Source organism: Cibotium barometz, chromosome 56 (genome assembly GCF_041138505.1).
Source record: "Cibotium barometz isolate CiBa-2024 chromosome 56, ASM4113850v1, whole genome shotgun sequence".
In the NCBI taxonomy this organism is placed as follows: Eukaryota; Viridiplantae; Streptophyta; class Polypodiopsida; order Cyatheales; family Cibotiaceae; genus Cibotium; species Cibotium barometz.
Genome location: NC_141101.1, coordinates 311,681 through 455,859, shown reverse-complemented (window position 1 = coordinate 455,859; position 144,179 = coordinate 311,681). Strand labels below are relative to the sequence as shown.

At 43.8% G+C, this 144,179-nt stretch overlaps 1 protein-coding gene across 9 annotated transcripts; it reads right to left on the bottom strand.

The window, feature by feature from the left end:
• Positions 1–62,009: 62,009 nt before the first annotated feature.
• On the bottom strand, positions 62,010–135,245 carry LOC147606768 (agamous-like MADS-box protein AGL65). 9 transcript variants are annotated; one of them, XM_086790988.1, is made up of 11 exons: positions 135,104–135,245; positions 110,348–110,555; positions 110,154–110,213; positions 109,845–109,917; positions 109,331–109,398; positions 109,094–109,106; positions 108,918–108,982; positions 107,455–107,563; positions 107,144–107,262; positions 62,464–62,556; positions 62,010–62,313 (listed from the first exon to the last, which is right to left on the bottom strand). In XM_086790988.1, exons 2-11 carry the CDS (start codon positions 110,530–110,532, stop codon positions 62,139–62,141), a joined length of 960 nt encoding a protein of 319 aa, XP_086647114.1. In that variant the 5' UTR covers positions 110,533–110,555; positions 135,104–135,245; the 3' UTR covers positions 62,010–62,138. The 9 variants fall into 9 exon arrangements, with proteins under 9 accessions (XP_086647114.1, XP_086647113.1, XP_086647117.1 ...); XM_086790987.1 differs by lacking the exon at positions 135,104–135,245 and adding an exon at positions 133,749–135,075; XM_086790991.1 differs by lacking the exon at positions 135,104–135,245 and adding an exon at positions 133,749–135,075 and having other exon boundaries at positions 62,010–62,284.
• Positions 135,246–144,179: the final 8,934 nt, after the last annotated feature.

Genomic DNA, 144,179 nt, shown 5'->3' with positions numbered 1-144,179 from the left:
CAACTGCTGACAGAGAGTCAATGGAGGACGTCTCGCGTACCTAGGTCGAACGAGGTCTTGACCAGCCTCGGTTCGATTTAAATGGTGAGCTTTCGGTACGGTGGATGAGGGACCAAGGAAGCGGCCTATGAGTGAAGCGCTAGGTCACCTGCGAAGGATCCTAGAGGGTGCTGACCATACGGTGCTCGGGCTCTGGGTCGCCAAAGATACCCACACGTGCGTCGTGGAAGATATTGGAATAAGGAGTAAGAGTTGTTTTCTGCAACCGGGCATGGATCTGGTTCATTGACCTTGCTGGTCCTCAACAGATAAGTCCATGGCTCTCTTATGGATCTATTGATTGATCTTGCTGATCTTCAACGAGGATTCCATCTTGATTTTTATATGTGAAAATATTGTTGGGTATTATGAGCTAGGAACTATTGAAAAGGTCCCTGAGTGAACAGGTGTTGAGCGTTCTGGTTGCCAATGATGCCATAAGTACACCGATGAATGAATGATTGGAAATATGGATTCAACCAGAGAATTCAAGGATTGTCATCAGTGACATAATGGTTTCATTAAAGGATTGTTTTTAAGTTAGTTGATGCTGAGAAAAAGGCAATTTCATATTGGGTGTGTAAGTGGTGTGACTAGTTTTATGTTTGCATGAACTTCCAGCTAGGGGGCCTGGGAACTCTTTTCCCTAGTACCCAGGACAAAACCTAACCAAATTCCTAATTGGATCCCTTCACTACAGTGGTTGGTTTGCTAACCCATGGGACTGGATGGGGTTAGGCTGGACTGATGGATCTGTAAATCGAGACTCAAATTTTTCTTATTACGATAGATGAAGTAAATCAGGGATAGTAATTGTTCTATGGATAGGAATCAACGGCTGTGCCTCTTGATGGGGAAAAAAGCGTTGATCCCAATGATCCAAGTACAAGTTTCTTCCTTGATCTGACCGCGAGGACCTTTATAGGTACAGTCGGATCAGTTTGATCAGTAATGGTCTTGACTACGTTAGAGTAAAGAGATATCCTGGTGGAATCGCCCGTGCTTTCCGGGTAAAGGAAGTTTTTCCGAGTTCGGTTTTGGAAAAACCGACGGATTAGTCTCTTGTCCAGATATCCGTGGGCGAGGCCCCGAGTGTGGGACCCTGCCCCGTGCAAGAAGTGCTACTTTCGCTGCTAGCATCCCGAATCCGTTGCGCAGTGGGGACGGGGATCTCACAGTTGGTATCAGAGCCAGGTTGGCTAATAAAGATCAACTGAGAAGCCAAATATGTCAAAAATTTATCAAGAAGTACAAAAAAGTTGTAATTGTGTGATATAAATTCATACAATTTGATATTCAAACTGAAAATTCGTAAACTAGTAATTGGGTCTTCAAATGGAAGTACCGCAATTGTATGGAACCTTGACTTGCTTGAGGCCTAGACATGATGGTATTTACCTTATAGTTCCAAGTATCATGACTACCCGTATATACCGAGGGTATAACTGCAGCTCTTTACGCCGGCAATATATACGAGTAAATCTAAGACTTGAAATTATAAGCATTAATGCTATCGAGATGATGAATTCGAATGTGGTTGATATGATTTTTTTAATTCTGTTTGAGAACTGATGAATTGATTTGGATTCTGATTGAAAAATGATGATTTCTGAAATTTAGTTGAAATATAATAACCTGAGCAAAACCACAATGAGAATGAATGGGACGAGTCCCTGTGATGATATTCATATCTAGAATGATGATAATTGATTTCAGCAAATCACTATGAGATTAGTGGATTGTGCTGTCAAATTACTACTGTTAACACTTGTCACGGTAGATCAAGTTAAGTGATGACAAATTGAGAAATTGCTTGACTGAAATTTCCATGGAGAAATGTTCAGAAAGAAATTTTTTTCGGTCTAATGGACCATTATCGTGTTAAAGATATGAATGATATGATCTGAATGAATTGTTATGATGAGTTCTATATAAGGGATATTTATCCCAGTATTCTGTTGGGTTGACTAGAATATAAGGAACCCCATAATAAATTGGATCTTAAGAAAAAGAGTTGTCCTCTACCTTGCAAGATGAGGACATCTCGCACTTTTTAAGTGGGGTAGAATGTAAGATTCCTCCCCTAGCCTTCGAGGTATACAGGAGTAAGAACCTCCCTTTCTGATCTTATAATTATTCCCTCTCTAAAATAAAAGAAAGATTCTGTTTAAAAAGGAAGACCCTGTCCCCCGAATACTTTCTCAAGAGCCACCTGTTTTAAGGATTCAGAACGATGAGTTCAGAAGTGAGAACCGGTGTTTTGGATGCCAAGGTTTTGGTCATCAGTTAAAAAGACTGCCCGACTCCTGCCATGTCAAATCTGATTTTAATGAAAGTAGGTGACTTAGCCTATGAGCTTCTTTTACCTCCTCATCTCAAAGTTCATAATGTATCTCATGAAAACCTTCTATAGAAATATGTGCCAAACCCGAATCATGGAAAGACGGTAAAACTTCAGTGGCAAGATACCCCGTTGGCTTCTAGGTTACGCTAGTTCCTTCTTTCATATAAGTCGTAACTCTTACTTGTCGCTCGTAGTAATCTTACTTCCATCGATCTCCTTTCTTTCTTAATCTCCTTCATGGCTTGGCAGAGCAAGAATTGGTTTTATCCATGATGATTTCTCACCTTCAAGACGCAAGCGAGTCTGTGAAGAAGGATTTTATAGAACTGTATAAGCACTGACCAAATGGCGGACTTATCAAGACATAACTAGGGTAACACCGTGGGGTCAGCAGCACTTTCGTAACAATGTCCGCTTGGCGATGGTTATTGAAGCTTTGGGTTTGGGTCCCCGATACTATTGCGTGATGAGATCAAGGCATGTTGGGTTTTCTGAGCGGGTCTTCTTACTTGTAAGATTCCTCCCCAGCCTCTCAAAATGTCCAGCATCTTCCCCTGTAATCAATCCCTCTTCAGAAATATAAAAGACTTGTTTCTAACTGTTTTAACTTAGAGAGAGAAAATATTCTAGAGAGAGAATATTCAGATTTTTAATATTTTTGGATAGAAAATTATCTCATCTTATTAAAATAAGTTCCCCTGAAACAGAAATTCAAAAAGAACTTTCCAATGTGCAATTGGAATTAATTAGAAATGGGTATAAAGGACCTTAGCCTAAGGGTCTAGATTTTCAAAAAAATTTGGATTATGGTCCAATTAAGGTTCCTATGGGCCAATAGCATCAATCCATGTGTAGGGAGGAGATAAATCCAATTTGTAAAAGAAGATACCCAAAAATGAGTAAATGCTCACATAAGATGAAGAGTTGAAAATGTACAAGGTTTATTAGTAAAAAACTATGAGCAATATTAAAAATATGAGATATTTTGGGTATCCAAAAATGAGTAAATGCTCACATAAGATGAAGAGTTGAAAATGTACAAGGTTTATTAGTAAAAAACTATGAGCAATATTAAAAATATGAGATATTTTGGGTATCCAAAAATGAGTAAATGCTCACATAAGATGAAGAGTTGAAAATGTACAAGGTTTATTAGTAAAAAAACTATGATGTAAGGAAGGGGAGTTCTTTAAAGGAGGTGCATATTTCACATAAGATGAAGAGTTGAAAATGTACAAGGTTTATTAGTAAAAAACTATGAGCAATATTAAAAATACGAGATATTTTGAGTATAATGATTCCATTTTGACACATATGTAAGGAAGGGGAGTTCTTTAAAGGAGGTGCATATTTCACATGCTTGAATGAGTTTTAAACTCATAAAAATTGAGATATTTCATCTCTCCTCTCTCCTCATTCAAGTCTAGTTCCAAAAAGTTAGCTTAACTGACCTAAAAATGGTCAAAAATTGACCAAACTGATTTGGAAAATTCTAGAATCAGTTTGTTTGGTTAGGAGCTCAATTTTTCCTATAAATAGAAGCCTACCCCTTGTTGAAAAGTATATAGTGTTTATGCATCGTTACTCTACTCCACCTAAGCCAAGAACTGTGAATTCATTAATAATTATCTAGTTTTTAGAGCTTCCCTCTTTCTTCAATCCCCATTGGTGGCTCCATCAACATACTTAACCAATTGATTGGTTGGGGACCTCTACCGTGAACAAAGAATCAAGCAATTTGTAAGGTAATTAGTGAATTTTGATCATTTTCTAGAATTTCTCAATGTTTCTCTCTTCTCAACCCCTCTCAAGCTTGAGAAGCTTAATTAGAATGGTTTTTGAATGTTATTGAAGTTAATTGATGAATGGTAGTGAAGAGTTACATAATTTGATGAATGCTATTGAAGTTAATTGATTAATGATAGTTAAGAATTACATAAATTTCTATTTATGCTTAATTCAAATGGTTTTTATGAAATTTCTCTCTCTCACTCAAGAAATGGTCATACTCATGACCCATTCTCAATCCAAATGAAGCTTTTCATAAAGCTTTTTCTTAATCCAAGATTAATCTATACTTGAGGTCAAATTAATGGCTTTTTTCTATGCTTTTAGTTTATGTATTTCATGAATATTAATGATTCAATCCATTATGGATTATTGATCCAATTAGGGATCATTCTAATTAATTCTTAATGATAAGCTTTATCCCTTAAGAAAAATTGAGATTTATCAGTCATAGCAGCGGAGCTATGGCAAAAGTTTTATAAAAATTACGCATAAAATAATTTCATTCAAAGCATGAAAAGAAGACTTCCTACCATATTCTAGAAATTATAATCCTAGATTAATTGAAGATATTCATAGAGAAATTGATTTTTATATTATGCATAATTGATTTTCATGCATAGAGGTATGCATAATAGATTATTATTTTAACATAAAAGTGTTACTTTTATCATAATTAGATTTCATGCATAGAGGTATGCATAAAAGATTATTATTTTAATATAAAAGTGTTACTTTTAGCACAATTGAATTTCATGCATAGAAGTATGCATAAGAGATGATTATTTTATTGTAAAAGTGTTACTTTTATCATAATTAGATTTCATGCATAGAGGTATGCATAAAAGTTGATTATTTTATTATAAAAGTGTGACTTTTATTATATTTGAATTTCATGCATAAAGGTATGCATAAAAGTTGATTATTTTATTTTAAAAGTGTGACTTTTATTATATTTGGATTTCATGCATAGAGGTATGCATAAAAGATATTCTTTTATACTAAAAGTGTGATTTTCATCATAAATGGATTTTATGCATAACTTAGATGCATAAGATAAATTCTTTTATTCTAAAAGTGTAATTCCTACCAAATTTAATTTATGCATAAGAAGATGCATTAAAGATTGATTTTTACTTCGAAATTATTAATCTCCTTAAATAGAATTTATGCATAAATAAATATGTAAAGAAATCTTATATCAAATATAAGAATTCTCTTGTATTCTATAAATAGATATGAGATGTGATAGGATGTGATAAGAGGTGTATAAGATGTGAGAAGAGGTGATAAGATGCTTATGAAATAAGTTATGAGGTGATAAGATGATTAAGATTTGATAAGATGTGTATGGGATGAGGTAAGAAGTGTATGTGATAGGATAAGATGTATATGGGTTGTGATAGGGCGAGAATGGATGTGATGTAAAAGATTAGATGTGAAGGCATATGGGGTTATATGAATGGGAATGTGGAAATGGATGTATGTATGTGGATGTGTGGATGTGGAGATGGGAGTGTGGATGTGTGGATGTGGAGATGGGAGTGTGGATGTATGAATGTGGAAAGGGATGTATGCATGAAGATGTTTATGCATAGATGTGAATGTGGGTGTAGATGTGGCTGTATAGATGTGAATGTGGAATGTGGATGTGGATGTATGTATGTATGTGGATGTAGATGTGGATGTATAGATGTGAATGGGAAGGTGGATGTGGATGTATGTGAATGTGGATGTAGATGTGGATGTATAGATGTGAATGTGGATGTAGATGTGGCTGTATGGATGTGAATGTGGTTTGTGGATGTGGATGTATGTATGTATGTGGATGTATAGATGTGAATGGGAATGTGGATGTGTGGATGTGGATGTATGAATGAGGACGTGATAGTAGATGTATGCATGTGGATGTGGATGTATGGATGTGGATGTATGAATGTGGAAAGGGATGTATGCATGAAGATGTTTATGCATAGATGTGAATGTGGATGTAGATGTGGCTGTATAGATGTGAATGTGGAATGTGGATGTGGATGTATGTATGTATGTGGATGTAGATGTGGATGTATAGATGTGAATGGGAAGGTGGATGTGGATGTATGTGAATGTGGATGTAGATGTGGATGTATAGATGTGAATGTGGATGTAGATGTGGCTGTATAGATGTGAATGTGGAATGTGGATGTGGATGTATGTATGTATGTGGATGTAGATGTGGATGTATAGATGTGAATGGGAATGTGGATGTGGATGTATGTATGTGTGTGGATGTGGATGTATGAATGAGGACGTGATAGTAGATGTATGCATGTGGATGTGGATGTATGGATGTGGATATGGATGTGTATGTATGAATGTGGATGTATAAATGAGGATGTGAAAATGGAGGTAAGCATGTAGATGTGGATGTATGGATGTGAATGTGGATGTGGATGTGTATGTATGAATGTGGATATGGGATGTGGATGTATAAATGAGGATGTGAAAATGGAGGTAAGCATGTAGATGTGGATGTATGGATGTGAATGTGGATATGGATGTATGGATGTGAATGTGGATGTGGATGTATGGATGTGAATGTGGATGTGGATGTATGGATGTGGATGTGGATGTATGGATGTGAATGTGGATGTGGATGTGGATGTGGATGTGGATGTATGGATGTGGATATGGATGTGAATATATGATATGTGATGTGAAGGAATCTGAAGTGAAGAGATGAAAAATGATGTGATTGGATGAGTACACATATAAATGGAATGTGGAATAAGTAATGTGGATTAATGAGGGATAATGTGGAAAAATGAGAGTTAATATAGAAATTGTATTTGTAAACTGTTTGTAAATGGCTGTTTTATGTCAAGAATGCTGGGGAAGCATTTTGACCGTCTTGTGATTAAGGTCGTGGAGACCTAACTGATAAAGTTGCAACTGCTGACGGAGAGTCAATGGAGGACGTCTCGCGTAGCAAGGTCGACCGAGGTCTTGACCAGCCTCGGTTCGATTAAAATGGTGAGCTTCCGGTACGGTGGATGAGGGACCAAGGAAGCGGCCTATGAGTGAAGCGCTAGGTCACCTGCGAAGGATCCTAGAGGGTGCTGACCATACGGTGCTCGGGCTCTGGATCGCCTAGGATACCCACGCGTGCGTCGAGGAAGATATTGGAACAAGGAGTAAGAGTTGTTTTCTGAAACCGGGCATGGATCTGGTTGATTGACCTTGCTGGTCTTCAATGGATGAGTCCATGGCTCTTTTTATGGATCTGTTGGTTGATCTTGCTGATCTTCAACGAGAGTCCATCTTGATTTTTATAAGTGATTATATTGCCGAGTATTATGGGCTAGGAACTATTGAAAAGGCCCCTGAGTGGACAGGTGGTGAGCGTTCTAGTTGCCAATGATGCCATAAATACTCTGATGAAGGAATGATGGGAAATTATGAATCAACCGGATAAATTGGAAGATTGTGATCAGTGGTACTATGGTTTCATTAAAGGATTGTTTTAAAGTTAGCTGATGCTAAGAAAAAGGCAATTTCATATTGGGTGTGTAAGTGGTATGGCTAGTTTTATGTTTGCATGAACTTCCGGCTAGGGGGCCTTGGAACTCTTTTCCTTGGTACCCGAAACAAAACCTAACCAAATTCCAAATTGGATCCCATCACTACAGTGGTTGGGCGGTTGGCTAACCCATGGGATTGGATGGGGTTAGGCTGGACTGATGGATCCATAAATCGAGACTCAACTTTTGTTATTACGATAGATAAAGTAAATCCCGGACAGTAATTGTTCTATGGATAGAAATCAACGGCTGTGCCTCTTGAATGGGAAAAAAAGCGTTGATCCCAATGATCCAAGTGCAAGTTTCTTCTCTGACTTGCTTGAGGCCTAGATATGATGGTATTTACCTTATAATTCCAAGGGCCGTGACTACCCGTATATACCGAGAGTATACTGCAGCTCTTTACTGACAGTATATACGAGTAAATCTAAGACTTGAAATTATAAGCGTTAATGCTATCCAGATGATGAATTCGAATGTGGTTGATATGATTTTTAATTCTGTTTGGGAACTGATGAAATTGATTTGGATTTTGATTGAAAAATGATGATTTCTGAAATTTAGTTAAAATGTAATAAGCTGAGTGAAACCACAATGAGAATGAATGGGACGAGTCCCAGTGATAATATTCATAACTGGAATGATAATAATGATTTCAGCAAATCACTATGAGATTAGTGGATTGTGCTGTCAGATTGCTACTGTTAACACTTGACGCGTAGATCAAGTTAAGGGATGACAAATTGAGAACTTGCTTGACTGAAATTCCCGTGGAGGAATGTTCAGAAGGAAATTTTTCTGTCTAATGGACCATTATCGTGTTAAAGATATGAATGATATGATTTGAATGAATTGTTATTTAATGATGAGTTCTATTTAAGAGATAATTATCCCCGTATTATGTTGGGTTGACCAGAATATAAGGAACCCCAGAATAAATTGGATCTTAAGAAAAAGAGTTGTCCTCTACTTGGCGAGATGAGGACATCTCGCACTTTTCAAGTGGGATAGAACGTAAGATTCTTCCCCCAGCCTTCGAGGTATACAGGAGTAAGAATCTCCCTTTCTGATCTTATAATTATTCTCTCTAAATTAAAAGAAAGATTCTGTTTAAAAAAGGAAGAACCTCTCACCAGAATACTTCTCAGGAGTCCCACCTGTTTTAAGGATTCAGAACGATGAGTTCAGAAGTGAGAATCGATGTTTTGGATATCAAGGTTTTGGTCTTCATTTGAGTACGGCCCAAAAGAAGTTCTTTATCTCTTGGGAAGTATAAGAAGTTATCCCCCAGATATTGTGGACCAAAGAAAGTAGGTAACTTAGCCTACGAACTTCTTTTATCTCCTTATCTCAAAGTTCTTAATGCCTTCTATAGAAAAATGTGCCAAACCCAAATCATGGAAAGACGATAAAACTTCAGTGGCAAGTTACCGTTGGCTTCTAAGTTACGCTAGCTCCTTCCTTTATATAAATCGTAACTTTTACTTGTCGCTCACAGTAATCTTACTTCCATCGATCTCCTTTCTTTCTTAATCTCCTTCATGGCTTGGCAACAAGAACTAGTTTTATCCATAATGATTCCTCACCTTCAAGACGCAAGTGAGTTTGTGAAGAAGGATTTTATAGAACAGTATGAGCGCTCACTTTTCCCTCACTTGGGAACTTCTGTAGCGCAGACCAAATGGCGGACCTATCAAGACATAACTAGGGTAACACCCTGGGGTCAGCAACATTTTCGTAATAATGTCCGCTTGGCCATGGTTATTGAAGCTTTGGGTTTGGGTCCCCGATACTACTGCGTCATGAGATCAAGACATCTTGGGTTTTCTGAGCGGGTTTTCTGAGCGGGTCTTCTTATTGGCGTGTTTTCTTCCTCATCAGAAGATATGCCTTTACCCCGTTTTTTGCTTGCCTCTCAGAGGTCCTTTTGTTAGATCACCTCATACCACTGAGATAGGTACGGCAATAACCAACAGAATTATTCCCATAGATGAGTTACCTTATACGTGCGCAGCCTTTGAGTGCTGCTTTTGTGATCATATGATGGACGGGCTTATGGAAGTGTAAAGAGTTCTTCTATCTTTACTATATATGTTCCAAGAATGAATAAAGTTTAAATCTTGTTTTTTGTCTTGACCCTTACTCTCTTTGAGACTTTTAATTGGTGGTTAATCTTAATTAAAAATCTTCTCTCAGCCTCATACTTGTGCATCTTGCGAAATTACCCCCCAGTTTGCGAGATGAGGGCATCTCGCATTTTTCAAGTGGGAGAGAATGTAAGATTCCTCCCCAGCCTCTCAAAATGTCCAGCATCTTCCCCTGTAATCAATCCCTCTTCAGAAATATAAAAGACTTGTTTCTAACTGTTTTAACTTAGAGAGAGAAAATATTCTAGAGAGAGTATTCAGATTTTTAATATTTTTGGATAGAAAATTATCTCATCTTATTAAAATAAGTTCCCCTGAAACAGAAATTCAAAAAGAACTTTCCAACGTGCAATTGGAATTAATTGGAAATGGGTATAAAGGACCTTAGCCTAAGGGTCTAGATTTTCAAAAAAATTTGGATTATGGTCCAATTAAGGTTCCTATGGGCCAATAGCATCAATCCATGTCTAGGGAGGAGATAAATCCAATTTGTAAAAGAAGATACCCAAAAATGAGTAAATGCTCACATAAGATGAAGAGTTGAAAATGTACAAGGTTTATTAGTAAAAAACTATGAGCAATATTAAAAATATGAGATATTTTGGGTATCCAAAAATGAGTAAATGCTCACATAAGATGAAGAGTTGAAAATGTACAAGGTTTATTAGTAAAAAACTATGAGCAATATTAAAAATATGAGATATTTTGGGTATCCAAAAATGAGTAAATGCTCACATAAGATGAAGAGTTGAAAATGTACAAGGTTTATTAGTAAAAAAACTATGATGTAAAGAAGGGGAGTTCTTTAAAGGAGGTGCATATTTCACATAAGATGAAGAGTTGAAAATGTACAAGGTTTATTAGTAAAAAACTATGAGCAATATTAAAAATACGAGATATTTTGAGTATAATGATTCCATTTTGACACATATGTAAGGAAGGGGAGTTCTTTAAAGGAGGTGCATATTTCACATGCTTGAATGAGTTTTAAACTCATAAAAATTGAGATATTTCATCTCTCCTCTCTCCTCATTCAAGTCTAGTTCCAAAAAGTTAGCTTAACTGACCTAAAAATGGTCAAAAATTGACCAAACTGATTTGGAAAATTCTAGAATCAGTTTGTTTGGTTAGGAGCTCAATTTTTCCTATAAATAGAAGCCTACCCCTTGTTGAAAAGTATATAGTGTTTATGCATCGTTACTCTACTCCACCTAAGCCAAGAACTGTGAATTCATTAATAATTATCTAGTTTTTAGAGCTTCCCTCTTTCTTCAATCCCCATTGGTGGCTCCATCAACATACTTAACCAATTGATTGGTTGGGGACCTCTACCGTGAACAAAGAATCAAGCAATTTGTAAGGTAATTAGTGAATTTTGATCATTTTCTAGAATTTCTCAATGTTTCTCTCTTCTCAACCCCTCTCAAGCTTGAGAAGCTTAATTAGAATGGTTTTTGAATGTTATTGAAGTTAATTGATGAATGGTAGTGAAGAGTTACATAATTTGATGAATGCTATTGAAGTTAATTGATTAATGATAGTTAAGAATTACATAAATTTCTATTTATGCTTAATTCAAATGGTTTTTATGAAATTTCTCTCTCTCACTCAAGAAATGGTCATACTCATGACCCATTCTCAATCCAAATGAAGCTTTTCATAAAGCTTTTCCTTAATCCAAGATTAATCTATACTTGAGGTCAAATTAATGGCTTTTTTCTATGCTTTTAGTTTATGTATTTCATGAATATTAATGATTCAATCCATTATGGATTATTGATCCAATTAGGAATCATTCTAATTAATTCTTAATGAAAAATCCCTTAGAAAAAATTGAGATTTATCAGTCATAGCAGCGGAGCTATGGCAAAATTTTTATAAAAATTACGCATAAAATAATTTCATTCAAAGCATGAAAAGAGGACTTCCTACCATATTCTAGGAATTATCATCCTAGATTAATTGAAGATATTCATAGAGAAATTGATTTTTATATTATGCATAATTGATTTTCATGCATAGAGGTATGCATAATAGATTATTATTTTAACATAAAAGTGTTACTTTTATCATAATTAGATTTCATGCATAGAGGTATGCATAAAAGATTATTATTTTAATGTAAAAGTGTTACTTTTAGCACAAAGATTATTATTTTATTGTAAAAGTGTTACTTTTATCATAATTGGATTTCATGCATAGAGGTATGCATAAAAGTTGATTATTTTATTATAAAAGTGTGACTTTTATTATATTTTAATTTCATGCATAAAGGTATGCATAAAAGTTGATTATTTTATTTTAAAAGTGTGACTTTTATTATATTTGGATTTCATGCATAGAGGTATGCATAAAAGATATTCTTTTATACTAAAAGTGTGATTTTCATCATAAATGGATTTTATGCATAACTTAGATACATAAGAGAAATTCTTTTATTCTAAAAGTGTAATTCCTACCAAATTGAATTTATGCATAAGAAGATGCATAAAAGATTGATTTTTACTTCGAAAGTATTAATCTCCTTAAATAGAATTTATGCATAAATAAATGTGTAAAGAAATCTTATATCAAATATAAGAATTCTCTTGTATTCTATAAATAGATATGAGATGTGATAGGATGTGATAAGAGGTGTATAAGATGTGAGAAGAGGTGATAAGATGCTTATGAAATAAGTTATGAGGTGATAAGATGAATTAAGATTTGATAAGATGTGTATGGGATGAGGTAAGAAGTGTATGTGATAGGATAAGATGTATATGGGTTGTGATAGGGCGAGAATGGATGTGATGTAAAAGATTAGATGTGAAGGCATATGGGGTTATATGAATGGGAATGTGGAAATGGATGTATGTATGTGGATGTGTGGATGTGGAGATGGGAGTGTGGATGTGTGGATGTGGAGATGGGAGTGTGGATGTATGAATGTGGAAAGGGATGTATGCATGAAGATGTTTATGCGTAGATGTGAATGTGGGTGTAGATGTGGCTGTATAGATGTGAATGTGAATGTGGGTGTAGATGTGGCTGTATAGATGTGAATATGGAATGTGGATGTGGATGTATGTATGTATGTGGATGTAGATGTGGATGTATAGATGTGAATGGGAAGGTGGATGTGGATGTATGTGAATGTGGATGTAGATGTGGATGTATAGATGTGAATGTGAATGTGGATGTAGATGTGGATGTATAGATGTAAATGTGGATGTAGATGTGGCCGTATGGATGTGAATGTGGTTTGTGGATGTGGATGTATGTATGTATGTGGATGTAGATGTGGATGTATAGATGTGAATGGGAATGTGGATGTGTGGATGTGGATGTATGAATGAGGACGTGATAGTAGATGTATGCATGTGGATGTGGATGTATGGATGTGGATATGGGTGTGGATGTATGAATGTGGAAAGGGATGTATGCATGAAGATGTTTATGCATAGATGTGAATGTGGATGTAGATGTGGCTGTATAGATGTGAATGTGGAATGTGGATGTGGATGTATGTATGTATGTGGATGTAGATGTGGATGTATAGATGTGAATGGGAAGGTGGATGTGGATGTATGTGAATGTGGATGTAGATGTGGATGTATAGATGTGAATGTGGATGTAGATGTGGCTGTATAGATGTGAATGTGGAATGTGGATGTGGATGTATGTATGTATGTGGATGTAGATGTGGATGTATAGATGTGAATGGGAATGTGGATGTGGATGTGGATGTATGTATGTATGTGGATGTGGATGTATGAATGAGGACGTGATAGTAGATGTATGCATGTGGATGTGGATGTATGGATGTGTATGTATGAATGTGGATGTATAAATGAGGATGTGAAAATGGAGGTAAGCATGTAGATGTGGATGTATGGATGTGAATGTGGATATGGATGTGTATGTATGAATGTGGATGTATAAATGAGGATGTGAAAATGGAGGTAAGCATGTAGATGTGGATGTATGGATGTCAATGTGGATGTGGATGTATGGATGTGAATGTGGATGTGGATGTGGATGTATGGATGTGGATATGGATGTATGGATGTGAATGTGGATGTGGATGTGGATGTATGGATGTGAATGTGGATGTGGATGTGGATGTGGATGTATGGATGTGGATATGGATGTGAATATATGATATGTGATGTGAAGGAATCTGAAGTGAAGAGATGGAAAATGATGTGATTGGATGAGTACACATATAAATGGAATGTGGAATAAGTAATGTGGATTAATGAGGGATAATGTGGAAAAATGAGAGTTAATATAGAAATTGTATTTGTAAACTGTTTGTAAATGGCTGTTTTATGTCAAGAATGCTGGGGAAGCATTTTGACCGTCTTGTGATTAAGGTCATGGAGACCTAACTGATAAAGTTGCAACTGCTGACGGAGAGTCAATGGAGGACGTCTCGCGTAGCAAGGTCGACCGAGGTCTTGACCAGCCTCAGTTCGATTAAAATGGTGAGCTTTCGGTACGGTGGATGAGGGACCAAGGAAGCGGCCTATGAGTGAAGCGCTAGGTCACCTGCGAAGGATCCTAGAGGGTGCTGACCATATGGTGCTCGGGCTCTGGGTCGCCTAGGATACCCACGCGTGCGTCGAGGAAGATATTGGAACAAGGAGTAAGAGTTGTTTTCTGAAACCGGGCATGGATCTGGTTGATTGACCTTGCTGGTCTTCAATGGATGAGTCCATGGCTCTTTTTATGGATCTGTTGGTTGATCTTGCTGATCTTCAACGAGAGTCCATCTTGATTTTTATAAGTGATTATATTGGCGAGTAGTATGGGCTAGGAACTATTGAAAAGGCCCCTGAGTGGACAGGTGGTGAGCGTTCTAGTTGCCAATGATGCCATAAATACTCTGATGAAGGAATGATGGGAAATTATGAATCAACCGGATAAATTGGAAGATTGTGATCAGTGGTACTATGGTTTCATTAAAGGATTGTTTTAAAGTTAGCTGATGCTAAGAAAAAGGCAATTTCATATTGGGTGTGTAAGTGGTGTGGCTAGTTTTATGTTTGCATGAACTTCCGGCTAGGGGACCTTGGAACTCTTTTCCTTGGTACCCGGGACAAAACCTAACGAAATTCCAAATTGGATCCCATCACTATAGTGGTTGGGCGGTTGGCTAACCCATGGGATTGGATGGGGTTAGGCTGGACTGATGGATCCATAAATCGAGACTCAACTTTTGTTATTACGATAGATAAAGTAAATCCTGGACAGTAATTGTTCTATGGATAGGAATCAACGGCTGTGTCTCTTGAATGGGGAAAAAAGCGTTGATCCCAATGATCCAAGTGCAAGTTTCTTCCTTGATCCGACCAAATATCTTATAGATGCAATTGGATCAGTTTGATCAGAAATGATCTTGACTATGTTAGAGTAAAAAAGTTATCCTGGTGGAATCGCCCGCGCTTTCCGGTAAAGGAAGTTTTTCTGGGTTCGGTTTTGGAACAACCGACAGATTAGTCTCTTATCCGGATATCCGTGGGTGAGGCCCCGAGTGTGGGACCCCTGTCCCGTGTGAGAAGTGCTACTTCCGCTGCTAGTACCCCGAATCCGTTGCTCGGTGGGAACAGGGATCTCACATTACTTGCGTGTTTTCTTCCTCATCAGAAGATATGCCTTTATCCCGTTTTTGGCTTGCCTCTCAGAGGTCCTTTTAATAGGTCACCTCACACCAATGAGATAAGTGCTGCAATAACCGGCCGAATTATTCCCATAGATGAGTTACCTTATACGTGTGCAGCTTGTGAGTGCTGCTTTTGTGACCACATGATGGACGGGCTTATGGAATTGTAAAGAGTTCTTCTATCTTTACTGTATATGTTCCAAGAGTGAATAAAGTTGAAATCTTTGTTCTTGTCTTGAGTCTTGCTCTCTTTGAGACTTTTCTTGGTGGTTAATCTTAATTAAATTTTCTCTTAGTCTCATATTCGTGCATCTTGTGAAATTACCCCAGTTTGCGAGATGAGGACATCTCGCGTTTTTCAAGTGGGAGTGAATGTAAGATTCCTCCCCAGGCTCTCAAAATGTCCAGCATCTTCCCCTGTAATGAATCCCCTCTTCAGAAATATAAAAGATCTTGTCTCTGCCTGTTTTGGCATAGAGAGAGAATATTCAGATTTTGAATATTTTTGGATAGAAAAATATCTCATCTTATTAAAATGAATTCCCCTGAAACAGAAACTCAAAAAGAACTTTCCAATGTGCAATTGGAATTAATTGGAAATGGGTATGAAGGACCTTAGCCTAAGGGTCTAGATTTTCAAAAAAAATTGGATTATGGTCCAATTAAGGTTCCTTTGGGCCAATAAGATCAATACACGTGTGGGGAGGAGATAAATCCAATTTTGTAAAAAAAGATACCCAAAAATGAGTAAATGCTCACATAAGATGAAGAGTTGACTATGTACAAGGTTTATTAGTAAGAAACTATGAGTAATTTAAAAAATATGAGATATTTTGGGTATCCAAAAATGAGTAAATGCTCACATAAGAATGAAGAGTTGAATATGTACAAGGTTATCCAAAAATGAGTAAATGCTCATATAAGATGAAGAGTTGAATATGTACAAGGTTTATTAGTAAGAAACTATGAGTGATATTAAAAATATGAGATATTTTGGGTATAATGATTCCATTTTGACACATATATAAGGAAGGAGAGTCCCTTCAATGCTCACATAAGATGAAGAGTTGAATATGTACAAGGTTTATTAGTAAGAAACTATGAGCAATATTAAAAATATGAGATATTTTGGGTATAATGATTCTATTTTTGACACATATGCAAGGAAGGGAGGCCCTTTAATGAGGCACCTACTTCACATGCTTGAATGAGTTTTAAACTCATAAATAATGTGATATTTTATCTCTCCTCTCTCCTAATTCAAGTCTAGTTCCAAAAAGTTAGCTTAACTAACCTAAAAATGGTAAAAAAAATCGACCAAACTGATTTGGAAAATTCTAGAATCAGTTTGTTTGGTTAGGAGCTCAATTTTTCCTATAAATAGAAGCCTCCCCCTTGTTGAAAAATGATAGTGTTTAATGCATTGTTACTCTATTTCACCCAAGCCAAGAACTATGAATTTATTAATAATTCACTAGTTTTTGACATTTTCCTCTTCCAAAGATTGGTTGGCCACTCTTGTTCAAACAAGAGTTGAACCCTTAAACCATCAAGCCAAAGGAAAGCTTTCAAAGTCATTAGTAAGTTGGTGATTCTTCTTTTCACTTATTTTATGGTTTTTATGGCTTTAAATGGTTTTTATGCTTTATGTCTTCTCTAAAAATGTTATACCTCATTACAAAAAGGTATTTCCCTCTCTTTTCTAACAAAACCAACCATTCTCTATTCTAGGTGAATAATTAATTGATTAATGTGAAGTCTTTTAATGAATTGTGCATAAAAGATGAATATTTTATTGTAAAAGTGTTACTTTTAGCATAATTGAATTTCATGCATAAAGGTATGCATAAAAGATGAATATTTTATTATAAAAGTGTTACTTTTAGCTTAATTGAATTTCATGCATAGAGGTATGCATAAAAGATGAATATTTTATTGTAAAAGTGTTACTTTTAGCATAATTGAATTTCATGCATAAAGGTATGCATAAAAGATGAATATTTTATTATAAAAGTGTTACTTTTAGCTTAATTGAATTTCATGCATAGAGGTATGCATAAAAGATGAATATTTTATTGTAAAAGTGTTACTTTTGGCATAATTGAATTTCATGCATAGAGGTATGCATAAAAGATGATTATTTTATTGTAAAAGTGTTGCTTTTAGCTTAATTGAATTTCATGCATAGAGGTATGCATAAAAGATGATTATTTTATTGTAAAAGTGTTACTTTTAGCATAATTGAATTTCATGCATAGAGGTATGCATAAAAGATGATTATTTTATTGTAAAAGTGTTACTTTTAGCATAATTGAATTTCATGCATAGAGGTATGCATAAAAGATGAATATTTTATTGTAAAAGTGTTACTTTTAGCTTAATTGAATTTCATGCATAGAGGTATGCATAAAAGATGATTATTTTATTATAAAAGTGTTACTTTTAGCATAATTGAATTTCATGCATAGAGGTATGCATAAAAGATGAATATTTTATTATAAAAGTGTTACTTTTAGCATAATTAAATTTCATGCATAGAGGTATTATTTCATGCATAGAGGTATGAATAAAAAATGATCATTTTATTATAAAAGTGTTACTTTTAGCTTAATTGAATTTCATGCATAGAGGTATGCATAAAAGATGAATATTTTATTGTAAAAGTGTTACTTTTAGCATAATTGAATTTCATGCATAGAGGTATGCATAAAAGATGAATATTTTATTATAAAAGTGTTACTTTTAGCTTAATTGAATTTCATGCATAGAGGTAAGCATAAAAGATGATTATTTTATTATAAAAGTGTTACTTTTAGCATAACTGAATTTCATGCATAGAGGTATGCATAAAAGATGAATATTTTATCCATTGAGATGTGATAAGATGTGATAAGATGCGTATGGGAAGTGATAGGATGTGATAAGAGGTGTATGAGATGTGATAAGATGTGTATGAGATGTGATAAGATGTGATAAGATGTGTATGAGATGTGATAGGATATGATAAGAGGTGTATGAGATGTGATAGAATGTGTTAAGATGAGTTAGGATGTGTTAAGATGTGTATGGGATGAGGTAGAGAGTGTATCTGATGGGATAAGATGTATATGGGATGTGTTAGGGCGAGAATGGATGTAATGTGGATGTGGATGTATGGATGTGAATGTGGATGTGAATGTGGATGTGGATGTGGATGTATGGATGTGAATGTGGATGTGTATGTATGGGTGTATGCATGTAGATGTGGATGTATGAATGTGGATGTGGATGTATGGATGTGAATGTGGATGTGGATGTGGATGTGGATGTATGGATGTGAATGTGGATGTGTATGTATGGATGTATGCATGTAGATGTGGATGTATGAATGTGGATGTGGATGTATGCATGTGAATGTGGATGTGGATGTGGATGTATGGATGGGTGAATGTGGATGTGTATGTATGGATGTATACATGTAGATGTGGATGTATGAATGTGGATGTGGATGTATGGATGTGAATGTGGATGTATGGATGTGAATGTGGATGTGTATGTATGGATGTATGCATGTAGATGTGGATGTATGAATGTGGATGTGTATGTATGGATGTATGTATGTGGATGTGGATGTATGAATGAGGATGTGAAAATGGATGTATGCATGGATGTGTATGTAGAATAATGAATGTGAATGTGTATGGAAAATAATGTGTATGTGAATGTGTATGGGAAATAATGTGTCGTCGATATGAGTGAATGGATGAGAATGAGTACATATGAATGGAATGTGGAATAAGTAATGTGGACTGAGGAGGGATAATGTGGAAAGACGAGAGTTCGATATAGAAACTGTATTTTGTGAGACTGTTTGTAAATGACTGTTTTATGTCAAGAATGCTGGGGAAGCATTTTGACCGTCTTATGGATTAAGGTCATGGAGACCTAACTGATAAAGTTGCAACTGCTGAATAACGGAGAGTCAATGGAGGACGTCTTGCATAGCTAGGTCGACCGAGGTCTTGATCAGCCTCGGTTCGATTTAAATGGTGAGCTTCCGGTACGGTGGATGAGGGACCAAGGAAGCGGCCTATGAGTGAAGCGCTAGGTCACCTGTGAAGGATCCTAGAGGGTGCTGACCATACGGTGCTCGGGCTCTGGGTTGCCGAAGATACCCACACGTGCGTCGTGGAAGATATTGGAATAAGGAGTAAGAGTTGTTTTCTGAAACCGGGCATGGATCTGGTTCATTGACCTTGCTGGTCCTCAACGGATAAGTCCAGGCTCTCTTATGGATCTGTTGATTGATCTTGCTGATCTTCAACGAGGATTCCATCTTGATTTTTTATGTGAAAATATTGTCGGGTACTATGAGCTAGGAACTATTGAAAAGGCCCCTGAGTGAACAGGTGGTGAGCGTTCTGGTTGCCAATGATGCCATAAGTACACCAATGAATGAATGATTGGAAATATGGATTCAACCAGAGAATTCGAGGATTGTCATCAGTGACATAATGGTTTCATTAAAGGATTGTTTTTAAGTTAGTTGATGCTGAGAAAAAGGTAATTTCATATTGGGTGTGTAAGTGGTGTGACTAGTTTTATGTTTGCATGAACTTCCAACTAGGGGGCCTGGGAACTCTTTTCCCTGGTACCCGGGACAAAACCTAACCAAATTCCTAATTGGATCCCTTCACTACAATGGTTGGGCGGTTGGCTAACCCATGGGACTGGATGGGGTTAGGACGGACTGATGGATCCGTAAATCGAGACTCAAATTTCTGTTATTACGATAGATGAAGTAAATCCCGGATAGTAATTGTTCTATGGATAGGAATCAATGGCTGTGCCTCTTGATGGGGAAAAAAGCATTGATCCCAATGATCCAAGTGCAAGTTTCTTCCTTGATCTGACCGAGGACCTTTATAGGTGCAGTCGGATCAGTTTGATCAGTAATGGTCTTGACTACGTTAGAGTAAAGAGATATCCTGGTGGAATCGCCCGTGCTTTCCGGGTAAAGGAAGTTTTTTCGGGTTCGGTTTTGGAAAAACCGATGGATTAGTCTCTTGACTGGATATCCGTGGTGGGCGAGGCCCTGAGTGTGGGACCCTGCCCCGCGCAAGAAGTGCTACTTCCGCTGCTAGCACCCCGAATCCGTTGCGCGGTGGGGACAGGGATCTCACACTTTGAGAGTTTCAAATCCAAAGAAACTAAAAAGTTATCCAATGGTGCTTGCCATATATCTTGCATGTAGTGGAAGGCATTTCACAAAACGATAAAATGTGATGAGATGTGGATGAGATGTGATGTAATGTAAATGGATGTTGATGTGATGAGATGTGGATGAGATGTGATGTGATGTAAATGGATGTGGATGTGGATCTGATGAGATGTAGATGAGATGCGATGTGATGTGATTTAAATGGATGTGGATGTGAATGTGATGAGATGATGTGAATAAGATGTGATGATATGTGAAAGGATGTGATGTGATGTAAATGGCTGAGAATGAGATGTGATGTGATAGATATGCATGTGAATGAATGTGGGATGTGAATGGGTGTGATAGATGGAATGGATGTGATGAGATGTGAGTGGATGTGGTGAGATGTGAATGTGATGTAATGAGATGTGAATGGATGTGATATGTGATGTGGACTCGGGTAGATGTGAATGGATGTGAAGTGATGTAAATAGATGTGATGATATGTGGATGTGATGTGGATCTGAATGAATGTAGATAGATGCGATGTGATATGAATGGATGAGATGTGATGTGGATATGTTGTATTGTGATGTGATGAGGATAGATGTGATGAGATGTAATATGATGTGATTGGATGAGAATGGATTAAGGACGATGGAAATACATATGACTGGATGTGGAATAAGCAATATGAATTGATGTAGAAGAACGTGGAATAATGAGAAATGATGTGGAACAATGTGAAAAGATGAGAGTTCATTAGAAACTTTATTTATGAAACTTGTTTTTAAATTACTATTTTATGTCAAGAATGTTGGGGAAGCATTTTGACCATCTTGTGAATGAGGTCGTGGAGATCTAAGTGATAAAGTTGCACCATCTAACAGAGAGTCAACGAAGGACGTCTTGCGTAGCAAGGTCGGCCGAGGTCTTGTGACTAGCCTCAGTTCGATTTAAATGGTAAGCTTTCGATACGATGGATGAGGGACCAAGGAAGCGGCCTATGAGTGAGGCGCTAGGTGACCTGCGAAAGGAGCCTAGAGGGTGCTGACCATACGGTGCTCAGGCTCTTATTCACCCTGAAGATACCCACGCGTGCGTCGAGGAAGAAAATGGAACAAGGTGTTAGAGTTGTTTTCTGAACTCGGGCATGGATCTGGTTGATTGGCCTTGCTGGTCCTCAACGGATGATTCCATGGCTCTTTTATATGGATCTGTTGGTTGATCTTGCTGATCTTCAATGGAGAGTCCATCTGGAGTTTCTTATGTGATTATATTTTTGGGTACTATGAGCTAGGAACTATTGAAAAGGCCCTTCAGTGAACAGGTGGTGAGCATTCTAGTTGCCAATGATGCCATAGGTACACCGATGAAGGAATGATTGTAAATTAGAATTCAAGCTAGATATTTTCGAAGATTATGATTAGTGATACTATGGTTTCATTAAAAGATTGTTTTAAAGACAGCTGAATTTGTGAAACAGGCAATTTCATATTGGGTGTGTAAGTGGTGTGACTATCTTGAAGTTTGCTTGAAGCACCGACTAGGGGGCCTGGGAACTCTTTTCCTTGGTACCCAAGGCAAAACATAACCAAATTTCTAAATGGGTCCTATCACTACAGTGGTTGGGCGGTTGGCTAACCCATGGGATTGGATGGGGTTAGGCTAGGCTGATGGATCCCTAAAATGAGACTCAATTCTATTAAATTACGATAGTTGAAGTAAATCCTAGATAACCCTTGTTCTATGGAAAAGAATCAATGGTTATGCCTCTTGATGAGGAAAAAAGCATTGGACTCTATGATCCAAGTGTAAGTCTCTTCCTTGATCTAACCATGAGAGTTACAGGCTCGATCGGATTAGTTTGGTTATTAGTGAAGACCTTGACTACGTTAGAATAAAATATCCCAGAGGAATCGCCTAAGTTTGCTGGGCGAGGGAAGTTTTTTCGAGTTCGGTTTTGGAAGAACCGAGGGATTAGTCTCTTGTCCAGATATCTGTGGGCGAGGCCCCAAGTGAGAGGCTTTGCCTTGTGCAAGAAGTGCTACTTCCGCTGCTAGCACCCCAGAATTCATTACACGGAGGGGGCAGGGATCTTTCAGAATAATCAGAAGAACACACAGAATTGGCCCTACTATCCGACCGACCCACATTAATAGCTGAAGACGTACACAAAGGACAGGCCATCTTAATGGAATCCAAAGATATAATCAAACAGATGAAGAAAGATCGAAAGAAGAGAACACATCAAAGGATGAGGGGGGTACTCACTGATGTTACAAACGGAGTCACAAAGACTCGAGGCAGAGGTGGCCACCGAAATCCGAACTTACTAGGAGGCACTAAAAGAGAATATCCTAGGTCAGATAACATAGGGACCCCAGCAATAGCTCACTCCCCCAGCCAACCCTGCCCAACTTATATTTACTGAAACGGTAATTTTTCATCAGCCAATCACACAGTGCCACATGGAATTCTTCATTAAGAGAACCGCCATGTCCAACGACTATATTATAAAATCAATTTTCTTTTTCTTTTTTGTCATTTTGCATCAAGTTTTTGAGTGATTGTCGCCTTTGCTTCTTCCTTGTGCATCATCCAAGCTCGCCATCCTCCCTCCACCAACGATTTTCGGCTAATCTTTTGAGGTGGAAGCTTGATACTCATTTTTTCTTTTCGTTTCTTTTTTCTTTGTTCTAGTGGTTGTTTTGGTATCCGTTTTGTGTTCGACTAAACACAATGAGTTGGCATAAATACTCTGGTTGTTTCACTAAATTTAATCACAAAAATATATAAAAGATTGGTGTCCCCACCTACACAAAATCATAGGATTGAAGATACTCTCACAATTTGTCTGTATTCTCAAAGAATGATGTTTGCACTTTCATGCCTGTGCGTTTCACCGTGAAATCGTTTCACAATTAACAGTTTCACACCTCCTCTGTGTTTCACGCCAGTGCATTTGATGCCTGAGCATTTCACAATTAATAGTTTCATGCGTGTGTGCATTTCACGCCAGTGCGGCCAGTGCGCTTCACACCTGAGCGTTTCACGGAACAATTCCTGCACCTTCACGACCTCACCTTTTATGGCCTCCACATCTGACTATACACTAACACTCTCTTGAGATATACTAACTTATTCCCACTGAATAACTTACCCAAAAAAAAAAAAGAAAGAAAGAAAGGAAGAGAGAATAATATCATGTGCCTGATACAGATGGCTTCGGAGTCTGAAGCCCCCACGAGTACCTATCTAACCACTTAAGTGAGTAGTGTCACTAAATCCCCATGCAGTCACAGACGACGGAGAGTACAAGAACCAAAGCTGAATCTCTTGGGTCGTCCTTACGCCCAACCGCTCAATGGGACCCTCATTCGGACAAAAGTTGTTATAGCCTCTGGAAAGGTAGCTCTCCACCAGTACCATAGCCCGAAGTGTCTACAAATATTGGAAGATGCTGAAGTGAAGGCCAAATTAGACAAAGTCGATCTAGGAAAAATGGCAGAGATACTCCCCCGGACTATTGACATAGAACTCTGCGCGGAGTACTTGAAGACATATGACAAGAAAACCAAAAGAGGGAGGATCACCAAAGCAGATGGCACTACTGAAGAACTCCTCATCATCACAGAGGACTTGATAAGAGAAGCTCTACAAAACTCCCAGCTACAATCAGGACCCACATACACATCATTGACAAAATGCCTTTGAAAGACATGCTGAAGAAGAATTCCTATAATTCGAATGGTGCAGAATATTACACTAGCCAAGATAAAGCTACAGAGAAGGCATGCAAGGCAATTTCTTTAATAATGCACATAAAGCTGTTGCGTGACGAGTGAAGATCAATGCAAGGATGCAACAAAAAGATACTTAGGGCTCTTGTAAAGAGTTCCAAGTTGTAGATGAGTGTGGGAGTGGGCTTGACAATAATCCCACATGGGAACTTTTGGGAGTTTTTAGAGTTTTTGTATAAAAAGTGGCTCATTTGAGAGCTTATGGACACATTGGGCAAACTCATGTTTGAGCTCTCTTGAGACTAGCTCTCCCTCTTTTCCCATAGAGGTGCAAGCTCTTCTCTCTCCCCATCTACATTGTTGTAAGTTCTATGTTTTAATTCAATGCAATGAGTTGATATTTGTCTCTCTTCTCATGTCAATTCTCTAGTGTGCATGTTTCTTATTGATAGCTTCAAGGTTTGTGTGCATGCTAGGGAAATGAGTATTTGAGAATGAAGAATGCTTTGATCTTGTGTATGCAATAGCTAAGCTTTCTTCTTGTTTGGATGCATGGATGAGTGGAATGTGGAGTTGAGTGAGCAATAGCAAGATTGAGCTTGTGTGTATGTTAAGTCTATGTCAATAGTAGTAGTATTCCTAGCATTCTCTCCATCAAATGGATAAGCTTTTGTGCACCGGTACGGGTTGAATCCCTAGCTCCGAAAGGGATGCAAATCCCATTGGATTGAGCTACATGTGGATCATACTACTCTTGCTACAAGTGAGAGAGTTTTCCGTCTCTCCATTGGCGCCGCTGTCGGGGAGAAGACTCAAATCCGGTTGAGAGTGTGTGGAAACCACCACTATTTCCTCTTTTGGTTGCAAAACCATTGAGTGATTAGGTTAAGTTCGGGTGTGCAATCCCGGTGTGAGTGGATAAGGTTAGGATAAGAAAAAAACTATTGAGCGGTTAAGGTTTCTCCCGCATTGTTTTTTATGTTTTATTGCTTTTATTCCTTTTCAAGTACCGTCATTAGACTTACATTCATTGTTTTTTTTTGCCATTTCATGCTTTCATGCTTTTTGCTAACATGTGATTAGTAAAATAAAAAATAAAAATAAAAAAAGAAAAGACGTGCGTTGCTAAGCTCTTCCATAGCTTATGCAAGCTCCATAAGCTCCCAAGTGTGAAGCCCGCTTAAGGAAGAGAGGAGAGAGGGAAAGAGAAGGGAGAAAGGAAAAAAAAAAGAGGAGAGAGGTGGCACATTTTATTCTTCAACTAAGGCTTCAAATTAAGCTCTATTATGTGCCCCTGGTTTAACACATTCTCAATTGCAACAGCTCACACATGCTTTGTTTCTGTTTTGCACTGAAACTGTTCCCCGGAGGCGAAGTGGTACTGGCCGGCATAGGAGACTGGCCGGTGAAGGAGACCCAAAAAAAAAACGAGTGGTGGCTACAAACCGGCCGCGTGCAGTTGAAGGCGTGTGGGAGGCGTGAAGTCGAGCAAGCACCTGCAGCAGCAGTTGAAGGCATGTGGGAGGCGTGAAGTCGAGCAAGCACCTGCAGCAGCAGTTGAAGGCATGTGGGAGGCGTGAAGGCAGGCAAGCACCTGCAGAGCAGTTGAAGAAGGCGGTGTGAAGGCGTCCTGCATGAAGTAGCAAACGAAGCCGGCATGGAAGGTGGTGGCGTAGGGCGGTGAGGCGCAGCAAAAAGAAAAAAAGAAAAAAAAAGCTCTGTCGACCTGCGTGGAGAGGCCGTCAAAGAAGAGGCCGCGTGTAGGCGGGCTGTAGCTGCGTGGAGGCGAAAGGCGCTGCGTGGAGTTGAGAGGCCGTAGGCGTGGAGGTTTTGTGTGGGGTTGGCTGCAGACAGCAGACGAGAAGAAAGCAGAAGGCAAGAAGCTGTTGGCTAGCTTGAGAAAGCAAGCAGAGCGAAGAAGGTGGCGTAGGGCGAGGAAGCGGAGGTGGAAGCCGGCCGCGTGGAGAAGTGGTTGCGTGGCTGTTGGAGGGGCCGGTGAAGGTGACCAACGCAGGTGGCTGTAGGTGGAGGCGAAGCCAAGCAGAGCAAAGAGGTGGTGAGGCGAGTGAGCTGGCGGTAGCTAGCCGCAGCAAGGAACCACGTGAAAGCGGCGAAGAATCTGGAGAAGATAACGATAAGGAGAAAAAAAAAGAGAAAAAGAGGTTAGTATTTTTTCTTCTTTTTTTAATTTGTTATTTTGTTTTTTTTGGCCATTTTTATGTTGTTGCATTTTCTTTAAAAAAAATAAAAATAAAAAAATAAATAAAAGACAAGAAAAAAACCATAAAATAATAAATTTTGAAAAAAAAAAGAAAAAAAAGAGAGAAAAAAAACAAAAAAACAAAAAAAATAATTTTTGTGTTTGTATTTTGAGTCCATAGATTTTGTAATTTTTCATTTTTTAAATTTCTGTAAAATTTTACATAATTAGAGTAACTTGCATTATTTTAAAGTTTTTGTAATTTTGTGCATAATTAGTATTTTTTTTAGCATAATTCATATTTTTGTGTAATTAGGAAAAAAGAAAAAAAAAGATGAGTAAAAAAAATAAAATCATTAAAAAAAATTCAAAAAAATAAGATAGGTATTTATACAGATACTCATTTTAGTTGCATTTAGTGGTTAGGTAGGGTAAAATATATATATATATATATATACATAAATATATATATATATGTATATATATATATTAAAAAAACAAAACAAAAAAGAAAAACATTAAAAAAACACAAAAAAAAAACCAAAAAAATTTGACCTTATGCACTTGCGGTCGGGACGTCTTATAGACTCTGCCATAGGGTCTAGGGCACCTTCTAGAGTACCTACGCAGGAAAGTGGGACCCAATCGGTAGGAAATTTGGCAGATATTGCTGAAATCCTTTCCGAATCCCAATCTAATACCTTTTCCAGAACAACTAGCTCATTGTCCATGGACAATCTAGGGCCGTCAAATAGTCATCCCTTAGCCCCAAATAGGACACCCACAAGATCTTTTAATCCATTTGAAGCCGACACCATGGGGTTAACACTCAATGTGAGACTCCAATATGTCTACACGAATGCTCAAGGAGCTGAGATCTTTAGGGATCCACAACAACGGTATCTTGTTAAGATCGCAGACATTTTCTCAGAACTTGATAGAGCACCTCTAGTCAATGACCAGGGTAACATGTACATGGGTGGAGATGGTGTTCGCTACAAAGTCACCTACCATCCATAGAATGTAGACAAATTAGGGGAGCTCTCTAAAATCGAGTTCTTAGACTTATCGAAGCTTTCCAAAGCAAGGGAGTCTAGAGATGATTGGCTCATTGAGCCGAACATGCCTGGACCCTCCAATGCCCAGTCCTCAAAGCCATCCATAGATGATTTACTTCTTGTAGATCTAAATTTGGAAAGGGATAGGAAAGGCAAGAGCAAAATGGATCAGGGGGCTGAGAACCAATGGGAGTTTGTACGACAAATTCCAGTGACAAAGGTCTTACAGGATGACCCACTTCAAGAGGTCTATAAGGACTCTTTAGAGGGATATTATGCCACAACTAGATTGCCAGAGCTAGATCTTCCTCTAGCACTGGTGGTGGTAGTTGAGAAGCTTGCAGGACACATGAACCGATCGTTGATAAATGGGCCAATGAATACCGAACCTTAGATTGGAAGGAGATTCGGGAGCTCACGTGGAAAGGACAACCATTATTCATGGAAGTGTTCTCAACAAATACAGCTAAACCAGGAGAGACAACCTTTCTTGGAGAAACTGTTGCTCCTCCCCTACGAGAGTTCACTAGAGAGGGACCCTCAACATCAAAGTGGACCACTGCAAGTAGCCCAACTCTAGCACCAAGATATTATCCTACACCAAAAGTGCGACCACAGATCACACCACAACAACATTTTTCTCACTATGATAATCAGAGGGTAGGTGAGCCAACTCGGCCTCCCATAAATGCACCTTCTGAAATGCGAGTAACAAGATCTTTGGAGGGGGTTGGTGAGGCTGGTAATAGGGGACCCACACCAATTTGGGATGCATGTGGACCATCTTACCAAAGAGAGGAACAATTCCCACTGAGAGTGAGAGGCCGTAGGCCCTATGATGAGTATTCAAGACAAGTAAGGCCATCAACTCTTCAGAAATTGGTAAAGAAGTACGAAGGGTCGGGAGATCCATATGACCATGTAGCAGCATTTAGGCAAGCAGTTCGAGCTGAGCAAGTGGCTGACAAGCATACTCAAATTGAAGGATTTGGGCTCACTCTTGAGGGAAAGGCCCTTACTTGGTTTCACGCACTAGAGGCTTCAGACAAATCTTCTTTACGAGTTTTGGAAGAGAAATTCATTGCTGCTTTTTCCTTGATGGGGATTCAGCATGACACGGTAGCAAACATCTACTCTTTCAAGCAAGGTGAGAATGAGAGTGTTAGAGATTGTGTAAATAGGATGAAGCAGTACATTAATCGTTGCCCAGAAGATGAGAAGCCCGCCCAGAGTCGATTAATTTCTCTCTTCTTAAAAGGACTCAAAAATTCAACACTGCATACACATCTCTATGCAAAGAAGCATACAAATTTCAATGAGTGTTGCCATGATGCTATGGATTTCACAGATAACTTCAAATTCCAAGATGGTACTGGTCCTGAGGTGAAACCTAGAGATCAGTGGGGTGATGACCAAAGTTCAGGGTCTAGTGCGCTAGTAAATCCAGACCAGATAGCTAACCTGGTACTAAGGAGATTGGGACAGACCTATCGCCCACCCATGCAGCCACAACAACAGCAGCAGACAGCGAATGAGGAGTGTACTACCTACAGGTCCTCATCTTTGTGGAGCATGTGGTGGTAACCATAAAACCGAGGAATGTAACACCTTTTCTCCTCTAGTCACAAACCAACCCACAAAGAAGTGGTGCCATGCCTGTGCTTGGAACTTTACCCACACCACACAGGAATGTACTCGCATTGCAAGAATGAGACAGGAACGTGAGCAGCCAAGCCTGTGGAGTGGCTCCACAAATGCATCAACAGTATATAAATTTTGGACGTAAGCCACCGATGGCACAAGAGCAAGCACGACCTGTTCTTGGTGCTCAACCTCCTGCTCTCCTGGGACTGCTCCTGTGAGGATTGTTGACTACGACAATTCAAATATGTGTAGAGACTTGGTAAACCCAGGCTATGTGGAGGAGGAATATGCATCATATTCATCCAAGGAAAATCCCTTTGAAAGTCCCGCATATCAAAGCCAAGCACTGGAGACTCAACCAGGGGAACAAAACTCTTTGATGTTGCTACGCGGCTACCAACCTAGGACTCCAGGCCCCTCAGGTCAATGGCAGCAAAGGAAAGTAGAAGCCAAACTAATGGGCCCCCGTTATGAGTGCGGAGAACCCCATTGGGCTCGTGATTGTCCACATCGCTCAAGGCAAACAGCTCGATCCAATACAACAGTATCACAGTTTCCACCAATTGAAAGATATTGTCTAGGGTGTTGTGTAGAACACTTCCCAAAGGATTGTCTGCTGAAACCACATGAGGAAGGCACCTCTCAACCAAAGGTCTCACTCAACCTTGTAGGGGCAGTTCCATCACCACCTTCATCTGAGAATGAGGATGTCGTGCCACTTAGAGTCATGACTAGATCACAGACACGAAATGCCAAAATGCAAACTGATGAGACACCTTGAACTAGGGATGCAAAGGCAAATCTAGTGGACAAGACCCTACATTCCAATAGAAAAAGGATCACTAGGAGGAAAAAGAACCGAAAGGAGGAAAAAGAACCGAAACAAGCGAACTAAAAGTGCATCCACTAGTTCTCAAGAAGCCTCTAAACAAAACATGAGGGATCAAACTTTTACATCCCAAGAAGTGCATGAGGAGCATCAACCTCAACCTGGGCCTAGTGCTAAACAAGATGAGGCTAGTACGACTGAGGATAGTTCTGGGGGTTCTATTTTTGTGGATAAAGTGAATGAGACTCTAGATGCCATCATTGATGCTCATAGAAGTCGCATTGCAGCTTTATCTGAGCTACCCAAGAAGCTTCAAGAATACCCAAATCCTTGTGAGGAGAAGATCAATCTAGCTGTACATCAGTAACTCATTAGGGAAGCTTAGTCAATACTTGAGGGACCACCTCCACCCATTCCTCGGGGCCCAACCTCTCTTAAGCCAACATTAGAAACCATACTAGAAGTGTCATCAAGTCGGGAAATGAAAAGTGAGCTCATTTCACAAGCTCATAGCGAGAGGTCTGCACCAATTGGCACCCAATTGAAAGGAGGTATTCTGCCACCACCTAGCCTTGTCTTCCCATGCAATGATGAAGTTATTGATGCTAACGAGGACATGGCAAATGAGATGTGGGCAGCAGTTCATGAGAAAGTTAATGAGAATATGTCCTCTATTATTTCACCTCCATTCTCTGAGGTGGATTTTACCAGGGGCACAGAAAACAACTTTAGACGCCCAAGCATCCAGGAGGAAGTTCAAACAATTGTTTCTCCTAGAAGTAAGCATACAATGAAAACCTTACCATCATATTTGGGAGAATATGAGAACTGTTCTCAAACCTTGAGGATACCCTCCATGCATAAAAGGTTGACCAAGGAGATGGATATGGGTATCGTGCAAGCTATTTTGTCAGCACCAGTGGCTTGTACCTTACCTTTTCTTGATGTGATAAAGCTTCAACCTGAGTTGTGGAATGATATTGCCACATGTTTGTCAGAGCAGCTATTGCTACAAAAGGGTCACCGTCAGTGTACTATACACCCTGAGACAAAGCATGTTATGCCAGTTCCTATTAACAAAGTAGAAAAATTTTGTAAGGACGATCAGGGAAATGCTACCCTCCCATTAGAAGTGCGAAAAGTAGCTTCAACTGCAATACTTGATAGTGGTGCAGGAGTGGGCATTGTGACAAGGTCCATTTGGGAAAAGTGGGGCAAACCAGCTATTAGGAGTACCAGGATGCGCTTGCAGCTAGCAGATGGAAGCTTAGAACATCCCCTTGGGCTGCTTGAGAACATATTGGTCACCACATGTGGGATTGAATATGAGCACACCTTTGCAGTAGTGGATTTTGGAAAACATCCAAACTATGAAGTGATATTGGGTAGACCATTCATGCGATAATTTCAAATGATTCAAGATTGGGGATACAATTATTTGTACCTCCGACATGATTCTGTCATCACAAGGGTCAACCTAAGGAATCACTCATATCGTGATGTAACAAGGTCTCCAATAGATGAGTTTGATTCTACTTCATCTGAGGGCTTAAGAGTTACACTGTCAGATGGGCGAGAAGATCTGTGGATGTGTGGAGCCTCATGTAGGGATTTCAACACTGAGAGACTTAAGGGTAATCGAAGTGTATTAGATGAGGCATACATTCCACAACCCTTCCCTGAGCATTTAATTGATCCACTAGAATGGAGTCATGTCCTTGCAACATTATCAACCTGTGCTTTACCTAAGCCAATTCAATTCTGTGACTCAGATGGATATGACATTATTCCTATACGAATGGTACAACCACGTGACCTTCTAGATGATTTGTACTATAGGAATGCATCCACAACAGCACTGCATGTAGAGGAAGTCTCAGTGGAGGATTTAACACTCGAATCTGCTAATGATGCTGATAAGGAAGATGGGTGGGACTCTGATTTTGATAATGATGTGATAATCCCTGAGGAAGAGTTAGGAAAGGCACGCCTACTCTTGAGAGGAAGGGAGGTTCAAGTAGAGATCCCTCGAAGCCGACCTAAACGTAAATGCTGTAAGAGCCATAAGAGAATCCGTAAACAAGATGAGAGGGAACGACGTGAGAGACTACAAAAAGAAAAGGAGGAGGTTAAGAATGAACACTCTCAACCACCACCTCACTTCTCAGGAAAGAACGGATATCTATACTATGTCCAAGCACAAGATAGTATCAAAGACCAAGTAAAACGATCAGATGGATTCCAAGCAGGAGAAAAGCTAAAAACTGTTAGCAAAAATCGTAAAAAAATGAAGAAACAAAAACCAAAACTCAAGTCTAAAACCGATTCAACAGAGAGTGTCGGAAGTGCAAAGACAACGGTTGAAAAAAAAAATCCGATGCAAGATGGCAAAGGAGAGCTCAAAACCGCATGGTCTTCAATGAGTGACGACTCAAGTGGGCAAGAACAGGGTCTCAATGTTCCCCCTAACTTCACACAGTACACTCTTCAAGATCGGAAGATTGTTCTTCAACAGCCCATGCGACAAAAACCAAGCGTGCCAGGGGTTTCATATGATGGTCCAGAAGATGCAAAAAAGATTGATATTGCTAAGCCAGGAGAAGAGCCTCGCTATGTGTGGATTGCCACAGACTTGTCCTTAGATGAGGAGAAGTCATTAATTCAAACAATAAAGGAGTATCGCGATGTTTTTGCTTGGAGTTATAAAGACCTCAGAGGAGTTGATCCAAGCATATGTCAGCATACAATTCCATTGCGAGAAGATGCAAAGCCTTCCAAGCAACGTCCTTATACTTACAATGAGAATTTTGCACGGAAGATAAAGGAAGAAATAGACAAGCTCTTAGAGGCAGAATTTATCTATGAGATTGAACACACTGAATGGGTCTCCCCTATTGTAGTGGTGCCCAAGAAAAATGAAAAACTTCGAGTATGTGTAAACCTCAAGAAGGTAAATGCAGCTACTGTACGTGATCATTACCCACTTCCAATCACGGATCATGTTCTGGAACGAGTTGCAGGGAAAAAGGCATATAGTTTCTTGAATGGATTCTTCGGTTACAATCAAGTGTCAATTGATCCAAAGGATCAACACAAGATAGCCTTTGCTACTGAAGATGGCATCTTTGCCTATCGTGTTATGCCATTTGGTCTAACAAATGCACCAGCAACCTTTCAGAGGTTAATGAGTCATGTATTTAAGGAGTACCTTAGGCAATTTCTTGAGATCTTCATGGATGATTTATGTGTTCACTCACAAGAGCATGATGATCATATAGAACACCTCAGACTTATGTTTCAAAAGTGTCAACTTTATCGTATATGCTTGAATCCTGACAAGTGCAAATTCATGGTAAGACAAGGGAAAATCTTGGGCCATATTGTTTCTCGCAATGGGATTTCGATAGATATGGATAAAATTGATGTCATTGTCTCATTACCTCGGCCTATCAACCCTAAAGGGGTACAAACATTCATGGGACATTGTGGCTATTATCGTCGATTCATCTACATGTACGCTGTCCTAGCCAGACCATTATATGCTCTTCTTGTAAAGTTTAATTGGACTGATGAGTGTGAGGAGTCATTTGAAAAGTTGAAGCAAGCATTAGTGACTGCACCCATCTTACGGGCACCAGATTGGAACCTATATTTGGTGAATAAGCCTTGTGCAACCGAAAGGATTGTGAGGTGGTTTATCATCCTTCTTGAGTTTGATTTTGAAGTGGCAGTTTGAAAAGGAACAACTCATCTTAGGGCAGATCATTTGTCTCGAATCTCCTCTGGCGAAGCTCCTGTGGGTGTGGATGATGATATGTTAGATTCAACACTTTTCCTTGTAGAGACAGCTCCTAGATGGTCTGAATCCATCTTAGAAATTTTGACAAGTGGGCAGATACAACTAGCGGGTCCTAATGTGGACCTATGGCAACCATTCAAGTTAATCTCAGGGAGATTATATCGTTAGGGTAATGATAGAGTGTTGAGGCTTATACCTAACCCTGATCAATATGAGGAGATCTTGGAATGGGCACATGCAGGTATCGGTGGAATCCATGCATCAGCTACTACTTGTGTGCGACGTATATCTCAGGATGGGCAATGGTGGCCTACCATGCATGCAGATGCTGAAAAATTTGTTCGTAATTGTGCTTCATGTCAAATTCAACAGCCAATTCATAATGTCACATTATTCCAAATTTCAACTACACCAAGTTGGAATAAGTATATTGTGGACTATCTTCAGCATGGTCAGACTGATCAAAAAATTCCCAAACATCGAAAGCGTGCTATTAAAGTTGAAGCGGTAAACTATATGCTGATAGAGAGCCAACTCTACAAGAGAGGCAAGGATGGCAACTTACGCATATGTGTATGTGAAGCTGACTACTTAAAAATCTTGACTCATGCACATGCAGGTGTCGGGGGTGGACACTTTTCGGACAATACCACAGCTAAGTTGATTAGGTGGTCTGGGCTTTGGTGGCCAACCTTACAAATGGATGCCGAAGAATATGTGAAACGTTGTGACGATTGTCAAAGGACCAAACCTCCTATCACAAAAGACAATATGCCATTGAGGCCTATGTTAAGCACACGTGCTTTTGCAAAATGGGGTATTGATTTTGTCGGTCCCATTAAACCTCCAGCTCATCACATGCATGCAGAATATATTATAGTCGCAACTGACTATTTGACCAAATGGGTAGAGGCAAAGGCTACAGTTAAAAATGATGCCAGAACCACAACCAAGTTCTTGTATGAGTATGTGTTTACATGCTATGGCTTACCTATTGAAATCGTTAGTGATCAAGGTGTGCACTTTGTGAATGAGGTCATAGAGTTTTTGCTTCAAGAATTTATGGTAATTCACAAGCGTTCTGCACCCTATCATCCCCAGACCAATGGACACGCTGAGAGTACTAACAAGATTCTCTGCACAGCACTCACCAAGATTGTTGAGGGACATAGGACTGATTGGGAGCAAAAGTTGCACTCAGTTCTTTGGGCATATAGGACAGCCTATAAAACATCTGTGGGCACAACCCCATTTGAGCTTGCTTTTGGGCTAGATGCAATTCTTCCCATTGAATTTCTTGTACCTACTCTACGAGTAGCTAAACAATTGGACTGGACTGGTCATGAGCTTTCACAATGCGTTGATGACTTGGAAAAGCTTGATGAGACTCGCTTATTGGCGGTAATGGGGATGTATGCTGAGAAGAGGAGACAGAAGCAATGGTATGATAGAAATGTAACAACTGGTGGCCGATTCAAAAAAGGGGACCTTGTGCTCTTGTACACACTTAAGAAGCATAAGCGAAAGCTCAAGAAACGTGGCCTAGGACCGTTTGTGATTAATGAGCTTACTCCAAGTGGTGCAGTGCGTTTAGAGACACTAGAAGGTGAGCAAATGCCTAACTTCATTAATGGAAGTCGTCTCAAGAAATACAATGAACCATTAACTGAAGCCATGCTTCAACAAATGCATGCTGCACAAACACGGAAAGAAGCACTTGACCTACTTAAACGTCAAGCTCAAGAAGAGGCTAAAGCTAGAGTTGCAAAAGCCAAGGAGCGTCGCAAAGCTTCTATGTTGGCCTTACAGTTGGCTACTGATGAACCATATGTCGATCCTTTCAATATTCAAGTGTGCCTTCATCTTCATGAGACTACCTACTTTGTCTTTGCCTTAATTGACTCTGGTGTAGATTATAATGTTCTCTTGTTTGACACATGGATAGCCTTGGGACAACCAACACTTGCGCACATTCCTGTTGACTTACGAAGCTTCTCAGGTGAAGATAACCCTATAGAGGGAAAATGTGTCATTATGATGTCCATTCAGGATCACCAGATGTCAGTGCCCTTTTATGTGGCAAGTAAGTCCAAGGCAGTGGTAGAGGCTGTTCTCGGTCGATCATGGTTAAGTGCTACCAATTGCTCATTAGATTGGAAGAATAGAGAATACAAATTGCAAATTGATTCTGATTGCGTATTGGGATCTGCTACTCCACAAGATTTATCGTGTCAAAAGGGTGGTGTTTCTACCTTACACAACCCACTTTCAAAATCTGCTCTTGAAGCTCCAACACAAATGATGTGGATAATTGATGAGTACTCCAGTGAGGGCCATGGCTGGCATGTTCCAACTACTTTAGTCACTGCTCAAAGAAGGCCAGGCAAGAAGGAATTATCAATTTGGCTACCCAAAGATGCGTACAAACTGGTACCATCTAGCCTAGTTGCTAAGCCTCCTAAAAAGCACATCTTTTCCAAGCCTAAACCTCATATTGTTACTCGTTGGGTCCCAAAGCATGTTCTTAAAGCACAAGGCTATTATGAGGGTGCAACAACAATTTGGCTTCCCAAATACCATGGTTTGCTAGGGGTAAAAGAGTGTATCAATAAGATTCCAAAAGCCACCCCCGGTTTTCCATATCAGTGGGTGCAAAAGAAATCAACACAACCTCTTCAAGATAGGATAGGTGGCTATGATAGCACCTACAAATCTACTTGTGTTGATTTTCCTAAAACATGTATTGAAACACCAGTTGTCCCAATTTCTCCTTGTTACACAATTCCACCTTCAACTTGTGTACCTAAGACAAGTCCAAATGAGTCTCATTTGAGCATAGATTCTAGCACTTCAATGCCTAAATCCTCTTATCTTGCTCAAATTCCAAGACAATTGCTAAAATTCCCACCTCTTAAGAAGGACATACCCAAAACCAAAGATAAGGCATTAACACTACAATTGAAGCTCTTTGGTAGATCAATGTTTGCATAATGTGGTTCCTTATGCCTTTAGAGGATTATGTTCTTTTTTAGATAATCTTGTTTTTGATTGGAATTGTAATGATGGATATGAGTGTTCTAAATTTCATTGTTCTACGTCCAGATAACTCTTGATGGATATTTGGCGAGATACATGTCCACCATGCATTGACCCTGATAGTACTCGACCTGATCATCGCGGGGGTTATAGTGCTCCTCCTTTTCAAACTCATTCTAGGTACTTCTATGCTCCCTTAGGTGAAAATTGCTGTGGACATCACTTTGTCACATTATTCTATCAACAACATCACCCATTTCCACATTGTCAAGAGTGTGCACGGCTCGTATTAGGAGAAGCTTCACACATTTGTTGGATATGCCGCTCTTACTTTAGACGATATGGCACGGGCTTAATGAAACAAACTGTGGAAATTACACCCCAACGCCATAATCTTCTTAATGTGAGAATACCAGAGAGAGGACCAAATCAACGTAGATTACCTGAGGAGGTTCAAGCACAACAATGGAGGGATACAAGCTTAAATGACTTGCAACCACCTATCTTGCAAGCCCTCCTTCCCCAAGCCACAACATGTCAATTTTGGATCAATATGAGTACCTATATTGCACAGTTCCAAAATCGAAATTGTCTGCTTAACCTTCCCATAGAACCAATTCCATATTTTAGCGAGGAAGCACTCCTTCCTCTACCACCTTCTCCAGAGGCCGGTTTTTGTGAAGGGTTGTCCCTGCATCCTGAAGAAATTGATACCATCTTTCCAGCAGACGTGGACACGGATCCACCACCAGCGCAAGGGTAAGCTCAGCGACTCCACAATAAGATCAACAAGCCAAGGCACTTTTCTCCCACTGGGTTTTTCCCCTCGGCTATATTCGGTGATTGGCACCAATAACAAATTTTATTCTTTTCTTTTCTTTTCTTGTTTGTTAATAAACATTTTGCAGAGATCTCAGCTAAACAAGAGCATCAAACACGCCCCAACAGTCCACCTACCATGCACACAAATTAGGAAGGGGAGAGACTTGCAACGCCTACAAAGAGCAAAGAGAAGCAATCTGCACAACATCAGCAATGCATCAATGCAAACGAACAACATCAACGAGCACTACAACAGGTGTATTCAAATCATAATCTTTTGTTCTTTATGTGCTTTTAACTTTTGGATATATGGTTTGCATGTTCACACACAGTTGGCTGGTTTAAGTTTTTGATTAGTTGTTAAAATGTGGTGAGTGATTTCTAGAACTTAGAGGACTTAGTAGAAGGTATTTCTATTTAAAGACAGTGTAGGATAAATACCAATGGAGTATGCCAAGTTCTTATGCTCTCAAGGTATATTAGTTATCCCTAGTGGTAGCTATCTCTTAGGTATGAGCTAGGTGCTAGGATTAATTAAAAAATTTACGAAAATATACCCTAAAAATATATATACAAGTGAATCGAGACATGACGTGTCTACAGCCATGTGGAATGCTTGGTAGGACCTGGGGTTGTCTTAACACCTTGGGGCCGATGCCTTGGTTTCCATGGGGTGAACACTGACGTCTAAAAGCTTCAGAAAAAGACCTTCAAGGACTCTATCGCCTTGATAGATGTTGGTAGGACTCTAGGGTACATTAGGGACCCTGAAGACCGATGCCCTCATCTTCATGGGGTACTCCTTATGTCATAAAAGAAAGAAAAGGGTCTGTCGCCCTTGAGATACTTAGCGGCCTTTAGATTCTCTTGGCGGAGGTCTCTTGGCCATTGCTTGGGTCTCATTGGGATGGAACCTTAATCTTTATCATCCTCTACACACACATCCAAAAAAAAAAAGAAAAAAAAAAGAGGTCCAATCACCATTGCTCATATTTAGGAGTAGGTTTGCCACTTAGGAATAACTTAAATACTTGTAGGACATTGAGACTGCGGTCATTACCTGTGGTGTGCAAGCACACTTGCCTTTGCATAGCACTATCTACCACTTAGTCTCACTTTGACTAGTCTTTACACACCTATTTTAGTACTCTTTAAAACTCTAATCAGCCTTTCACTTGTATGCTCACGTGTGAAATTGTCATTGCTGGTTTTTTCTTTTTCTTTCCTTTTCTTTTCTTTTTTTCAATAAAAGGCTTTACTTGTATCCATTGTTTTTTGCAGCTCTTGCTTCTACCGCGCTCGAGGACGTGCGCAAAATAGGAAGGGGGGAGTGTTGCGTGACGAGTGAAGATCAATGCAAGGATGCAACAAAAAGATACTTAGGGCTCTTGTAAAGAGTTCCAAGTTGTAGATGAGTGTGGGAGTGGGCTTGACAATAATCCCACATGGGAACTTTTGGGAGTTTTTAGAGTTTTTGTATAAAAAGTGGCTCATTTGAGAGCTTATGGACACATTGGGCAAACTCATGTTTGAGCTCTCTTGAGACTAGCTCTCCCTCTTTTCCCATAGAGGTGCAAGCTCTTCTCTCTCCCCATCTACATTGTTGTAAGTTCTATGTTTGTTAATTCAATGCAATGAGTTGATATTTGTCTCTCTTCTCATGTCAATTCTCTAGTGTGCATGTTTCTTATTGATAGCTTCAAGGTTTGTGTGCATGCTAGGGAAATGAGTATTTGAGAATGAAGAATGCTTTGATCTTGTGTATGCAATAGCTACGCTTTCTTCTTGTTTGGATGCATGGATGAGTGGAATGTGGAGTTGAGTGAACAAAAGCAAGATTGAGCTTGTGTGTATGTTAAGTCTATGTCAATAGTAGTAGTATTCCTAGCATTCTCTCCATCAAATGGATAAGCTTTTGTGCACCGGTACGGGTTGAATCCCTAGCTCCGAAAGGGATGCAAATCCCATTGGATTGAGCTACATGTGGATCATACTACTCTTGCTACAAGTGAGAGAGTTTTCCGTCTCTCCAAAAGCCTGAGGCAGATACAATAGGGTAGGTCTCAACAAAATCGCCAAAATACATGAAGAAAAGGAAGAAGATTGGGCCTTCTATTTACATAAAGAGATGGAAAACTATTTGAAGGCCCACTAGTCCAAAATATCTAACCCTTACCTCCTCAAACAAGTGCTCAATTATGTCGCCACCAAAAGACCTCTCAAGGAGCTTGAATCAAAAGAACACACAGAATTGGCCCTACTACCCGATCAACCCACATTAATAGCCAGAGGTACACGAAGGACATGCCATCTTAATGGAATACAAAGATATAATTAAACGAATGAAGAAAGATTGAAAGAAGAGAACAAATCGAAGGATGAGGGGGGCACTCACTGATGTTACAACACGGAGTCACAAAGACTTGAGGCAGAGGTGGCCACCGAAGTCCGGACTTACTAGGAGGCACTGATGGAGAATATCCTTAGTTAGATAACATAGGGACCACATCAACAGCTCACTCCCCCAGCCAGCAGCCCTGCCCAACTTATATTTACTGACTTATCTGCTCTCAGGATTCTAGTCTAACAGACACACCCATAGAAACAGCTCCAAAGGTAGAAACGTTAATACAAGCTAAAGAAACAAGAGAAGGAGAGGTAGCCCTAGCCCAAGTACAGGAACCTGAGAGACCCATGGAAGCAAGAAAACGATAAAGAACTCCAGAGCCGTCAAGTCCAAGCAAGAGGAGGAGATTTGAAGACGAAGCAGGACTACCATAGCTTACCTCCCTACAAAACATCGATTACCAACAATTCTTGTAGGAGATTGTAGAGGGACTTGACGAGCTACTTAAACAACCACCAACTAGGTTGGAGGTAGATGTAAAAGGAATTAGACCAATTGTTTAAGATGAGAGAGTAATTAGTCGATTAATCACACTCTGTTTCACTGAACACAGTAGACAGCCTGTTTAATCAGCTCATTTCCAACTCCATAGATCATAATTGCTCAATCCAATCATATAGCAACCTCCTCACTAGTGTTAATCACAATTTTGCTAAGCCAATTTTGGAAGCTATCAATCACACAAGTAGTATTTGGCCTCCTCGCATCAAAATTATGTGAAAATGCTCTGTTTTCTGCTGTAGATCTGCGCTGCCTGCTGTAGAGGAGATTTGAGCTAATTATAATGTCAAATGATCACATGTGTAGTTGCCTAACACTCCAAGGCAAGTGTACAATCCATCAATGGTATGATTTTTGCCAAAAACTTGGTTTAATTTCATCAAAATTTGACCTCTTTTTCTCTGTTTTGTGAGAGCTCAAAAACCAGTAATTTTTCACTCATTCAAATGCATCATATTTGCTCCAAAATCAGTGTAGGGCTTGCACATGAGTTGCCAATACATTCTTCCTTGTCACATACATGTTTCTTTGCCAGATTTGCATCTATTTTCACCATACATCACCGCTTCCAAGCTCCAACAAAAAGCTTGCAAAAAAATAAAATTTTCCTTTACTTTGGGCAACCCTAATTTGCTTTGTTTGTGCGTGAATCACCTGCAATCCGCTCAAGGGTGTTTAGTAGACCTTACTCGATAGGCCAAGCTCTCAGATCTGATAGAAATCGGTGTGCTCCAAGCTTCACAGCATCTATTTTCACCATACATCACCGCTTCCAAGCTCCAACAAAAAGCTTGCAAAAAACCAAAATTTTCCTTTACTTTGGGCAGCCCTAATTTGCTTTGTTTGTGCCTCAATCACCTGCAATCCACTCAAGGGTGTTTAGTAGACCTTACCCGATAGGCCAAGCTCTCAGATCTGATAGAAATCGGTGTGCTCCAAGCTTCATAGCATCAATGGCAAGCTTCACAGCTTTTATTCACAGCTTCTTCTCCCTCTTCCCTCACTCACTCATAAACCCTAATAGAGAGCACCAGGCTCTGATACCATGTTAAAAAAACAGGTAGAGGGAGAGGAGACACACACATAGGAGCAAACCCTAATGTATATTGCAAACCCTAACCATAGAGGGAAGCCATCTCCCTTCTCACACAATGCATAAAGCCATAATCCATAATACACTAGACACACTATAAGTTGTGTCCACACACAGCTAACCCTAGCTAATGTCCACACACTATGACCAGCTGGACGCGGTCATTTATGTCTCACACATGTTCCTACCTAACATGCCAGCACATAGTGCAGCTGGCACACACACTGACATCGAGCTTGAATCTCAACAAGAAGGAGAGCAAGATCTAATAACCTTTTCTTAGTAGCATGGAAAGACAGAGTGAAAGACTTCAAGTTTGTTGATGGGAACAAAAATGTTGATCCAGCATGTTTGTATACATAAAGAGCTTATTGTCCATGACTATCCAGACTATCTTCTACAATATAGAGCAAACTATAAGTGTATAAAAAATGATAGATAAACATGTTATCTTTACTGTTTTAATTTTAAAAATTATCTAACTATAATTTTATTTTTATTTCTACTAACAGAGATGTTTATCCATCATCTTTTGAAGAATGGTAGCCTATACAAAGCATACTGGGGTTATTTGATGTTTTACACGAGACAATAGGTGAACTGCAATACAAAGGTAGATCTTCAACACAATTGGCACAATTCGGTGAACTGCAATACAAAGGTAGATCTTCAACACAATTGGCACAATTCGGTATTTTCTTTATGATCATTTCTATAAGCTGATGGATAACCAACACACATATGGTATTCTGGAAAGACAACAATTACCATCATGGAATATTGTGTACTGTCATTTTCAAATGCTTCTATTAGTGAATCCTATAGAGACAAAATCTTTGCAGAAGTTCAACGTTCATTACGGCCAAGTATTGTAACAAAAATTGCTAAAGTGAACATATGCATGCCTATTTTAGTGTTTGTAGACTTTTTCAATAAGTACCCAACCAATAAAGGTTAGCAACAATGCTCACATGTAGAGTTAATGATGTAGAAGAAGGTCTTGATTTTCTTGATTATGGTTAGAACAAGAAAAGTTTCAATAAGGTGCATTGTGAAGTTGTGCCAAAATTAATTCTAGTGAAGTACATGATTGGGTCTCAAAATTTCATAATGTCCTATTATCAACGTAGACGGTTCATTGGTGACAAAATTGTCCCACAATGCATTAAGATTTGGATGCATCTAATGAAGGAGAAAGCATTACATTGACATTACCTTTCTATTGTTAATAATGAATGTAAAGCTCTTTGGCAAATTGGCTTTAGTTTCTATAAGAAGATCATAGCGAAGTTTTGTGAGTATACATCATTGCTTAAAAGATATAATAGCCAATAATATTCCCCCTTCATATACCTTTATGCCAATAAATTGATTTTATATAACATTGGTTTATCTTTGTCTAGAAGTTATTTGCATAATTCTTTTGAGTTTGAAGTAGATGGTAAGAAAGTGTGTTTGCAAGGTGAACATGATGTACCCTCCTCACCTCCTATATGCTCTATGAAACTCAGTCGCCTTGTACAAGCTAATGAAGTAGAAAACATCTTTTTGTGTTGCATGATGCTTGATGATGTCATTTTCTTTTTCGCAAGTGAAAACATAAGTGGTTTGAGTGAGCATAGTGTTTACGTGACTTCTTTTCAATCAAAGCATGTTAATAATAAAAAATTTAATGAATCCTTAAAGCAATTGTTACAACAATTTAAAGATGTGTTTCCAAATGAATTACCAGAAGGATTACCTCCTATCCGCGATGTTAAGCATCCAATCGAAGTAATACCTAGCTCAAAGCCAATAAGTAAACCTCCTTATCATATTAGTTTTAAGGAAGCACAAAAGTACAACAACATCTAAAGGAATACCTTAAAAGTGGACTCATTCAACCAATCACTTCGCCTTGGGCTTCACCAATTCTATTGGTGGAGAAAAAAGATGGATCTATGCAACTATGCGTAGACTACCGTGGTTTGAACACAATCACGATTAAGAATAAGTATCCTTTGCCACAAATAGATGAGTTGTTTGATTGACTCTAAGGGGCAAAGTATTTTACAAAAATCAATTTACAATTTGGATATCATCAAGTGAGGATTCGGGAAGCAGATGTCCAAAAGATTGATTTTCGAGCTAAGTTTGGTCCTCGCTATGAGTTTTTAGTCATGCCCTTTGGTTTGACGAATGCTCCAGCCACTTTCATGACATTCATGGATAGTGTCTTAAAACCTTATCATCGTGATTTTTCTAGATGATATCCTAATCTATAGTCGTACCAAGAAAGAACATCTCGAACACTTGACGACAAGTATTTGAGTTACTTGGGAAGCATTCACTTTATGCCAAAGAGAGTAAATGTGAATTCTTCATAAAAATAAATTTAATACTTAGGCCACATAATCTTGGAAGATGGCATTTGTATGGATCCCACAAAAGTTGAAGCCATATTGAAATGGCCACATCCCACAAACTTAGAAGAATTACAAATTTTTCTTACTTTGTTTGGATTCTATAGAAAGCATGTTCGAGATTATGCTAGATAGTTGTTTCCGATGAATGGATCAGCTTAAAGAAAAGGGAAAGGCCTTTGTTTGGGGGGATTACTAGCAAAGAAGTTTTGAAAAACTTAAGGTAGCTATAGCTACTACAGCTCCCATTCTCCAAGTTGTCGATCCGAATCAACCCTTTGTGGTAGAGATGGCTGCTAGTAATGATGAAGTAGATGCAATCCTCTTACAAGGGGAGAAACCTATTGCATTTGAAAGTAAAAAGTTGGATAAATCTCAACAAAATTATTCAGCTTATTAAATTCTCAAAATACTCATGTCGTGAAAGGAGGAGCTACATGCATGAGGGGGAAATTGCACCCAATAGTCGGTTGATGGTGATGTCTGCTCTATCTCATATTTTTATTTTATGATCAATTTTGCCAATTTGATTCAAGTCTATGGTTTATTCCTTGATGTATATGTGAGTTTGATTAATTTCTTCAAGAAGTACATGAGGTCTAGTGACATGGTATAAGAGCTATGGGTTCTTGCACTAGAAGCATAGGGAGAAGCTCACAAAAATCCAAAGGATAAACAAGATAAAAGCTCAAGAACTCTTGGACAAAGGTTGAATGCTTCATGGGAATTTTGTGGACACTTGGATGGAGATTGGAATCAAGGGCATAGAGAGATTGTCACCCTTTCCTCCAAAACCACTACTATCCAAGAGAAACCATGCCTAATTTCACAAAAGTGGTTTTGGTAAATTGAGGATGGTTTGCAGATCCTTCTTTATGGATGTATAAAGAGTGACAATCTCAGCTTTTGGATTGGTGCACATAGTAGCAAATCAATAATGGAGGGCTCAAGATTTTTCCTCCTCCTCCTTCTTTAATTACAAGGTGGCAATTCTGTTTCCTTCAATCAATTGAGAAATTAATTTAACTAAGGTATTTAATTGCTTCTAATTAGCAATAGGCGATGATAGCATAGGTGGGTTTCTTTATTTCTCTCCACCCAATAGGCGGCACAAATTTTCAAGAACTGATCAAAAACTGCCTATATGTGGTGGGTTTTCTTTTCTTTTCTCTCAGTTGCATGCAGCGTGAGCAATGGGTTTTTCCATCTGTGAGGAAAACGTCTTCTTTTAAATTTTTAAAGCTTAATCTTTGAGGCTTTATAATATCATAAGCCTTTAAAGTCTTACATCATTCAAAAGCCCCTATGGCTTATAAGATTTGTAAGTTTCTATGTAGACGATTGTCCAACACCCAAATCAGCTACTATAAGACGTTTGAGCCACACACACTCAACTGTAGCGGAAGCTGCCCTGTACTCAGCTTCATAGTTGGAAGTGGCCACTGTAGGCTGCTTCTTGCTGAGCCATGATATACATGAATCACCAAGGCAAAAGCAAAACCCACTAGTGGACACTCATGTGTCATAACATCCAACTCAATCTGAATCACTGAAAGCAGGCAGTTGTGATTCACTCCCCTTTGGATAAAATAATCCAAAATACTAAGTCCCCCTGTAAATAGCGAAAAACCTGCTTAACAGCTTGCCAATGCTTCGTACATGGGCTATGCATAAATTTGCTCAACTGTGAGACCGCATATTGTATATCTGGCCTTGTGTTGCACACATAAAGAAGGGATCCAATAGCCTACTGATACAAACTAGCATCAAAAGAGTCTCCTACATCTTGAAGACTAAGTCGAGTACTTGTCTCCATAGGTGTAGCCACAGGTTTAAAGTCTTTAATATTAAACCTCTTCAACAGCTTCTATATATATTTGGGCTACAGTATAATAATGGCATCATTGCGTTGCATGAATTGAATCCCCAAATAGTAATGCAGGGGTCCCAAATCTGACATCTCAAATGATGACTGCAAATCAACCTTAAAGGCTGAAATATGATCTATATCGAGTCCTATGAGCAGCATGTCATCAACATATAGAACAATGACCAAAAATGTGTCCTTAATCCTCTTCACATAGAGGGTACTCTCTATTGGACTATTGCAAAAATCATTTGCAACCAAGTGTGCATGAATCTTCTTATACCATGCTCTAGGAGCCTGCTTAAGGCTATAAAGAGCCTTTTTCAACTTACATACTTTAGACTTTTCCTTTCACAGCGAAACCAAGAGGCTGTGATACATACACCTCCTCATGTAAATCACCATTCAAGAATGCAGTCTTAATGTCCAATTGATGTACATTCCACCTATGATGTACTGCCAAAGCAATGAGACACCTAATGGTAGTCATACGAGATGTGGGTGCAAAGATCTCATCATAATCAATGCCCTTTTGTTGGACATACCCCTTTACAGCAAGTATGACCTTGTAACAATTAATGCTAGCATTTGCTTTGCGTTTTAACTTATAAACCCCCTTATTACCAATGGCCTTGTCACGTAGGCTGTAACGCCTGTGAGCCGACAGTAGACCGGATGGCCAGACGGGGATTTAGCATCAACATCTCGGCCGGAGCGCTGAGGACGTGGCCATCCGGGGTTCAGTGGGAGAGGACGCCCATGCGGAGTCATGGGCGGCCAGGCTAGTGTAGACGGCAGGCCACACACTATATAGCCTGGGGGATGAGGGGCAATCCTCTTTCTTCCTCTATGGCTGGGTGGTGAGCCAGAGGCCGTCCCCTCTTGTGGTAACGCCCGTAGTGGTGTTACGAGAATCTAACACTGGTATCAGAGCCAGGCGGCTACCCACAACCGGCGCAGCCACAATCGACGGCCAGCCCTGACGGGCGGTCGGCCAGCCTGGCCACAACGGGTGGCCTGCCTGGCGCTACCGGCAGCAGCCAGCCCACAGCCCGTTATTTTTTTATTTTAATCCAACGAATGCCGCCACAAAAATAATTTCTTTTGGTTTTTTTTTTTGTTAATCAAACGGACACCTCTCTCCCGGCAGTGGAGGGATAATCCCGGCGAGGGATAATCCAGAGTGTTCAGGCACAGGTTCCCACAGAGATTAATTTTTTTAAAAGTTGCAGGCACCTTTCTCTTGGATCGGCGGAGCATCTCGGAGTATCCTAAAGAAAGTATACCCGCCACATCTTCCTACTAAAGTCATCGACGATGACTAAAACAAAAAGTAAGAAGAACCAACCAATGCAATGGTTGGCATTTTACTACAAATATCTGCATGTACAAGCTCTAGAGGAGCCTTTGCATGTATCTTGTTTTCTTATGGAAATGCATGCCGATGCTACTTGCCCATCACAAGTTTCACACACATCAGACATCTTTGAAAATGTTGGTAAATGTGCCACATTCCAAGTCTTTTGCTTTTATTTTAAGACTAAAAATCTCAGATGCCCAAATCTCTCATGCCATAGCTTGCTTATCCAAACATTGGCTCAGATTGTAAAAGCTAAAAGCTCATACAAGTTGTTGCATCGGATTCTTGTCCCAACAACATTGCCAATGATGTCTGTGATTACTACATTAGATAACCTTCAAGTCATGATTAGCTATGGCTGCAACAAATAGATAACGAATTCCCCTTGATGTTTCAAACATAAAGGACATGGGACAACTTTTTAGTATCACCATTTTTAAAAACAAAAGAAATGATACTTGAACCCATAGCTTGGCATTCTTCATGACCACTACCAAGATGGACCCCCCACAGGCTTAAGGCAAGTATACCAGCCTCTTTAACTAATCATATGTCAATCTCAATGATCCATAAACCATCAATGATGATGAGGAATGTTATGCCTTTGCACATATTTCTTCTATTGCCACAAACCGCTCCAATTTCACTTCAACAATGCTCCCGGAGTTCTTCAAGGGCTTCAAAGTGCCATTCTTCTCATCTGCTTCCTTCACTCTACATGATTTGACCACATGACTAGGCTTTTCATATTAGAAACACTTTGCCTTTGATTTCTCCTTCTTCTTAAAAGCATTAGGGCTACTATTATGGGCTACTACACCTCCAAGATGGAACTCTATGCATTGACCTTTGGAAGAAGCAATAGAACACAACTGTCGTAGGGCACTTACCAATGCTTCGAGCTCATGTCCCTTGAGGTCTCCAAGCTCACTTGAGAAGCTCCAATCCTCCAAGCTTCACCTCCACGCTATCACCGTAGAGTTGCTCACACCACCACACAAGGCAATCACTCTCTCTCTCTTACTCCTCCACACAAGCATACAAACATACAAGTATAGACAAGGAACATGTGCTAGAGTACTCTCTCTCTCAAGACAAAAGCAAGAACTCTCATAGCACAAAGGAGATTGTGTCCATTCATTATGAGAAAATGCCTTATATACAATTGGCCCTTATTCACACTTGGGCGCCCAAAAATTACTAACTAAGGCCTTGGGTGGCCAATATCTCATAATGTACAACTTTTATAGTGCCTTTGCATGAAACTTATTGACGATAGAAGTTCCGATGTGATTGAAGATTTTTCATGGTTCTTCTGAATGCAAAGTGTGATCTCTATAGCATTTCCTCTTTGTATGTGTCCCTCAACTTCTGCATCTCCAAGGTTTTGGTGTTGATGGTCTCATTCAATGCCCTGTACTTTTTTTGCATTTGCTTTATTTATGTGTTCTCTTTCTTGTTGAAGTTGGAGAACTCTTTGATCAGCATCCTTAAGGGATGTGGATATTGATTTCAAGTTACTCTGTAGTTCTTCTTCCTTATTTTGGAATGTGTTTTGGAACTCCTATGTAGCTATTGAGCTTAGATGCTTGCTTGTTCCTTGTTGTGTGCCACTTCTCTTTGAATATGTTCTTTTGCTTGCTCCAATTGTGCTTTCAAGTCTGTATTTTCCTTAATTCTTTGTACCAAGGTTTAGATGAGAACAAGATTATTACTTTCGAGTGTTTGATATCTCACTTTTTGCTTCTCAGTAGCCTTTAAGCTTTTTAAGATTACATCTCTGTGTGTTGCTTTTGTTGCTGTTAAATGCTCTTGGAGTGTTTGAACTTGATTGGTTGTATCCTCCACCTACTTCTATAGTGTTGTATTTTTTTCATGAAGCATATGAGTGATTAGGAGATGGCATCGCCACACCCTCTGCTCTTGTTCCCAAAGAGAAGCTCTCGTTTTCACTGCTCCTTCCAATCTCTAGAGTGTGGCAACTATAAGAGATTGTCCAGGTCTTCCATAGTTTCATGAAGGAATTTGTCGTAATCTAGGCGATGAAGGAAAGACGTCTCTGGAATCCTCTCTGCATCATCCAAACGTTGCCTCTTGTTGGAGTTTGATGTCTCCTCAATTCTTTTTTGCTTTCCTTTATCCAGTCGTTCTTCGGGGAGTCCTTCTTGTAATGATGTGGCTTCTTCTTGGCTTTGGTGCTCTTCTTTTGGCAATTTTTCCTGTTGAGTGGCTCTCTCTGATGCAACTCAATAGAAGCAGGTGTATCTGACATGGTTGAATTTCGAAGAGGAGAAAGGTTTTTGAAAATTAATTGTGCCGGGCTTGGAGGTGGGGTTTGTTAATGTGTCTCTGCTACCGTCTCCTTTGGAGGTGCTGATAAGCTGAGACTTGTTGCTTTCGCTACCCGAGTACTTCCTGGTAAGATGCTATATATGATTCATCACCTTTGTCATCAAGTACGGATTGCATACCTTTGAGTGGTGTGCCTTCAGATAATTCTCCATTTCTTGATGGATATACCATACCCAGTCATCCTCTTTTTCTTCATGTACCTTGGTTATTTTGTTAAGGGAAACCCTGTTGTACCTGTCCACCACTGGCTTTACTCACATTATGAGGGACATAGCTCTACAGGATTTTTCTATCACCTCATCCTTGATGTTGTCATACTACTTAGCCCTGTTGGAGTTGTAAGACGTTTTCTTTAGCATGGCGTCTAGTGGCATCTTCTTGAAATTGTGAGAATGTATTTTAAGAGGTAACTGGAGAGCTTCCCGTATCAAATCTTTCAAGAGTAATACATGTTCTGTGGTTCCATCTGCTTTAGCCACCTTTCCCCTCTTAGTGGCCTTGTCATATGACTTCAGGTACTCCGCACATAATTCTGTATCGATGGTTTGGGGGAGGCATTCTGCCATTCGCCCTAGGCCAACTTTCTCTAGTTTGTCTTTGACCTCTGCATCCTCCAAGATTTGCAAGCACTCTGGGTTGTGGTACTGTAGAGCTATCTTTCCATAAGCAGTCTGGACTTCCTTGCTTATGATGGAGCCATGGAACGCCTGTGCATATATTGACCCAAATAGCTCAACTTTGGGCCCCTTGTGGGTCTTTTCTTTCTACTAACTAGTGATCCTGTTGCACTGGCTTGTGTTACTGCCAGAGTTCTCTCAGCTTTCAGGTCAGAGGTAGCTGAGGTCGACATCTGTATAAGAATAAGAAGAAGGTCAGTCTGATGACTGGTGACATGCCTCGTTGTTTTCTCTTCTTCTTCTTCTTTTTAAAGTGCGTGTAAGATTATATTTGATGAGAAGTGTGTTAGTGGTGTGAGCAAATAAGGGGGTATGAATTTATAGGCGAGAAGGTGCACATCGTGAGAGTGCAGGTTTATGTACCGTGAGATGACAGGGTATGAACCCCGTGAGATGTGCTAAAACCGTGAGATGGTTAAACCCATGAGACTGTTTTTCGTGAAATAGGTTACAGTCATGAAAGTGTAGGGTGTGAAACCCGTAAAACTGTTTTCCATGAAATAGGTTAAAGCCATGAAATAGTCTTTCTAGTGAGACAGGCTAAAACCGTGAGACTTTTTTCCGTGAAATAGGTTACAACCATGAAAGTGTAGGGTGTGAAACCCGTGAAATTATTTTCCGTGAAAGTGCATGGTATAAACCCATGAATCTGCTTTATGTGAATGTGCAGGGTGTAAACCTGTGAAACTATTTTCCGTGAGAGTGCAGGGTGTAAACCCGTGAAACAGTTTTCCGTGAAAGTGCAGGGTGTAAACCTGTGAAACAATTTGTGCATATACCCTGTTTGAGAGTTGATTGGTGAGTGTAGTTTTATGTCGTGTTTAGGTCAAAGGAACAGAACACTCGTATGTAGCAATCAGATTTTGTGAAAATGTAGTCCCTTGAGAGTGCAGGGTGTGAGTTTCAAACGTGATTGTGGGGTTTTGTGAAACAATGAGAATGTGGGTTTACACAGATAAGGAAAGCAATCAAACACACTTCTGTAATTAAATAAACTCTTGTTCTTGTATAAATTTCCTATCATGCAATTTCAATTATGTTCAAGAAGAAAAGAATCGAAACGCGAAGGTAAGGCACAAGCTCCCACCTTAACTCGGATATGTCGATTGCGCGGTAGATGATCAGACGGAAATCGAAGGCGTGGAGATGCAAGCTCAAGGATCGCAAAGTAATGGAGAATGATGAACATAGAATGCATAAAAAAAAATTAAAGAATTTTTTATTTTATGGCGCGGCTGTCGGACTGGGTGGTTGCCTTAATGAAGTATGCCACGTGGTCTCCCATCATTGGTCGAAGAAAAAGTGACCATTTTATGGCATGAACTATTTGGACTGTTTCATGTCGTGAACTATTTGGAACCACTTCACGACATGAATCATTTTGTATAGAGTGCATGCAAGGTTGATACCCTACATTCCTTTCATGCTCAAACACTCAATTATGCAATCAAAAGTTGGTTGAATGAAGTGAATGATCATTTTTCATTTTAACCCGTCTTTACCTTGTATCCACTTTTGAGTAATGGATACCTTTGTACTTTCTCTTGTTATTGCCATTGGAACCAAGGTGGTACTTTGGCATTTCTGGGCATTTGTTGTTGCAAGCATTTGAACTCCGTGTGAGAGTGCTTGATCTTTCCCTCCATCCAACAGAAGAGTCTTTACTGAATCTTGTTGATTGGGATTTGTATCTTTGTCCATTTGTTACACCTTTTCTTTTATAGCTGGTTTTTGAGTTGATTCTTAGGCACCCACTACTATTTTGAGTTGATTCTTAGGCACCCACTACTAAGTACCTCGTGACTTTTGCTATTTTTTTGCGTATCGATGTCTTCTCTAGTATATGAGCTGCTGTTACCATGCTTATTATAATTGCTAGCACAAATCCAAGATTGACCCAAGATCATTTCTTCCTCCATAGATCCTACAGGCATAACAAACACCTTTCCAACCAAGGGATTATTTCTAATGGAAACATTAACACTTAGAAATCCCTTAACTTTCGTAGAGTTGACAAGTGTGCACTTCGTACTTGTGCATTGGTGGCCTCAAGGTGTGGTTTGTCTAGAGCTACCCATGTCTCATATGAGATCAGATTATGACTTGATCATCCCGTATCTATTAATGTAATGCTCGTCATATCACTTTTAGTCATAGAGACTTTCACCCTAAGCCATGTTGGCTCAATGTCTAGTTCATCCTCATCAAGGAGGGTTAGTGAAGCCATGTTCACATGTAATATTCTCTTCTAGAGTATATGTTTGGCCTTGGCCTCTCTTGGCTTAGCTTCTTCCTAAGCTTGCTTAATTTTTTCTTTTGTGAGTTCCTTTCGTTGTTTTAAAAAACTCTCTTCTTGCACGAGCATCTCTTGTGTCAGTTGTCCAAAATATTTTTAAAGCTTGCTTCCATTGACGTAACCCTCATTTGTTTCAATTCTAACCAACCCTTGAGGTGTAATTTTCGACACTCGGAAAGGTCCTAATCCTCTGTACTTGAGTTTCTTTTTTCTGGTGCTTCCTACACTATACATGAGCACAAGGTCCCTCGTTTCTAGTTTCTTTTGTTTCAAGTTATTGTCAAACCAACGTTTTTTTCATAACTTTTCGACCATAAGACCATGTAGTGCAATTAGTCAGGTTTCATCAAGTTTCTCTAAGTCAATTAACCTTTCGGCTAATGCATTCTCAGTCAGTCATTCTTGCACCACAATTCTCAGGCTTGGAACTAGGTACTCCATAGGCATTACCACTTCAACACCATAAGCTAGACGGAAGGGAGTATATCCTGTCGCTACCTTATACGATGTTTGATATGCCCATAAAGCTGCTATTAGCTTATGTTCCCAATCCGTTCGACTTGCTTCTAATGTTTTTGTCAAGATAATACACAAAATCTTATTTGTACTCTTTGCTTGACCATTAGCCTATGGGTAATAAGGGGATGACTTTCGGTGGACTACAAGGAATCAAGCAAAGTAAGTGATCAATCACCTCATTAATGAATGTGAACCGCGATCACTGACTAATTCTAATGGGCATCTGAATCTCAAAATGATTTGTTCATATAAGAACTTAGCCATTGTTCATGCTTTAGCTCGTTTAGAGGCTTTGGCCTCTACACATTTTGTGAAATAGTCTGTGGCCACGATCACATATCAGGCTTGTGATGGATGTGCAACTGGACTAATAGGTCCAACAAAATCAATTTCCCATTTCTCAAAAGGTTGTCATACAATAATAAGGGTAAGTGGCATCCTATCCCTTTGCTGCAGAATAGCAAATCACTGACACTCTTTACACCTTTTAACAAACTCCATGGCATCCCCAAATAACGTAGGCCACCATAGTCCTGCTTGAAGCACCTTGCGAGCTGTAATTTCCCCAATAAAATTTCCTCCAGCTATCCCTGAGTGTGCTTCATCTAATATTGTGACAAATTCATCTTCCCGCACATATCTCCTTAAGATATCGTCCTTACCTATCTTGTATAGTTCTCCAGTAATTAATTGATAAGGTGCAGCCAGCTTAATAAGTCAATGCATTTTATCTTTGTTCAAGGGTTGTTCTTATGGAAAACCATAAGCTAGATAATCTGATGTTTCTTCACTCCATTCAGGCACCATGTCTAGTTTGAACAAACAGGCATCTGGGAGGTCATCATCAACACCACTTGTTGCCAGTTTTCCATTTGGAATTCTCAACATATGATCGGCCAACACATGTGTTCCCTTTCTTACCGCCGTTGACCGTGAAGTCGAGTTCCAATAGTAATAACAACTAGCGTGTGATTATTCCCGTGGTGCAAGGCTTGTTCACCAAGTATAATAAAGCCTGATGGTCCACAAAGAATACAAATTTGTTGGCCAATAGGTAATGTCGATACTTCTTGACAGCATAAACCATGGCCAACCCTTCTCGTTCTGTGGTGGTATAATTCACCTCTGCATCATTCAATTGGCGACTAGCGAAAGCAGACTAGGTAGTCCAGTTTGAACTCACGAGGCTATGCCAATACGCATCCAATAGCAAAGTTCAAGGCATCGATGTGCACATGAAATATAAGGTCCTAGTTAGGTGGCCTCAGAAGAATTGGCACGATGGCCAGTGCTTGCTTCAATCTATCATATGCTTCCTGGCATTCTTCAGTCCATTCAAAGACAATGAGTAGCTTATATAATGGTCTAGCAATTTCAGTATAAAATATTATGAAGCGGTGATAATACCCAACGTGGCCCATAAATCTCTACACACCTTTGTAAATTAGGGGGTGGGGGCAATTCCAAGATCAACCTTACTTTGCTTTTGTCAATGGATATATCGTTCTTAGAGACAATGTGTCCCAATATCACACCGTGTTTGACCAAGAATTGGCACTTTAAAGGGTTTAAGGATATACGGTATAATCGACATCGCTCAAACACTTTTCTCAAACAAGCCAAATGGTCTATCCATCGCGAGTGTGCACACATATCATTAATGAATACCTCCAACCACGTTTGCAACCAGTAGTCTTTGAAGGCTGTGCACATTAATCGTTGGAATGTTGCTGGGGCATTGGTGAGACCGAAAGGCATGACTTTATAAGCAAACATCCCCCACATTGTATTGAAAGATGTCTTATATGCTGGTCTTTTGGTGCTATAAACACCTAATTGTAACTTGAAAATCCGTCTAAGAAGCTGCTTCTTCACCAGCTACTCTCTCCAAAACGTGTTCTGTATAAGGCAATGGGTAATGGTCCTTCCTAGTAGCTGCATTGACCTTTTTGAGATCGACACAGACCCTAAGTTTCCCATTCTTCTTTGGCACTATTACAATTGGTGACAACCAATCCATATATTCTATCTTGTAGATGAAGTCTGCCAGCAACAATGAGTTTATCAATTTTCTCCTTTACATAATTACTCCATATTTAGGATTCATCTAGTATGGTTTTTGCCTGGTTGGTCTTGATCCATCCATGATTGGGATCCTGTGTTGCACCACTTCAGGTGATACACCCTTCATCTCTTTTTGTAGTTCCAGGCGAAACAATCCCTTAAACTCCTTAAGGAGAGCAAAAAGCTCATATTCTTCAGCCAAAGTCAAGTCCTTAGCAATATAAATAGGTTTAGCTTCCTCCCCTGGTTATGCAATATCAATTTCCTTGACTTCAGTGGGCCATTGTATGATGTGGATAACCCATCTTCCTTAACTCTTTTTTCCGTCAATAAGACCACTTTTCGTTTGTCAATTGTGTATGCTTTGAAATGGTTTGGTACTAAAAGCATATTTGGTTTATCCTCATTCTCACTTTTTGTTTTAGCCATCACCTTCTTAGCCTCTCATTTGGCTTCTCCCAAAGCTTTGTTTTGTTTTCGACGCCGCCCAGCTTTCGTACACTCAGGCATTTCCGGTTCTCGAAGGGTGACTTCCCCCCTATGTTTCCCTTCAAGGGATATCTTACTCAATTCTTCACCCCAATTCTTAGAAAACTCGTCGTGTACCTTAGTAACTTCGAGGTATCTCAGCCACTGGGCATCTGTGGGTTTTCTTCGACGGCGGCAAGGCATTTTGTCGAGTGATATACCGTTTCTACTTCGCTATCTTCTAAGGCGTTGGGCACTAGTACAGCCTTGTGATCCAGTCCCTTCTATGCTTGAAACTTCCTCCTCCAATTCCTCCTCACAATGGGTTGCCAATTGACCATACGGACAGAGGTAGTGGGAACAGTCCCATATTCAATGTATTGGGTTCCTCGGGGTTGCATCACATCTATGGTGGTGGCTAGTACATGCATCCAGATTTCCTGAAATCAGGAGGAGGAAGTGATGCATACGTTTTTGCTTCCACTTCCTCTTTTGAAGCTTCCACCATGGGCTGGTATATTTGTACGGATGTGGTTCGCTCGACCGAATTATTACTAAATAGTTGCCCTTCCATGGGGTGTGCTTTCCATGTTCGCAGATCTATCTTTAGAATTTGTGAGTCCCTTCGAACATACACATAGTCTAATGCCCAATCATGCACCAATTTGGATTCCCTCATGAAGGGTCTCCCCAAGATTATGTCAGATGAGTCTGGTTGGCGTAGAAAGTCCATTATTGCAAATGTATTATGGTAGTGAAACGTAAAGAGTTTAAGTCATACATTCTCTAAAAGCCCAATGGGTCTTGAAGATGTTCCGTCTGCCATTTTAATGATAAGATCTGCTCTTTTCAGATCGGGTTTTCCCCAATGATGGGTATGCCCAAATGTCTCTCTTCCATCCTTCACCTTCAATTTGTCCAGTATGGCATTACTGAGTTTGTCGTCCTCCACAATCATGTTCCCAACTTGCTTGCTACGAGTTCCTGTTTCCTGATGACTCGAAACTCGCGAAGTCGCTGTCGAAGATATTTTAACATCTTTTGGTTGTGGCAATTCTAGCATATTATCTTCATATTCAATTTCCAGCTTACAACATGCATCCAGAGTATCTGGTTGGGCTCTAATACTAGATAATCATGAATTTTGTGGCCTCGGAGTCCTCTCCGAAAGCATGGAAATATCAGTTAGACTCTCTCGTAGTTTTCATCTTGCATTCAAGTGCTTTAGCCCCAGGACACATATTCTCGCCGCATAGACTCAATTTCTTTCTGTTTGATGTGATGCAGTTGTGCCACAGGACTCCATCTGTCGCCACGTCGAGCAAAGCTTGACACAAACACATTCTTGAGCCGAGTGAAATTGATCTTATCTTCTGGCTTGAGGGTTCGAAACCATTGATAAGCTTTCCTTCTCAGGTCAGTGATGAGAAGGTGTGAATCATGGTCACATCAGTTACTAGCCTTTGTACACCTTTGTAGAATCAAGAGCTCCATGTCCTATGTGTAAGAACGTGGGATGATTGATCATTTGCTCGCGATGTCCTTCTTGGTTGTACAGGTGGTCCTCTACGTCACCAGTTTCCCTCGGTAAATTATCCCCTTCATCTTGGGTTGCGAACCCTTCTTCTCTTGGCTCTTCATTAATGGGCTCTAAGTTTGGAATTTCTCCCTCACTCCTGCCCATAACCATTTCTAGCTCTTTGCCACGTGATTGAAATAGGTTCACATTTCTCATCTCCTTTTGTTCGATGCGCTAGCCCTTCGAGTATCGAGCTCTTGTTTCCTTAAGCTTAATTCTCGCAGCTGTCGTTCTACTTCAATCCTTTTCAAATCTAATTCTACTTCCTTTGAGGTTGGGAAAAATACTTGACTTGTCCTAGCTATGCTTTCCAAGTCTCTTCTCGTTCTAGGGGTGCCAATGTTAGATAGCCTAGAACTTGAAGGTTGGGTTGGTAATTCTTGCCTTGGACCTAGTCCAGTACTGGTTGACGGACCCATGCCCGTACATTGCCCTTTCTCAATATTACTAGTTTGGAGACCAAAAAATCAATGGGCTATATCAATGATACCACTAGATCTGGTAGGGGAGGGTGGTTTCTCCTCTTCCCCAAACCTAGAGAATCGTAGCCTTTCTTCCATGGATTCTTCACTTGTCTCAATGGTGGTTAGATTCCTTAAGACACTCAATTGAGTGCTCACTGAGTGGCCTGAACCAACACTCTTTTGATAGGAAGATCCTGGGTGATTTGATGCACTATCGTCGTCGGGAGTGAGGTCGTCTCTGATGAGCTTTCCAGACCTCAAGTGCATGTGAATGTAATTTGATAAGCTAATTTGCTACCCTAATTGAATTTTAGTACGGTACTGTCGATTTGTTTTCTCAAGCCGTGAGACTACAGATAATAGTTCTCGACGTGAGAAGTCAGAGAATCGTTCACGTCGTGAAATGGTAAACCATTCACGTCATGAGTTCCCATGACGTGAATGGTAAACCATTCCAGTCATGAGTTCCCATATAGTTCATGTCGTTGTTGAGAAGTAATTGGTTCACGCTGTGAGATGTCAAAAAACCGTTCATGTCGTGAACTTTAGTGTTTCACGTCATGAAGCAATTTTTGCTAGTTGACGGATTATAATTTTGTCGGATCCGTGGTGTCAAAGATATCAGGATAAGATAACCTATTTTTAGCAAGGTAATCCCGTGAATTGTGGCACTGATTGCGGGAGCACTTCACGCCGTGAAATAGTAGGAAGTAGTTTACGTCGTGAACTATTTTTCTGTAGTTTCACGTGTAAGGTTCCCGCGTCGATAGAGAGGAGTTGGGGTGCAAATTACTTATCCAGATGTTCCAAAATGATTGTGCTAGGACATAAGGAATGTAATGCTCGTTCACGATCACGAATTCGGTGATACAAACATCAAAATTGAAAGGAAAAAACAGTGGATCTTCCCTCTAAGGTCACTCCAATACACGCCCACACAACAAAAACGACCAATTTCTCCCAAACTTTCACTTCCACTCAAACCTTATCCATTCTACTAGAATGCAAAGGCAATGATGAAACTTGTGTAATGGGAGCTGAAACTCAAAGAGGATGGAAGAAACAAAGGTGTTTCCCCAGTAGTGGCGCCAAAAATATTATGGGCTACCACACCTCAAGATGGAACTCTATGCATTCACCTTTGGAAGAAGCAATAGAACACATTTGTCATAGGGCCCTTACCAATGCTTCGAGCTCATGTCCCTTGAAGTCTCCAAGCTCACTTGAGAAGCTCCAATCCTCCAAGCTTCACCTCCATGCTGTCACCGTAGAGTCGCTCACACCACCACACAAGGCAATCACTCTCTCTCACTCCTCCACACAAGCATACAAGCATACGAGTATAGAGAAGGCACATGTGCTAGAGACTCTGTCTCTTAAGAAAAAAGTAAGAACTCTCATAACACAAAGGGGGATTGTGTCCATTCATTATGAGAAAATGCCTTATATACAATTGGCCCTTATTCACACTTGGGCGCCCAAAACTTACTAACTAAGGCCTTGGGTGGCCAATATCTCATAATGTACAACTTTTATAGTGCCTTTGCATGACACTTATTAATGTTCTCAAATGGAGGTTCATATTTGTTAATCCAAAATGGGATTAACAGCTACCAAAGCCCTTCCCCTTCTCTTTCTTTGCATTTGTGGAGAATGCAATGTCACTACCATCTCTACCTTTAAAACGCATCTCCTACTCTTCTTGCATTACACCGAACTCAAAAGTAAGAGGTGGGTTGTGCACCTGCATGTTCAATAAGGTCACCAAACTATCATACTTTGGAAGCAAAACTATGATGTGCACATGTGTGCGAATTCCTCACTCATCTTAGTGATCCCATTGTCGCCATCTGATCTTGTAGATTCTTTATCCATGATATAAATTTCTATGTCACCTTTCTATTGCAAGCTATTCTCAAGGTTTGAATCCTTATTTGATTCCTCGTCTCATATTGGCTCTTTAGAACTTTCCATGCTTCAGAAGCCATGGTAGTATGTTGAATCAAGGTCATCACCGAATCAACGATGTTGGTGACGATGGCACATAACGTATATGCATTCCTTCGCCTCCATGCCAACATGAGAGCAGGATCTGGTAGTATGGTCTATATTGGATCTGTTGGGTCTGGAGTAGGACCCCACTTTGCATCAACCCTTCTTGTGGTTTGCCACAAATCATATGAATCAAGAATAGACCTAATCTTGAACTCCCAGAGAGTGTAATTTGTCTTATCCAACTTTCCATCACCAAAAGGTGGAGGATGGACACAAGTGGTTGCGTTATTTGCAGGTTGGCATCTCTGCAACGTGGCTTCAAATATCAAACTACCAAAACAAGCTTTGCCTAGAGTCCATGCTCTTATACCATGTAAGAGAACATAATAGAAGAATCAGGATCAACTTAATACAAAGCATTGAATTACAGAAAGAAGTGGAGAGTAAAAAATATTACTACTTGCAAACGTGATTATAAATGGATGGATGTCTATCCACCGATGTACTCTGGGTAATGACCTTGATGGTGATCTAGAGAGACTCTGGATGGAGGATGTCTTACTTATAAGAGTGCTTTAACACAATGAACTCGATGATAGAATTAGAGTGCCAAAACTAGTCTATGTGTAGTACCCAAGGTCGGTATGGATGTGGGTTGATACTCACGACTTGGTCCTAATTGAGTAACTGACCATATCATTCGTCAAGGACAATATTATCCAAAATGACCAATTGACCATATCATCCCACACCCATCAGAGACTGTCTAGACTCTCAAACGAGCCTCGTAGTATGAAAATAATGTGTCCTCGATTTGTTGTATGACATAAGCTTGCTAATGTGGTCACATAGCCTGCACAAGCATGCATCCTACTTAGAAGAGTGCCAAGTCTACATAAGCCATCTCCTAACCACATTTGGCTACCATTCAGTATCTAAACTGGGAGTTGACGGGTGCTTGAGCCTTACAAAATAGAGCACATCCGTCACCCACAGTAATAACACGAGTGAAACATTGAGCAAATGCTTTTTCAACAGTGACCTCCTAATCAACACCGAGCAATATTGGGTGATCCCAATAGCTTGGGATGGACATGAGACAAACAAAGCTAAGCCCTAGTCTTTCCCCGACAGCGCCAAATATGTTTAATGGCTTACCTTAGCCTTGCCGAATATGTTTAATGGCTTACCTTAGCCTTGCCGACAGCGCCAAATATGTTTAATGGCTTACCTTAGCCTTGCCGACTCAAGTAAGCCTTGTCGTTTGGTACTTTGCCGTAGAGCCACAATGCAACTTTCCGTATGGATGCTCTAGCTCCTCCATTTACATCCTCAAGTCCCTTATCACCCCGGAATGCTCCTTTGCCTAGATGAAGGAGATATCCTTTGCAGTGGTCCTCTCTCATAAAGGGTGGGTGGAGAAGAAGCTAATGAGAGGGAGAATCCTACAAACAAACCTATCATCAAGCATGCAAGATTTAATAGACCACAAGCAAGAGGTAGGTAGAAGGAGAGCTCACCAATATTCTATTGCAAGGGAATGAATGTGTCTCGCTTATTGTCAAAAATGACATGCAAGTGACTAGCTTTCACACTAGGCTTAAAAACAATCCCGAGCCACTAGTTCTAGTCAAAAGCAAATACACAAAGTTAGTGACTTCTCTATTCAGCGAATTAAGCTTTGGGTAAAAGCCACTTTATGAAGTCTAGCACCATCTTACAAAAGATAAGGCCCGTTCAAGTAGGCGGGTAAAACCATGTTAACCTACGAAGTGGTTAACGTATAAGAAAGATGATACTAAGTGGGCATCCACTCCATCATGTATCCTTAATTACATAACCTTCAAGAGGGTTTTTTTGATCAACTAGGGTTGTAAAAGAAAATCACTTCATAGAAATGTTTTAAAAGGAGTTTAACAAAGTTGTTTGCATAATTGTGGAAGCTTGCTAGCTACACAAACTAGATGCATTGTTGTGCGTCACCACAAAATATGTTACTCTCTTAAGAAAGGGATGCTTGTAAAACTTGAGAATAAGTATAAAAGCTAGCATTGCATACAAACATTCCATAAGTATTCGAAGGTAGGTAGGGAACCCTATGCTAAGCCCATCAAACAAACAAATGGATGGTTAAAAAAGGCATCTTTTTAACCCAAAAAATTAAGATTCAAAAAACTAAAGCATCTTGTAAATGTATATTAGAGTCATTGATGACATGATTGAGAGTTAAGAACGTCAAATAATAATGATGTGTAATCATTTCTCATGAAATTCCTTGAGTTCTAAATTCTCTTGAAGAAAAGTGTGAGCATCAATATCATCAGAAATTTCTCCTAGTAGCGATGATGAGTTGATTTGGTAATTGGATTGAATACTTGCTCCATCATCCAGCACTCCCATATCTGAAGTAAAGGCCATTTCCCACCCTTCTCTGAAATGTTAAGAGAACATAGATAGTCTCTCTCTCTCTCTCTCTCTCTCTCTCTCTCTCACACACACACACACACACAAGGTGAATTTATTTTACTTCCAATGAATAAAGTGTCAATACAACGCTGTAAGATAAATTTCGTTTACTTACAATGAGCTAAACATTTGTGTGTGGTCATCATGAGCTCCACCAGGCTGCTTTATTGGAGTTGATTCATTAGCAGGTAGATTTTGCCCAATTGTCCTCGAGATTCCACAAAAGGTCAAAAGGGTTTAGTCCCCCCTTCTCTCTCTCCTTCTCTCTCATAGACCCTTGGGGTCGTTTGAAGACTTTAATATCTCAAAATCTCAATCTCTCTCTCTCACACACACACGCACGCGCACACAGACATGCTAACACGCACATGCGTGCATACCAAAAATTCAACAGTTGTTATGCGCCCGCATGAACACATGCAAGCACGACGGGTGCATGGTAATTCAACAGTTGTAAAGATTATTTGTAAATTGTATTAGGCATGGTAAAGCAAAATACATGTGCAAAAAGATTAAATGAAGAATAGTGCCTAGAGTCTCTCAAGGGTGCTTTGGTCTGGTCACTGGTGCCCGTCTCTCCTCGTCATCACCTAGCTTTCTAGCCCTCTATGCTGTCAACCCTCTAAATGAATGATGTGAGGAGTGTCCACTGGCCGAGTTTCTTGTGGGGAATAGGCACCAGAGATGACCTTTGATCTCATGTGTGTGTGTTTGTGTGTGTGTGTGTGTGTGTGTTTGGACGGGGGGAAGGGGGGTTTGGGTGCATACAAGAGCGATACGTTGTGACTTTTGATCTCATAGTATTGACAGTATGCTGCTCAGTGTCGACCTCATTCATATCGCACACTCTCCATACCAGCAGCTCTTCATCATCATGTGTGAATCCTGCCGTGAGGATGAATCCTCTGTGTTGAAACTACATATGAGTGCCTAGGTATTTGCATGCCTACGTATGTTTATCTGCCAGAGCTCCTGAATGGTGGCAATGCATCTAGAGAGTCCATGCTTGTCCATCTTGTCGTTCTGGCATATGCCTCAGGCATGTTAAATGCATGGAATAAGACAAGGCCAACAAGCCATGTTAAATGCGTCAAACAAGCCAAGGCAAAGAATCATGTTAAATGCATTTAACGAGTCATGTTAAATGCATGGAAGCTGCTGTTCTGATGTTGACTGCGGGCAAGACAAGGCCAGCCACTGTTTTTCCTGTCATGTATCCTAACTGCCATGTGCTCTGTATGTAACCTGCTGAAGTGAGGCATCAATATGTGGAGTGGGCAGGATGCAAGCTCACTAAGATGATGTGCTGCTGGATGGAGGGTTTTTCTGTGTTTGAGTAATGAGAGCATCATAATCTGTAGTCTCTCTATTTAGTTGCTGGTCTGCTTGACTAGTAAGTCAGAAAAGAGGGACTTAGTTTTGACTTCCTGGCAATGTGCTGGAAAGCATTGCCTGTCTAAGTCAGCCAGTGATGCTTACCCTTGACCCTCTGCTGGAGGTTCCACAAGGGATTTTATGCCTGTGAACACCACTTGAAAGTACGTGTATTCTATTAATTTAGAAAGAGTTCAATGCATGTATGTAAACCTTGCCCTGCAAGTAGCAATAGTTCTGTGTAATGAATGGAGACTTTTGTCTCAGCTAGAGTGAAGCCCTTCATACCCAGTCATACGGAACTATGTCAGTTCATCTAGGAGAGGCGACAGCCTTCCTCCATCCCAAACTTGCTCAAAAAGTCGTTCTCTTTGGCATCATGGCATGCTGTGGAAGTCCTCCGCTGGTGTGCTTCAATCAATCAGACAAGCTGTGGAAGTCCCCCAAGGGTGTGCCTCAAGCTGAGATATGACTGGGTGATCTTGTGGGATGGTATCATCCCCCATCTCCCTCAACCTGCAGAAAGAGGTGAGGAATTGGTTGGTTTCTTCCCGTGCTTTCTGAAGAGTTGCTCTCTATGCCTACAAACCACATGCAGGTAGAAAGCCACGTGTCTTTTTTTTTTAATACCCGACGACTGCGTAGAGGACTGAACCCTTCACTGAAAAGACAACAATAGTACCCTTGAATCTCATAGTATGATTGACCCACATGGGATGGATCCTCTGAAAGTATGAAATCAACTGAGCTGTTGCATCTATGTGATGCAAACTTGGCTAGATAAGGTGAAAGACATGACGACATTATGATTTGACATCATCATATGTTTGGCTCTAATCTAGCTGAAGGGTTTCCACAGTCCACCATACACTGCTGCTGGTCAGATAAGTGATTAAAAAATGTTCATCAGCCTTAACAATGTAAATCATCGCACAATGTGCGCCTTTCCTCATTGCTCGTTTAGCCTGCAAGTGGTTGATGAGCGGAAAATTTCAGATTCCTGGCTCACACTTAATGGTCACTGGGGCGTTCGACACATTCCGACTAATCTGGAAAGTGTGCTTGTCCCACTTGACATCAGGAAGGAACTGGTGAAACCACTCAATGTCCAATATTATGTCAGCTCCTACAAGAGGGGCAACCATAAAATCACGCATAAACTCTATGCCCTGAATAACTAACTTAGCACCAAGAGCTTCATAGTTGACGCTCTTTGTCATGCCTATGCTAAAACCCTCAACTTGCTTGTCCACCGAAGTCAGGACGAAATGGGCATGCCGAGCGGCCTTTTCCGTGACCACGTCCTCCGTGCTACTGCTGTCAAACAAGACAACTCCTCTCTGGCCACCTATGTAGCCAAAGGTCTTGAGCAATTCGTTGCACTCATACTCTTGGTCATGGGCGCCCTTCTGGTTATCTTCGAGCTCCCAGCTAATGATTGCTCCAACCGAAGCATTGGGATTCGAAGAACTAGGAACAGCCCCCACTGGGGTCTGTGTGGGAGTTGGGCTAACCACTGAAGCCATGGAGGCTGAGGCGGCGGTCTTTGGAGTGGTAGTCTTCTTAGGACACTCCCGAGAAGTGTGTCCTTTTGTATGACAAAAGAAACACCTACCCTCCTCGTACTAAGAAATCTCCTCAGCACTCAACTTTCCACCGGTCTTGCCTGCCTCTGCTTTCTGGTCTGGAGTAAGCTTCGACGCATTGGTTGAGTTCTTAGAGCTAGAGGCTCCTGTGCTCTGTCTTGGAAAAGACCCCGTCTGGTTCTGGCCTTTTCCCCTCGAGATGGTAGCCTTGGGAGTAGCCGGCTGGGAAGACTTGGGCTTTCCGCCACTGTGCTTCATTTCCACACTCTGCGCAAGCGAGAGTGTGTCTTCGAAGGTAGCTGGCCTAAACATATGCACCTCCCACTGGATTTGCGTGTCAAGGCCGTACAAGAATTTCCATTTCTTGTCCTTATCAAATAAGCCTAACTGCAAACATAAGTTTGAAATTTTATTGGCAAACTGAAGGACTGGTTGCGCGTTTTGACGCGCTCCCCTAAACTCGTCTTCGAGTCGCTCAAGGTAATAGGGCAGTAGAAACCGCTGCTTAAGATCGTGGACAAACTCATCCCAAACATAAGCTGCCATACCTAATTTGGTGTGGGCATGAGCCCACTGGGTCCACCAAGGAATGGCCTCACCTTCCAAGTACCAACTAGCTAAGATCACCCTATCAGTATCATTTTTCCTAACTGCAGCAAAGTAAGCTTCAAATTGATGCAACCATGAATAAAGAGTTGTGGGGTCGAGTTTACCATTATACTTAGTGAAATTCATTTTCTCGGAAAAATGATTTGAGAAAGCCGCTCGTGTCAGTCTTGCATCCAAAGCCGCAAGGTATCGCTCATGTTCCACATGTTGCATGGCATCGTCTTCACGTTGTCGGATCTCCAATGCACACATCTGCAACTCAAGCATCGAACTCAGCTGCGGTCGTGACCCTTCGAAAGAGTCCCTGTGTAGAGGATCTGGAATCTGGGAAACGGAGGGAGAGGGAGGAGAAGACGGAAAACGCGGAGCTGGAGAACGGCTGTGCTCTTCCAGAGCCAGTATCTACGCCTTCTGCTCTTCCGACTTGGTACTCTGGTATGCGATTGCTCGCATCAACATCTCTTTTACACTCATGCCTGATGCGCTAGCGGGACTGCCTAGTGCACTTTGGTCCCAAGGTTCTTGGTCTCTCTTGCCGTCGTAGCTCGCCATAGCAAGAAAATGGACCTCCTTTCTGGAGCGCAATCTGACCATCCACTGTGTGTGGGAGACTTCCGGAGACTTCTGGAGGCTAAAACCAACCGTCCTTCGAGGGACAGGAGTCACTCCGAAAGGGTGGTCCACCGGAGTCTAAAAACCAACCACACGAGCCAGAAAAAAATTCTGGTTTCTTGCTGAATCTTTACACTTGAAGTAGGCTCTGATACCACTGTAACATGTGGAAGCTTCGGGGGGAGATCAGTAACTTCAATGCTCAGAAATCAGCACACGTTTCACGATGAAAATAACGCACAAACTGAATAAAGATGTGCAGAAAAATAAAGAGAGGGAGAGGGAGAAGAGGACACAGTATTGGGTCCCAAATACCCTCTGTATTGGGTCCCGAATACCCTCTGTAGGGCCCCCACCATGGATGGTGTATTGGCTTTTATTAGAATGATGCAAAATCATTTTTTTGCTCGCTGAAGCTCCCCGCCTCACCCTGCTCTGCGCACCGTCGCTCCCCCCCCCTCCTCGCGCCTGTTTGCCTTCCGCCCCCCGCTTGCTTCCCTCTGCTCGCCGCTGCGCCCCCCCTCTCCTTCTTCGCTGCTGCGCCGCCCCCCCTCCTTCCTCGCCGCTGCCCCCCCTCTTCGCCATTTCGCCACCCTCCCCCCGCTGCCGCCTGTTCGCCTCACCCCCCCGCTGCCGCCTGTTCCCCCCCGCTGCCGCCTGTTCGCCTTCCCCCCCCCGCTGTCGCCTGTTGTCATCCCCCCCCCTGCTGCCGCCTGGTCGCCCCCCCGCCTTTTCGCCTGCTCTCGCCGCCTCCTATCAGCAGCGCCCCGCCTCCCTCCTCCTCCTCGCGTTGTCGCCGCCCCCCCCCTCTGGGCCTTTCCTCTTTTCGCCGCCCCCCCCTTCCCTGCTTCTCACCCCTTGGGGGTTTTTGTGTTTTTTTCCCTCTTCGTCTTCCATCCTTCCGCCTCTTGGTGTGCAGCCCGCTTCTTGCAGGTTTTCCGCTTTCGCCTCGCCTTCGCTTGAGCTTCAGACTCTGATGGAGACTCCTCCCGCCTCGTCTCAGAGGGACTCTTCCGCAGCCCCCTCGCCCGCCACCGAGGTCCTCCCCATCAGGCTTTCTCTTTCGCCGGAAGAGGAAGCGAGCCTCACCGCAGAGGTGGAACGCCTTCAGGCTCACTCCACCATCTGCCGTATAGTCGGCACTCGCCCCAGCAGAGGGGAGATCAGGGATCTACTTCAGGCTCGCCTTCTTGCAGATGTGGGCAAGATCCTTGATGTACAGCTCTTGGGTCGGGGACATTATCAGATCGAGTTCGAGGCCGCCCAGAGCGTTGCCAAGGTCATTGCCATGAGTCCTCTGGATATCAGGGGTGCTCGGGCTTTCTTCAGGCCTTGGCAGCATGGATTTGACCCAGCTGCGGCGGAGCAGGGAGAGCGCCTCTTCCATATTACAGTTTGTTTCCCTGGTCTCCGCCGGGAGTATCTTCCGCTCCTCTCCAGGCTCGGAGCACTGGTGGGCTCGGTTCTTGAGACGGGCCCCTCAGCAGCTTCAGTGGTGGCCAGAGCAGCTGGGCTACCTTCGGTCAGAGTGTTAGTATCTGACATCTCCTCCCTTCCTAAGGTCATTCAGCTACCTAGGATAGGGGGGGGGTGGATAGATCAGAGAGTGGAGTTCTCGGGGCTCCCGAACCAGTGCTTCATTTGCAGGCAGGTCGGTCATTTGGCCAAGGCCTGCCCTCGCAGGAGACCTCGGCCCTCACCACAGCAGCAGGCCACGGATGGCCCGCCCACAGATTCGGCTCGGCAGGCTGCCTCAGGGACACCTGCTCAGGCCACAGAGACCTCGGAGTGGCAGCCTGGACAGGGGCGCCGTCGAGGGAGACAGCCACCGCAGCACGCCCAGGTACCGCTGCAGCAGCAGCCACAGTCTCAGCCTCACTGGGTTCCCGTGAGGAACAGATTTGCTCCCCTTCAGGAGGAGACCCCTGCAGCGACCGAGGACCAGGAGATGCCAGCTCCCCCTCCTTCACCTCCTCCACACCCATCCCCTCCCACCGCCTCGCTTCCACCATCGCCTCCTCCCGCCCCCGCTCCGGTCTCGGCAGCGGCTCCCTCTCCTCCTCCCTCGCCTCCCCCTCCTCCCCCTCCGCCCGCCTCGCCTTCCCGGGAGGTCCTGGCAGCTCCCTGGCGCTCACCTGCAGTCCGGAGGGCGCTGAGCACTGACCTCGCTCGAGCATCATAGAGGAGACCTATGCCGATTAGGGCCTCACGGATTTCTTCTATTCGTAGTCGGCTGAGTCGCCTCGGCATTCGACAGCGCTCGGCGGCGTTTGATTATACCTTCACACGGCTTTTTGGAGCAGAGGGCCCCCATGAGCCAGCACCCATCCGAGTGCATGTAGTGATACCTCCGGCCCGCGGGGAGGAGGCACTAGACTCAGCAGTGGCCTTCTCGTTCCCTCTATGTGGACCTTGTGACCGGGAGTGGACTCTAGAGCTCGCTCTCAGCACGTTGAAGACTCAGGCAGTTGAGTTTTCACATCACATGAGCGATTTGGAGGTTACAGATGTGCTAGGCCGACTTTGGGAGTTGGCTCATTTTGTCTTGGATCCCGAGGGTGTGGATACATCCGGGATTCGACATTTGGTCGTGCGCATAGTTGCAGATTTGGCGCGCGACCCAGGATATGTGAGCATTCACGAGGTTACTATGTCAGAGCAGGAGGCAGTCGCCATGGGTCACAGCCACTGGCGCCTGATCCGGGATTCTTGCAGTACACCGGGTGGGCAGACTCGCAGCCGTTCGGATGGGGACTACTCTCCATCCAAGCCGCTTGCGAAGGCCCGCCGTACGGCTGAGACAGCATCCACCTCAGTAGGACATCCATGAGGATCATCTCATGGAATGTACAGGGCCTTGGCGGAGCACACTTTATACGCTATCGAGGCTGCTTGAGGCAGGAGCTACAGAGATGTCTGGTTGGTGGCAGCATTGACATTCTGATGATGCAGGAGCACCACTTGGGTGAGAGCAGGATCCGGAGATATGGTTCGGTGATGCCTGGTAGATGGGACACTTTCTGGTCTGCAGGGTTTGGTCCGTTGGGTGGACAGGGAGGAGTATGCATGGTTATTGCAGATGCATGGCGGCAGGCCATTGTGGACCGAGGGATCATTGTGCCTGGTAGAGCACAGTATGTCATTCTGAGGATGCATGATGAGCTATTGGGTGTGCTCAACATCTATGCGCCCAATCATGCTAGTGCCAGAGCAGAGTTCTGGACTCAGGTTACAGATGCATTGCCAGAGGCCGCACATTGGTGTGTTGGGGGAGACTTCAACATGCTTGAGGACCCGGCAGATAGGGTGGGAGGCAGTCATGTTACAGTGCACGGCACGGAGCTTGCAACTTGGGACCGGTTTTGTATGACACTGAGGATCACTGATGCATGGCAGCATGGGGCTTTCTCCCGGTCTCAGGACAGTCTTAGTTTCTCTCGGTCGGATCGCCGGCAGGGAGGGACTAATCTATCTCGGATTGATCGCTTTTATGTGGGCGATTGGTTGGGGGAGCGAGGGGGCTCCGTCGGCATTCTTGCTGGCACCTCATTTTCAGATCATGCGCCAGTTATACTGACTTTGGAGGAGGGGACACGGGAGCCCAGCTTGCAGTTGAGGATCCCAGAGAGGGTACTTGCAGACCCCAGTCTCGCTGAGGACATTGAGAGGATCTGGCATGATAGTCAGTGCTCTGACCAGGATGCAGCGGGCCAGTGTGCCCAGGGACTCATTGATCTTAGCTCTTTTCTACACGCTGCAGCTTTGACACGACTGGGAGAGATTCGCGAGCGGGAGCAACGGCTGAGACGCAGCCTTGCTTCGCTACAGCGCCTTCAGGAGCAGCAGCCTGCATGTGAGTGGGTGGCGTCCCAGCTGAGCCAGGCACGCCAGGAGGTTAGAGAGGCAGAGGAGCAGAGACATGAGTTTTACTATCGTCGTCAGGCCTCTCAGTGGACGCAGCTTGGTGATAGAGTGACTGGGGAGTTTTTTGAGATCACTGGACCCCGTCATGCGCGAGCAGGGGTTCGCCAGCTTGCTAGACCGGATGGATCGATAGCTGCTGAGCTCGGGGAGATCAGAGCCATTGCCACTGCTTTTTATCGTGACTTGCTTTCAGCGGAGCCAGCCACTGAGGATCGAGATGTATGCAGACAGACTGTGTGGGCCCATGTGCAGAGGAGGGTCACAGACCATATGCGCACAGTTCTAGGTGCGCCTCTGTCAGAGATTGAGCTTGCCGAGGCCTTGAGGGTCCTGCCGCGACATAGTTGCCCAGGGGAGGACGGACTGACGCCGGCCTTTTTTATGCGCTATTGGGACCTTTTGGGGCCAGGCCTCCGCAGGGGCTTTCAGCATGTTTTGGACACTGGGGTGATGCCGCAGAGCTTTTCAGAGGGCTTGATCTATCTTATCCCCAAGGGGGAGGGAGTATCGGATGACATTCGGCATTGGAGGCCTATTACGATCCTCAATACTGTATACAAGGTCTTGGCAAAGGCCTTGAGTTTGAGGATCCAGCCCTTCCTGGGGGAGTTGATTCATGCTACTCAGACAGGATTTGTCAAGGAGCGCAGTATCCTTGACAACATCTTTACTTTCTGGGAGGCGACGGCCCGAGCTAGGTTTCTTGGCGAGGACTTGGTCGTGATGCTTCTCGATTTTGAGAAGGCATACGATAGAGTTGATTGGGGATTCTTAGAGGGCACTATGCTACGCCTGGGCTTTGAGCCAGGATGGATCAGAGGGGTGGCAGCCTTGTATTCCACAGCTCGCAGCCAGGTGCTGATTGCAGGAGGTCGGGGGCCGAGTTTTGAGCTGACCAGATCAGTCCGTCAGGGGTGTCCTCTCGCCCCTTTCCTTTTTCTCTTCTTTGCGGAGGCTATGAGTATGTATTTGACGGCAGAGGAGGTTGGTTTGAGAGGACTTCAGCTCCCAGTCCGGGGGGAGGATTTGCTTGATGCTGAGTTTGCAGACGACACGGGCTTATTTTTGCATGGCCAAGAGGCCAATCTTATTCGGGCAGAGCAGTCGCTCCAGGTTTTTAGTGCAGCTTCGGGAGCATTGATCAATTGGCGCAAGACAGTGGCCTTTTGGATCAGTAGTGCTCCCACTCCGGCATGGAGTCCGGACCCCGGTTTTAGATGGATTCCTCCCGGCACAGCAGTGCGGTATTTGGGATGCCAGATTGGCCTCGATTTGTCACCTGAGCAGCAGATTGCCCCGCTTCTTCTGAGCATTCGGAAGAAGCTATTGTATTGGAGTACAGCTCGACTATCCTTGGCTGGGAGGGTGGTGGTGGCAAATCAGGTGCTGTTAGCGACCATGTGGTACATTACGTCTTGCTGGATTTTTTCGAGCTCTTGCATCAGCCAGGTACAGAGGCTGATCAGGAACTTTCTGTGGTCTGGGCGGGACGGTCAGCCAGCTCGGGCAAAGGTTGCATGGGCAGTTATTACACTCCCGCTGGCTCAGGGCGGTTTGGGCATTATAGATCCAGTCGATCAGAGTAGAGCCTTATTGGGGAAGCTTATTGTTCGGGGGTTGCTTCCAGGCGCTGAGCCTTGGAAAGAGCTCCTCTTGCAGCGATTGCAGGCCCGGGCGCCTCCTGCAGGGGGTACTTGGGCACCAGAGATTCGCTGGATATTCATAGAGATGAGGAGGACAGGCCTCAGTAGAGGATGGGAGGACAGATTTGCTTTGAGTATCCTGAGAGCTTGGGAGTTGCTGAGACCGGGGCTCTCTCAGCGGCCTCCGTCTTGTGTTGAGGAGCGGGCCAGGCAGCCGCTCATCTGGAGCCCAGCGGTTCGTACAGAGCAGGGTCATATGCTGGGTTCTCGGCCTCGTCTAGCCTGGGGACCTTTAGCGGCAGGCCCAGCTCGTAGTTTTGGAGACTGGCAGGCTTTCTGCAGTCTACCAGAGGAGACCCAGGTGGAGAGGCTGAGTCACTTCAGAGGGGGGTTGATTATGCGGGATGATATTCAGGAGGCACTTTCAGAGGAGTGGTTCACACCTCTCGAGCCAGTGGCCCCACGGTGGATGGGTGCCTTCACACAGTTGGAGATCCTGATTGCTGTCAGAGCTAGCACTGAGGATGGCAGATGCCTCTATTATGAGATTCAGGATGAGGGCCGACTCCAGAGAGTGGAGGTGGAGTCGCCCTTGGTTGCAGAGTGCACCTTTCAGAGGATTCGGGTAGTGGCTGCCGCTTCTCGGAAGTGGCATATTGACCCCGACCCTGCTGACGTGCTCCCGGATTGGCGTATATGGGCATATGCAGCACGCCCCTTGGCCCGGCTACAGTGGGACCCCGGAGAGTACGAGTGGCATGATCCTTATGCATCCCTTGAGGCCACAGAGATCACTTTTTTCCAGTATACTGTTCGGCTGGGACGGCATATTTTGACGGCGAGGAGGACGGTTTCTCCAGCGGCAGCGGGGCATTGGCGATTGCAGGGACTATCACAGGAGTTCCTGGAGGATTTCTGGGCTCGACTCTGGGCTAGTCGACAGGCCCGCAGGATCTCGGCTTTTCAGTGGCTGGTCGCCCACAGGGGCTCAGCAGTTGGCACTTGGCTTGTTTATAGCGGTCTTCCGGCGGCCTGCGTCCGATGCGGCCACCCTATGGAGACACAGAGACATTGCCTTTGGGACTGCCCTCAGGCACAGCAGATTTGGCTGCGGATGCTGCGTATTCTAGCCCCCCTCTCTCCAGAGGGTATGTTTACGTGGGGTGCCGCTGCTTGGTCGACTTTGTCAGGGCCTGCTATGGGCTATGAGATGGAGCAGGGCAGTCAGGCCATCAGATTTATTAGGGGCCAGCCTCGCCTGGTTCCGGCACCGGATTTCTCGTCCGACAGCTGGACACAGGAGAGGGATTTACGATGGGAGCTCCTCAGCAGCCTCACCATCTGGTTCACCTGGAGGGCCCGGTGCTTCACGGCCTTTGAGGGGAGATTAGAGCCACCAGCAGAGACTGTTCGGGGGATTTGGCAGGAGTTGATCCACACCCTGCGAGGACAGTACGACCGCATCCGGGGAGACTCGGATGAGGCGATTTTACGGCGCCAGGCCTTTCATACCACTTGGCGCTGCGGCCCGTTCTACACCCTACACACGGGATCCCCCCGTTGGCACTACAGGCCACCTGTTTGGCTCTTCCCCCCCCCCATTGTATGATTTAGCCGCTCAGTCCTTTAGACTGATGCTTGTATTTTGCAGCACCTAGGGAGAGTCTCCCGGGCTGCCATGATGTATTCACTGCTCTTCTCTCTGTTAGGAGCAGGAGAGATCTCTTTTGTAGCCCTACGGGCGTTTTTTCTACATAACTAATGAAAGGATCTTTTCTCGAAAAAAAAAAAAGAATGATGCAAAATCTGAAATAAAAGACCGAACCTGAACCTTCTTGGCTGAGATAGATCTCTGCCCTTGACCTTCAATCCTTCACCCTTGTGTTAGCTTCTCCCTTGGCTGTCCTGGCCCTTGAGTTAGCTTCAGCACCTTGTGAATTATGAGATGATTGGACTGAATTATGCCTTGGGTATTTATACCCCCTAAGGATGCTGGTCGGCTGGTTTATCAAGGGTCGGTTTGCAGAAAAAGATCCACGACTTGCAAAAGTAGCATTTAATGCTATCGTTTCACACTAAGCTGCCCTAGCCACCTTGCGCATGATGCTGGGCAACGCCTAGGTCTGGCTGATTAGGTGTTGGGCAGCCTTTTGGGCTGGCCGATTGGGTGCTAGGTAGCACCCAGGCCTGGCCGCCTGGCTTATAGGCTAGTCGGCTGCCTGGCCAAGCCCTCTTGGGCTGGCCGACAGCCTACCCAACCCCTCCTTGGGCTTGTGGGCAAGTCCTGGGGCTTGCCTGGCCCCTCTGCCCAAACATGGGATATAATACCCCTTTCTAGGGTAGCCCTAAGGGATGCCCCCTTCTACATGCAACCTACACAGATGTCTGGCATCTGGTCACAGACCAAACACACAAAGCAACTGACATCATTCCAGAGAGAGACTCACAACGCGGACAGGCACTGTTTCATGTGCTGGACAATGCACACCTGACCTTGGACGCATGTGCTGGACAATGCACACCTGACCTCAGACGAATCGAGTCCTCTCTCTCTCTCTCTCTCTCTATTTTTCTACACATCTATATTCAATTTGTGCGTTATTTTCGTTATGAAACGTGTGCTGATTTCTGAGCATTGAAGTTACCGATCTCCCCCGAAGCTTCCGCATCTTACACCCATCCCTTGTATTTGCCCTGCTCCCGCATCTACTCACTCTCCTTCGCCATGTCTACTTGCCTCTTCATGTTTACCCACTAACCATGTCACCAGCCTAGACATTTTTCAATATGAAAGGGGTCTGGTGGACTCTAGGATGTCTAAATATTTGGAAAGTACAAGCTTTGGGAATGGGGGATTATCTTAGAATACAAAGGACCACACTCCTAAAATTTAGGAGAGTTGCTATTTTTGGTCCGACTCCGATGGAAATTCTGTTCGCGTCATTACATCTGGAATTGAGCAGATACCATGAGTTAGCAAAGTGCCTATGACAGAATGTCTACTAGTTGGGATATTTTTAGAGGTAAAGATTATGGGAGAATCCATCTCTTAGATTGGGACTGTCAAATCCCCACCGGATCTCCTCGTGATCATTCCTGGTACGAGATTCGAAACCTGCAAACAAACAAACAAACAAGAAGGGGGTGCAGACCTGACTCACCTCCCAACCATGACAGCCGTGGGCAAGCCCACAGTCTTCGCTGTCCCCACCGAGCCACGAGCTGAGCTAACTAGGTTGACGTACCAACCAATCTCCTCCTCGCGACGTCCCATACCGCCACGAAGCTACCCTCGCGGGCCTCCAGATTGCTGCTGGCCTCGACTGCATAAAGCAGATGCACGTCTGCACTAGATCCAAGCTCCAAGACCATAGAGCTCTCACAAACTCGCGAGCCTCTATATATATAATGACTAACCTTGGCGACCCTTTTATAGGCTCTTGGCCGGTCATCGAGCGTCCACACTTGGGCGCCCACCCGTCCATACTTGGGTGCCCGCCCGTTAGTCTATCCCTAACTCAGCTCGCCACACAGCCTGCCTAGCTCCAAGCTTCCCCAAACCTCGAAGCTAGTCTTGTGTGCGTGTAGCACACGGTAGATACACACTGTGCACATGACATACTCCCCTTTCTCTAAGAGCTTACTAAAAAGCCAGGGTAATCTCTCTGAAGAGTAGTCAATGTCTCCCAGGTAGCGTCCTCCTCAACACGATCCTTCCACTTGATCTTGTATTCCGTGATAAGCATATTATGCAATCTTCTTTCACGAAATCCAAGAATCTTTTCAGGTTCGTGCGGAACAAATATCATGTCTTCGACATCTATGATTTCTTGAGGAGTAACTAACTGGTCTGTTCCACCCAGTACTTCCTTAAGTCTACTGACATGAAATACAGGATGAACTTTCACATGAGAAGGCAAATCCAATTCATATGCAACTGAGCCAATCCTTCGTGTAATATGAAATGGTCCACAGTATCTAGGGGATAATTTCGGAGATCGACCTGTGCGACGTTCCTTCAGAGAACTCTCTGGGTGAACGAGGGGCGTCGTGACACTCCTTAAGAATCTTGGATCGAATGTCGGGGATCTGTGATACACAAATTTTGTCATTACGGAATAGTAAACCATTCCGAATCATCCACTGGCCTCGTGCAGCCTGAATGGTAGACTGCTCAGTCATTGAGTCTTGGTCAATCAATGAGCTCGCGTCCTAGATCTTCTGCCAAAATGGACCAAAATAACTATCAGTCCTGCAAAGCCCTCTCAATGACTGAAATAAGTCAGTAGAAATCTCGGTGAACGACAAAGTATTCACCTCTCGAATTCGACTAAGCGCATCTGCAACACTATTCATGGACCCTTTCCGATAACGGATCTCAAAATCAAAATCTTGCATTAATTCACCCCAACGAGCTTTCCTTCCTCTCAAATCATCCGCATCACACACATACTTGATTGACTGATGATCAGTCAATACCACAAACTTGGAGCCATATAAATAATGTCTCCAAACCTTGACAGCATAAAGCTCCTTCTCAAGGGTTGGCCAACGAGATTGAGTGTCGTCTAGCTTTTTACTTTCAAAAGCAACCGGTCTACCATCTTGAAATAAAGCAGCCCCGATAGCATAGTCACTGGCATCAGTTTCAAGAACATAAGGCCGACTAGGATCGGGTAATGCTAAGATAGGTGCTTCCTTGACTTTATCTTTCAAAAGTCTGAATCCTCAAGAGTACGACTATATATCAAAATATCATCCAAGAACACCACCACAAATTTTCCCAAATGTTCACGAAAAAGATCGTTCATCATTTGCTGGAAAGTGGCTGGAGCATTGGATAACCCAAAAGGTAATACGAGAAACTCGTAATGGCCATACCTAGTCCGAAAGGCGGTTCTTTTAACATGCCTTTCATGAATACGTATCTGGTGATAGCCAGTACGTAAATCTATCTTCGTGAAATATTTCGCTCCTGCTAACCGGTCAATCACGTCATCTGATCTAGGGAGAGGATAACGGTTCTTAATTGTCAACTTGTTCAATCTCTTGTAATCTATACACATTCGCCAGTGTTGTCCTTCTTTCTCTTAAGTAATACAGGTGCACCCCAAGGTGATTTACTTGGATGGATCTGGCCCATCCTCAAATAATCTTCGAGTTGTTTAGTCAACTCATCTTCCTCAACTTGGCTCATCCTGTAAGGTGGAATACTGACAGGATGGGCACCAGGGATCAAGTCAATACGATGATCTACGGTCCGTTCAGGTAGTAAACCCGATGGCAGTTATACATCTTGAAAGGAATCAAGTATCTTTTGTAATTCTTTGCTTTCAAACACACTTAATTCATTTACATCCATGGAAGGGATGAGAAAGGAAGAAAGTGGAATCAATACACAATGGAAAGCGGTATACAAAGAAGAATCCATTATATTTCCAAAATCAACTGTATTTACAAGAGGTCCCTGAGAGGGATGAATACAATCACCTAAAATACTATACTGGGTGTCCCTATGCTGAAAATAAAAAATATGACTAGACCAATCTATCTGGACTTGAAGAGTCTTAAACCACTCAATCCCTAATAACAAGTCTACATTTTCTAGATGCATAACATAGCATTCCAGAGTATCTTTGTAGTCCTGAATCTGCATTGGAAGCATCTCCACCTTTCGATCCCATACTTGCCTTCCCGCCCGCCGCAGGTAGGCGTACCTCATAGGTATGATCGCTGGGTGTCGTATCAAGACTCAATTTCTGCACAAGTTTGTAGTTAACAAAGTTGTGTGAGCTGCCAGGGTCTAGAAGAATGTGAATTTTATGGCCAAACACTTCTCCATAAACTCGGAGAAGATCATGCAAGCCAAATACTTTAGGGTTGAACAGACAATCTAAACATGTACTAGGGCAAGAAAGTACAGTAATTGACGTACCTGTCAAAGACAACTGGTTAGCTGCCTTTGGCTTGGATCCTGCGTTGGTCTTTGCACCCTTTTGCTTTGGGCACTCATTACGCATGTGTCTTTTTCTTCGTAGATAAAACAACGTCCTTCCTTCTTGAGCTTTAAAGCCCTAAGGAGTCGTTTCTTCTTTGCTGGTGTCGAACTTGAATTCTTGAAGGTTGGTCCGAAGACTTTCCTTCAGTCGTGTTAGCCATAGGTGCAGAGAACTTTCGTTTATGCTTGTTCCCGTGCTCGGTAACGGGTTTCGACTTGAAAGAGACCATTGTATCATCATAGATACGAGCTGAATGAATGGCCTCGTCCAATGTTTTGCATTTGTTATTTTTAACTTGTAAACGGTATGAGTCTGGTAAACCAGCTACGAAGAACCCCAAAAGAGTAGTGGGATCCATCTTTGTAGCTTTCATCTGCAAGTCCCTAAACTTCTGGAGGTAGACCTCAAAAGTGAGGTGCTGCGAGGTCATGGTCAAAGCTGAAAACTGGGCAACAACATCATAATCATCCTCTTTCTTGAGGAATTCCTTCTTGAAGACGTCTTCAAATTGTGCCCAAGTTGTTGGCTTAGGGTTGAGTTCCTTCCACCAAAGCAAAGCTTTGCCGGAGAGGAAAGCTGCTGCTAACTGGATCTTTTTTTCATCATCATATGGATGAAACTGAAAGTGAACTTGCCACTTATGTAGCCAAGTGTCCACGATCTCCTTGGTACGCTGCTTATGCTCGTCCCCAAACTGTTCCGGAGTAATGTTGGGGCCTAAAGCAGAGGCCAAGGTATCCATACCCGATAGAGTAGATAGGATAGTGGTCAATAGAGCGATGGAGTTTTGCAAAGCTTGCATCTGGGCTGCGATTTGTGCCTGACGTTCCGACGAAGAAGCTTCGAGAGCTACTTTGAACTCTTGGAAATCTGATTTTGACACATAATCGTCAAAAAGATCGGCATCGGTATCTTCCGTAGCCGGCAAGCCTTCGCGTTCCACAAGGGGCTCCAACTCCGATTCTTGGGTCGACATCGTGAAGAGAACAAGTGGAGAGAAAATTCGATCTTCGCACAATAAAAGTGCAAGGGAACTTGAGAGCTTGAGAGCTTGAGCACTTGAGAGATGTGTGGCAAGAAGCCCACTCAAGCGGTTTATATAGCCTGCCCCAAAAGCTTCTTGAGCTTTTGCTTTTATATATATATATATAAGTTCTGTTTTCTTTTTTTAAAAAAACACGTTGAACCTTAGGGACCCTTAAACTTTTTGTAAAAAAAAGTTTAATAAAAACCAAAAAAAAAAAACAAAAGCGCCGAATCGACGGATGCTTTCGCTGTTTGTTTTTTTTTTTCTCTGGCCCCTCGAAAATAGCGTCACTGTCGTCTGATCGTGTCGCCAGCCTTGCTGCGTGCGGGCGTACCTGGCTGTACGCAGGAGCCTGCGCCAGCCCCGCCTAGGCTTAGCCACAAGGCGGCGTAGGCCTAGGCGCCTGCCTGGCCTGGCCTGGGCGCCTGCCCGCCTGGCCTGGGCGCCTGCGTAGGCCTTGGTTGGGCGCCTGCCCACCTTTGCCAACTCGCATCAGTAGCTCACGACCAGCACGAGTATGCGACCCTGCAGAATCAACCGAATACATCTCTCGCTCTGCCTCTCTCTCTCTCTCTCTCTCACCGCGCCCCCCCTTCGCTCTCCCTCCCGCTGCCCGCCCTTCGCCCCTCCCTCCTGCTGCCCCCCCCCCCCCCCCCCCCCCCCCCCCCCCCCCCCCCCCACGTTGCCTGCCCTCCCCCCCGTTTCTCTCTTCGCCCTCTGTTCGCTGCGCTGGCTGGCCAGTCGCTTCACTGTTCGCTGCGCCCGTCGCTTCACTGTCTGCGCCCTCTGTTCGCTGCGCCCGTCGCTTCACTCTCTTCGCCCTCTGTTTGCTGCGCTGCGCTGGCCGGCCCCCTTTCCCAACCCACCGTTGCTCAGGCCCCCAAGGCAGCAACATAACTCTCTCTCTCTCTCTCTCCTCTCTGCCTGTGGGAAGGACTGCAGAGTGATCTGGAGGAATGGCCCCGAGTCTCCAAGAGAAACTCGAGGCCCTCGAGACGGCAATGAAGGCACTAATCAAGGAGAACAAGAAGACATTCGATTCCAACCTCAATGAGGTGGAGAACAAACTACACCGGCACATCATGGCTCTCGAAGCACGGGTCACGAACCTCGAACAAGAGAACACGGCACTCAAGGAGGAGGTGAGTGCATTGAAAGTGGAAATGGTAGCCATCAAGAATACTGAGAAGGAAGAAGGGGAAATCAATGACAACACTCTCACGGACATCAAAGAAGAGATCTCCAAGGAGATCACAAAGGACATGGAGGGAAAACTCGAAGCCAAGCAGTCAGGATGGGTTGAGGTGGTGGTGACGAACATCCGTAAAGAAGTGAGGGAGGAGACTCAAAGGGAAGAACACCAAATCATTCACACCACCATTGAGGAGGAGAAGATGAGGCATGCCCGCCGCCTCAACATCCCAGTCACAGGTATAGCCGAGACACCCGACTCCACTTCCGAGAAAGATGGACAGCTTCTATGCATGAAGCTCGGCTACAAGGAAGAGAACCCTCTCCCCTTCACCAAAGCATGGAGAGCCGGGAAAGACTCAACACGCAAGCGAGCCCTCATCCTACAGTTTGCAGGAGAGACGGAGAGGGTCACCTTCATGAGGAAGAGGGTCATACTAGACTGAGAGTGGTAGCATAGGATCCAGAGGCCAGATACATGTGGATCAGCTTACAGCTCTCACAGGACAGGGTTATATACATAGCCCTATGTTACTTTCCTCCATCAGGATCCTCCTATGTCATTACAGAGGACATGCCACAGGAGGAGGAGACAGGAGCCTCGCCATACACTTGTCTGTCAGAGGAGATTATGCATTATTCTACACTAGGGGAAGTATTTCTTACGGGTGACTTCAATGCCCACACACAGAGCAGACAGTGTGAGGTGTATGACTATGATGACATGGAGATCCTCCACCCTGTGGATCCAGAAGAGATAGGGGCTAGTCAGGCATCAGAGGACACTGGACCAGACAGTGGACATTATGGGGACCACTTACTAGAGTTGGGAGGCAGGCATCGTCTCGTTATTTATAACGGGATGCTACAGTGGCCGGGATCAGGAGGGCTGACATGCTTCCCACATGGGGGTCATACACGGACCGGAGGCACGGTGGTGGACTACATTATGGGATCTTTGGAGGCATCACAGCTTGTCACCTCATTCTCCATCCCACCTCGTCCTATTGGGGCAGATCATACATACTTGGCATTCTCACTAGCCGGATCACCAGTATCACCAGCCCCCCACATACTGATGCCACACACTACCATCTACTTCACACATGACATGGCAGACATATACACTGGCAAAGTAGAGGATGGGCTCCTACTCATGGATCCCCTGGCACCTATGGATACCATTACAGCCCAGCTCGCATCACTCCTACACACGGTTGCATTACAGAGCTTCCCACATCGTGTCCACTCAGGAGAGCCTGCGAGATCTAGGACTATGCCCCAGAACAGATGGTATGATGACGAGTGCAGAGCCCTATACTCATACAGAGAGCCTTGGGAGCCATCACAGAGCAGGAGTCGAGGAGAGAGCTGAGGAGACTTACTCGCCGCAAAAGGCGGGCCTTCGCAGAGATACAGGAGCTAGAGATCTTTCATTTCTTCATGAGTAGAGATAGCCCTATCTCATGGTGGCACTTCAGAGAGCCCCGGACACTGACACCCATTGCAGACCCACAGACATGGCACACATATGCAGAGGGCCTATACCACGCCCCACAGCAGCCACCTATACCTCAGCCCCAGGAGCCTCGACCTACCACAGCTAGCTTCTTTACCCACTCGATGGTACAGGAAGCTATCTGCCGCCTACAGCATGGCGACCACATGGGCCTGCAGTGTGAGCATCTCATATATGCAGTAGATTCTTTGGCTCCTTTTCTTGCACACCTGTTTAACAGGGCACTAGCAGAGGGTTTGCCTGCGGAGTGGACAATGCACACCATTGTGCCGATCCACAAAACAGGAGATATGCTCAATCCGAGCAACTACAGGACGGTTATGGTTGGCCACGTGCTGGCCAAACTCTATGGTGTAGTGTTGGAGCAAGAGCTTAGCTTATATGCTGAGCGAGCAGGTTTACGCTCATCAGGGCAGGCAGGCTTCAAGAGAGCTTTCTCTACCACTGACCATGTATTCACTTTGAGATGTATGATTGATCAAGCCAGAGTGAGGAAGAGAAAGCTCTATTGCTGCTTTGTGGATTTCCGCAAGGCATTTGACATAGTACCACGAGAGCGGCTCTTTCAGCGCCTGCAGTCTCTTGGCATACCAGAAGATATGACAAGGGGGATCTATGCATTATATGAGCAGGTTTTTGGGCGAGTCAGATGCCCAGGAGGTATGTCCGAGACTATTGCTAGCACCATTGGTGTGAAGCAAGGATGCCCACTTTCCCCCACGCTATTTGGGTTATACATTGATGAGGTGGCTGACTTCATTACACGGGGTGGCGGAGCAGGTACCTCGGTACATATTATGCTTTATGCTGATGATATTGTATTAGTGTCTGAGTCTCCAGGAGGTCTACAACAGCATCTACATGCACTCGATGATTTCTGCACATAGAGGGGTCTTACTGTGAACCTTGGGAAAACCAAGGTTATGGTCTTTCATACATCGAGACAGGGCAGGAGTCAGCTGACATTCACTCTCGCAGGATGCCAGGTGGAGGTGGTGACATCATACGTGTACCTAGGGGTTACCTTCTCGGCAGCAGCCACACGCTTCACCATGGGTTCAGCAGCCAGAGCTAGATTGACACGGGGATATGCAGCATTGGCTATGCTAGAGAGACAGAGCCACCAAGCGCATTTTCAGGAGCCCCGGACGAAGGGGTGGCTATTTGACACATTAGTCACACCGGCATTGATGTATGGAGCAGCGGTATGGGCGCCAGGCCTTGCTACCCATTGGTGGACACAGATAGAGAGACCACAGGCCCTCATGATGGCACGCATGATACGCAGCAAACCGTCAGTACCTCATGACATTATCCGAGCAGAGTTTGCTGCGCCTCCTATGATGGTAGAGGCCATATTTCAGACTATATGCCTGCTAGACAGATTCAGAGAAGTGCCACAGGACAGATTGTCATACAGAGCTTTTGAGGCATCTAGACAGCTGGCTGAGGCAGGAGACAGAAAATCATGGTATGCACAGGTCACACATTGGTTCTCACAGCATGGCCTAGACATGGATCATCTACCACCATTCGAGTATAACAGGGATGCACCACATATCCGTCTCTCTCATAGTGAGAGGACAGAGTATTGAGACAGGACCTATGGCAGCTCTATACACGAGAGACATGGATATCGCCTACACAACCTCTTCCACCGAAGATGCTATACTGCAGAGATCACTTCATGAGTATCACTGATGATGGATTTATAGAGAGGCCTAGATACATGGAGGGCTTTTTACCTCACGGCTCCCAAGTGGCTATTGGTGGTCAGCTTAGAGTTTCATCACATCGATTGGAGATTGAGACTGGCAGAGCAGCACGGATCCCCCGAGAGGAGAGGGTATGCAGATTGTGCAGAGAGGAGGTAGAAATGAAATGAAATGTTATATTAACGTCTTCAAAAGGCCATAATGACCTATGAGACCAAAAAGTTACATCATGGTGGATCTGATACAATGTCTGGATAAAAAACCAGAAAATGAAAAATAAAGATGATACTACTGGCACATAGAAAATGAAACTGGAACTGGAAGGTAAACAGAAACCCTTATAGGGTGTGAATATAGTGAGGGGGGGGAGTACGCTATGGAGGTGAGTGGAGTACAGTGAGGGGATACAATATCATGTGGGACGGGGGGGTACACTATGGAGGTGCCTCCATCTCATAATATGTGCCGCATCGGACGCTGGCGAATCTCCTCAATATCCTCTGTGGTCAGCACCCTGACTAGGTGTCCCGCATGTCTCGCGAGAATAATCCGAATCCGCCGCTGCAACCTCCGTCTATGCTGGGATGCCCTCCTCCATAGTCGTGGGCGTCTGGACCACCCAAGCTCAATCGCACGATCAATCAGTGTACCGCTGGTGTGGGCGGTATCCATGTCCTACTACTGCTGTGGTCCATCTGGCGCAGTGATGGCTGGACTAAAGAAGTCTGTAATGTGCCTCTGAGTCTGGCTCTCTGTGCGCCTAACCAGGCTATCTCTATATCTCCGCAGCTGAAGCAAGAACAATCCCAAACACCTCTGGTCCTGGTACCCCATGACTCTTGAAAGTGGTCCAAAACCCTCTCTGAATAAACAGTGGAAACGACCACGTATCTCATAGTATGCTGTACAATGGCATATATAATGCAGCTCTGTCTCTGGCTCCCCATGGCATACTCGGCATATCCTGGCCTCAGTTGGTATACCTCTATATCGGCCAATCTCAATCTCAAGCTGGTGTGAGGATGTGCGAATCTGACCAATAGCACATCGTACTGCATGAGACAAGTGTACATCCATGTAACTGGGTCTGATCACAAAACCATCTGTTGTGAGCTGAAGAAAATGCTCTTTGTAGAAAGCCATCTTCGTGCCTAGCTCCTCAGTCGGCTGTATCCATGTCCTCCTAATGTCTAGCTGAACTAAATCCTGACGAATGAGTCTAGTAATTTTGTCCGTGTGAGAGTGAGAGAGGGTGCCTCCAGAGAATACTGGAAGGGAGGCAATCTGTCCATGCTAAAACCATGTGCCTGGAACCAAGATGTCATCTGTCCATACCAACAAGCCGTGTCTCCCTGTAAAGCTAACTGTCGGGAGGACTCAAGGGCGAGGCGTGCATATCTGTCTCGGGGGAGATTCCACAGGCCATGTATGTAGGAGACTGATCTCGTAAGAGCCTCAATCACCAGAGGGGCAGCCGCCAACTCTGCTCGAATAATCTCATGAGGTACCACGGCCTTGGCTCTAATAATCCTAGCAATCATAGATACCAAAGGCCTCTCCATACCTCTCCACCCCCACTGAAGGTCCCCATATCTGCACTCCATAAAGCATAGCTGATGTCACTAGAGTGTCAAAAAGCCAAAGTTTCGTTCGAGGTTCCTGAAGTTGAACCTGCGAACACATCCTCTCCAAACCACCCAGGGCTACATGTGCTCTAGTCAATCTAGTCTCTACTGCTCTCCTCATCGAAAACACTGGCCCACTGAATACTGCCCCAAGATATGTATATGCATCGGTATACTCCACAATCTCCTGCCCATATGTAAATGTGGGAGCTGATCGCCTAACCCACTATGGCGTGGTGTTAAACACCATTACCTTGGTTTTGCCAAGGTTGACAGACAATCCACTATCATGTGCAAACTCATGTAAAGCATCCAGATGACGCTGCATACCCTCAGGGGAGTCAGAGATCAACACAATATCATCAGCATATAACAATAGTGGGATCCATGTACCTGCTAGTTGGGCTCCTCTGTCCCCCAATCTCTCAATGTAGTCAGAAGCCTCATCCACATACATACCAAACAATGAAGGAGATAACGAGCAACCTTGCTTCACTCCTATAGTGGAGTGAACCAAAGTAGAGACCCCCTCTGGGGTGCGTACCTGTCCTGCACAACTGATCTATACAAAGCCATAATCCCCCATATGAGCTCTGTGGGTACCCCCATCTCCTGTAATCGCCTCATCAATCTGGCTCTGGGCACTGTATCAAATGCTTTGCGGAAGTCCACAAAGCTACAATAAATCCGTCGCCCATGCGACCTGCCCTCCTCAATAATGGCCCGCAGAGTCAAGATGTGGTCAAGAGTAGAGAAGCCTCTCCTGAACCCTGCCTGTCCCTCTGCTCGAATGCCCTCTCTCTCTGCCCATCTACTCAACTGCTGCTCAAGAATGGATGCATACAATCGTGCTAGTGTGTGACCAATCATAATAGTGCAATAATTCCCTGGCTCCATAGGGTCCCCTGACTTGAAGATAGGCACGATGGTGGACATACTCCAAGTCTCAGGTAAGCCTTCACACATAGCACGATTGAACATCACTGCTAGAAGCTCTGCCAGCATGTCTCTCGCATGAATAAAGTGCTCAGCGACCAATCCATCATGATCATATGCTCTCCCAGTCTTCATCCTATCAATGGCCTTCCTTACCATCTCTGCGGTAAAGAAAGTACATGTCTGTGGGCATGGTGTTGGCGGGTCAGGAAAAGGTGTCTGTCTAGGAATTGTATATAGAGATGCTGCATAACTACCCCAGACCTCTATAGCAGTGATGGCCAAAGCAGGGGAGGACTCATGAAACAAACGCCAAGCCTCCCTCGAATCCTGGCTCAAGAACAGCTGGTATAATTCCTGCTCTAGCTGAGCAAGGAAGGCCCGCTTCTTCCTTCGCACAAGGCGCCGGAAGGCAATACGTGACTGTCAGTGAGTAGTGACTCCCAAAGCAACCTCCCGCTGCAGTCGGGCTCTTGTCTCTTTGCACTCCTCATCATACCAGCTGAGGCCGGTAATCCTCACATGCAAAGCACGTGTACGTCTTCGTTGTTCCTCTTCCAAAGTCATGTTAATGATTGTAGGTGTAGGGGTCGTTATCTCCTTACCTTTACCCTTCTTGGCGACCTCTATCCACTTCTCTGCTTCATCCATCTTCCTTTGAGTCTTGGTCTTCCACCCATGAGGAAGTCTTTGCTTCGTGTTGCTTCTCTTCTTCCTTAATTGCCCGTACTTGTTCCTTGATAACCTTGAGCTCTTCTATCATGGATGGCTGAATTTCACCTTCTTCAAGTCCACCATTTGCCTTAGCCTCTGCAAGCTCCCTCTGAAGAGCTGAAATTACGCCTTTGAGCGTGTTGACTTCCCCATGAAGGTCTTTGACTTCTGCTATGAGGTCCTCCTTCTCCTCCTTCCACCGCTTACCCTCATTGAATATCATTTGGAGAAAGTTGGCTTTCTCCTTCCACCATCCCTCCATCTCCGCCTTCCATTCATTCATCTCCTTTTGCACATTTGTTATCCTCTTGTTTGTGACCATAAAGGTCGCCTTCGTCGGGTTGCGCAAGAGGGAAGCCATGGAAGAAGCGAGAGAGAGAGAGTTATGTTGCTGCCTTGGGGACCTGAGCAAGGGTGGGTGGGGAAAGGGGGCCGCACACCCTAGCAGGGAGAGAGGCCGGCCAGCATATTGCCACGGGCGAACAAGGAACAGCGAACAAAGGGCGGCTACGAGAGAGAAAGCAGCGAACGTGGCAGCAGGCGGGAGGGAGAGGGGCGGGCGGGCCGCGGCGAGCAGGGCGAACAGAGGGCGGCGGAAGCGAACAGAGAGGGAGGGCGGCGGGAGGGAGGGCGGCGGAAGCGAGAGGGGGGGCGGTGGGAGGGAGGCGACAGGTTCAGAGCAACGAACAGGGCAGCAGGCGGAAGGGAGGGCGGCGAGCGGCGAGCAGGGCGAACAGAGGGCGGCGGAAGCGAACAGAGAGGGAGGGCGGCGGGAGGGAGGGAACGGGAGGGAGAGAGGGGGGGCAGTGGGAGAGAGGCGACAAGTTCGAAGGCGGGAGGGAGGGCGGCGGAAGCGAGAGAGGGGGGGGCAGTGGGAGGGAGGCGACAAGTTCGAAGGCGGCGGGAGGGAGGGCGGCGGAAGCTAACAGAGAGGGGGCGGCGAGCAGGGAGGGCGGCAAAGAGAGAGAGAGAGAGAGTAGAGAGTGAGGAGCATTATGTATGCAGATGCAGAGCATATACAGCCGTCAGAGAGAGATATCCCATTTTATTCAGAGAGCCACATTCCCTACGCCAGATCTTTGAGGCAACAGACCAGCGCATACTAGGGAGATTCATTCTAGACATACAGCATCACAGAGAGACATCATTACAGGCTCAAACAGCTCCAGAGGGGGGACGACAGACACAGATTACTACATTTTTTCACAGATCCATCCCACTCCCAGTCCCTACACGGCAAGGAATTACTCTCCAGAGAGCAAAGACACCAGAGCCCGCAGGAGACAGAGGACACCTGGCTTTCGGACACCACGCCTATACCAGAGAGAGATGACAGAGATCAGAGCTCAGTTTCACAGAGAGGGTGCAGAGCGGACTGGCTCGCTTCAGAGCAGACCCAGACATGTTCTTCAAGGAGCTTTGGACACCCCCGTCATTGATGTATACCATTTTATACCCCCAGTATGGTACAGGATGGACCTAGCTAGGTTGCATATCATGATTGTATACTCCATGCATATAGCGTTGCATTCTCCTAGTAGAAGATCTCCATCCCCTCCCCCACTCATTGTACTTATTGCACACCCAGATTTAGCTTTTTAGTTCAGTACTTTTTCATTTTGTTGGGATGACAAAGGATACTCCATACAGGTACACCCATTTGTCTCATAGGCCGAGTTCGGTCTTTTGGAAGACGTTGATAAAATCTTTCTTTCTTTCTTTCTTTCTTTCCCGTTCTCGTTCAACCCAAAAGCAACCATGCTTTTTTTTTTTCTGTTTTCTCTCTGCTGAAACTGTTTATACAGTTCAAACCCATCTTTCCTCTTCTTTGCAAAGCAAACAACCCTTTCTAGACCACAATCGCTATCATGACGGGTTCTTATGATGAAAAAACAACATATTGAATTTGAAAACAGCAGTATGCACAGAAAAACAACAAGCTTTTTGAACACATACCTTTCTTCGACCTCATCTTCTCTACCTACCGACTTGCTCGTTCACGAGGCATGCTCTGATACCCACTGTCAACTCCCTACCGGATCTTCTCGTGATCATTCCTGGTACGAGACTCGAAACCTGCAAACAAACAAACAAACAAGAAGGGGATGCAGGCCTGACTCACCTCCCAACCATGACAGTCGTGGGCAATTCCACAGTCTTGGCTATCCCCACCGAGCCACGAGCTGAGCTAACTAGGTTGACGTACCGACCAATCTCCTCCTCGCAACGTCCCATACCGCCACGAAGCTACCCTCGCGGGCCTCGAGATTGCTGCCGGCCTCGGCTGCGTAAAGCAGGTGCACGTATGCACTAGATCCAAGCTCCAAGACCATAGAGCTCTCACAAACTCGCGAGACTCTCTATATATAATGACTAACCTTGGCCACCCTTTTATAGGCTCTTGGCCGGTCATCGGGCGTCCACACTTGGATGCTCGCCCGTCCATACTTGGGTGCCCGCCCATTAGTCTATCCCTAACTCAGCTTGCCAAACAGCCTGCCTAGCTCCAAGCTTTCCCAAACCTCGAAGCTAGTCTTGTGTGCGTGTAGCACACGGTAGATACACACTGTGCACATGACAGGGACACATGGCAAGAAAGTGGATCAAAGTGAGACAAGTGGCCTCACACTTGTCAGAAAGTGAATCAAAGTGCGACAAGTGGCCTCACACTTGTCACTCCACCTATTGTGTGGCTCTCCACTTGTCATTGTAGCCTTCTCTTGCCATTTTAGCTCATGGGAGGCCCAAATCTATAAATTGGAGCCCTCTCTCTTCATTAAGAGAGACTCTCTTGCTGCACACTAGCCTCTACCACCGTTACAAGCTGCCCTAATGATGGCTAGTCTCTTTCTCTCTCTCTTTCTTGAAGGCTGCCCATGAAGAATACCGGCTGTTGGGGATTGTTTTGGAGGCTTCCATCATGAAGAAATACTGAAGGCAAGGGTATTTAATCATTTATTATGATTTCTAGCCATTGTACTTGTTGTACCAATCCTACTGTACCAGCCACTGTACTGACTGTACCAATCCTTGTACTTGCTAGTACCAGCCACTGTACTTATTGTACCAGCCACTGTGTCGACTGTACCAGTATTTATACTTGTTGTACCTACTGTACCAACCACCGTACTTGCTGTACCAACCACTGTGTCGGCTGTACCAACCACTGTACTAGCTATACCAGCCACTGTACTTGTTGTACCAACTGAATGGAGAGTTGTACTTGCTGTACCAACTCTATTGCATGAAGACCCGTGGTTTTTGGGGAAGAATCAGTACCCACACGGAGGTATATGGATTATATTGTTGGTTCGGCATTTCTTCAGCTTGTGTTCCGGCTTGGTAGCCTCGTGTGGGCTGTGTTATGGCATTTGTATATGGATAATCCGGCATCTCCCGTGGGGAGAGTAAGGCCCTCAAAGCTTGTACATGATATTATTCTCCTTGGGTAATAAAATACTCCAAGGGGGGGGTTGGCCCATTCCGGCCTCTATGCGGTGTCACATGTGCAAGCTCCATTTTCAGCATTTGTGGATGTTTTGTCCAGCTTTTATGTTTTATGCAATATGTGTTAAGGATGTGGCCATGTTTAAATGTTTTAATATGCATTGATGGTATCAACAAGTGTGTCAAAGGCCCTAGTCCCCCGGGCACCTGCCGCCACGAGCTTCAAACCACCCCCCTCACCCATCACCTCCCTTTTCCCATCGAGCGCCCCTTTCGGCAAGTTGCATGTCGACTATTGGCTGTTTTGCCCGTAGCCAATGCCGTTCTATGCTTATCACTTCTGCACCACTTATCACCTCTTTTCTGTGTGCCTCGCCTCCCTCCCACCTGCTCGGCCCCCTACCTTACCTCCTACCTCTTGTTTGACTCTACCTACACACCCTACCCCTTTGCCTTGCTCACTCCCCTACCTTGCCTCCCACCTATTGCTTGACTTCACCTATACATCCCATCCACCCGCCTTGCTCACTCCCTGCAGCAACATTTACCGTCCTTCCCACCCTGCATTTAGCCTGCTCCCGCTTATAATTTACTTGCTCAACCTTGTTGTATCCGCCATCCTCCCCTCCTTGTGACCCCTTGCAATCAGGTCGCAGATGAGTGATGATGCAGAGGGTGGACTTAAACAGTGAACATGCAACAGAAAGGTGTTGCTGACTCTCCAGAGAACAGACAAGGTATGGTACAATGTGGGATTGTGGGCATCAAAGGGGACAGGGCCAAGACACCAGCCATTATCTATTCCGTGTGGTGCACTTCATGGTTCAGTATGATGACCGAGCAATTACTTCAAATCATGGCTGCTGTAGGAGACACGACTAACCTTTTCATCAACAATCTATTCCATCTCCTCCAAGTTATCTGTTCAAATCTTGGTGTGTGTTTCCAGGCTAACATTTGTGTAGTTTCCATCATGTGTACGAAGTTTAATGGTTGTTTGGATGGGTTAAACTGGAGATCAGTCACTTATGTATGAGGAGTTTTAAGAGCCATGTGAGTCATGCTCCACGTGGACAGTCCACAGACACTCCAGCGGGAAGATTTTGGAGCACACCACTCCAAGGCATTTAAGGCACGGCACCTCACCTGAAGAAAGGATATGCGTGCCGCTACAACTATGTACTTCTCTGGCACCTTCCAAAGATAGGAGATGCTCGCCAACGGTCACATGTCCATTGCAAGGCTACTCTGTTTTATCCATTGTAATGCTCCTAAATCTTGTGTCCTTTGTGTCATTCTGTCCAAGCAGAGTGTGTTATCCCCCACTGTGACCACTGCTAAGTGTGCAAGGTGCAATGAGTGATGTTTGAGACTGCTGGTTTGTAGTAATACAATGAAGTACAGCATTCTGCTGGTGCACTGTTTCTTGCTGTACAGTTAATTAAGTGTTGATTAAACCAGCCTGTCGTATGTTGTGCTAGCATGCGGATGTAGAGTTGTTGTGAAGAACCTCAGTCCCCAAACCCCAATGACTTGCCACAAGTAACTATGCTCCACTGGCATCCATACACAAGCATGTGAGTACCAAGCCGAGACAGAGAAGACCTTAGTGGTCAAGCATGCAGATGTTGAGTAGGTTAAAAGAACTTGGAAAAGTTCTTATCCATGAATTTGTTGAAATTTGTACGTAGAAATCAGCTTTTGGTCAAGTTGTCGGCTATAGAACTGCTCAAAAGCATTTTGAGCAGGCTTTTCTCGTCCAATGCTAATAAGCCTTCGAACCACTACTAACTTGAAATAATCAATGTAAACTTGCTTGTGATTGCAGCTGAAAAGGACTCCCAAGGGCTGGGCAGCAATGTAGCAAGCTGATCCAAGGGTTGGATAAGCAAGAACCATGCCAAAACGTATGTGTATGGACTGATAATGCTGAAAATTGTCTTCTTCTACCTCCTCATGAAAGGTGCCTCTCCCATTAAGTGGAGAGGGTGCCCATTTAGCTATGTACACTATAGCAGGTCGGGTTGCCAGGTACACTAAGAGGATATGGTGGTTCACTATTGGATAGTATGTCCACGGGAGTTACAGGACGAAGAGTAGGATGGAATGATTGACCACTAAGGTCTTCTATGTCTCGACTTGGCACTCACATGCTTGTGTGTGGATGCCAATGGAGCATAGTTACTTGTGGCAAGTCGTTGGGGATTGGGGAGTGAGGTTCTTCACGACAAAGGCTGTGGAATCAACCCCGACTTTGACAAATCATGTTTGCAAAGTGTTATGCCCATGAAGCTTGTATCTTAAGGAATCGTTGGTAATACAAACATATTACAAGGGGGTCGACCCTTTCAGGCCCTATTGCAGTGTTATTTAAATTTTAGCATTGCTATCTTGTTTGGTTTTGTGCCATTTCATCTTGTTTAATACTATTATTAGTTTAAGTGTGTGGCAAGATTGTGTTTAACCCCTTTCGGGGCAATGATCAAAGCCTAGGATCTTCCTCCTTGCCGTGTGGAAGATGATCCTATCTTGCATACACTAACTATTAGTGCTTTTAAATATTGTAGCGAGCCATTTAGGAATGTATACTCAAGAAGGCAAGCCCTTGGAGAACGGGTTCTCGCCATCTGAGGAAGGCGAAGAGATGCAATCATCTGCAAAGTGGAGCGCAGCCTGCTGGTAGAACACAGCCGCCTGGGTGCAGTGGAGAAGGGGCAGCCGTCTGCAAGGGAGGAGGTGGAGTAGGCGCAGCCGCCAACTGAAGAGGAGCCGCCTGGCTGCAGAGCACAACCGCCTGTAAAGGAGATGGAGGTGGCGCAGCCTCCTGGACAGAGGGAGCAGCCGCTATGGGGAGGACAAACACAGCCGTCTGCTGGAGAGGACAGCCGCCTGCTAGAGGTGGGAAAACAGCCGCTTGCTGTGCAGCCGTTTGCTGTGGAGGAGGCGCAGCCTGAGAAGAATAGTCACCGCCTGGCTGCAGCCGCCTGAGAAGAGCAGAAGTGCAGCAGCCTGTAGTGCAGCCGCCTAAGAGCAATCGTGCAAGGGAGGATTGCCAGCTCTATCCTATTACGGGTGAGGTGGTCGCTCTCTTTTGTAGAGGTTGGGGAGGAATTACACAACCACAGCTGGCCGGCTCCCCAAGCTTGCATGGGGGCAGCCAGCTTCAAGGTGTGGTGTGGGTAGGTGGCCATGCACCCACACCCACACACATAAAGGGTTAAGTGTGGGGGTTTCCCTCCCCACCTTGGCCCATAATGGGTTTGAAACTGTTTTCGCATGTCTTGTATTCTTGTGTTTGCTTGCGTGACGTGTCACTTACTGAGCGGGGACACCTGCCAGTGAGTCGTGAAGTTTGCTCTGTCTTCTGACAAGTTTTGTTGCATGTGAACAAGTGGTAAGTGTATTGCACTTGTTGGTTTAATAGCTTGCAAGCTTTGTGTGTCTAGTTTTTGTGTAGGGAATGCCCTCTTGTGAACCGTGCACGTGAATCTCTATTTTGACCTCGCTTGTGGACTGTAGACAAGTGGTAGGTGTGACTCTAAACTCTTTGTTTAAGCTTACTAGAGTTATAGCTCACTTTGTTCTTTTGCAAGTCCGAAATTCACAGGGGTTTTTGGAGGAGTGGGAATGAGGGGGGTTTGGGGAGAGTAGGTGGAGGGGGTTGCACCATAAGGGGTAGTATAATGACTAGTGGGGGTGGCAGGAGAGTTTAGGATAGGCAACTATTGTTGTTGGTGCAATTGACGGAATCCCTTGAGATAAGAATAATCCTTATCCTCATACTCATTCTTCCCACAGAAGGAGCAATATTTCCACTTGGAACATTCTAAGTTGGCGTGCCTAGGAAACTGACACAGTGCACACCAGAGACCTTTCCCAGACTCTTGTTGAGACTTGAAATCCTCAATCTCCTACTTAAGTTGCACCTAGGTGCTTTCTTCCTTCTGAGACTTCTGGCTCAGCTTCAGTGCCTCCAACTCAAGCGTAAGCTAAGCTATTGGGTCATCCGGGGGTAGAATGGTAAGAATTGGCGAACCGTATCACGTTCGAATAGGATACGTGCATTTTCCAATTGGGAGGCCAGCTCCTAGAATTCCAGCAAGGTGGGTGACTTGTGTACTTTTTCGGATCTTCTGTTGGGTTGTCCTAGGCAAACCCTGCATCATCCACTGATGCACCATGAAGTCTCCTGGGTATGCTAACAGGCGGGCCACCAACACGGTGGTTTGTGTCATGAGCTCTGCTACACTTTCCCCAGGCAAGAGCTTCAGCTTCCCTAGTTCTTGTAGAATGAGGTCTTCATAGTTGCCCAGCCGGAATGTCCTAACTCCTAAGAAAGGTGTCCCTCATGGTGGGACAGTTTGCAATGAGATCCACAGGGAACTGGCTAAACCATTTGTCAGCAGAGTCTTCCAATGTGGAAGGGCAGAGTACCATATAAGCATCCTCCCGGTCCAATCCCTTGCTCCTACACATGGCCAAGAAGCGCCAAACATGGTCATCCACGTCTTCCATGGTAGAACCTCTGAAAGTGGGAACTTGACATTGACCCGTCCCAGCACAGTGGTCAATGGTTCTGGAGCACGTGGATTTCCACCGTGGTGGTGGTTGTGAGTAGGATTTCCTAGATTTGCATGTGCCATGGGAAGGGGTACAAAGTTGATTAGCCTCCTACGACTGTAATAACGTGGGGGAGAGAGGACTTTGGATTGCATTGACCTGATTGACACGAGAATGAGTATCGGGCACACATAGAACACTCTATGTAAAATCACAAAAAGCTAGGAACTCTTGATGGTTAGAGTGTCCCACCGGGCGTGCCAAATTTTCCGTGTCCCTGTAGGCAGGTCGGATTGTCCAGGTACACTAAGATATATGTCCACGGGAGTTACATGATGAAGAGTAGGATGGAACAATAGTACAACACACAACAAGCTTACTTAATCAACACTTAATTATTGTTAGACATCATCATCCCCTTGCTGCTGGCTTCCTTTGTGGTGTCCTATTTTAGCCTTTAGGGCTGACCATGTTAGATAGAGGGGCTGGTCACCCCTCACATCATATTCCTACTTTTTCCCTATTTTATGGAGTCATTAGGTTTTATTCCTAGTCGTGAGAAGCTGGTCGGCTGCCCCTATTTGGGCATATATATAGCCGGGCCTTCCCTCCCTCACATTCATTGCTTTGTGCCTCTTGCATGCCTTAGTGCCTCTGCATATTGGCTTGTCGCAGTCCCTCACATACGAGGTCATCTTCTCCTCTTGCTTAGGACTTGTACCAGCCTGTGTTTCTTGTTTGGTGATATTGAGAGCAGGTATATACTTGCGTTTCTCTCAATCTCTCTCTCTCTCTCTCTCTCTCTCTCTCTCTCTCTCTCTCAGAGATCCATACCCCTCCCAGCCCCTACACGGCAGGGAATTACTCTCCAGAGAGCAGAGACACTTAGAGCCCGCAGGAGACAGAGGACACCTGGCTTTCGGACACCACGCCTATACCAGAGAGAGATGACAGAGATCAGAGCTCAGTTTCACAGAGAGGGTGCGGAGCGACTGGCTCGCTTCAGAGCACACCCAGGCATGTTCTTCAGGGAGCTGTGGACACCCCCTTCACTGATGTATACCATTTTATACCCCCAGTATGGTACAGGATGGAGCTAGCTAGGTTGCATATCATGATTGTATACTCCATGCATATAGCTTTGCATTCTCCTAGTAATAGAGCTCCATCCCCTGCACACCCAGATTCAGCTTTTTTATTCAGTACTTTTTCATTTTGTTGGGATGACAGAGGATACCCCATACAGGTACTCCGATTTGTCTCATAGGCCGAGTTCGGTCTTTTGGAAGACGTTAATAAAATCTTTCTTTCTTTCTTTCTTTCTTTCTCTCTCCTGTGTTTCCACTTTCCCATCTTTCGTTGTGCATTCCTTCAATTAACAAATAGCAAGAAACAGTGCACAGAATGTTGTACTCCACTTGTATTACTACGAACCAGCAGTTACAAACACCACTCATTGCACCGTGCACACTCAACAGTGGTCATAGTGAGGGATAACACTCTGCTCGGACGGGATGACACAAAGGACACAAGATCAAGCAACATTCCAATGGGTAGCACAGAATAGCATAGAGTAGCCAAGGTGGAACTATAGGATAGCCTCTATCCCCTTTGAACGGGTTAGAATGCCTTATAACTCCACAGAGTCACAAAGATGCTATCGGTGACCGTTGGTGAGCATCTCCTATCTTTGGAAGGTACCAGCGAAGTACGTAGTTGTAGCGGCACACATCTCCTTTCTTGGGGTGCAGTGCCTTAAATACCTTGGAGTGGTGCGCTTCGGAATCTTCACATTGGAGTGTCCAATGGACTGTCCACTTGGAGCATCTTGAATTGCAACACTGTACCAGTGTAACGCCGTAACACTGCGACATTATAACATTGCAACACTGTAGCACTGTAGCACTGCAATACTGTAACATTGTAACACTATGGGCACCAATGGTAGCTACATACACTATTTTAATTAAAGATTATGAGAACTTGGCTGGCCACTATCCAACAAGTACCCAAATTCACTTATAACCTATCCTCCCATGCTTTGATGAAGTGTGTGTTGGAGAATGCCCAATTACACTGAGATGCACCAAATTCTAACACCCCCTCTGCAGCTCAGTGTGCAAGAGTCTGAAGAAGATAAGCTGATGAACCCTCCAGCATCACCTCGGAGAGAGCACCCGCCAACCTGTTTCTTCGAAACTAAATGCCACCACAAACAGCAAGGAACTTTGCTTGGCTATGAATTCCCACACAAGTGTGCAGTGAACTCCAAGAATAGATGATGAGCTGTTGGACACACCACACCCATAATCCCCAATAGTGGACGAAAAACACATCACGTCTCAAAAGCCTCAAACAATGAACTCCGAACAGATCCAGTTCATAATCTCTGCTACACAAAAGATAACCATGTCATGAAAGATATCTAATGCTTGGAACTCTGAATCATGGTTCCCATGCACCAGTAAGTGGAGCTGTAATCACGCCCCTCTCCCACCCACAAGCATTCTCTGGCTGGAAGCACATGGGGAGGAATTGCATGTATACTAGAGAAGTACACCATCTGGGTCCTCCTGAGCCAGAAGCGCCTTGGGAGTCCTAGAAGTGGTACTAGAAGAATCTGTATCACTGTCATGTGTCATGTCTTTGCCCTTTCTCTGATATGAAGACTTGTCCTTGGTCTTGTCCTTCTTCTTGTACAAACAATCCTTGGACAGATGTCCCTTTTTCCCACAAGAGAAGCAGTCACTCCGACCTTTCTTCTAAACTATGGAAAGTGCCTGGTCAGAACCGTTGAGAGACACCTCAACTTACCTTGTGAAACGAGGACAGACTCTTCCTCCAAGAGTAGGGAGCTAAGATCATCAAAATCCAACTAAGTGGATGTGACCTCGAACCTCAAAGATCAAGAAATCACATCATAGTCTGGGGGAAGCTTGGTGAGGATAAGTGTAGCCAGCTGAACAGAGGACAATGCAGCACCCATAGCCAGTTGGTCATGGATAACCTTTGCCTTCATGAGGAACGACCGCATGGAACTGCCTGCACAGAATAACAAACCGTAGAGCTACCCTTGCAAGGTAACTGCCCTCATCGACGAATCTCGAGCAAAGAGATCCTCCACTTTAGACCATACCCGATGAGCATTGGTGAGAGTTTGCACGGCCGGTGAGACCTCCTCTATGATGGTCCGCACAAGCACTGAATGCGTCTTTGAATCCCGATTCTCCGAGTCTTGTAATTCCATTACGAATTCATCCTCTTGATCCTGAGTCCATCTCCTAGAGTTCTGAGGACGCTCGAGCTTCCTCTCAGTGCCCTGAATAATATTCCACAATTTCTTGTGGATGAACCAGATCCGCATTTGCAGCTTCCAATGGGCATACTTGGGTCCTTTCAACTTGTCATCCTTGTTCATACAGGGGGGAGCCATATCCACAGCAAAACAAAGAACACAAATCTCAGCTCTCCAAGACTCTCTCAAGTGCATCGAACGAAGCGAGGCTCCAGAACCAATCAACCCCCTCTCAAACCTGAGAGAGACAGAGGCTGGACAGCAACAAAACAATCCAAGAAACCACTGGGAACCTGAAACCGGCCTTCAGAAATCTGACGGGCGGTGAAACAAACACTCGCACACAAAACACTTCATTACCCATGGGGACCTGGAAAAGGAAACAAACAGGGGGAGCTAGAGTGCTCCTACAAATAGCACAAGGACACCGATTGGCCCCAAAACGCAGTGGCGTCCCTTGCGGTATTTCTTTACTTGATCAAAATTTGAGTACAAAGTACAACTTGTAGAATCCTCTACCAATAGGATCCCTCGAAGCTTTCACCCAGGACTTCCAAATAAGAACTCTCGTTATTACAGCAAAGCATTCCTTAGAGAAGGTACACCTGTACAACACCTCCCTGCTTGAAAAGGTCTTCTCCATCATGGATCCCATAAACCCTTTCCCAAATAGCAGTAGGGCTGTACCAAACCACGTCCTTCCCTATAGTCACAGCTTGCATGTAACCTCAAGAAAACTATAACCTGTTCACATGAATCCAAAGACATGCGTTCCACATGAAACCAAAGACCTGTATTTGATAAACGAAAGACCTGTATCCCATAAACCATAGGCCTATTTCCTCGATACCAAAGTCCTGTCTCCTCTCGGAAAAACCAATGTCCTGTTTCCATGACAGATATACCATCAAATCACGGTTGCCAAAACCTAGAGAGAGAAAGATAGAGGACGTGTCAAGCAATCCCTGAATACACATAAGTCCAAGACGAAGAGCAACAACACATCTCTTCCAAGAACATCATCCTGTGCATCTTAGCTTGATCCTCTATATCCCAATCTCGTAAACAAGGCCTGCAATCCACGATGAGAGAGAAGAATATCCATGCACCAAGGCCTGCAATCCACAGAGAGAGAGAGAGAGAGAGAGAGAGAGAGAGAGAGAGAGAAACTGATCTCTAGTCTCCACCCCTGCTTCCATCATTGGCCGTGCGCTCCTCTACTCGCGAAGAGAAAATGAAAAAGAAGACTGCACTCTGAATTTGGCGCCACCTGTAGTCCCTCTTACTCGCCAAGAGAGAGAGAGAGAGAGAGAGAGAAACCTCTTGGCTGTTAGCCCCTAGGCGCCTTCTTCCAAGAGTCAAGCGTTCTGTGGCCGCCTATAGTCCTCCGCCCCTTCCAAAAGAGAGAGAGAGAGACCTACGCTGGCTGATTCCACACATGCAGCCTGCCTGCACCCACCTGGCTGCCCGACTAGTTGTAGAGGGTCTCCCGCCTAGCGCCCGTTGCTACCTGAAGCCCATACGCGCAGCCACCTGGCGTAGAGAGCCTCCCACCTGACACCCGACTGGCTGCCCGTTGCTACCCGCCGGTTGCTGGCTGTAGCCCATACGCACAGCCACCTAGTGCCCCTTTGCTAGCTGCAGCCCGTACGCACAGCCGCCAGGTCCAAGGTGAAGCGCCCGTATATACCACATGCCACTCGACGATGACCACACGACGACTTCACGACCACCACCCTTCGCTTTAATAGCCAGAAACACGATTCCACCTGCTTTCCAAAAAGCCAATAGCAAAAACGCAAACTTCCAAAAATAAAATATTTTTTTAATATCATCAAAGGTTTAAAAACCTTATAACCTTTAAAATCCTTTTTGTCCCCTTCCACACTTGGGCTGGCCACACATATGGGTTTCCTTTTCATATCCAAACTGATGCATGTTCACACTGTCCATCCCGTGCCCGTGCCCGTGCCCGTGCCCACCTGCTTGTTGTCCAGAGAAAAACACAGGGTCGTAACAAAACCTCCTACCAGGGACTCGTGGAAGAAGAAGGAGATGTAGTGCCACTTGTTTGGCAACACCACATACCACAACTGATGTAGAAGCAAAAGACACAGCCACAACTCCAAGAACCTGCCTGTGTAGGACAAAACGCATTCTGTAAGACTGGCCCACAGCAAGGAGAGAACTAGCTGGACCAAAAAACTTCACAGCTTGCCTTTGTAGAAGAAAACACAGCCAAGAAGGCTGGCCAACAGCAAAAAAAAAGGCTGGCTGGACCAGAAAACGCAGCAAAGTGGTGAAACGCAGCCACTGTTTTCACTGATCAGCAGCCGGGAGAAGCTATGGAAGAAAACGCAAGGCACAATTGAAGACGCTGAGCAGTTTGCAGAAGGCTGGAGCAGCCTGAACCCAAGCGAATGATACCATGTTGGAGAATGCACAGGAGGAAGCATAAACTGAACAACAAGAGAGAGAGTAGAGAGAGCTTATGGACAAGATCACCAGCAAGATAGTGTTGAACTTGTGTAAGGGAATGAACTGTTAAAGTGAAATATGGGAGGCCTCCTTATATAGTGCATATGTGACCTGGCCGACTGCTCCTAGAACAGGCCGACTGGTCCACGACCTACTACACAGAAGAATTACATAAAATACCCAAAAATAGGGTTTGCCCAAATACACTGAGATGCACCAAATTCTAACAGTGTGGATGCCCAAACTCACTTATAAGTTGTCTGGTCACGGAGCTGGTTATGAAGAAGTCGAAGGCAGTATCGATTCTGACAAGGAGAATAATGGAGGTGCTACAGAGAGAGTGAGTTTCTGTGTGGGAGAGAGTGTGTGCGCGTGTGCATGCATGTATGTAAGAGAGAGAGTTTCTATGTGTGGGAGAGAGTGTGTGTGTGAGAAAGATAGTGAGAGAGAGAGAAGAGAGAGACAGAGACAGAGACATAGAAGTCTATGTGTGAGAGTGTGGTGCATGTGCAGGTGTGTACATGTGTGTGTGTGAGAGACCTGCCACATGGAGTCTCTGCCATAGGTCCGGAAGCATAGAGAATGCCCAACTAGTGACACCAAGACCGAATCCCACCATTTTGTCATGTTGGGGGCACTGACCTAGGTGATAGGGGCAGGGAGGCGTTGCACTACAAGGAGGATTGCAGTGACTTGCCTTCCATCTCTCACACTTCCGGATTATTACGGCAGAGAGTTGGGAGAGGGGCACCCTTCAAAGGCCTGACTTGATTGGCTGGCTGAACAGTAAGCGGGCTGAGCTAGGCGGCAGTTAGCTGTGGCAAGCAAGCGGGCCAAGCTAGAACAACGCAGGGCAGTTAGTTTGCTCCCCCACTGACACCTTATCTTAAAGGTGGGGGTACACCCAGCTGAGAGAGAGCCAAGGAAAAGCCGGAAGAAAGACAGAAAGAAAGATGTCAACTAATGTCTATGAGGCCAAAAAGCTGTTACATGTGATCCAAGAGTAGACTGAATGTCAAGACAACATGAAAAAAGTAAAAAGACTAGCTGCTGAAGAGAATAGACAGGGCCAACAAACTACGTAGACCCTGTGTGTACCGTAAAGTAGGCAGCACCATTTACTGTATGCTCCATGTGTAAACTGGAAATCATAAACATGGAAACAACAAAGTACCAAAGCAAAGGAAATGGCCCATGTACTACATGGGCCTCAAATGTGCAATGAATGAATGAGACTCATCATGCATCATTCTCCTCTAATACAGTACACATGGAGTCAATGTCCACTGGCTGGGGCAGTGCTGGTCTATGGCACCAGAGAATGTTACAGATCTGGAGCTAACAAGTAGATGGTCTGGATCTCGGGGTGTGGATGTGCCTGGCTCTTTGAAGGGTTTGTGCCCGATTTCTAATGATTCCACGTGTGCGAGGTGCTAGTGGATCCCCTGTCCCACGGGCACATTTGTAGTAAGTGAGCTCAGGTGTGTCGCCCATAGTCTCTCTGCCTGGGCTGGGTATCTGTCACAGTAACTTGGTGATGCCCAAAGAAATGATGGATGTCTGAGTGGTGACCTGCTGATCATGTCTCCTTGTGTGTCCTCAATAAGGCCTCTTCTCCGTCATTAAATCAAGGGAACTAAAAGGAAAACTAAGGTTAATTCAATTTCCACCTTATATTGATACACTGGATTGGATTGGTGCCTGAATGAAAGATTAGATTGCAAAATTGATTGAACTTGGGACATACTTGACAATAACTCCTATTTCTTCTATTAAATCAAGTCTTATTGGACATTTCTTCAATCCCTTTATAGTCTATTAAATATAGTCTTATTGATTTTATACATTCAGAGCATCCATCAGATGTGGGAGACACAGGACATGTTAAGACTGATGAACATGTTTTACTTAGTCGTCAATCATAGTATGAGATTCGCTATCGTTGTCTTTTCAGAGAAGGGTTCAGTCCTCTATGCCGTCATCGAGTATAAAAAAAAGAGACATGTGGCTTTCTACCTGCATGTGGTTCGTAGGCATAGAGAGCAACTCTTCAAAAAGCACGGGAAGAAACCAACCAAACATTCCTCACCTCTTTCTACAGATTGAGGGAGATGGAGGATGATACCATCCCACAAGGTCACCCAGTCAGAGCTCAGATTGAGGCACACATGCGGAGGACTTCTACAGCTTGTCTGATTGATTGAAGCACACCTGCGGATGACTTCCACAGCATGCCATGATGCCAAAGAGAAGGGCTTTCAGAGCAAGGTTGGGGTGGAGGAAGGTTGTTGCCTCTCTCCCAGATGTAGTTCCGTATGACTGGGTATTAAGGGCTCCACTCTAGCTTAGACAAGTCTTCGGGGAAGGGTTTGGAGGGATACATACATGCATTGAACTCTTTCTAAATTAATAGAATACATGTACTTTCAAGTGGTGTCACAGGAAAAAAATCCTTTGTGGAACCTCCAGCAGAGGTGCCAAGGGTATGCATCACTTGCCCACTTAGACAGGCAATGCTTTCAAGCATATTGCCAGCAAGTCAAAACTAAGTCCCTCTTTTCTGAATTACTAGTCGATCAGACCAGCAGCTCAATAGAGAGACTACAGATTATGATGCTCCCATTACTCAAACACAAAAAACCCTCCATCCAGCAGCACATCATCTTAGTGAACCTGCAGCCCGCCCTCACTTCTGCAGGTTACATCTAGAGCACATGGCAGTTCGGACACATGACAGGAAAAACAGTGGCTCCCATTACTGACCTTGTCTTGCTCTATGCATTCAACATCTGAGACATTGTATCGAGTGCACAGGAGCATAAAGGATTGGGGTATCTATAGTCCAGCTCTTGGGCAAATTGAGGAATGATCTTATCTATATTACTTGGGGTGCTATTGCATGGTGACTCAGTCTGGCCTACAGCTTCTTTTGAGGGCAGGGGTGCAGATCCTGTTATTCTTATCTGTAGGGACATAGCTCAGAGATGTTTGCTTTGGGATATCCCCCAGTTACGATACACACCACCTCCGCAGAGTATTGACACCACCTAGGAGATTATTGCTAGTATCACAGGCATGGCATATCTGGAAGACCAGATGCTCAGACGCCTTCGAGGGTATTCATGTTTATGACACCCAGTGTATCTGCAGTATATGGAGTGACATCGTTCATACTCTTTTGGCCACCTGGGCCCGTATACATGGATCTTCTAGAGCTGCACAAACAAAACCCAGCAGATTTATGAGAGAGTGGAACCATGGTATTTTCTTCTCCTCCACTCCTATGGCAGCATAGTGCCCCCAATTGGTTGAGATCTCCCTGTGTATGATTTTATATTACTTAATAGAAGTCTCTTTTCTGAAAAATAATAATAATAATAACACATGGGTTTCTCTAGTATGGGCACATGCGTTTCTACACTAGCTCTCCTATATACAACAGGTAAGAAGTTTTGCACTGTTAGCCTGCATTGTGCATAACTGTTTTCAGCCCATTTGTGGAAAGTTCAAACCAGGGCACCCTTTTTTTAATCCCTTCTCTGACCAACAGCAGTGTATGGTGCACTGTGGAACCCCTTCAGCTAGATTGGAGCCAAACAGAGAAATTACACTCTATGATGATGTCACATCATAATGTTATCATGTCTAGCCAAGTTTGCTTCACACAGATGCAATAGATCAGTTGATTTCATACGTTCAAAGGATCCATCACATGTGAGAGGCACAGGCCAGCCAATAGCTGAAGAAAAGGAATCATTCAAAACAGCTTGAACTAAAGGCAAATAAGATTCCCACTTACCTTCCCGATCGTGGACATAACACTTCAGCACATCAAAGGCCAACCGGTTGTAGATTTCTGTCTGGCTGTCTGTCTGTGGGTGAAATGCACTGGAAAAATTCAATTTAGTACCAAAGTTATCAAACAATGCCCTCAAAAAATGACTGGTAAACTTGGCATCTCGTTCTGACACTATGGTCCTAGGGATCCTGCCAATCGGGTACCAATGCCGAATGAATAAATGGGCAACATCTTCCGCGACCTGCATGGAATAAGCATAACAAATTTGCAAGGAGACTCACAGCGTGGACTGGCACTATTTCATATGCAGGACAATGCACACCAGACCTTGGACGCATGTGCAGGACAATGCACACCTGACCTCGGACGAATGGAGTGGAACCCTGGCTGACTCGTCCTGAATTGGACTCACATGGGACCAGTTTTCCACCCCATGTCCTAGATCCTACACCTTCTTGTTCAGATATGTCTCCGTATTATCCAAGTGCGGGATGCACATGACAATGGGGCCAACAAGGGGTGACTATTTAGGGCAGAGAGTGGAAGGAGATTGATTATGATGGGAAGCGAGTAGGAGATAATTACCAAGAAGGGGGTGAACAGGAGGTTGGGAGGGGGCGAGCACAATGAAAGAGGCAAGTAGGGGAGAGGCAAGCAAGAGATGATGACCAGAAGGGGGCAAGTAGGGAAGGTGCCGGGTGGGGAGGAGGCGAGTAGGAGATGGATGGGGCGGGGCGGGGCGGGGCGGGGCGGTTGACTAGGAGAATGTGATGGGGTGTAGATGAGATGGAGGAGGTGAGAAGGAGAAGGAAATGGGGGCGAGTAGGAGAGAGGCGAGGAGGAGAATCAGAGGGGCCAAGTATGAAAAAATATGGTGACCTGCTTGGAGAGGCGAGTAGGAAACTAGAGGGCTAAGCGAGTATGAGAAAGAGCAAGGGGGAAAGCTCAAGGGGAGGCGAGTATGAAAAGTTACGGAAGTTTGGGGGAGGCGAGTATGAGAGAGAGACAAGTTTTTTTTCCCCTCAAAAAAGGAAGGGGATCAAAAAAGAAGAGGGCGGACGATGAAATTTTTTGTGAAAAGGGACTTGCTAGTTGGAGGGGGGGCGCGTAAGAGAGGGGAGGTGAGTATGTAAGATCCATGGGGGAAGGCTAGTGTGAAAAAGCATGGGAGGTGAGTTTGTAAGATCCATGGGGGAAGGCTAGTGTGAAAAAGCATGGGAGGCGAGTATGTAAAAAAAAAAGGGGGCGAATATGACGTGGTGGGGGGGGGGGGGAGGGCCGGGTGTGAAATTCGGCATGACCCTCAAACTGTGTCCTCGCCCCTAGCTGGCCAATTCATGTCCTCGCATGGAATCTGGCCAGCACTTCAGAGCCGGCTTGCCACCATGGGTGGGCAAGTATGAAACAAAAGGGGGCACAACCGATTGAAGGGGGGCGGGTATGAGAAGGTAAGGGAATGAGCATGAGATGGTGTAAGAAGGGACAATCATGAAATTGGTGTTCGTCTATAGGATTCCTTGATTGATAACAAAACCCGAAACTCAAATGATGTCACAAATAGGGAACCCGAAACAATAGATCAACACTTCAAATATACCAGACAGAGCATGAAGACACAACCGAAGAACCATATACAATATTAAACGCCCACACTAAGCCCGAACGGCCAGCCCGCCGCAGGAATTTCTTTATTTAGAGAGAAGCTTTTACAATAAACCAAGGTGCAGGTGCATGCAGCACCGGATTTTCCACAAAGCATCAGCACAACTCTTGCCCAGATATCTATCCAGTGCCAAGGTATAAACATAGCACCAAAAGCCATCCGAAAACTGTCTCAAAACAGTCCCATGAATCAGCTCACAAAGAGTCCATAAAACAGCCCAGTACGGAGCCAAAAACAGCCCCGAACTCCGCGACAAAACAGCCCCAAAAACAAAGCCTCAAATCAGCCTTAGAAGAGCTCTCAAAACTGTCCCAGATTTCCAGAAACAGCCCCAAAAATAGCCCACAAACTGGCCCTAGTGGTTTTACACGTGCGAACTGTTGATACAGTCTTTGTACGGCTGTACGGATAGGCTCTAACAGCGGCTGCAATACAGCTCTAACTCTGCTCAGCCAGTGAAGAAAGAGGAGAGAGAGTATTCAGCAGCACTGTTGTACAGCCTACGAAAGGGGGAGACGAGAGAGCTATATAGTTTCAGTACCCTGTACGGCCAGTGCAGGAGGGTGAAGGAGAGAGAGAAAGAGCAGAAGTTGCTGCTGGCTTGAAGGTGAATGCGCATGTCCTTTTTCGAAGGTCCTTCCTTGCTCTTTTTATAAAGTCGACGAGCTTTATTTTTAGTTGTGTTGTTTCCCTTTTTGCCATAAGTGGCTTTGCTCCCAAAAAAAGCTACTTGTAAGCTTTGCCCAAACTTGCTTCCCAAGTTTCATGTAGGCGCCTCCTTTTGTCCACCTTTCCATGCCCAAAATAATAGTGACTTAAGAATAAACTAGTACTCAATCTGCGCATTATTGCAGTATATATAAGACATTAAGAAGTGAAATGCAAGAATGGAAGCAGGAATACAAAAGGTCAATCGAATACAAAGGGTCAAGTAGGAATACAAAGGGTCAATCAGAATACAAAGGATCAATCCAAGGGATTTTTTCTTCTTATTTTTTAAAAATCCAAGATTTCTTTTTTCTCTCCTCTCCTTGTGCATCAGTTATCCATGGTTAATATGTAAAAGATATATATCAAACCTGCAGTCATCTGCTTTGTGGAGAAGGTACTTTTCAGTGTCAAACCAGGGGGCTGGGATCTGATATGAAGAAGACAGTGGCAATTGGGTCATCGCGTGAACAGCATCAGCAAATTTATTCTGCAGGGAAACACGTTTGAAGAAATTCAAAAAATATATCGATAAATTTTGTTTATCTATACATGCATCATATATTGAAAATTTTACGAAAAGAACTTAAATAAATTGATTATATCAGTTTAGTTATCGTGGAATCGGAATTTTGTATTGTCGGATGAAATATTTGGAAATCTATGAGAACTATTTTCTTACCTTCCAAGCTCGAATTTTTTGCAGCTGCAATTGTATGTAGAGCTCCAGCTGTGTAGCTTCTTCTATAGACGATATTACATCACCAAAACTCGTGCTCATTTCATAAATGCTGCATTATAATTTCATAGCGTTAATTTTCTCTTTGCTCCAAGGTCCCAAAACCAGCAAATTTCTTAAACTCGCACACTTTATTCCAAGACAAATAGTATTCAACCTTTGGAATAAATATATATGTGTATTCATACTGTACTCAACCTTCGCGTTGCCGGCAGTATGTAAACGACATTAAGAAGAGAAACGCAGGAATGGAATCCAGAATACAAAAGGTCAATCGAAGGGATTTTTTCCTCTTATTTTTTAGAAATCTAGGATTTCCCTTTTCTCTCCTCTCCTTGTGCCTTGGTTGTCCATGGTTAATATGTAATAGATGGATTACAAGCATACGCGGTTGATCTTTCATCATATGGAGGACTCAATTACAAATCTTGGTTGCTATCAATGAGTTAAAAAATCCAACTTCGTATGAGATTCTTATGCATAGAGTATGTAAGAAGATGTGCTAAAGTGTAGCCCTGATTAAATGGGATAGATGATGGAGAAAGATGATGGGGACAGCATATTCAATATGTTTACATCTAAGAGGATAGCTACATCGAGGCCTTTACTCTCGGCTTTCTCACAAAGAGTATGTAAGAAGATGTGCTAAAGTGTAGGCCTGATCAAATGGGATAGATGATGGAGAAGGATGATGGGGAGAGCATATTCAATATGTTTACATCTAAGAGGATAGCTACATCGAGGCCTTTACTCTCGGCTTTCTCACAAAGAGGTGGCATACAAGAGGTTGGAATAGAGAGGGGGTTCTTTGAGATGCTTATGAGACGAGGGGAATATGGGTGTATTAGGGAGAGGGCTTTATAGGGTGTACTACTAGGAATGAGAGGGAGCTCCTCACTAGTCTTCACTAGCATATTGAATGGAAGAGTCACATATGGGATGTAGACTAGATAAGTCATGAGGTGACGTTGCTATAGTATACTAAAACCGTCAAGAACCTATGGATGTTCCATATATCATTATGGATGTTGTTGGAGAAGTATTTCTCATTGGAAATGTTTTTGGCTATTATCTAATTCTCATCCATGTTCTCCAAAAATCAAGCATTCCTCACATGTGTGTGAACACCTTAAAACAATTTGAGTTTTAAATGGGAGCTACACATATGTCTTTGCCACAAGTGTGGCAAAATTTCATGCTCCCATTAAGTTTTCAAACTAATGTTAAGCTATGTGACCCTTTTTCATCATAACCAACTCATTAGGATCAAGTTATGCTACTAATTGATGGCTTATTGTAGTACCCATATATCACTAGCAAAACTTTGGTATTCTTAGAGAATATCACTAATATTATCATTGTTCAAGTGCATTAAAACCCCCAATGGTTTAAAAAAGAAAATGTACCTCAGTCGACACTCTGTAATGGCTATATCCTTGTAACACTCTTGTATTATATGGTGGTGAAGTTCCTACAAATAAGTTTACGTAAGGCATGCTTGAACTTGATCATGAAACAAAGGAGTTGACCACACAAGTATACATATGGAGATAGTGAAATCTTACATGATCAATTAACTTACCATGTGGGTTGCTCTTAATTAAATGAAGACAATTTTTGCCCCAAAGTGCAAGCATGGTATAAGACAAAAAGCTTGAGTTAACACTTTAAAGAAGCTTACTTAATAAATGAAGATAATTTCTCCTAGAGTACAGCACATCATAAGACAAAAAGCTTGAGTTAATACTTTAAAGAAGCAAAAAACAAACATAACCCTTATCAAAAATGGGTGCATAATCTATGAACGCATAATCAATACCTTTCTACTACTTGAGTTCCAATGGAATTGGAAGCTTGATTGAGTTTGTGTGTAGCTTCTTGAAATGTCTGCAAAAAGTGAATATAAGGAAATACTTTGTACAAGCTTCATCCAGGTCAATCACCAAAAGAAAAGGAAGATGAAGACACTCGAATATAATTTTTTGTTTGAATCTCAAAAAATGGTTCGAGTTGGCCAAAAATTTCAATATATCACTTAAGATACTCGAATATATTTTTTTTTTAAATCTCAAACCAAAAAGGAAAGGAAGATGAAAATACTGAAACATAATTTTTTGTTTAAATTTCAAAAAATGGCAAAATTTCTTCAATATATCACTTAACATACTTGAATATATAATTTTTTGTTTGAATCTCAAACAAAAAAGATAAAGATACTCAAATATACAATTTTTTGTTTGAATCTCAAAAAATAGCTCGAGTTGGCAAAAATTTCCAATATATCACTTAGCCTTGCTTGAGGCCTTTCACAAAGCAAGCCAAAAAGTCTTTACCTCTTCACATTCTATCTTTCTTGGCGTAGTTTTCTCCACGTGACCTTCATTGGTTGAGAATTTGTTAGTTTGGCTACAACACACCATTTCAATGTTTATTCTCTCTCTCTCTCTCTCTCTCTCTCTCTCTCTCTCTCTCTCTCTCTCTCTCTCTCTCTCTCGTGTTTGTGCATGTGTGTGTGCGTGCGCACGCACGCATGCATGTCCACATGCATCTATATATGCATGCATGTGTGTGTGTGTGTGTGTGTGCGCGCGCACGCTTTGAGGGGTATTCTTAAAGGTGTTTAAGATGTCTAATATATTTACCATTTTGCACGCTCATGCTCCGATTGCTCAGCAAATCTCTTGACGACATCTTCAATAGAACTATAGCAAATAAGTTGACAAAAGATAAAATATTATTTCTTACTTGAAAATAAGCAAATGCCTAGATAAAATGGAAAAATTTAACATTATTTAAATTCTAGTGAGACAACGCCAATAAAGCAAATGAAAGCTACCTTCTACTCCCTTCAAAGCAAGTGACTTCATCATTTTGTGAGAATAGGATAAGAGCTATGTCAATATCACATAGAATTGAGAGCTCATAAGCTTTTTTCAACAACCCGATTCTTCGTTTATTGAAGGTCACTCGCCTATTGGACTCCTTCTCAATCTTTTGAATTTTGATTGCATTTTTTCCCATTGCCACCAAACAAGTAAATTGACCTTAACAACAAACAACTTGGAAATCAACCATGAGTATTTTGATCCTTCAAGCTTTACTTTGAAACAAGAGTGGTACAAAGTCTTAGCAAATGAAATAAAAGTAAAGTCAAAATTAGGAAAATAAATTCAAACATAATTTTTTGAAATCCTAAGTTAAGCATCTTTTTGCAATGTGATTTGAGATTTCAAACACTATAAACATCCATCATTTTGCAAACTATTTTCAGCTAACATAAAGCAATAATTTCTTAGGATGTACTTTCCATGCACGAGCATGAGTAAACTCAAGTTCACAATGGGGAGCTTCCTATAATAAGACTAAGTTAGGCATCTTTTTGCAATGTGATTTATAGTGTTTGCAAGTTCAAACACTATAAACATCCATCATTTTGCAGGCTAACATAAAGGCATGTGAGCGTCAGTCAACTCAAGTTCACAAGAAGGTAAAGATACAAAGCATGGACCACTATCAGTACTTGTTGAAAAGATTCTCTTCAATTTTGAGCCACCATATATATTAGCAGGTTTAATTAATTAATTAAAACTAACCTATGCATGCTCGCGTGACGTTAATATTATTATCATGCAGCTATGGTATTGAACAAAGAACGCAGCGATTGATGTGCTTCCTTGGGAACAAACGAAGAGACAAGAAACCTGCACGCAAATTTAAACTAGAGAGCATATAAGTTGTGAGCTGATTCATGGGACTGTCTCAAAACAGTCCCATGAATCAGCTCACAAAGAGTCCATAAAACAGCCCAGTACAGAGCCAAAAACAGCCCCGAACTCCTCGACAAAACGGCCCCAAAAACAAAGCCTCAAATCAGCCTTAGAAGAGCTCTCAAAACTGTCCCAGATTTCCAGAAACAGCCCCAAAAATAGCCCACAAACTGGCCCTAGTGGTTTTACACGTGCGAACTGTTGATACAGTCTTTGTACGGCTGTACGGATAGGCTCTAACGGCGGCTGCAATACAGCTCTAACGGCGGCTCAGCCAGTGAAGATTCAGCAGCACTGTTGTACGGCCTACGCAAGGGGGAGACGAGAGAGCTATATAGTTTCCATACCCTGTACGGCCAGTGCAGGAGGGTGAAGGAGAGAGAGAAAGAGCAGAAGTTGCTGCTGGCCTGAAGGTGAATGCGCATGTCCTTTTTCGAAGGTCCTTCCTTGCTCTTTTTATAAAGTCGACGAGCTTTTTTTTTTTTTTCCATAAGCGTGGTGAATTGAATTAGAATAGAACAAAAATTACATCAGCTGGAGCATGGAGAGCATCCAGGGAGAAACCATAGTACCAGACAGGGGTGAATCCATACAACCAGGATACAACCAATCAAGGGGCAGACAAGAGAAAGTGGCCAGGAGCTGGGAATACAAGGGGCTTCCACAAAACAGGGTGAATAGCATGTGAGAGTTCATGGGGGCTGTAGGGAGGGCAGCCAACTCGGCCTGCACACTCTCCAAGAAGCAACGTCTTTCCATAATCTGGGTCCAGGTGGTGGATCTCAATGTCCAGGCTCTTTTCCCGTTCATCTCTGGTCAAGTAGTGATCTCTGAACGCTTCATTGAGCTTTGTTGCAAGCAGATGAGTGTTATAGAACTCGGTGTCCTTCAGGACAGCCTTCTTGGACTGGTTACTTCGTCTTCTATAACTGTTAAAGCCAGGTGATCTTTCCAGTCAGTAGCCATTAGAAGCAGGGAGGTTGTCAATCTCCGACTGGAGATCGTCCAAAAACTGGTTGCCTTCCTCAATCTGTGACTCCAGGTGGCTGATATTGATTTCCAGATCCTTCTCCCACTCATCCCTCATGCGTTGTCGATCCTCAGGGTCTTCGTTGGGGGGACAGTTGGCCACAAATCGTGAGTAGTGGTAGTCAACGTCGCTGAGGAGAGCCTTCTTGGTGCGGTAGATAGCCAACTCATCTGCTGCTACCTTCAGTGCCTGCAAGTTGACATCATAAAAGAATATTCTCAGACTTGGCGTCTGGGAAGGCCCCTCGAACAGCATGAAGTTCCTCTGTCTCCAAATAATCCAGAGGAGTTCCCCCCTGGCTTTATTCCAGAAAAGGCTAAGATAGCCTACAAAATCACCTAGAAGAACCTGTTTCCAGCTGGGAGAGAAACCTAAGACTTTAATCAAAGGTGCAAATACATTTTTATTAGCAGGACATGCTAGAAACAAATGGAATATGTCTTCAATCTCTCCGTTGCATCTGCAACATCTGCCATCACCTAGCTGGGCGTGAATCATCCTTTTGCCCGTCCAGGTGGTTCCATTGCTTTGCAGAGTAATTAACCTTCCACCTTCTGTTCCGCGTGACATGTAGGGGGGAGGAAAGGTCAGGAGGGTCCCAAGTCGGATGCTCGAGTTTGTACCCACCTTTCCAGGTGAAGGCGCGAATATCAAGCTCAATGTATCTCTGTAGAGTCCAGATGAGGTCCGGAGGGAACTCTCTTATCCTAGATCTAATAATAGGGAGATCACACGGGTGAGCTTTGAACTTCAGAGAGAGATCCAAGTTGCTGAACCAGTCTTGCTCGTGAGGGTCCCAAAGCTGATGCCAGGTCCTGATTCCCTTTTTGTGAAGGGTTAAGGCTCTTCTTCTGTAGTTAGGAGATATTCCTGGAATATTCAGTGCCGGCCACCAGATGGAGTCTCCAGGGGGAAGACTAAAGCTGTGTTTGGAAAGAGGGTTAATTGTTAGGGCAGCTCGGTGTTTGTTCCAGGCTTGAACCAAGGAGCGCAGAAGATCAGAGCCGTGAGAGGTAATAGTGCCTTTTCCAAATAGAATAGTTGACAGGGGGAGGTTAGCCCAACCTGAGAACTCGTGAAGTTTGAACTTGTGATGGTTTCTGAGCAACAAGGAGGCCCATTCTTCTTGGGGATTTGTGACTACAGATAGGAGAAGCTTAACAGCCATCTTGTCAGCGATAGTTTTCAGGTCCTTGATGCCCAATCCTCCTTGGTCTTTGGGGAGAGTGCATATTTCCCATGAAACTTTGGCAGCTTTTTGGACAAAAGGGTCACCAGCCCATAGAAAATTCCTGACAGTTTACCATTAAGAGCAACTCTTGCTCTTGCATTCCCAAAAAGGGTTTTAATAAAAAGAATCATTTGTTGGCCAAAACCCATGGCGTCCAGGCATCGAATAATGAAGGACCACTCGAGTCTATCGTAGGCCTTGTCAAAGTCTGTAGTATGCGGAAGCTTCGGAGAAGGATCGGTACTTCAAAACTCAGAAATCGGCACTCTTTTTGCGACGGAAATTAACGCACAAACTGAAAGGAGATGTGCAAAAAATAGAGAGAGAAGGGGGAGATGGAGAGGACACAGTATTGGGTCCCAATTACCCTCTGTAGGGCCCCCACCACGGATGGTGTATTTGCTTTAATAGAATGATGTAAATCTGAAAACAAATACAAAAAACTTGACCTTTTCTTGGCTGGAAAATCCTGCCCTTGACCTGAATCCTTCACCTCTTTGCGTTAGCAAGCCCTTGGCTGTCTTGGCCCCTTGGTTTGCTTGAGCACTTGGTGAAAAATGAGATGAAAGATGGGATTGTGGCCTCCACTATTTATACTCCTCCTCAAGAGCAGTCGGCCAGCTGAAAAATAGGCTTTGTCCCACGACTGGTGAAAATTCAGCAATAAATGCTGAATTAAATCCCAAAAAATACTGCCTTTTTTTCCTAACAGGCTGAAAGTGATGCGCCTGCTTCTGATTGGCTGGACAACTTTTGTCCACAATCCCAAGGCTGGGCAGCTTGTATGGGCTGCCCCATACATGCCCTACAGCCATTTAAAGGCTGTATGCTCCTGAAAATAGCCTTATCTTTGCCCTAGGGCTGTCCCACAGCCCTTCCATGGCTGGTGGGTCCAACTGGCCCTTCCTGGCCCTCATGGGGATGGTTTCACACCATTCCCATGCCCATACTAAGCTCCGGGGTAGCCCTATGGGCTGGCCCCTTGTCCTAAACATAATCTACTCAATGATCTGGCATCCGTTACCATACCAGATACACAGAACCACTGACATCATTCTAGAGGGAGACTCACAGCGCGGACTGGCACTGCTTCATGTGCAGGACAGTGCACACCTGACCTTAGACTCCTGTGCAAGACAATGCACACCTGACCTCGGACATCTGAGATGGATCCCTGGCTGACTCGTCCCGGACTGGGCTCACATGGGACCAGTTCACCATCCCAAGTTCTGCGCCTTCTGTACAGAAATGTCTACGTGGCATCCAAGTGCGGGATGCACGTGACATCCCCTTCTGCTTAACTTGACGGAAGCAGCATATCCTCCAAATAATCCGTCAATAATGCCGGATGGTCTTCGAAAAATTCTTTGTCGAGCCATACCGCTTCATGAGTTCCTCGGTCCTGAAACTTCGTGAGGAACTGTCGTAGTCTTCGGCCTGAGCCATGCTTGAAACGGTGTAGAAGGATCTGTTCTGGAACCATTACTTCTGCTTCATCAACAATGTCTGGTTCCGCTTCGTCTTTGACCTCTGAAGGGGGTGGACCTGCATATGGCTTTAACCAACTGACATGAAATACATCGTGCATAGTCCAACTCGGAGGTAGCTTTAACTGCATAGACACTTCATTAATCTTTTTCCGGATGAGAAATGGTCCGAAGCTCCTGAAAGACAACTTTGGGCATCGCTTGCCCACCTGTTTCAATCTTTGCTTCATTATCCGAAGATAAAGCCAATCTCCTTCCGAAAACTTCATATCCCTTCGGTCTTTATTGGCCTGTCGAGTGCAGGCCTCTTGCCCTTTAGCCAATCTGTCTTTGACTGACTCTAGGATCTCCTGGTAAGACTCCGTCATTCTGTTCGCCTCCGGTACTGAAGACGAAGTCCTGGTTAACAACGACTGGAAAGGTCTTCCAAACGCTGCCTCATATGGAGTCCTGCCGATAGCTGAAGAAAAAGAGTCATTCAAAACAGCTTGAACTAAAGGCAAAAACGATTCCCACTTACCTTGCTGATATGGTCATAACACTTCAGCACGTCAAAGGCCAACTGGTTGTAAATCTCTGTCTGGCCATCTGTCTGTGGGTGGAATGCACTGGAAAAATTCAGCTTAGTACCAAAATTATCAAACAATGCCCTCCAAAAATGACTGGTAAACTTGGCATCTCGGTCTGACACTATGGTTCTAGGAATCCCGCCAATCGGGTACCAATGCCGAATGAATAACTGGGCAACATCCTCAGCGGTCACATTGGCCCTGCAAGGAATAAGCATAACAAATTTGCTAAACCTATCAACAATAGTTAAGCACTGCGTATTACGCTTACTCGGACTGGGAGGCAGATTAGTGACAAAGTCCATTGAAATGTCCTGGAAAGGACCCTCAGGAATTGGCAAGGGCTGTAACAACCCCATCTTCTTTCCACGAGGAGCTTTCACCTTTTGACAAATGTCACAGCGTTGTACATATGTAAACACATCACGCCTCATCTTTGGCCAATAGTATTGCCGTTCTAATTTCTCCAGGGTCGAATTCATACCCCTATGACCACCTGTAATGGCGTCATGGGCATCATGGAGAAGAGCTGCCCTGAATGACTTCATGACACACAATCGGCCTTTGTAGAAAAGCCAACCATCGCGTATCAGAAAATGGCATGGTCCTGTGGCATCCAATGCCTGTTCCCACTGAGTACCGAATTCCTCGGAATCCGCGTACGTGTGCTTCATGTCCTCTAGTCCTGTACCAACAAGGTCAAGTCTAGTGGTCTGAATCGTAGATACTTGTCCCTTCCTGCTCAAAGCATCGGCCACTGGACTGGCCTTTCCTGGAAGGTACTCAATCATACCACCGAACTGCTGGAATATCTCACTCCAGCGGTGTTGTCGATCACTCCACTGTGCACTTGGCATCATCTGAATCTAGCGCAATGCCTGATGGTCAGTGCGAACCTCGAAGTCACGGCCATACAGGAAATGTTTCCAATGTTTCAAGGCCTGTATAACTGCTAGGAGTTCACGATCATAGACTGAGTAGTTCTTCTCGGCGGGCAGTAACTTACGAGACATGTAAGCTACTGGATGACCATTTTGTTGCAATACACCTCCAATTGCGATGTTACTCGCATCGGTGATCACTTGAAATGGTTCGTCCCACGAGGCAAGGGCTAAACAAGGCGCTTCTGACAAAGCTACCTTGAGGTTCTGGAATGCCTCCAACAATCGTGGAGTCATTCGAATCTTTTGCCTTCTTGTTTTCACTCCCTTTAGCAGATCGGTGAAATCTGCCGAGAGATCAGAAAACTTGTCAATGTGGGTGGAATATGCCTGGCATATACCCACAAATGATCTCATGTCATAAGCTGTCTGTGGTACTTCCCAGTTAACAATCTCGGCCACCTTAGCCAGATCAAGTCGAATGCCTTCAGCACTAATTATATATCCCAAGTAATGTACCTGGAACAGATAAAATTCTGACTTCTTTTCATTGACATAGAGCTCGTTGCGTTCCAGCAACTTAAGGACTTTCTCCACATCAATGTCATGCTGCTCAACTGTAGCTGAAAATATGAGTATGTCGTCCAGAAATATGAACACACTCTCTCCAATCAACTCCCGGAAAATACGCATCATCATGCGGTTAAATGTAGCTGGTGCGTTCGTCAAACCAAATGGCATGACCACAAATTCATAGTGGGCCCGTTCTGTACCAGCATAATGATGGCATTGTTATGCTGCAAAGGAGTTTCATAGATGTATTGTTGAAGAGGTTTAATCTTGAAGACTGTAAACCTATGGCTACACCTATGGAGCCAGGTTTACAACTAAGTCTTGAAGATGAAAGTGACTCTTTTGATGCTAGCTTGTATCAAGAAGCTATTGGATGCCTTATCTTTTTGTGTAACACCGGGCTTGACATTCAGTATGTGGTCTTAATATTGGTCTCAGGCACAAAGCATTGGCAGTCTGTCAAATGGGTGCTCCATTACCTAAAGGGCACTACACATTTTGGGTTATATCATCCCAAGGGGGGTAAATCACACTTTGTACATCACAAATTCATTATCTATCTATCATCTCATTGTGTGCTCTCTTGAGAATCTCCACAGTGTGTGTGTATTCCTGCAACCCTTGGGGATGTCCCCCTCTACAATCCGTACCTGGTGGTACCCACTCTTTAAATCCAGTTTGGAGAACACCTTTGCTCCATTCAGCCTCTTGAGAATATAGTCAGCGATACGGAAACTTGCTCGGGGGTTCCGAGCCTGGGAGGAGGTCAATCCTGTGATCCTCCGGTATGGACGGGGGGAGCGGGAGGGAGGCTATCCCGAAGAAAAATCTTCTGGAACTTTTCATGGAGAACCGAGTACTTCTCGGAAGCACTGGCCACCGTCTAGGCTGTCTGGATGTAAATCATCGCACACTGTGCGCCTTTCCTGACTGCTCGCTTAGCCTACAAGTGGCTTATGAGCGGAAAGTTTGGAATACCTGCCTCACACTTAATGGTCACCGGGGTGTTTGACACATTCCGATCGATCTAGAATGTGTGCTTGTCCCACTTGACATCAGGAAGAAACTTGTGAAACCACTGGATACCCAAAATTATGTCTGCTCCTACAAGAGGGGCAACCATAAAGTCACGCACAAACTCTATGCCCTGAATCACTAACTTAGCACCTAGAGCTTCATACTTGACGCTCGTTGTCATACCTGTGCTAAAACCCTCAACCTGTTTGTCCACCGGAGTCAGCTCGAAACGGGCACGCCTAGCGGCCTGTTCCGTGACCACATCCTCCGTGCTGCCGCTGTCAAACAAGACAACGACTCTCTGGCCACCTATGTAGCCAAAGGACTTGAGCAATTCGTTGCGCTCATACTCCTGGTCATGGGCGCCCTTCTGCTTCTCTTCGAGTTCCCGGCTAATAATTGCTCCAACTGAAGCACCGGGGGTTGAAGAACTAGGGGTAGCCGCTGGGGTCTGTGTGGGAGCTGTGCTCACCACGGAAGCGGTGGCGGCCTTTGGAGGCTTCTTCGGACAATCCCGAGAAGTATGTCCTTTTGTGTGACAAAAGAAACATCTACCTCCCTCCTTGTACTGAGAAAGCTCCTCAGCACTCAACTTGCCATCTGTCTTGCCTGCCTCCGCTTTCTGGTCTGGAGTAAGCTTAGATGCATTGTTTGAGTTCTTGGAGCCAGAGGCTCCCGGGCTCTGTCCTAGGGAAGACCCCGTCTGGTTCTGGCTTTTGCCCCCCGAGGTGTTAGCCCTGGGAGAAGCCGGCTGGGAAGTCTTGGACTTGCCACCATTGTGTTTCATTTCTGCACTCTGCGCAAGCGAGAGTGCGTCCTCAAAGGTGGCGGGCCTAAACATACGCACCTCCCATTGGATTTGCGTGTCCAGGCCATACAAAAACTGCCCTTTCTTGTCCGTATCACATAAGCCTAATTGCAGACACAAGGTCGAAATTTTATTAGCAAACTGAAGGACTGGTTGCACGTTCTGACGCGCTCCCCTGAACTCGTCTTCGAGTCGCTCAAGGTAGTGGTGCGGTAGAAACCGCTGCTTAAGGTCGCGGACGAACTCGTCCCACACATAAGCTGCCATACCTGCTCTGGTGTGGGCATGAGCCCACTGAGTCCACCAAGGAATGGCCTCACCTTCCAAGTACCAACTAGCTAAGATCACTTTGTCAGTATTTGTTTTCCTAACTGCGGCAAAGTAAGCTTCAAATTGATGTAAGTTTACCATTATACTTACTGAAATTCATTTTCTCGGGAAAATGATTCGAGGGCGCCGCCGGTGTCAATCTGGCGTCCAAAGCTCTGAGGTAACGCTCGTGTTCCACGCGTCGCATGGCGTCGTCTTCTCGTTGTCGGATCTCCAATGCACGCATCTGCAACTCAAGCAAGGAGCTTGGCTGCGGCTGTGACCCCGCGAGAGGGTCCCTGTGACAAGGATCTGGTATCTGGGATACGGAAGGAGAGGGAGGAGGAGATGCAAAACGCGACGCTGGAGAGCGAGAACGCTCCTCCAGAGCCAAGATCCGCGCCTTCTGCTCATCCAGCTTGGCAGTCTGGTCTACGATTGCTCGCATCATCTGCTAGAACATGTCTGTGACACTCAAGCCAGGTGCCCTAGCTGGGCTGCCTAGTGCACTCTGGTCCCATGGTTCTAGTTCTCTCTCGTCGCCAAAGCTCGCCATAGCAGGAAAATGCAATTCCTTTCCGGAACGCAATCTGACCATCCACTATCTGTGTGGGAGACTTCCGGAGGCTTCCGGAGGCTATAAACCAACCGTCCTTCGAGGGCAGGAGTCACTCTGAAAGGGGTAGTCCACCGGCGTCTAAAAACCAACCACACGAGCGAGAAAAATTTTCTGGTTTTCTTTGCTGAATCTTTGTCCTTGAAGTAGGCTCTGATACCACTGTAGTATGCGGAAGCTTCGGACAAGGATCGGTACTTCAAAACTCAAAAATCAGCACTCTTTTTGCGACGGAAATTAACGCACAAACTGAAAGGAGATGTGCAGAAAATAGAGAGAGAAGGGGGAGATGGAGAGGACACAGTATTGGGTCCCAATTACCCTCTGTAGGGCCCCCACCACGGATGGTGTATTTGCTTTATTAGAATGATGTAAATCTGAAAACAAATACAAAAAACTTGACCTTTTCTTGGCTGGAAAATCCTGCCCTTGACCTGAATCCTTCACCCCTTTGCGTTAGCAAGCCCTTGGCTGTCTTGGCCCCTTGGTTTGCTTGAGCACTTGGTGAAAAATGAGATGAAAGATGGGATTGTGGCCTCCACTATTTATACTCCTCCTCAGGAGCAGTCAGCCAGCTGAAAAACAGGCTTTGTCCCACGACTGGTGAAAATTCAGCAATAAATGCTGAATTAAATCCCAAAAAATTCTGCCATTTTTTCCTAACAGGCTGAAAGTGATGCGCCTGCTTCTGATTGGCTGGACACAACTTTTGTCCACAATCCCAAGGCTGGGCAGCCTGTATGGGCTGCCCCATACATGCCCTACAGCCATTTAAAGGCTGTATGCTCCTGAAAATAGCCTTATCTTTGCCCTAGGGCTGTCCCACAGCCCTTCCATGGCTGGTGGGTCCAGCCTGGGCCTTCCTGGCCCTCATGGGGATGGTTTCACACCATTCCCATGCCCATACTAAGCTCCGGGGTAGCCCTATGGGCTGGCCCCTTGTCCTAAACATAATCTACTCAATGATCTGGCATCCGGTACCATACCAGATACACAGAACCACTGACATCATTCTAGAGGGAGACTCACAGCGCGGACTGGCACTGCTTCATGTGCAGGACAGTGCACACCTGACCTTAGACTCCTGTGCAGGACAATGCACACCTGACCTCGGACATCTGAGATGGATCCCTGGCTGACTCGTCCCGAACTGGGCTCACATGGGACCAGTTCACCATCCCAGGTCCTGCACCTTCTGTACAGAAATGTCTACGTGGCATCCAAGTGCGGGATGCACGTGACAAAGTCAATCTTGACGAAGACAAAATTCTGCCCCGACTCAGTGGCATATTCAAAACCTTCCCATAGAGAAATCACTGCTTCAACAAGTTTGCGGCCCTCGATGAACCCTTTTTGTTCAGAGGATATCCATTTCATCAGAAGGACGCAAATCCTATTGGACACAGCCTTGGCGAAGATCTTGTAAGCGGTGTTAAGCATAGTGAGCGGCCTTCAGTTCGCTAGATCATCCTTAGCCCCTCTCTTGTGAAGGAGTTTAATAAGCCCTGTGTTGATAGCACAAGGCAGGGCATGGTGCCTAATAGATTCTTCCCAGACTGCCAGCAAATAAGGAGAGACGAGCTCCTTAAAACACAAGAAAAATTCAGAGGGTAGCCCATCAAGACCTGGAGTCTTATTTGGTTTCATCTGTTCAATGGATTCATAGAGATCGGAGAGGGTTAGAGGAGACTCCGCTCGTTCAGCTTCATCTTCAGGGATGACTCGGATTCTGTTAGAGAGGACTTCAATTCTGGCATCTACCATCTCCAGAGAGAGGGTTTCTGGGGGGCTAAAGAGGTTGCTGAAGTGAATCCGTACAAATTCCAGATTTTGGTCATCTGACGTGATTGGGGAAGGGGAGTTGAAGAAGGGAGTCCTTTCCCTATCATTCCTTTTGCGAAGGGCTTTGAACATCTCCTTGGTGGGACGGTCTACCTTTCCAGCCCACCACTGTTTGTAGAAGGCCGAGGTGTGCTTGAACATGATCTCCTCTTCCTGTTTTAATTTTTGACGAAGAGCGGTGATGGTAGATTGACTTTGAACAGAGGGTTCAGAGGCTTCTAGGGTGGCAAGCTCATCATAGATTTTGTCTCTTCTTTTTTTCCTGATGAGGGTAACCTCTTTCCTGACTTGAATGAGCATCCATTGGGTGTCCTTGACAGCTTGGCTCCAGGCCTTGGAGGGGGATTTGAAGTTGGAGAAGGCTACCTTCCAAATGTCATCGATAGATTGCTTGACTGTAGGGAGCTGGAAGAGCATGGGATCAGTATGGAACCACTGGTTTCTGACCTTGGAGTCTTTGTCATCTAGAGTAATAGCTAAGGGGTAGTGGTCCGAAAGGCAAGAGGTGAATCTTGGCTTGGCTTTCACTCTGGTGAAGGTGTTGATCAAATTAAAGTCCATGTAACACCTATCGAGACGGGCTTTTCTAGCTATGTCTCCTTTAGCATAATTTTGCCAGGTGAAGTCGCCCTCTACTCCTATGTCCCAAAGCTGAAGTTTGGATTTGAGGGCTTCCCAAGCCACCAGTTCAGCGCCCTTTACTGTTGTTCCTTTGGCAAGGAATCTGTCAGCAAGAGATTCTACCATGTTGAAGTCCCCAACGAGAATAAGGGGTCCTTGAAGATTCTGAATTTCTTGCCACAGCATGATTCAATCCATAACAGACCCGCCTGCATACACTCCCACTAGTCTAGAGTTGAACGGGGGAGGGAGGGAGACCGAGCACCAGTTGTGCCCTCGTTTTGCAGTGGCCAATATGACAAAAGAAGAATGGCTCTTTCCGCATGTGTGTGGATTATCGAGCCCTAAACAAGGTCACTGTGAAAAATAGATACCCTATTCCAAGAATCGATGATATCTTGGATACACTCAGCGGAGCTTCAATCTTCAGCCGCATTGATCTGAAAAGTGGGTATCATCAAGTTCGGATTGCACCGGAGGACATCTCAAAGACTGCATTCCGCACCACCTTTGGTCTCTATGAGTTCTTGGCCATGCCTTTTGGTCTGACTAATGCTCCGACGACCTTCAACCGAATGATGGGTCGGATTTTCAATAAACACATAAAATTTTATGGAAGTTTCTTTGATGACATTATTGTCTTTTCACAAAATGAAGAGGAACACAAGAAGCATTTAGCTATAGTATTTCAAGAACTCAAAACACATAAGTTGTATATAAATCCAAAGAAGAGTGAGTTGTTTTTGCAAGAAATCAAGTTCTTAGGGCACATTCTCCGAGCAAGTGTGCGAATGATGGATCCAGCCAAAGTCAAGGCCATTGTGGAGTGGCCCAACTCCGAAGGATGTCCATGAAGTGAGAAGCTTTCTTGGACTTTGCTCCTACTACCGGCAGTATGTGCGCTACTTTGTACACATTGCTACACCATTGCATGACTTGTGCAAAAAGAGGGCTATTTTCAAGTGGACTCAAAGAGAGGAGGCTGCCTTCAAAAGATTGAAAGAAGAGGCCAGCAAAAATAATGTTTTGCATCTGCCAAATTTAAATAAAGATTTTGTAATACATTGTGATGCTTCCGATGTAGGCATTGGTGTTGTCTTAATGCAGGAAGGAAGACCGATTGCCTATGAAAGCCGGAAGTTGCATGAAGCTGAAAAGAACTACTCCACTTATCAAAGGAAATTGCTTGCGGTGGTTCATGCTTTGACCATCTGGAAGCATTATCTCTTGGACACTACTTTTGTGGTCAAGACTGATCACCAAAGTCTAAAGTACTTTCTTACCCAGAAGAAGCTGTCACCTATGCAGATGAGATGGGCAAATTTCTTGTCCATGTTTCACTTTACAGATTTTAGATCTACTAAAGTGCTTTTGTGCTGAAAAGAAAGCAACTTGGGAGAACTATTTGCCTCTTGTGGAGTTTGCATACAACAACACTGTTCATTCTTCAACAGAAAAAGCGCCCTTTGAAGTAGTTTATGGAAGATCGTACTTGCTACCCATAATGCAAACCAAAGAGAAGATATTTGCAGCTGATGAATTTGTATAAGACTTGGACCAGATGCTCACTCAACTCCATCAAGCCATAGAGAGATCTCAAGCCAAGCAGAAGAAAGCTGCTAACAAGCATAGAAGGAAGACTGACTATAAGGAGGGCCAATGGGTGCTTCTCAAGTTTGAGAAGGCACGCTTGAAGAAGAAGAAGAGAAAGGAGAGTCAATTCATCAAACTCTCTAACAGGTATTATGGACCATTCAAGATCAAACAAATGATTAATAATGTGGCTGTTCGTCTTGAGTTGCCTTCTCATTGGCAAATTCATAACGCTTTTCATGTAAGCTTGTTAAAGCCATATCATGGAGAGGTACCTTCTACTCCAGTGATGGAAGATCCACTTGAAGTACATGAAGAGACTATTGTCATGTGCACAGTGTGTATCTACCGTGTGCTATACGCATGCAAGACTAGTTTCGAGGCTTGGGGAAGCTTGGAACTAGGCAGGCTGATTGACGAGCTAAGTTAGGGAAATACTAACGGGCGGGCACCCAAGTATGGACGGGCGGGCGGCCAAGTGTGGACGCCCGATGACCGGCCAAGAGCCTATAAAAGGGTGGCCAAGGTTAGTTATTGTATTATAGAGAGTCTCGCGAGTTTGTGAGAGCTCTATGGTCTTGGAGCCTGGATCTAGTGCAGACGTGCACCTGCTTTGTGCAGCTGAGGCCGACAGCAATCTCGAGGCCCGTGAGGGCAGCTTCGTGGCGGTATGGGACGTCGCGAGGAGGAGATTGGTCGGTACGTCAACCTAGTTAGCTCAGCTTGTGGCTCGGTGGGGACAGCCAAGATTGTGGGCTTGCCCACGGCTGTCATGGTTGGGAGGTGAGTCAGGCCTACACCCCCTTGCTTGTTTGTTCGTTTGTTTGCAGGATTCGAGTTTCGAACCAAGATCGATCACGAGGGGATCCGTGTGGATTTGACAGTGGTATCAGAGCATACCTCGTGAACGAGCAAGTCGGTGGGTAGAGAAGAAGAGGTCGAAGAACGGTATGTGTTAAAAGCTTGCTGTTTTTTCTGTGCATACTGCAGTTTTCAGATTTGGTATGTGTTTTTTTCATCATCAAAGAACCCCATGTTGATGGGAGATGGTAGTGTAATAGGGTTGTTTGCTTTGCAAAGAAGAGGAGTCGTGTTTGTGCAGTCGCATGAGAGAAAACAGAAAAAAAGAAAAAAAAAAGCATGATGCTTTTTGTTGCTTTTCGTTGAATGAGAGAGAGAGAGAGAGAGCGAGAGACGTGCTGTTCACGCTGGCAGGTTTGTGCTCTGGCGCTGGCGAGTATTGCAGGCGGTGGTTATCGGCGGACTGAAGGCGCCTAGGCCAGGCATGACGGGTGCCCAGGCCACGTGGCCTTGTGGCCAGGCTAGCGCAGCCAACCCAAGCGGCGCTTAGGCCAAGCGGGCAGCGCCCAGGCCAGCCAGGCCTACGCAGCCTAGCGCAGGCGGCCCAGGCCAGGCAGGCCAGCGCTCACGCCAGGCAGGCCAGCGCCCAGCCAAGCCCTGTAGGCGGCCAGCGCAAGTAACGCATCCGGCTGGCGCAGGCGCACATGCAGGCTAGTGCGAAGGTTCTGGCGCCGGCAGCAGTGACGACAGCAGCGACGGCCGGAAAGCAGGCAGCACTCCACGTCAGAGCAGACAGCGCCAGCTAATCCAGGAGAGTAGCGAAAAAAAAAACGCAAGGAAAACATTACGTTTTTTTTAGTGCTTTCGTTTTTTTGTTTTTTTTGGGAGTTTAAAATTTTTAAATTTTTAAAGAACTCTCCAAGGTTTCAAAGGTTTCAAGATGTTTATTTTTTTTTAAAGACAATAGAATATATATATCCATATATATATATATATGAATATATATATATATATATATATATTCATATATATATATATATATATATATATATATATATATATATATATATATATATATTCATATATATATATTCATATATATATTCATATATATATATTCATATATATATATTCATATATATATATTCATATATATATATATTCATATATATATGATATATGATATATATATATATATATATATGATATATGATATATATATATATATATATATATATTCATATATATATATATATATATATATTCATATATATATATATATATTACAAAAAAAAAACACAAAAGCTAAAGCAAAAGCTAAGCCTAGTTTTTCGAGATTTTTGGCTTTTGGAAAACCTTTATAAACCCCCTCAAGTGGGCTTCTTACCACACATCTCTCAAGTTCTCAAGTTTTCAAGCTCTCAAGCTCTCGAGTTCGCTCGCACTTTCATTGTGCAAAGATCGAATTTTCTCTCCACGTACCCTCTTCACGATGTCGACCCAAGAATCAGAGTTGAAGCCCCTCGTGGAACGCGAAGGCTTGCCGGCTACGGAAGGAACCGATGCCGATCTTTTTGACGATTGTGTCAAAAACAGATTTCCAAGAGTTCAAAGTAGCTCTCGAAGCTTCTTCGACGAAACGTCGGGCGCAAATCGCAGCCCAGATGCAAGCTTTGCAGAACTCCATCGCTCTATTGACCACTACCCTCTCTACTTTCTCGGGTATGGATACCTTGGCTTCAGCTTTAGGCCCCAATATTACTCCGGAACCGTTCAGGGGCGAGCAAAAGCAGCGAACCAAGGAGATCGTGGACACGTGGCTACACAAGTGGCAAGTTCACTTTCAGTTTCATCCATATGATGATGGAAAGAAAATACAGCTAGCAGCAGGTTTCCTGTCCGGCAAAGCTTTGCTTTGGTGGAAGGAACTGAACCCAAAGCCAACGACTTGGGCACAATTTGAGATATCTTCAAGAAAGAATTCCTCAAGAAAGAGGATGATTACGATGTTGTTGCCCGGTTTTCAGCTTTGACCATGACCTCGTAGCACCTCACTTATGAGGTCTACCTCCAGAAGTTTCGTGACTTGCAGATGAAGGCTACAAAGATGGATCCCACTACTCTTTTGGGGTTTTTCGTAGCTGGTTTACCAGACTCGTACCGATTACAGGTTAAAAATAACAAATGTAAAACTTTGGACGAGGCCATTCATTCAGCTCGTATCTATGATGATACGATGGTCTCTTCCAAGTCGAAACCCGTTACCGAGCAGGGGAACAAGCATAAAAGAAAGTTCTCCGTACCTATGGCTAACACGAATGAAGGCAAGTCTTCGGACCAACCTTCGAAGAATTCCAGTTTGACACCAGCGAAGAAGAAACGACTCCTTAGGGCTTTGAAGCTCAAGAAGGAAGGACGTTGTTTTATCTGCGAAGAAAAAGGACACATGCGTAATGAGTGCTCGAAGCAAAAGGATACCAAGTCAAACGCAGGACCCAAGCCAAAGGCAGCTAACCAGTTGTCTTTGACAGGTAAGTCAATTACTGTACTTTCTCGCCCTAGTACTTGTTCTGATTGTCTGTTCAATTCTAAGGTATTTGGCATGCATGATCTTCTCCGAGTTTATGGAGAAGTGAATGGCCATAAGATTCACATTCTTTTAGACCCTGGCAGTTCGCATAACTTTGTTAACTACAAACTTGTGCAGAAATTGAGTCTTGATACGACACTCAGCGACCATACCTATGAGGTACGTCTACCTGCGGAAAGACAAGTTTGGGATCGCAAGGTGGAGATGCTTCAAATCCAGATTCAGGACTACAAAGATACTCTGGAATGCTATGTCCTGCATCTGGAAAATGTAGACTTGTTATTAGGGATTGAGTGGTTTAAGACTCTTGACGTCCAGATAGATTGGTCTAGTCATATTTTTTCTTTTCAGCATAGGGACACCAAGTATAGTATTTTAGGTGATTGTATCCATCCCTCTCAGGGACCTCTTGTAAATACAATTGATTTTGGAAATATAATGAATTCTTCTTTGTATACCGCTTTCCATTGTGTATTGATTCCACTTTCTTCTTTTCTCATCCCTTCCATGGATGTGAATGAATTAAGTGTGTTTGAAAGCAAAGAATTACAGAAGATACTTGATTCGTTTCAAGATGTATTTTCTAAGGAATTGCCATCGGGTTTACCACCTGAACGGGCAGTAGATCATCGTATTGACTTGATCCCTGGTGCTCATCCTGTCAGTATTCCACCTTATAGGATGAGCCAAGCTGAGGAAGATGAGTTGGCTAAACAACTCGAAGATTATTTGAGGATGGGCCAGATCCGTCCAAGTAAATCACCTTGGGGTGCACCTGTGTTGCTTAGGAGAAAGAAGGACAATACCTGGAGAATGTGTATAGATTACAAGAGATTGAACAAGCTGACAATTAAGAACCGTTATCCTCTCCCTAGATCAGATGACCTAATTGACCGGTTAGCAGGAGCGAAATATTTCACGAAGATAGATCTACGTACTGGCTATCACCAGATACGTATTCATGAAAGGCATGTCGAAAGAACCACCTTTCGGACTAGGTATGGCCATTACGAGTTTCTCGTATTACCTTTTGGGTTAACCAATGCTCCAGCCACTTTCCAACAAATGATGAACGATTTTTTTTCGTGAACATTTGGGAAAATTTGTGGTGGTGTTCCTGGATGATGTGCACAGTGTGTATCTACCGTGTGCTATACGCATGCAAGACTAGTTTCGAGGCTTGGGGAAGCTTGGAACTAGGCAGGCTGATTGACGAGCTGAGTTAGGGAAATACTAACGGGCGGCACCCAAGTATGGACGGGCGGGCGGCCAAGTGTGGACGCCCGATGACCGGCCAAGAGCCTATAAAAGGGTGGCCAAGGTTAGTTATTGTATTATAGAGAGTCTCGCGAGTTTGTGAGAGCTCTATTGTCTTGGAGCCTGGATCTAGTGCAGACGTGCACCTGCTTTGTGCAGCCGAGGCCGGCAGCAATCTCGAGGCCCGCGAGGGCAGCTTCGTGGCGGTATGGGACGTCGCGAGGAGGAGATTGGTCGGTACGTCAACCTAGTTAGCTCAGCTCGTGGCTTGGTGGGGACAGCCAAGATTGTGGGCTTAAAGCGCCCACGGCTGTCATGGTTGGGAGGTGAGTCAGGCCTGCACCCCCTTGCTTGTTTGTTCGTTTGTTTGCAGGATTCGAGTTTCGATCCAAGATCGATCACGAGGGGATCCGTGTGGATTTTGACAACTATAGAGGTATTACAGCCTGAACAGGTTGTATATCATAAAGACACGAAAGCACCTAAAGGAAAGATTATCAGGAAATTCCTGGTAAAGTTCAAGAGCTATCCACCCCTTGATGCTCAGTGGATGGATCAAGAAGACCTTGAAGATTATCCAGATTTACTAAAACCTTATCTGGATGCCTTTCAGTTGAGGACAACTGCAATATAAGAGAGAGGTATGTCACCTGCCTGTATTTGTGAGAAATCCCCAATCCAAAACCCTGATCAGCTTACAAGGAATTTTGTATCAAGAATTTTGAAGTTAATAAAACTTGGACATGTTGTCTAACCTAGCATGGCAGACTTCATGATTGGACATGTGTTCTTTTCCAAGGAACCATGATTGGACATGCTTCTATTCCGAAATAGGAGAGCATGATATTGCATGCATGAATGGACATACTTCCATCTCGAAGTGGGGAAGTATGATTGGACATGCTTCATAAGCATGATGGACTATGCACTCTTACCAGTATGGGAGAGCGTATGGATGGATACAAGTGTATGGAACGGATGGTACTCACCTTAGGCACATGCACAATAAGCTGTTTGAAGATCTTGCATTGGATGCTGATTTTGAGAATGCTTGAACATTTAGGCATTCATCTTAAAGCATCGAACTTGTGCATAATATTGGTTGCTGATCTAACAACTTGTATTTTGCAGAAGGTTAAGTATGTTTCTTACTTAAACTACTTTCAATTTTGATAGTTTTACAAGATATGTACCTTTTAAGTTGGAGGTCGATTTTGAGGCCTTTCCCTTCATCTTTTGGGAAAACAGAGGCTGGAATTGGAATCAAAGCAGTCGAAAATCCCTTGAGTAATTATTATTTTTATTTTTAAATAATTTATTTTATTTTTATTTTTTTTGAGGTGACATGGCGACTCGCCCAGGCCATCTCAGCAACTGTCTCTTCAGTTGCACGTGCAAATTCGTTTTAGAACTTGAGTTATAAGCATCTCTTTCTATTTTCCAAAGAGGGAAAGAAAACTAAACTCTTTCTATTTGTTGATGATGATGCTTCTAATGCTACTAAATGATAATATCCTTCTGATGCTAGCAGCTAAACCAAGGATTAAGGTTGTTCATGCATTGGATTAGCCATGGCACGGGCGTGGAGTGTAAATACAATCAGCCTAAAAATAAACAGTTAAATGTTATATATATTTATGGATGTATACTAAGTACTTACATATATACATATATATGCATAGCACGTGACACATGGACCCTCGGCAAGACTTTGTGTTCCGCCATGTCCGTAGCAGGAGTAGAAACTCTGGTCCAAGCACAGACCTGTCAAATTACACCGCACAACTGGCTACTCCAAAATAACCCAAGGCCTCACTTATATAGGGGTCACGGATGCTATAAATAGTCAACTGCCATAAATAGCAAGTAGCCAAGTATTATTGGATCTCAGTCTTAGCTCCCAACATCTGCATGCAATCTCCTAATCCCAAGGGCTTGGATTAGGCCCACTAATTCAAAGATTAATAACCAAGTACATAACAGCCTTCAGTCTATCGAACTTCACCTTTTGAAAAGTGATACATTGATGCACAAATACAGTCCTCTTCTTTGTGAGAGTATGCAAAGGAGAAGCCATGTGAGCAAAATGCCATACAAACCTCTTGTAATACGCACATAACCCAAGGAAATTACATACTTCATGAACATTTCTTGGCTCTCTCCAATCCTTCACTACCTTTGCAAGATCCATACGTACAGTGTACACCCTCGGAAACAATGTGCCCCAAGTAGTGTATCTCACAAAGAAAGAACTCACTCTTCTTACCATTAATGAAGAGTTTGTGCTTTCTTAGCACTTCAAACACAATGGCAAGATGCCTCTTGTGCTCTTCCTCATTCTTGACAAATACCAAGTTGTCATCAAAGAAGGTACTTGTGAATGTGACACACCTACGAGTATACAAGGCAGAGCCAGACATTAGATAGCAGCCAATAGTGCAAGTGACACATAGCACTTCCACGTAGCAGTGCTGATGTGGCAGTGGTGATGTGGCATTGATGATGCGACAGTCAGGTACAACTAGCCAACATCATTACTCCTAGCTGCCTAGGAGTGCATTGGAGTTCATAGAGCGTTTCTCTGTAGGCGAAGTGCTAGCCACGAGTGTCCAGTAGGTAACAGGGCTGTAATTTGACATCTTCATTCTCAGCCACATCTTGTACTTGAATTTCGATTGTATTACTTCTTTCTCGTACATAATACAATCCAGTAATTTAGGACTCTTGTGTGCGTTGTATGTTCGATTCTCCCATACTCTTCTTTCTATCTTTGGAAAACCCTAACACATAGACGCAAGTGCTCTACAGTTGGTATCTGAGCCTAGGGAACCTGCAAATTTCTTTTCTTTTCTAGCACCCATGTGCATTGACCGCTTGGATAGGGTAGAGTACCTAGATTTTAAGTGTGTTCACAAGTTCGAGTTTTGGGAAACGTGGATGTTTGGGTTCTCTTCATTGCACCTATGTTACTTGGGGTATATTGTGCTTGCCTGCCCCACCAAACCCTTACCTCATCGCGCAAGGCTGAAATCCCTCACCCGTCCTTGATCACTTGATATTTGTCATGGATCCACAACTCACTGATTTGGACACGTAGGTGGCTAAAATGTGAAAGAGTGCATAGAGCGGAAGCAAAAGGGCACAGAGCAAACAGTCTCAAGCAAGAGACACAAGTAGTCTCATAAGTGAGGGAGCAAAAGATATACAAGATAAGATGAAAAAGTGAGAGACCAGTGGTGGGGAGAGCTGGCCGACTGGAGCTGAATAAGTTGGCCGACTGGAGCAGAGTAGCTGGCCGACTGGGAAAATACCAAACGGGCTGGGAAAAATCCTAGAAAAATATGGAAAATAGGGGTGGCCACCCACAATCAAGGGCCATGCAAAAGGGACCAAAAGGACACCAGAAATGGGTAGAAACTGGGGATGAATGTGCTAACAAAATGGACCTGGTGTGTATGTGTTCCCATTCACATTGGTGGCACATCACTACCAATCTCGCTGGCCTCTCATCTAGTCACAGTAGTAGAGAGCAAGCACGGCTAATCACATTAGCTTTCTCCAGTCATACTAGAGATGTAGAGTTACCATTCACACTAGCATAGCCACCCGCCTCTAGTCACACTAGAGGTAAAAATAGTTCTAGTCATACTTCAAAAAAATATAGACAATGGCTAGTCACCCTAGTAATCATCATGTCCTAGAAAAGAGCTTTTGGAATTAATGATGCTCTTACATCATAGTTAAATCATATATACCTAGATGAATCCAAGAACATGCCCAAACTCACCTTTTAGGAACGTGCATGTTATATACTCATGGTAGTCAACCCACAAGACTATATAAATATCAACTCCATTATGCATAGTATGGACTAGATACTACGACATCCCCACTAACATCATCAGTGCCCAATAACGGGTGTAGAACTCTGTATCAAGATATGCTCTCTCTCTCTCTCTCTCACACACACACACGCACACACACATAAGAGCATATATTCACACAAAGCCCTTCGTACTGAGTTTCTGTCAAACCTCCAGAGATGTAGGGCAAAATCATGCTTAGGGAGCCAAATAGTGACAAGTCCCACATCATAGAGGTTCTGTAATGCAACCATATACCACAAGAATAGCTTGCACAGCTACATCCAAGTGATGACCGGTAGTCCTAGTACCACTGATGGGCAGCATCGCCAAGTTGGTTGGCTGGTGCTCGTCTCAACCACCCATCATCTCCATGATGGTATATGTCCACTGAACAATGGCACCACCATCACGTATGCAGGAGGTGGGAGGATTGATCTTGAGTAATCCACTCGTCATAGGAGGAGGAAAGCTTGAAAGTCTAGAGCAATCTGCTCCTTGTTCATCTCCTATGTCCACTGGACAATGGCACCGCCATCACCTATGCATGAGAAGGTGGGAGGCTTGACAGTCTAGAGCAACCCACTCCTTATCAAACATACGAGTCACATTCCTGATCCGCTCATCATCTAATTGAGTGGACAAATAACTTGATACCACAACACAGCGATCATTGTTGATGAGCACCACCGTGAAACGTTGTCTCTTGTCTACGATACAATGTCCGGGAGTTAGTAGAAACTCCTCCAAGTGAAAGCACTGGAGAGCTGGTGGCAATACACCTGCAAACCAGCTGCAAAGTTACCATTGACTGCTCTTCTAGCATAGAAGCCACCTACAGAATTAATGAGGGGACAACACTGGGTGCTTATAATGGAATTTGCTCATAGGGATGTGGAGTAAGCCTATTGCCGGTGAATTGGAGCACAAGATTGCAAGCTCATTCATCTTGGTCTCTACCTGTGCTTGGATCTGCAATTGTTGCTGCTGCATCTGCCTTTGAACCAACGGTTCAGTTAAAAATCAGTCAACTGGTCCTAGACCGTGACAGACATGCTCAATGCATCAGACAGTAGGCTGTTGCTGGTCCAAGACTTTCTGCATAGAAGAAGAAAAAAAATCTAGGTGTGGCTGCTCGGTTTTAAAAAAATGCAAAGAGGCTGGGTTGGTTAATAAACCCACTTGAATACTAAATGTAAGCCCAATGTTGTAAACTGCTCATAATAAAATACCCCCACACTGCAGGCAAGAGATTTTGCAATAAAAACTGTCCATTTATTTCTGTTGAATGATTACAGGGGATAGACTGAAGGTAATTTGTACATGGGACTTCCGCGGCTAAATTATAAGAAAAGAAGACTGTTAAAAAATAAAGCCACCACCTGTTGGGCTTCTGCGATCTGATTACTGGAAATAATCTACTTGTGATTATGATCACCACTGGCCAGCCTATTTCTAGGCTAACGATTCCTTCAAATATGCCTGTTGAGTGTTGGGTCGGCAGCCTTATGCTGGTCATAGGTTGGTCCAACTTATCTGCTGGCTGGTTCAACTGGCCTGCCCGGCTACCCACGTGACTGATGTGCTTGCCCATGTGGCTTTGTCCACCTGTCCAACCTGCCTAGACAGCCAGCAATTGCCAAGACTGCCCGTGCACATCACACTAAGGGTCACACAACTGCTGCCCCCATTGGGAATATTGATCATCCAACTGCATGAATCTGTCTACCCTTACAGTGCTTCCTAGTCAACTTCCTCCATGATTCTGTTTCAAGGGCACTTGGCGCTACAATTTAACTGTACTCACACTACTACTGCTTTTGTTTACCTGTATTGTATGTAGTAGATGTGGATTGTCGCACCCCTCCTACTTCACTGCTCCACCATGAGGGCCAAACTTCATGATGGCATTAAACCTCGTACAGTTGAAATTGCATGGAATAAGGGGGTTTGAAGATTAGCTCCACGCTGGTAACAAGGCCACTCATTGTACATGAACAGGTGAACTCAGGTGTCCAGGCCTCCACCCCTCCAATGATAGCCCTGCTGGTGCCATACATAAGAACCATTGTCGCGATCCATTCAGTCCATGGTCAGCATAGCCATGATGGGTCCTTCTCCCCGCATACAAGGCAAGACAGCCATATCCTGCCCTTCATTACAGGGTCATGGACCCTGCCCACTATGTATATGGATATTGAAATTTCAGCAGGGGACTAGCCAAGCTCCTGACAAGTGACTTTGCTGCACAATGAGGATGTGTGTGTGTGTGTGTGTGTGTGTGTGTGTGTGTGTTAAGGAGGCTAATGTAGGTGTACTTTCGACATCTGAATTGAAAATGGACTAAGGAGCTGCCGTGCCCTCGAAGGTACTACTGCCAACCTCAGCAGAAGTCATTGGGCAAAGATCAAACACACGGATAAAAACAGAGAAATTGCAGATCTAAAAAGCAGCCAAAAAAAAAGCACGGGCTGAAACCCTAGATTTTTAGGGTTGTACATAAAGATACAGACAACGAACAAGAAAAACCCTAGATTTTCAGGGAGGGCAAGCTGGGGAAAGCTCGTGAGCTCGCTCACGAGAAGAGGGTAGCATCAGAAACTGATAGGGGGAAAGCTTGGAAAAGCTTCCACCCAAGTACCCACATGTGTACTTGTTCTACCTGTCAACAGAACTAGCCCTGAAGAAGAAGAGCACAAGGGACAAAAAACGATGGACTTTTAGTATATAAACTTACCGGTCGTCGTAGTGGGCTCTTTCCTTCACACAGCACTTGGTTTACCGGGTGCGGCCACTGCGCGACTCTTCGCCTCTTCAACGTTTGCTATGTAGAAGACGACGACCTGCCCACCGGTTACCGGCTAAGCCCGTCCCCACCATTCGCACGTCCGCCGGACACAATTGGGCGATGGGCCCCCGCGCCCCAAAACCCCTTTCTTTTTGCACGGTATTCTAACCGCAATTGGAGGCTTTGTGCAATGATTGTCTGTCTATTTAGGGTTTGTCCCCACCATAAGAGGGGTTTCGCACGTCTACCCTATACAAATGTGTGAAGGGCGCCCGAGGCGTTTCTCGACTAGCCTGCCCCAAAAACCCCTTCATTTGCATGGTGATGACATTTTTGCACGGTATTCTAATAGCAATTGGAGCCTTTCTGCAATGATTGTCTGCGTATTTAGGGTTTGTCCTTTAATGCCTACAATGTCCAATCAACAATCACAATGTAGTAACTCAAGAAAAGGCATAGCACCACTTAACTTGCTTGCCTAGGATAAAGATGAGCTAGGGATGGACAATACAAAAGAGACCTTAGATGAGGGATTTGGGATACCCATCATGTGTATTGGGCCTAATTTGGAAGGGTCTATATAGGTAGATGCTTATGAGGAACTAAGTGTCAAAGGAGAGTCTATAATGCTATCTCAAGGCTACAAATGCGCTTTGATCTTGTTCCTTAAAGTATCATTAGGGGTAATAGAAAGCATATGGAGACTCATCATTTCATTGACTTTTTCAAGCCAAACTAAAATGAAACCTTAGAAAAACACTCTTGTTCTTGAAAATCTCACATAATATATTTAATGAAAATGCAAAAAACATTTTGGTGCCATATTTAGAGGCTCTTAATGCTTTGATCTTATTCCTTAAAGTATCATAAGAGGCTATTGATGCTTTGCTAGGAAGGAAAGATTGAATGCAAGCTCAAGATGAGCACATCTACCTTGGCTTATGTAGATGAGGGGATATTTTGTGGTACATGCAAGATGGTGGTAATGAGGGGCATGTATTTACTTATGTGGTAAGAGCCTTAGCCATGTAATGGGTAAGGAGTGTAGAGGACACTAAATGTATACACGATGTGTACAAGCATTTATTTTTGTGCTACTTAGAGGGGATGAGGATACATGAATGTCCACTGGGAAGATAAATATATTAGGTAAAGAATCTTGTAACCCATCATGCATAGTCATTCACGGCACATGTGTAGAGCCGACAAACATTTTAGGCTTGAAGTCAATAAGTGGCATCTCGGTCATGTCGTTCATTATGTTGAATTTTTGGTGGAATAATGTGTGCACTCTAATAATGAGTCTAAAGGGCCAGATAGCTTATCATTTAGAGATATAGTTTGCAAAATTTAGCATAGTTGGAAGTGATAGTTTGGGAGTAACTCTCTTGAACAGAGAATAATGAATGAATTGAGTCAATAATTTGTAAGGTGTGCAAGGTCTAGGTGAATTTGTGATGCACAAAGGTAGAAGGTCTTGCATACAGTATCGAGGCATGTATAGAGAAGTGGTTGTTGTATTGCCATGCATTTCAAGATAGGGGTGAGAACTCACATACAAAGATTTCCCTTAAATTAAGGGGAGACCTATCTTTATACAAGTAAAGAACTACACCTTTCCTTGTGAAAGAAAGCTCAAACTGTGGCAAAGTTGCAACCTAAGAATGGGTGCACTCCAACAATGCTATTATTTCCAAATGTGAAGGAATGAGAAATCAAAGCTTATTTCTTGAGATCTTTGGAATGGAGGACAACTTTCTCTACTATTAAAGTTGTCTTTAAAGCCTTAGAAACTTCATTAGGCTCTAAGGCTTTAAAGACAACTTTAATAGTAGAGAATCACTAAGTATCTTTAGTCAACCCCATCACAGTGGGTTAATAGATGGAAACTAAAAATTTGTGTGAACAAGAGTAAAAATATTTTCTAGGAGGGGCTTTGACTCACCCAAAATTGAAGCAAAAGAGAGACTCATCAAATAGCAACAAACCTATCATGAACAAGAGTAAAAATATTTTCTAGGAGGGGCTTTGACTCACCCAAAATTGAAGCATTAGAGAGACTCATCAAATAGCAACAAACCTATCATGGACAAGAGTAAAAATCTTTTGTAGGAGGGGCTTTGACCCACCCGAAATTGAAGTTAGAGAGACAAGTAAAAGGAAAATATAGAGTGATCAACAATAGCTACAAAGTGTGATAGAAGAAGAAGAGGTGGAAAAAAGTTAAAAGGTGTCCATGGGTTATGTAATGAGACCTTCCCCCTCTAACTCAAAACCTACATGCACGAACACACAAGGTCTATTCCAAAAATTTAACCACCCACACAAAAATGAGGGACACCTAAAAATAATATTGCCCTTATCCTCACATGTACACCCTTCTAGTGTCTGTTGTTAAGGTGTAGCCAACCAGCACTTCGGGGGTCCACACATCGATGGAAGATACATAGAAGGCAACCACCCAACGATCGGTGCCACTGTGGCGCTCGAGGGGTAAAGTAGAAGGAGAGGAGAGGGGGGGTAAGGGTAACTAAATGAAGCCGACAAGAAGATAAGGTAACAAGTGTGAATGGAAATGAGGGGTAAGGGTAACAAGAATGAACTTGAAAAGGGATAATGTAACAAGAGAAGAATGAAATAACATAAATGAGATAAATAGAAATAACTCATGTAAGGATTCTATGACAAAACAAGGATAAACTCCAATGCTCTCACCTGATTTGTTGTAATGTTTAAAAGGTACATCTCAACTCGTACATAGATAGGCGCCCTCTCCATGCACAAGGAAACACACCCCCACCTCTCTTATCACATGCAAACTAAAGACATTAATCACATGAGCACAAAGCATCTCACACATACCATAGCTCCAATATAAGACTCAACCTAGTAAGCGAGAGTAGCCCAAGCCACCAAGAATGTCAACAACCACTTAACCATGCAAGCATCTCTCACATGAAAGAGCTTCTAGTGAAAAACCTCACCTAGAAAGCAAAGAGCTAGAGAGATTTGCCAAAATAACACCAATGTGGTGGATTCTAACTTCGGCTAAAGGGAATGCCTTGCCTCTCACCCTATGTTTCTTTATATAGGAAAATGAGGCTCATCTCCTTGCCACATGGCAAGCATAGAGTGATCCCACATATTACAACCAATAGGGTGTGGGCATACCCATCACCCCTCAAACCATCCAAAATATGTGCACAAAGTAATACAAACTGTGTGCAATGTGTGCACACAAATGAGTGCAAGGTGGGCTATCCAAGGGGAAAAACCTTATGGGAAAAAGTGACCTTGGTGGATGTGAGGTGAGGGATAAGAGAGAGGGTTAAGTATAGGGGTTAACATCCTCCCACCTCTGAAGCACATCCGGTCCCTTTGGTGTGAAAGGGGATGGAACCAAAGTGTAGTCGATGAAGATGAGATGGAGAGGTGTTTGGATGAAGCATAAGCGGAAGGGGAATAAAATATAGGTATGTATAAGGGAGAGATGGTTGTCCAAGGGGAAAAAACCCTGTGGGAAAAAAGGGCCCAAGGACATGGAGGAATGACACGGAAGTTGTCTGCTTGGATCCTAAATAAAAATGGGAAACTCTATTAGCAGCTCTAGAGTACAATGTTGATGAATCCATGCCAATGAAGAGGGTAAAATATATGTGGAAGGTGAGAGGAACACTACCCACATCCCAAACAAAAATGAAAAACTCTAGGTACTATGCCTGATGTAAGCTAGGGTCCCAACTGAATGAAGACAAATGGGGTGCCCTAGCCAATGCCAATGTACTGCTCCCAAGTGAGAAGGATGTGGGCAATGAATGGACCATGGAGTAGAGGAACACCTTTGTAAAAGATGTGGCCATCAAGAAAAAGGTGTCCTTATCAAAAGGATCTAAAAAGGTGGGTACATCGGTCAATGATGAGGATAAGATCGTTTAAGCCCATGGAGTGTCAATGGAGCCCAATCTTGCTTTCATCACACGAGGTACAATCTCCAAGGGGGTGAGCTCCATAACTTGTGCTAGGTGGTCCGGGTATGGGATGTATGTAAAAGTTTGGGCATATGCGACTAGATTTGAGGGTGGAACATGATACATGAATTGAAACACCTCTATGTGATGCTCTCGAGTAAATTGAATACATAGGGGAAGCCATGTAATGCTATGAAGTGCATCGAGTCCTGATAGAACACCTCGTGAGATGAGATGTACATGGCTTGTCAAGCACTACGGATGCAAGAGTATCCCATGTGCTCTCAAGCAATGGAAAAATACCCCACCAATCCTTATACCGTCGCAAAATGCACATGATGCTAGAGATGCATGTATCATCATGTGGGGAACGACTATGAAAAAGGATTTGAATCATGTGCTGTTCCATGAAAAATTTGAACAAATTTCAATGGTGGACAATGGAATATTTCTCCCTCCTCTCTTTTCTATTTTTGCATGTTGCTCCTCTGCACTCTTTTTTTTTCCAAAGAATAATTGTTAGTGAAGTTAATTTTGTGTGTTATGGTGAGAGAGAGAGAGAGAGAGAGGGATGAAAATTAGTCTATGGTATGTGTTAATTTACATAGGTAGTGGGAAATGGAGTGAGCCACGTGGAGGAAAAAGAAAAATGTGCCAATGCTTACCACTCCTGTGTAAAGCTCCGAGCTTGCGCAATGCATGGCTGCGGTGGGAAGCTGCCCTCAATCCCACCTCCCTTGTGTCTCTTTGCTGTTTACGGCGAATCGATTTGTCCCCCCACTTGCAAAGGTGCTGGCCGCCTTGGCCAAGATGTGATGGTTTCCGTCACCTGCAAAGGTGCTGGCCGCCTTGTCCTGCTATGTGGGATAATATCAGAGTGTAAGTAGCCCACTTTAATGTTAACCCTCTCAAAAGTATTCCGACAACTTAATAGCGTCGTTAGTTTGCATTTCATGCATTGTCAACCTCCCATAGTGAAGGAAATTCATACCTTTGGGTTTGCAATCAGGCTCCTCCCATAGTGAAGGAAATCCATACCTTTGGGTTTGCAATCAGGCTCCTCCCATAGTGAAGGAAATCCATACCTTTGGGTTTGCAATTAGGCTTTGAAAGTTAAGTAATGATGCGGTAATGTAGTATACAAGCTCTTTTGAACTTTTTTTTAAATGCAAAAGAGAGTTTCTATTCGTATCAGAGAGAAGATACAGCACCCACACGTTACAACTTAGATCTTGCTAAGGACCTAATCACCATATTAGCTGCAGAGATTCTAATTCTTCCACCCTTTGCCCTAGCAAGCTTACAAGCTTGAACCAAAATATTCCTCACTCTCTCTAAGCTGAAAGTTGTATCCTTTCCAAGCCTTTCATGGACTAGAGCATTCCTGGACTCCCATACTTCATTAAAAACAAAGGCCCTCAAAGTGTTCCACATTTTGTAGCAGGCTGGATTCATCATACCTTTAAAGCCAAGTAAAGTTTGCTTCCAATACAACTTATCTATCACACCATAGTTTGAAAGAAGCTTCTCAACCTTCCTCCAAATGGGGTAAACTGCCTTGCACTCCCAAAGAGAATGCCTCAAAATTTCCTTTTGGCTTTGACACCAGGGACATAAAGGATTACCATCTCCCCATTTTGAGGTTACCTCTCTCACAGGCAGTTTGTAATGCATGATCCTCCAAAGTAGTAAGTCTAACCTACCTGAACCTGATGATTTCTAGACTTTCTTGGACAACTTTTTGCAATAACCAAAAGATAGCTTGCAATCCATCATTGCCCACTTATCTATCATCCTCTGAATCCACTTAGAGTTGTTCCTTTTTAGCCTTACCTTACTGCCTAGTCTTCTCCCATTTACTTCCCATTCCTTCAGTGATTGCTCACTTGAGAAAAAGGTGCTGATGGCCATGTGGACTTGATCCTAGAAATTACTTGTGAAAGAAATTCTCTTTCCTTCCTACTGCAGCTTTGCCAGATTTCCCAAGGGATCATCCATTGTTGAGCCTCACTACTCCACATGTCCTTAAACAACCTTAATCCCTTGTCATGGCACTGTTTAGCCAACCTCCAGTTGTGCAGTCCTGCAAGTTTTCCATCAGTATATGCAGCTTTATTGAGCCAAATGCACTGTTCAAGAGAGGAGTCTACTCTTGAATTACCCTTCCAATTGGCTTGTTCTAGCATTTGCTTCCAGCTGTTCACCAGCTCTGCTGTGTGTAATTAGAACCTTTAATCTTGATCTTTTCAGGCACAAGCAACTTGTCAATCCAATTAACACCATGCCACTGCCTTCCTTCTACCTTGGCACAAGAAATCCTCCACCTCACAATTTCAGTCCATGGTTGTGCAAACTCAAGTGATTTTAACCACTTTGCTAACAGCTACTCTGCTTTGTCTATTAGCTTGGGGATGCCCCACCCTCCTTCTTGTATTGGAGAGCATACTTGGTCCCAAGAAACACAGGCCCAAGCCCTATCTTCAGCAAATGACCAGAGAAACCTCTTGTAGACTGTTTCCACCTTTTCCCATTCTGAGCTTGAGAATTTAAACAATGTGGCAATGTATATAGGTAGAGCCACCATGATCATATGTTTCAAAGCAATAAGTCTACCTACAAGACTAAGCTTGAGTTGGGACCTACTTTGAACCTTTTGCATGATTTTTTGATACATCCACTCAAAGCACTGATGCCTAGTGATACCAACCTCAATGGGACATCTAAGGTATCTGACCACTTTGCCAATCCCTATGTTTTTAAGACCTAACTGATCCAGCACACTCTGCTCTGCTGATTGTAGCTTAAGAGGAGACATTCAGTTTTATGAAGAGCTATCTTAGAGCCACTCACTTTACAGAAGTCCTCATATACTTGTACGAATGCCTGTATACAATCTTTCTCACACTTGACTATATTGCTGTTGTCATTGGCAAAAAGCTGACAAGTGAATGTACCTTCATTTGGAAGTGGAAGCCCTTTGATGGATCCTCTCTGCACCAACCTATCTACATTCCTCAGTAAAGGGTCTGTAAGTTAACCAGGGCAAACAAGAGGGGGGCCAATGGACACCCTTGCCTAATTGACCTTCTCAACTGAAACCTCTCTGAGACATAGCCATTAACTTGAATAGCTGAGAATGCATTGGTAAAGAGGGTCTTGACCATATGGCAGAACATAGTCCAAAACCCCATCCTTTCTATGACAGCTAAGATCAAGTCCCAACATACCCCATCCTTTCTATGACAGCTAAGATCAAGTCCCAACAGACCCCATCCTTTCTATGTGACAGCTAAGATAAAGTCCCAAACCCCATCCTTTCTATGACAGCTAAGATAAAGTCCCAATAGACCCTGTCATAAGCCTTCTCTAAATCCATGTTTATCATGACAAATTGATCCTCTTGCTCTGCAACCCACTCCATGCCGGTGATTGTGTTCAAAAGAGCCTCATGGATACTCCTTCCATGAACAAATCCATATTGCATAGCATGGACCCTTTGACTAACCAATGACTTGATTCTCAAGGCAAGAGCCTTGGCCATCACTTCATAAGTTGTATTTAACATTGTGAGAGGTGTGTAGTTCTTAACATCTAGTTTGTCCCCCCCCCTTAGGAATTAGCTTGATCAGCCCAATGTTCATTTGCTCTGGTAATTGGCCATCTCTCCTGCATGCAGCATTAAGTAGCTGGTTGCATATCCCACTAACTCTTGGAGCACCTCTGCTTGCAGCACATTTGGACTAGGAGATTTCTCCTTTTTGAGTGAAGCAACCACAAAATCTATCTCATGTGAGGAAAAAGGCTTGCCTAGTAAAGTCTAGTTTCTTCCCCCACCATACATTCCACAGGTTTCAAAAACTCTTTGACTCTTTCACTATAATTGTCAATTAGCTCCATAGGTGACCCCACAACACCTGATAAAGCTTTCACAAAAGTGTTCCTTATCTTGTCTTCATCTGAAATTGTCACTCCATGTTCATCTCTGATAGAAGAGATAAACTCCATATCCTTCTTGGATCTCAAGGATTTGAAAAAGACCTTGGTAGGGGCATCCCCAACATGCAGCCAGTACAGCCCTGTTTGTACCCTTGCAGCCTCAGCTCTGGCTTGCTCCATTCTTCTAGCATGATCCTCAAGCTCCTTGAGGACCTGTAGCATAGTTGAATCTCCTTCCCCACTACCACATATGGTCCTCACTGCAGCCAAAGCCATGTGGCTGTGATTTTCCTCTTACTTCCTCTCTTTAGCTCTCTTTCTCCCCTCACTTTTTGCTAGATTAGCGATAGCATTACAACCCATTTCCTACCTCTTGTAAGGGCTGGTCTCTTTGTCCCTAACCTGTACCCAAGCCTCCTTCATTCTCTTGCAAAAACTCTTATCTTAAAGAAAGGAAACATTAAATTTGAATGCAGGGGGGTCCTCTATTAGTCCTTCTCAACACCTTACATCGGAATAGCAATTTTAAGGGTATGTGATCAGACATGGGGTATTCATGCAAGAGGCTACCATTGCAATCACTACTCAGCCAGCTGGCCATCTCTGAGGCATACAGTCTATCCAGTCTTCATGCTACATAAGCCTCATTAAACTGTCTATTGCTCCATGTGGTACTGTTTAGAGCCCTGCAACCATCCATGCAAGCTAGATCTAGTATATCTAAATGGTTTTTTAGAGCCTTCCATTGACAAGAGTCTCTTTGGTCCTCACAGAAGTTCCAGTCTCCTGCAAGCATCATTGGGACATCCCAGTCTATTGCCTTGATTGCATCCCATAAACCCCTTCTCTCTACTTCATTATTTGGGGCATAAATACATGTAAGACCTATTTGGGCACCACATACCTCAAGTTTACAAGCCAGGAATCTACCTGCATCATCTTTCATTACATCCAAAATCTTCCATCTTTTCCTGACCAAAAGCATATAGCCACTAGAGCCTCTTCTAGTTCCATTGGTAATGCACTCCATATCTCTGAATCTAAGCAACATTGGACTCTTACAGGCAAACAACATCAGGTCTTTCAGCTGGCCACCATCTTTCTTACACAAGTCTGTCTCC

Coding starts and splice junctions, on each gene's coding strand:
- LOC147606768 (XM_086790988.1), bottom strand. CDS start 110,532: ATGGGAAAAAATGCAATCAAAATTCAAAAGATTGAGAAGGAGTCCAAT. Junction 107,564..108,917: donor ATTACAGAGTGTCGACTGAG/GTACATTTTCTT, acceptor ATTATAATGCAG/CATTTATGAAATGAGCACGA. Junction 62,314..62,463: donor ACACAAATGTTTAGCTCATT/GTAAGTAAACGA, acceptor TTAACATTTCAG/AGAAGGGTGGGAAATGGCCT.